The sequence below is a fragment of the Dendrobates tinctorius genome, unplaced genomic scaffold, assembly GCF_039654945.1.
Source record: "Dendrobates tinctorius isolate UK_male_01 unplaced genomic scaffold, ASM3965494v1 ptg000249l, whole genome shotgun sequence".
In the NCBI taxonomy this organism is placed as follows: Eukaryota; Metazoa; Chordata; class Amphibia; order Anura; family Dendrobatidae; genus Dendrobates; species Dendrobates tinctorius.
The window spans coordinates 4,117,848-4,225,509 of record NW_027361916.1 but is presented as its reverse complement, the minus strand read 5'-3'; the positions used below and the strand labels follow the sequence as shown (position 1 = coordinate 4,225,509).

The following is a 107,662-nucleotide window of genomic DNA, read 5'->3' as shown; positions in this document are numbered from 1 at the left end:
TGGAACAAGCAGGGGAGCTGCAGAGAAGGGTGAGTATGATCTGACACCCCCGCTCCCCCTCCCCCCGCCGATCCCCCCCAGTATATGACTCGTGTATAAGCCGAGAGGGGGACTTTCAGCCCAAAAAAAGGGCTGAAAATCTCGACTTATACACAAGTATATACGGTAGGTCTTTTTGGTGGCCTGCCTTATCTCGTGATGTCAGGAATTTTGTACAGTCCTGTGGGACTTGTTCTCGGTCTAAACCCTGTTCTTGTTCTAGTGGGTTGCTGATGCCCCTGCCGGTGCCCAAGAGGCCATGGACCCATATCTCAATGGATTTTATTTCTGATCTTCCTGTCTCTCAGAGAATGACTGTTATCTGGGTGATTTGTGATAGATTTTCGAAGATGGTCCATCTTGTACCACTCCCAAAGTTGCCATCTTCCGCTGAGTTGGTACCCTTGTTTTTACAACAGATGGTTCGGTTACACGGGATTCCTGAGAACATTGTGTCCGACAGAGGAGTCCAGTTTGTTTCCAGATTCTGGAAAGCCTTTTGTTCCAATCTAGGAATTCAGTTATCCTTATCCTCCACGTTTCATCCCCAGACCAATGGGCAGACTGAGAGAACAAACCAGACCTTGGAGTCTTTTTTAAGATGTTTTATATCTGCTGATCAGGATGATTGGGTCTCATTTTTGCCCTTGGCCGAATTTGCGCTGAACAATAGAGCTAGTTCTGTCATTTTGGGTTTCATCCTCGATTCTCTTCAGGGCAAGTGGAATCTTCGTCCTGCCCAGGTGTGGACACTGTGGTTGAGAGAATGCAGCAGATATGGGACCAAGTGGTGAATAAGTTGTCACTCTCTCAGGAAAAGGCCCAGAGATTTTCCAACCGGCATAGGACCATTGGTCCCCGGCTTAAAGTGGGTGATATGGTTTGGTTGTCATCTAAGAATATTCCTATGAAGGTTGCATCTCCAAAATTTAAGCCAAGATTTGTTGGACCGTATAAGATTTTGGAGATTCTTAATCCTGTTTCTTTTCGACTGGCTCTTCCAGTTACATTCAAGATCCATAACGTATTTCACAAGTCATTGAAACTTGTTTCAACCAGATGATCAAATTGTCCAAGCAGAGCAAATAACTGGCTTACGCTTATCTACCAACAAAGGACCTTCGTTGCCATAATTAGATTGGGTGTGTTAACTTTCCCCATGGATTGTCAACTGGTGAAATCTCATCTATTTGGCCTCAGGGGGTCGTCTCACTGGCATCCAAGGATAGATACTGTTTAAGTCTCACACTTACTTTGGGACATCAAAGGCTTTAGAGAAGTTTTTACATATAAAAGGAGGGTACTGATTAGCAGAGGGAGAGAGACAGAGAAAGAGGTGTGACAGACCAGAGAGGACTGAGATGAGACTATCTGAATAATGTAATGTATGAATAATGCCTGTTTCTGATTAATGCATATGTATTTATAGATTTATATTGTTTATTATTTGATCTTATCACTTTATATAGTAAATCAATTTAGTAAATTCAATTCTTGTGTGAGCATTTTCTTATTCATCACAATCCATTGGAACCCTTACAATACAAAATTGGTGTCAGAAGTGGGATTGTTTTGAATAAAAATGTTTGCAAAATTGAATAAGTTTGTTAAGAGTAGGAAAGCCGTTGAGAGTAGTGTCAGATCTTTGCCAGAATGGGTGTTACCAGGAAAGTGGACCCCAATGGCACAGGAATGTAACAAATATATGGAGGGACAGCGGTTATCAAATCCTCAGGATGTGGCTGGCAAATTTGATCTCTCAAGGTATGATGCAAAAGAGCAGAAAACTGCAGCAGCCGTTGGATGGATCTGTGTGCAAGTGTCCCAAAGAATACAGGAGAAGATAGACAATTTGCGTTTAGAGCTGCATACAGTTTTAGAGCAAAGGATTAGCTTGCAATCAGCCTTGAGAGACCAAATGAAACAGCATGACAATATTCAAAGGAATTTTGAAGCTTATGTAATGAAAAATGTGAATAAGAATAGGCGCAGGAGGAGACAGCGGCCAGTGTCAGATATTTGTACTGCACAGATTAGAACCTTGATTGCACGTGAGAAATGGTCAGATTTGCTAGAATGGGATGGCTGTGAGACAGATGAGGAAGAAAAGCAAGCCAGACCGATTGTGACTACTAAAACTAGGAGAGAAGTCACACAGCGTAGTGGAGATAGGATGGATGCAGGAAACGCAGCTACAGGAGCAGAAGCTTCAATGACCGAGGAAACTAGGAATTATACGGCCGGAGAATTAACAGAATTAGCTACCAGGAACAGGCAGCAAGCAGGAGAACCTTTGTTAGCATGGATTCTCAGATTATGGGATCAGGGAGCCGATACTATAATCTTGAACCGTCTTGAGGCAGTAGGACTTTGTAGTATTTGTACTGATCCTATGGTACGTCTAAAAATGAGGCGTGCAAGGGACACTACAGAGACTTTCTCTTTGCTGCATTTGGTGAGTACGAATGATTGCATCTCTTCAGCAGACTCAGTAAAAATCTTGAAATTTGCCGATGATATGACACTGATTGGTCTCATTAGTGGAAATGCTGAAGACTTGTATCGGAGTGAGGTGAAAAGAATATGTGACCCGTGTAAAGTCAATAATCTTGTACTCAACACTAAAAAAAACTGCTGAGATGGTTGTGGATTTTAGGAAAGATCAACATGAGATACTTCCAATCTACATCCATGACGAAGTGGTTCTTAGGGTCACAGAGACCAAATTCCTTGGTGTTATCATCTCTCATGATCTTAAATGGGGGAAAAACGTGGATGCTGTTATAAGAAAAGCACAACAGAGGATGTTCTTCCTGCGTCAGCTGAAAAGATATGGTTTGTCTAAGAATCTGCTGATCTTATTCTTTAATGCTGTCATCAGATCTGTGATTTGTTCCTCTCTGATAGTCTGGTATGGGGGAGCCACTGCGCATGACAAACTCCGCTTACAAAGGACTTTCAGAACAGCAGAGAGAATTATAGGTTCCCCCTGCCTAAAATCCAGGATCTTTATGATAAGAGTATTCGATCCCACGCATTGAAAATTTCATCCGATCCCTCTCACCCGGGACACTCCTCATTCCAACTACTCCCTTCAGGACGTCGCTTCAGAGTCCCCAAATGCAGCACCAACCGCCATATGAACAGCTTCTATCCACTCTCTGTTCAACAATGAATCATCATGTGTAGACTATATACTGTATCTGTCTTGTTAGATGTTACTTGTTGTATCTGTTGTTATATATTATGTTGCCTCTTTGCCACAAAGAATTCCTTGTATATATGTAATATGTACTTGGCGATAATAAATTTGATTTGATTTTTGATTTGAGGGATTCTGTGGCACAAGTGTATGACTCTCCCATGGAATTAATACCACAGACACGATGGGAGAATCTTGCAGATGGAGTTCAGAGATTGAGAGAAATCGCAGGTATAGGTGGCATAACTCAAAATCCTTTGCCTGATCTGAATGATCATTTTGCTGTTGTTGAGGATTGGAAGGGACCAGATGCTGCAATATTGACAGTATTGATGAAGAATAAGTGCATAGAAGGTGCCCCAGCGTCATACAAAGCCCCATTGTTCACTATGTTCAGTGCACTTATGGGAAATTCCACTACTGTCTACACAGCATGCAATTTAATCTCCCAGCTATCTGCTCTAGAGAGAGCAAAAGTATCAAAAAATAGTACAGTAAAGAGAGTAGATCAAGAAAGGAGAAAAGAGGATGATACTCAAATTAGAAAGAGCAGGACCGAGTTGTTTTGTGACCTGATAGCTAGTGGGGTTCCATTCCAGGAGATAGATGGGATCTCTACAAGTGACCTGCTGAGGAGATGGCAAGATCTGAGGAGAAAAGGTAAATTGCAACTCGCCAGACCCAAGAGGGTGGCGACAAATGAGATAGGGGGTTGGAAAGATAGAGGTGGGACACCTGATGGAGGCATGCAAAGCCCCCACTGTAACCGCCCCTTGCACTCTTCCAATACCATGGCATACTACACCCCCTGCCAAGATTCCCTCATGGACTAATTATAAAAGTTGTGGAACATCCCTGAAAATTGTTGTTTGAACAGTTTTGCCATTTTTTGATGTCTAATGATGTTGTTTTCATTCTAGAGTTTCTTAGAGAAATACTCCTGTGAGCATACTGTGACGTATGCGCTGGCTGATATATGAAGAGAAATACTCCTGTGAGCATACTGTGACGTATGCGCTGGCTGATATATGATGATAAATACTCCTGTGAGCATACTGTGACGTATGCGCTGGCTGATATATGATGAGAAATACTCCTGTGAGCATACTGTGACGTATGCGCTGGCTGATGTATGATGATATATACTCCTGTGAGCATACTGTGACGTATGCGCTGGCTGATATATGAAGAGAAATACTCCTGTGAGCATACTGTGACGTATGCGCTGGCTGATATATGATGATAAATTCTCCTGTGAGCATTCTGTGACGTATGCGCTGGCTGATGTATGATGATAAATACTCCTGTGAGCATACTGTGACGTATGCGCTGGCTGATATATGAAGAGAAATACTCCTGTGAGCATACTGTGACGTATGCGCTGGCTGATGTATGATGATATATACTCCTGTGAGCATACTGTGACGTATGCGCTGGCTGATATATGAAGAGAAATACTCCTGTGAGCATACTGTGACGTATGCGCTGGCTGATATATGATGATAAATACTCCTGTGAGCATACTGTGACGTATGCGTTGGCTGATATATGATGATAAATACTCCTGTGAGCATACTGTGACGTATGCGCTGGCTGATATATGATGATAAATTCTCCTGTGAGCATACTGTGACGTATGCGCTGGCTGATATATGAAGAGAAATACTCCTGTGAGCATACTGTGACGTATGCGCTGGCTGATATATGATGATAAATACTCCTGTGAGCATACTGTGACGTATGCGCTGGCTGATGTATGATGATATATACTCCTGTGAGCATACTGTGACGTATGCGCTGGCTGATATATGAAGAGAAATACTCCTGTGAGCATACTGTGACGTATGCGCTGGCTGATATATGAAGAGAAATACTCCTGTGAGCATACTGTGACGTATGCGCTGGCTGATATATGATGATAAATACTCCTGTGAGCATACTGTGACGTATGCGTTGGCTGATATATGATGATAAATACTCCTGTGAGCATACTGTGACGTATGCGCTGGCTGATATATGATGATAAATTCTCCTGTGAGCATACTGTGACGTATGCGCTGGCTGATGTATGATGATAAATACTCCTGTGAGCATACTGTGACGTATGCGCTGGCTGATATATGAAGAGAAATACTCCTGTGAGCATACTGTGACGTATGCGCTGGCTGATATATGATGATAAATACTCCTGTGAGCATACTGTGACGTATGCGCTGGCTGATATATGAAGAGAAATACTCCTGTGAGCATACTGTGACGTATGCGCTGGCTGATATATGAAGAGAAATACTCCTGTGAGCATACTGTGACGTATGCGCTGGCTGATGTATGATGATAAATACTCCTGTGAGCATACTGTGACGTATGCGCTGTCTGATATATGAAGAGAAATACTCCTGTGAGCATACTGTGACGTATGCGCTGGCTGATATATGAAGAGAAATACTCCTGTGATCATACTGTGACGTATGCGCTGGCTGATGTATGATGATAAATACTCCTGTGAGCATACTGTGACGTATGCGCTGGCTGATATATGAAGAGAAATACTCCTGTGAGCATACTGTGACGTATGCGCTGGCTGATATATGAAGAGAAATACTCCTGTGAGCATACTGTGACGTATGCGCTGGCTGATATATGATGATAAATACTCCTGTGAGCATACTGTGACGTATGCGCTGGCTGATGTATGATGAATTGGGTTTGGTCTTGGTGATGCATAAATGTGCATTCCTCACCTGAGGGTTTGTAATAGACCTTGATGTTTTAAAAGGCAAAAGACCACAGCAGATATAAGATGATTCTGTATGTGGGAGCCATTGTGAGAGAACCATACAAGGCAAAGAGGGAGTGACAGTACAGACAATGAATGTATGACTGACCTAAAGTTAGATGACTGATAATACACTGGGGGTTGACAAGATAAATAGATGACTTATTTGTACTAAGTGTTTGTCTTTGTCACTGTATGTGCTTTGTGTATTTGTCATGGATATCCCTTGATTAAAATTGGTTCACAGCCAAAGAAAAAACCCACGTGGTATTTTTATTTTTACTTTTTATTTGGTATATTTTTTATGAGCTCATTTTCTGAATTTTAATTGTACTGTGTTTAGCATTCTTGGTTTTTAAAGGAATTGTTTTTTCTCTTTTCAGTCCACTACATGTTGGATTGGGGGGTGTAATTAACCTTTCGTTTGTTTGCAGGAGTGAAAGAAGAAACCTTGGCCATTTAATTAACATGTAAATACAGTGCACAGTAAATAGTTCATTCCTGCAGTAGTGAAAAAGGAGTCCATCTGCCTAATATAAGATTATATTTTATGACTTATTTTTGAGTTTTAACATTTTTTATTTTTTTGGGAGCTCCCGTGCAAATTGGGTTTTGAAGAATATATATGTTAAATGATTTCAATGAATGCTAGTTTGTTAATGTCTTGATATAGCTTTGTTCACCTACGCCTGAGTCATGCAATGCAAATGTGTGGGCACCCAAAGTGTGTGTTTGTCTATGTATAAATGAGAATCTCTCCTGCTTACTGAATGAGTGCATTAGGTTTAGCCAGAGTGTGTGTTGATGTAATGTGTATATTATGAAAAAATAATTATTTGTTAGAATTGGGTTAATAGCGAATTGGTTTGGGTTCGGTTTTCCTTAACATGTAATTGTACTGATTCTGATTAGTAGTAACATTATTTTGTGATCTCCATGAACACGATTGTACTGGTAATTATGATCATCGTTCTTATGCAAATGTGATTGACATGAATCTGATGTGTTTGATCAGTGTATGTCCATACACATATGATATATATTTTATGTAGTATTATTATCTAGAGTAGAAATATTTGCTACAGTAGAAAATTTCAAAGGTCATTCTGGGCACAATTTGGACCAACAAACCTACGGTAATTTTGTTTGATTCATTTGATCAAGGGTGGAAAACAAGCCACCAGGACTGAGTTATTTTGGACTGTTGCTTTGAACTGAGTTAGCTCTGCCAAGACTTTGGAACTTTCAAGTATGATTGTGAACTTCACTTTCCCTCAGTGCAGGTTGTGTCTTGTGTGTAGACTGAAGATGTCCAAATGAGCGCTGAGACTGAGCCCAGATGATGCTGAACCGTCAGCCAGGGTGAATCCTCATGACTGCCAGCTGATGCAAATGGCATATAAAGTGAGGCCCTGAACAGCTGCAGCAATAGAAGATTAAAGGTACTCTTATGCTCAGCCATGGACACCTGCATTTCCCTCACCCATTGCTTTGGAGAAACGAGGGGTTAATGTCATGAAGGGCAGGGACAGACTGCTCTTTAAAGTCTGTTCTTTTGTTAACCAGGGAAAGTAGTGAAGTCACCCCAAAGTGATGAGGGCATAATAATCCCCGTGCTTTCCCTGCAACAGAGACCCATTTAAAAATTGCGGTCAAGAAGATCCGAAGAAAGAAGATTTCTACAGACATTTGATATTTCATTACCTGTTGGTCCAATGTTGTTTTTTGTTTTGATTTTTTCCGTTTTAAGCCCAGGATGTTATTTTTTACCAAAGCGGTTTTCTATTGGTAGCAAATATATATATATATGATCAATGAAAATAATGATAAATGGTATAGTTTAGTGACAGGTTAATTAATTAAAGTGATTGAATCCAAGGGGTGGAATGTATACTATGATTTATTTTTAATGGTTTCAACACTCCCAATTAATTAATACCAACTATTGATATAGTTTCAATCAGCTCTTTGAACCTTCCTAGAAGGTCTTTGAAACTTGTTTCAACCAGATGGTCAAAGTGTCCAAGCAGAGCAAATAACTGGCTTACACTTATCTACCAACAAAGGACCTTCGTTGCCATAATTAGATTGGGTGTGTTAACTTTCCCCATGGATTGTCAACTGGTGAACTCTCATCTATTTGGCCTCAGGGGGTCGTCTCACTGGCATCCAAGGATAGATACTGTTTAAGTCTCACACTTACTTTGGAACATCAAAGACTTTAGAGAAGTTTTTACATATAAAAGGAGGGTACTGATTAGCAGAGGGAGAGAGACAGAGAAAGAGATGTGACAGACCAGAGAGGACTGAGATGAGACTATCTGAATAATGTAATGTATGAATAACGCCTGTTTCTGATTAATACATACGTATTTATAGTTTTATACTGTTTATTATTTGATCTTATCACTTTATATAGTAAATCAATTTAGTAATTCAATTCTTGTGTGAGCATTTTCTTATTCATCACAATCCATTGGAACCCTTACAATACACATGCATGTAGTATATATGTGGTATATATGTAGTATGCATGTTGCATGCATGTAGTATATATGTTGTATGTATGTTGCATGCATGTAGTATATATGTGGTATATATGTAGTATGCAGGTTGCATGCATGTAGTATATATGTTGTATGTATGTTGCATGCATGTAGTATATATGTGGTATATATGTAGTATGCAGGTTGCATGCATGTAGTATATATGTTGTATGTATGTTGCATGCATGTAGTATATATGTAGTATGTATGTTGCATGCATGTAGTATATATGTAGTATGCATGCTGCATGCATGTAGTATATATGTATGTTGCATGCATGTAGTATGCATGTTGTATATATGTAGTATGTATGTTGCATGTAGTATATATGTAGCATATATATATGTAGTATGTATGTTGCATAAATGTAATATATATGTAGTATGTATGTTGCATGTAGTATATATGTATGTTGCATGCATGTAGTATATATGCGGTATATATGTAGTATGCATGTTGCATGCATGTAGTATATATGTTATATATATATGTATGTTGCATGCATGTGGTATATATGTAGTATGTATGTTGCATGTAGTATATATGTATGTTGCATGCATGTAGTATATATGTAGTATGTATGCATGTTGCATGCATGTAGTTTATATGTAGTATGTATGTTGCATGTAGTATATACGTAGTATATATGTATGTTGCATGCATGTAGTATATATGTAGTATGTATGTTGCATGTAGTATATATGTTGTATATATGTATGTTGCATGCATGTAGTATATATGTGGTATATATATAGTATGCATGTTGCATGCATGCAGTATATATGTTGTATGTATGTTGCATGCATGTGGTATATATGTAGTATGCATGTATGTGGTATATATGTTGTATGTATGTTGCATGCATGTAGTATATATGTATGTTGCATGCATGTAGTATATATGCGGTATATATGTAGTATGCATGTTGCATGCATGTGGTATATATGTAGTATGTATGTTGCATGCATGTAGTATATATGTAGTATGTATGTATGTTGCATGCATGTAGTATATATGTTGTATATATGTTGCATGCATGTAGTATACATGTTGTATGTATGTTGCATGCATGTGGTATATATGTAGTATGTATGTTGCATGCATGTAGTATATATGTAGTATGTATGTTGCATGTAGTATATATGTTGTATATATGTATGTTGCATGCATGTAGTAGATATGTTGTATGTATGTATGTTGCATGCATATAGTATATATGTGGTATACAGTATATGTAGTATGCATGTATGTGGTATATATGTAGTATGTATGTTGCATGCATGTAGTATATATGTAGTATGTATGTTGCATGTAGTATATATGTTGTATATGTATGTTGCATGCATGTAGTATATATGTTGTATATATGTATGTTGCATACATGTGGTATATATGTAGTATGTATGTTGCATGCATGTAGTATATATGTTGTATATATGCATGTTGCATACATGTGGTATATATGTAGTATGTATGTTGCATGCATGTGGTATATATGTTGTATATATGTATGTTGCATGCATGTAGTATATATGTTGTATATATGTATGTTGCATGCATGTGGTATATATGTAGTATGTATGTTGCATTCATGTAGTATATATGTAGTATGCATGTTGCATGTAGTATATATGTATGTTGCATGCATGTAGTATATATGTGGTATATATGTAGTATGCACGTATGTGGTATATATGTAGTATGTATGTTGCATGCATGTAGTATATATGTAGTATGTATGTAGCATGCATGTGGTATATATGTAGTATGTATGTTGCATGCATGTAGTATATATGTGGTATGTATGTTGCATGTAGTATATATGTAGTATGTATGTATGTTGCATGCATGTAGTATATATGTAGTATGTATGTTGCATGTAGTATATATGTAGTATGTATGTATGTTGCATGCATGTAGTATATATGTGGTATGTATGTTGCATGTAGTATATATGTAGTATGTATGTATGTTGCATGCATGTAGTATATATGTAGTATGTATGTTGCATGTAGTATATATGTAGTATGTATGTATGTTGCATGCATGTAGTATATATGTGGTATGTATGTTGCATGTAGTATATATGTAGTATGTATGTATGTTGCATGCATGTAGTATATATGTAGTATGTTGCATGTAGTATATATGTAGTATGTATGTATGTTGCATGCATGTAGTATATATGTAGTATGTATGTTGCATGTAGTATATATGTAGTAACACTGGCGATTGTCTAAACGCTGTGTCTAATATCATGTCCTCACTATATCTGAAACTGAACCTGTCAAAGACTGAACTCCTTGTGTTTCCTCCCTCTACTAATGTACCTATACCCGACATTGCTATTTCTGTGTGTGGTTCCACTATTACTCCCCAGCAACAGGCCCGCTGTCTTGGGGTCATACTTGACTCTGAGCTTTCCTTTGCCCCCCACATTCGATCACTGGCTCGCTCTTGTCATCTGCACCTCAAAAACATTTCTAGAATCCGACCTTTTCTTACTTTTGACTCTGCAAAAACTCTTACTGTTTCTCTTATTCATTCTTGTCTCGACTATTGTAACTCTCTTCTAATCGGTCTCCCTCTTACCAAACTCTCCCCTCTCCAATCTGTCTTGAATCCTGCAGCCAGGATCATATTCCTCACCAATCGTTACACCGATGCCTCTACCTTGTGCCAGTCCTTACACTGGCTACCCATCCACTCCAGAATCCAGTATAAACTTATTACCCTCACCCACAAAGCCCTCCATGGCTCAGCACCACCCTACATCTCCTCCCTTGTTTCAGTATACCACCCTACCCGCGCCCTCCGTTCTGCTGATGACCTCAGGTTAGTATCCTCAATAGTCAGAACCTCCCACTCCCGTCTCCAAGACTTTACACGTGCCGCGCCAATTCTTTGGAATGCACTTCCCAGGTCAATATGATTAGTCCCCGATCTCCACAATTTTAAGCGTGCCCTGAAAATGCATTTATTCAGACTGGCCTATCGCCTCAACACATTAACCTAATCTATCCCTGTGTGGCACAGCCAAAAGTTTTACCATAGCCAGATTTCCCGCATCATGTTCCCACATGCTTTATGCATCCATTAGCCCTCTGTGTCCGTGCTGTCACACACCTAACATTATGGCTGGTCCAAACAATCAGGGCAACTGTTACCACCCACCTTTCGTGTCTCCCTCTTTCCTCATAGACTGTAAGCTTGCGAGCAGGGCCCTCACTCCTCTTGGTATCTGTTATGATCTATGTGATTATTGTTATGCTGTAATGTCTATTGTCTGTACAAGTCCCCTCTGAAATGTAAAGTGCTGCGGAATATGTCGGCGCTATAAAAATAAAAGTTATTATTATTAGTATATATGTTATATGTATGTATGTATGTAGCATGCATGTAGTATATATGTAGTATGTATGTTGCATGTATGTTGCATGTATGTAGCATGTAGTATGTTTTTTTTTTTTTTAACATTCAACACATTAGCCGGATGATGGGACTACTACTGTCACATCATTGGCTAATGTATCAATCACTGTCATGGTAGCAGGCATCGCCCGATGGGACTTGTAGTCCCATCGGACGATACCTGCACAGACCCCCGCAACCTGCACAGACCACCGGCAGGCCGACACAGCCCCCCGGTAGGCCGGCACAGCCCCCCGGACAGGGCCGGCGTTAGGGGCAGGCAGACCAGGCAGCTGCCTAGGGCCCCCGCTCCCCCAGGGGCCCCCAGCTAGCAGCACATCACACAGCTGCTATAGGGCCCCTTGAAGCAGGGGGCCCGCTTTCCCCCAGTGCCGACTCCCCCCGCCGCCGCATTGAACTATACCGGCGACTGCCAGTACAGTTCAAAGCAATAATGGAGGAGAGAGCGTCAGCCAACGCTCCCTCTCCCATCATTCCCCGCTCTGCCACTGACACAGCGGGTGCGCAATGACATCATCGCACTCTCACTGTGTGCCGGCAGAGCAGGAGACAGGAGCAGCCAGCAGCGCGGGCACAAGGAGAAGGTGAGAATATTTTTTTGTTTTTTTTTAATATATCAGTGTGAGTGCTGGACTGTGGGGCCATTCTGGGGGGGAGCGGCTATATGCTATGCTGGGCTATACTCTGTGCTGGGCTATATACTATGGTGGCATTGGTGGGCTTTATACCATGCTGGGCTGTATACTGTGCTGGGCTATATACTATTGTGGCATTGGTGGGCTATATACCATGCTGGGCTATAAACTATGGTGGGCTGTATACTATGCTGGGCTATATACCATGCTGGGCTGTATACTGTGCTGGGCTGTATACCATGCTGGGCTGTATACTATGGTGGGCTATTTACTATGCTGGGCTATATACAATGCTGGGCTGTATACTGTGCTGGGCTATATACCATGCTGGGCTGTATACTGTGCTGGGCTATATACTATGCTGGGCTGTATACTGTGCTGGGCTATATACTTTGCTGGGCTGTATACTGTGCTAGGCTGTATACGGTGCTGGGCTATATACTATGCTGGGCTGTATACTATGCTGGGCTGTATACTATGCTGGGCTATATACTGTGCTGGGCTATATACTGTGCTGGGCTCTATACTATGCTAGGCTGTATACTGTGCTGGGCTATATACTATGCTGGGCTATATACTATGCTGGGCTGTATACTATGCTGGGCTCTATACTATGCTGGGCTCTATACTGTGCTGGCCTATATACTATGCTGGGCTATATACTATGTTGGGCTGTATACTATGCTGGGCTGTATACTATGCTGGGCTATATACTGTGCTGGGCTATATACTGTGCTGGGCTCTATACTATGCAAGGCTGTATACTGTGCTGGGCTATATACTATGCTGGGCTATATACTATGCTGGGCTGTATACTATGCTGGACTGTATACTATGCTGGGCTATATACTGTGCTGGGCTATATACAATGCTGGGCTGTATACTGTGCTGGGCTATATACCATGCTGGGCTGTATACTGTGCTGGGCTATATACTATGCTGGGCTGTATACTGTGCTAGGCTGTATACTGTGCTGGGCTATATACTATGCTGGGCTGTATACTATGCTGGGCTGTATACTATGCAGGGCTATATACTGTGCTGGGCTATATACTGTGCTGGGCTCTATACTATGCTAGGCTGTATACTATGCTGGGCTCTATACTGTGCTGGCCTATATACTATGCTGGGCTATATACTATGCTGGGCTGTATACTATGCTGGGCTGTATACTATGCTGGGCTATATACTATGCTGGGCTATATACTATGCTGGGCTGTATACTATGCTGGGATGTATACTATGCTGGGCTCTATACTGTGCTGGCCTATATACTATGCTGGGCTATATACTATGCTGGGCTGTATACTATGCTGGGCTATATACTGTGCTGGGCTATATACTGTGCTGGGCTCTATACTATGCTAGGCTGTATACTGTGCTGGGCTATATACTATGCTGGGCTATATACTATGCTGGGCTGTATACTATGCTGGGCTCTATACTATGCTGGGCTCTATACTGTGCTGGCCTATATACTATGCTGGGCTGTATACTATGCTGGGCTGTATACTGTGCTGGGCTATATACCATGTGGTGCTGGGCTATATACCATGATGGGCTATATACCATGTGGTGCTGGGCTACATACCATGCTGGGCTATATACCATGGTGGGCTGTGCTATATACCATGTGGTACTGTGCTATATACCATGGTGGGCTGTTCTATATACCATGGTGGTGCTGTGCTTTATACTATGCAGCTGAGTTATATACCAAGGGGGTACATTTTACATTATATTCTATGGGGAGGTGGGCAGTATTTTATTCTATTTGGGGCTACATTATATTCTATGGGGGGCTGTATTATATTTATTATATTCTATGGGCGGTGATTGCATCATACTCTATGAGGGGGGCTACATTATACTATATGAGGAGGCTACATTGTATTCTATGGGGGGCGGCATTATCTGTGGGGGCTAGATTATATTGTATGGGGGCTTTATTATATTCTATGGGGGCTGCATTATACTATATGAGAAGGGCTACATTATACTATATAAGGGGCTGCATTATACTCTATGAGGGGGTTGCCATATATTCTATGGAGGGGCTGCATTATATTCTATGGGGGGTTACATTATATTCTGTGGAATAGCTGCATTATACTCTGAGGGGTAGCTGCATTATGCTCTAAGGGGTGGCTGCATTATACTATAAGAGGGGGGATGCATTATATTCTATGGGGATTACATTATATTGTATGGCGGGGCTGCATTATACTCTGTGGGGTGGCTGCATTATGCTCTATGTGGGCTGCATTATACTGTATTGAGGACTATGGGGAATACATTATATGATGAACTATGGTGTGCATTATACTATGGGAAGTGAATTGTACTACATGGATGACTATGGCGGTGCATTATACTATATGGAGCACTATGAGGAGTGTATTATACTATATGGTGGACTGAGCAGTGTATTTTAATATATGGAGGACTATGGGGAGTGTATTATACTATATATATTACAATTGAGGTTATTTAGTTTGGAGAATCGAAAGCTTAGGGGTGATCTTATTACAATGTATAAATATATGCGGGGACAATACCAAGACCTTTCTAATGATCCTTTTACTCTTAGACCTGTGACGGGGACAAGGGGGCATCCTCTACGTCTGAAGGAAAGAAGGTTTAAGCATACCCACAGACGCGGATTCTTTACTATAAGAGCAGTGAGACTATGGAACTCTCTGCCATATGATGTTGTAATGAGTGATTCCCTACTAAAATTTAAGAAGGGACTGGATGCCTTTCTTGAAAAGTATAATATTACAGGGTATATACACTAGTTTCCTTAATATTGCGTTGATCCAAGGAGCTAGTCTGATTGCTGTATGTGGAGTCGGGAAGGAATTTTTTTCCCCAATGTGAAGCTTACTGTTTGCCACATGGGTTTTTTTTGCCTTCCTCTGGATCAACATGTTAGGGCAAGTTAGGATAGGATATGGGTTGAACTAGATGGACTTTAAGTCTCCCTTCAACCTTAATAACTATGTTACTATGTAATACCTTCTTGTAGAGGGTTTCTGCAAAATTAGCTGGTCATGGGATAACCCTGAGTGATCAACTTTAGTTTACAAGCAGTAAGTGTGCAATTCCACTACAACACCTCCAAAGGTCAAATTAGGTGTTATACAGTGACCATCATTGGCCTGTCCTTGCATTGCATAGCTATACATTGAGAAATAGAGTGATGCCCTTTGTAGCTGCACTGTACTCCAGCCAGGGGAAGAGTCTTGAGGAGATCATTTGCATATTCCCAGTGCCTTCTGGGATAAGTGAAGAGTCTCCGCGAGCTCAATGATCACTGGGTTTTGGCCGTTGCAGCTGGAAAGAGGAAATCGGAAAACCAGGGGAAGAGTTGAGGAGATCACAGACTGAATATGAGTCAACAGTGTGATGCAGCAGCAAAAAAGGCAAATACAATTCTAGGATGTATTAACAGAAGCATACAGTCTAAATCACGTGAAGTCATTATTTCCCTCTACTCCTCTTTGGTCAGACCTCATCTGGAATATTGTGTCCAGTTTTGGGCACCACATTTTAAAAAAGACATCAACAAACTGGAGCAAGTTCAGAAAAGAGCGACCAGAATGGTGACCGGTCTGCAAACCCTGTCTTATGAGGAAAGGTTGCAGGATTTGGGAATGTTTAGTTTGCAAAAGAGAAGACTGAGAGGAGACTTAATAGCGGTCTACAAATATCTAAAGGGCTGTCACATTGTAGAAGGATCATCTTTATTCTCATTTGCACAAGGAAAGACTAGAAGCAATGGGATGAAACTGAATGGGAGGAGACACAGATTAGACATTAGGAAAAACTTTTTGACAGAGTGATCAATGAGTGGAACAGGCTGCCACGAGAAGTGGTGAGTTCTCCTTCAATGGAAGTCTTCAAACAGAGGCTGGACAGACATCTGACTGGGATGATTTAGCGAATCCTGCTTTGAGCAGGGGGTTGGACCAGATGGCCCAGGAGGTCCCTTCCAACTCTACGATTCTATGATTCTATGATTCTATATGGAGAACTAAGTGTATTTTAATGGAGGGCTATGAGGAGTGTATTATACTATATTGAGGACTATGGGGAGTGTATTATACTATATGGAGGACTGAGGAGTGTATTATACTATATGGAGGACTATGGAGTACATTATATTATATGGAGGACTATAGGGAGTGTATTATAAAATATGGAGGACTATGGGGAGTGAATTATGCAATATGGAGAACTGAGGAGTTTATTATACTATATGGAGGACTTTGGGGCAGATTATATTATATGGAGGACTATGGGGTGTAAACTGTAGATGTGCTGCTGATAACATGATACTGTATGGTGATTTGTTAGTGATCCATTAGTGAATGTTTTGTCCTCATCATTCTTTCTCAGAAGGTGGAAAGAGGCCGGGAAACAAGTGTTGAACGACTTCAATATTGTCGATCACACTCATTTAGCGGCCTGAACTCAGCGCATATAAATACAACCGAAATGCTTCTGTGTGATGTCCAATATGTTAGCTTTTGGGGCCCCATTTTAATCTTTGCCTAGGGCCCCACTTTGCCTAAAACCGGCCCTGCCCCCGGACAGTCGGCACAGCCCCCCGGCAGGCCGGTACAGACCCCCGGGCAGTCGGCACAGACCCCTGGAAGGTCCGTACACACCCCCGAGAGGCTGTACAAGGACAGAAAAGGGTTTTTCTTATTCCGATACCGGAAATCCCATAGACTTGAATGGGACTTCCGGTATCGGAATCGGCGATACCCGATACTTTTTTCGTATCGGGCCGATACCATCCGATCTGATATTTTAGGGTATCGGATGGTATTGCTCTACACATGATTTACACAAATTATAATTTCTCATCTTAACTCTATACTATTTACCATTAGAAGCTGTGTATTTCTGTAATTATTTGTATGTATATATGATTGATTACCAATTCTGTCTCTGTAAAAACAATCCCCTTTAACCCCTTTCTGACATCGGGTGTAAATGTACGCTGATGTCGGTCTACCTCCTTTCATGTGGGCTCTGCTGCTTTTCTCGCTCATTATGGGCCTAAATCCTGTACATCAGTGACCCTGTCATGTGATCTCGGGTCACCGATGGGTTGGCATGACAACCAGAGGTCTCCAGCAGACCTCTATGGTTGTCACTGTCGGATCCTATGAGTGCTGCCCAGTGGTCGGCGCTCATAGCAAGTGAGCAACTCTGCTACATACAGGTGATCTGATCATTGCCTGTATGTAGCAGAGCTGATCGGGTTATAGCAGCTTCTAGCCTCCTATTGAGACTATTGAAGCATGCCTGTGGAGACACGGGGTGGTCAGCGGGCGCCCCGGTCCGCTGGCCGAAACCACATGGATCAGGGATCATCCCACCGAATGCCGGCTCTTTCTTTAACATGGGCATAACGCTAAACAGACAACACACAGTGAGGGTAAAACAGTGTGGCAATGCTTTATTGAACCACAAAACAGGCAGATAACACATAGAACAGTCCCAGCACAGGACCCAAGATGGGGCACATTACAGAGTCTCAGCCTTCCGCTGATTTGCTACCATGGTCGCTACCCCATCTGTGGCACGCACAGAGAGGAGGTAACGACAAGCGTAGGAAGATGACAATCCATTCATTCCATACAAGGTAAAAGGCCAGTTGATCCGAGGATCACAACCTGGCTTCTCCAAACTTCTCTATGGTTTAGCGATGATCAATGGAGCAGATCTGTATTCTTCCAACCAAGGTTGAAAATCCCTAGGTTGTTTCCTATAGAATGATAAATCCGTGTCCCTCGTAATGGAGCCATGATGTAAAATGGCTGCTGTCCTGTCTCTGGCACTTTTGAGATGTATGGATGTCTTGGCAGAATCTCTCTGGCTGTTTCTCTCTCTCAGTCTCTTTATACAGAGGCATGTAACCTATTTTTAGACTTAACAAGTGTCCCTCATTCAGTATTTACATAAAGGGTAAGAATGGAGATGAGATTATTATAGCATTACTTGATTATTTAAACTATTTGCATAGTTTTTCCCTCTCTGCTTTAGAAGTCAACTGGCTCCAAAACACAATACATAATTAGCATATCAGCAAACATCACTAGTGATCAAGGATAAGCGCACAATAAAAGTCAATATTACCGGCTTACGCAAACAAAAGTCTTTTTTCTTGACCAACCAGAAATCAACGCTTAAATTTTAAAGCCAACATACAGATAACATTCTATTATTCTTCGTTTGCTAAAAATAGCCATCTGGTTAACTAAGATACAATGCTGTATGTCTTCACAATGCCAAAAGTAAAAAAAAGTTTTTAAAAATATATAAAAAGTACATAAAAGTTCAAATCACCCCCCTTCGCCACATTCAAAATAAAACAATAAAAAGAAAATAACACATATACATATTTGGTGTCGCCGCATTCAGAATCGCTTGATCAATATAAATAAAGAATTAACCCGATCGCTAAGCAGCATAACAAGAAAAAGTCAAAATGCCAGAATTAGGTTTTTTTGGGTCGCCGCAGCATTGCATTAAATAACGGTTGTTCAAAAAATTGTATCTGCACCAAAATGTCATTAAAAATGTCAGCTCGGCTCACAAAAAATAAGCCTCCACCCAACCCAAGATCACGAAAAATGGAGATGCGACGGGTATCGGAAAATGGCGCCATTCTTTCATACTTTACCTAATAAAGAGTTATTTTTACTGATAAATGCTTGTTTTGAGTCGTTTATTTTCTGTTGGTATTTGGTTTATTCTATAAAACTCCCATATAATATTCTCACCTTGAATTTATCCTATAAATCTCCCATATAATATTCTCACCTAGAATTTATCCTATAAAACTCCCATATAATATTCTCACTTTGAATTTATTCTATAAAACTCCCATATAATATTCTCACTTTGAATTTATTCTATAAAACTCCAATATAATATTCTCACCTTGATTTTATCCTATAAAACTCCCATATAATATTCTCACCTTGAATTTATTCTATAAAACTCCCATATAATATTCTCACCTTGAATTTATCCTGTAAAACTCCCATATAATATTCTCACCTTGAATTTATCCTATAAAACTCCCATATAATATTCTCACCTTGAATTTATTCTATAAAACTCCCATATAATATTCTCACCTTGAATTTATTCTATAAAACTCCCATATAATATTCTCACCTTGAATTTATCCTATAAAACTCCCATATAATATTCTCACCTTGAATTTATTCTATAAAACTCCCATATAATATTCTCACCTTGAATTTATCCTGTAAAACTCCCATATAATATTCTCACCTTGAATTTATCCTATAAAACTCCCATATAATATTCTCACCTTGAATTTATTCTATAAAACTCCCATATAATATTCTCACCTTGAATTTATCCTATAAAACTCCCATATAATATTCTCACCTTGAATTTATTCTATAAAACTCCCATATAATATTCTCACCTTGAATTTATCCTATAAAACTCCCATATAATATTCTCACCTTGAATTTATCCTATAAAACTCCCATATAATATTCTCACCTTGAATTTATCCTATAAAACTCCCATATAATATTCTCACCTTGAATTTATCCTATAAATCTCCCATATAATATTCTCACCTTGAATTTATCCTATAAAACTCCCATATAATATTCTCACCTTGAATTTATTCTATAAAACTCCCATATAATATTCTCACCTTGAATTTATCCTATAAAACGCCCATATAATATTCTCACCTTGAATTTATCCTATAAAACTCCCATATAATATTCTCACCTTGAATTTATCCTATAAAACTCCCATATAATATTCTCACCTTGAATTTATCCTATAAAACTCCCATATAATATTCTCACCTTGAATATATTCTATAAAACTCCCATATAATATTCTCACCTTGAATTTATCCTGTAAAACTCCCATATAATATTCTCACCTTGAATTTATCCTATAAAACTCCCATATAATATTCTCACCTTGAATTTATCCTATAAAACTTCCATACAATATTCCATCCTTGAACGCACGCCGCGTGCATCATGTTTTTGTACAATTTTTGAATAATATATATAGGTTCTCTTCGTCTGAGTTATTTTTGAGGTCAACAAAATGCGATTTTCCTGTAATTCATTTCTCACACTCTAGGTATAATAATGACTTTTCCCTGTGTGGGATTTTTGATAAAGAGGTTGACAACTACTTGGACAACCCCTTCTCATTCCTCATGTTTGGTCCTGTTACAATAAAAACACTTACACAAACCTCCCATGCTGGCACCGTTTCAGTGGTGTCGGCACTTGTGTTCTTCAGTCTCTTTTGAGGTTGTTACATCATGTGAGCCCTGTGCCCAGTCAGCGCTGATGTCACTGTCCCCACCTTCGGACAAATCAAGCATCATGAGGCCGTCAGAGAGCAGCCGCAGCCCTGGCTTCATGATGATGTTCAGTCCAAAGGAAGGAACAGTGAAGCTGCCTCTGATTGGGTGCAGGGCTCGTGTGATGTGAGAACCTCACATAAGCCCCGGGACAGTGAGTCTCGACACCGCTGAAGTGGAGCCGGCACGCCAGCGGAGTATGAGTGTTTTTATTTTAATGAGGCCAAACATGAGGAATGAGTTCACTGAGAAAAAAAAAAATATATATACACCGTATTTTTTGGACTATAAGACGCACCTAGGTTTTAGAGCAGGAAATTAGGAAAAAAAATTAAAGCAAAAAATGTGGTCAATTCTGTACTTAATATCCCCTATCCTGGTATATATGGTCCCCTCACCCCCATCCTGATACACATAGCCCTCTCATCCCTATCCTGGTATGTAGGGCCCCCATCCCATCCTGGTATGCGGGACCCCATCATTATCATAGTATGCATGGTCCCATCCCTATTGCCCCATCTCATCCTGGTATGCAGGGCCCCATCAGATAACATAAAAAAAATTACAGTTACCTACCCGGTGCTCCCTCACAGCGTCCTGCTCCGGTGCCAGCAACTGCTTTATGCTTGTAAGCAGCACATGGCAGGGACGTCATGCGTTGCTCACAAGCAGAGCACAGCTGCTGGAGTACTCACCGGGACTGTGCACACAGAGAGCAGTGAGTATTCATTCCTCTTCAGTAGCGCGCAGTGTCAGCCACCGGCTTCCTGCTGCTGCCGGCAGTCACATGTGCCACTAGTCAAGAGAAATGAATATTCATTGGATTCATTCATTCATTCATCAGGAGACTATTTAATACTGAACTATATTCAAGCGGGACTAGACGAAGAAAACCCTAAAATCATGTATCATGTTAACCGAAACAGTCAGAAAACTAGCGAGATATTGGCAGATCCCAGACCTCAAACTATATACTGTGTAAGTTTATAAGTCACTCCAGTGTCAGGAATAGATAGTATGTGAAAATACAGTATATACCGCTCAGGAAGCACTTACCTGTCAGAGATAATTTCCATATTCATACTAAATAATGGCACAGATCTCCCAGACATTATGACTGCACATATCCCTAGTCTTTATAACGATATTGCACTCATTCCCTGACAGACCGCAGCATGGCCATTAGTTAGAAGCTGCTAATGATCTTTGGAGCAGGTAAGTTTTCCCTGAGTGGTACATATTGGGCCGTCTGAAAACTGAGTTTAGTCTAGGACAATTTGTCTGCAATACTAATTACAATTTATACTCGTGTATAAGCCGACCTGAGTATAAGTTGACCCCCCTAATTTTGCCACAAAAAACTCGGAAAACTTATTGACTCGAGTATAAGCCTAGGGTGGAAAATGTAGCTGCTACTGGTAAATTTCAAAAATACAAATAGATACCAGTTAAAGTAAAATTAATTGAGACATCAGTAGGTTAAATGTTTTTGAATATCCATATTGAATCAGGAGCCCCATATAATGCTCCATACAGTTCATGATGGCCCCATAAGATGCTCCATACATAATACGCCCCATATAATGCTGCACAAAGGTTAATAAAGGCTCCATAAGATGCTCTATAGAATAATATGCCCCATATGCTGCTCCATAAAAGTTATGGCCCCATAAGATGCTCCATAGATTATGCCACATATGCTGCTCCATAAAGGTTATGGCCCCATAAGACATTCCATAGATTATGCCCCATATGCTGCTCCATAGATTATACCCCATATGCTGCCCCTGTCACGGTCCAATTATTGGATCCGTGTCAGATTATGGATTCCTTCCGGTAAACCTTTTTTTTCCTTTTCAGGCTTCTGGGGCTTAATATGGGTTTCTGCCCCTGGTGGCCACAAGTGTCACTACAGCCTGATAGGCTCTATTGGTTACCTTTTGCCCCCCGGTGGTCACTGGGGTTATTACATGTTTTTGGTCCCTGCTCATGTGACCGCTCCTCCTTTGCTATATGAGGTCAGCTGGTCTATCAACAGGTGTTGGTGATAGCAGCTTTTCCTTAGTTGGATTCCAACCACGGTGAAGGGAGCAGCTGGCTGAGTTGGTAACCCTAGAATGCATACCTGGGGCCTCGCAGGCCCGCCCTGTTAATTGTTTTCTATTTTCTGCAAGATTACTTTAGTTAGAATTTTGAAACTCTAGGTATTCCTCAGGTATATAGTTGTTTGTCATTTCCAGTTGTTCATTTATTTTTATGCTACAGACATTTCGGTATAACAACTCTTTTTTGTGAATACCCCATATTCACATACCTGGGGCCTTTTAGGCCCGTACTAGGTTTACAAGTGATCCTAAGTCTTTTTGTCTTCACTATTGCTGGGGAAGACTTTGACTCAGTCTTTATGACTCTGCTGTTGCTATGAAGAGTGTGAATTCTGCCTGACTACATGGTCATGTGATCTTGGGAAGGAGGCTCCCTCACAACGTCATGCGTCTCCGATGTGATCCTGAACACTGTTCATTGTGTGCTACTTGCTGAAGAGACTTTGGAGGAAGGCGTCAGCTTTCTTGTTTCTTGAAAAAGAAACTTTCTGAGTTCCAAAAATGCAAAAGCTTCTACTGCACCTAAAAGAAAGTGGTGACCTGCTGAAGGTGAGAGGAGGGGGGCTGCACTTTACCCTTAGCACACACTAACAAAGAGTGTACAACCCTGATTGTAATCTTTTTTTTTCATTTTAGTTTACTGACTTCTAAGGTTACAATGGCACAGTCTACATCCAGGGGTTTGACTGACCAAGAAATCAAAGCAATCATTTTTGATAGTGATGAAGACAGTGAAATTTCTTTGTCTGATGAAGAGCACATGCCACCAGCTAATGTCTCTACTTCATCGTCCAGTGATTCTTCAGATGATGAAGAAGTAATGGATCCAGCAGAACGTACAAATAGAACATCCAAAACTAATGTTTTTTGGAACAGTACTGCTGAGGTTCTTGGACGAACCCCATCACATAATATTGTAAGAGTTGCTCAAGGAACTGTAGGAATTCCACAATTCCTGTCCAAAAGAGATATGTTCTGTACATTTTTTTCAGATGATATTGCAGATGAGGTAGTTTTGTGTACTAACTTAGAAGGAAAACGTATCACTTCAGGAAGAAAAAAACATGGAAAAATATAACAAAAGAGGAACTGTATGCTTATATTGGCCTTACTCTTCTGGCAGGGAGTACAAAATCATACGATGTTCCTATCAGAGAACTCTTTATGAACCCTTTTTCAGATCCACATTACAAAGCTACAATGTCAGTCAATAGATTTGAGGATATTCGGAGAAGCCTTCGTTTTGATGACAAGAGAACTCGTCCTGTCAGTTGTTGCGGTCATTAGTAAAGTAGAAAAGGAACCTTTGAAAAGAGATATTCCTGCAGCATGTTTACTGCAACTTTTATATAAAAAAAACTTTTAGACAAAAAAACATTATTATAAAGAGTTATATCGAATGCGTATATTGGGCGTTTTAAGCCCGTTCAGTTACTCTTTTGGGTTTTTTTGCACATAGTAATGTTTGAATTATTCACATCTTAGGCTGTGTTCCCACTGGCGCTGGGGTCTGCCAGGAGGTGATCCGTAATGGATCTGATCTCTTGGTAACTCCAGTTAAGGCTCCTGGAATGCCGGGATTCCGCCAGCCTTAGCTGGGGTCACCAGGAGGTCAGATCCATTACAGATCTCCTCCTGGCAGACACCAGCGCTAGTGGGAATGCATCCTTACTTTGCAATTTTTAAATAAACTTTGAAAATTATTTTTGTTTGAGTTATTCCATGTTATTTGCACATGGGCCTAAAAGGCCCCAGGTATGTGAAAGTGTAGATTTTTATGGTCATGCGTTCTAGGGTTAACCCACTGCTGAAACCTGGTGAAGTGGGCAGCTGGCTCTGAGGTATAGAGCCACTGCTGAAACTGGTGTTGAACTCTGTCTGCCCGGTATCCGCAGCAGAGTGAGATGGTGAAGGTGGCAGCTGGCTGAGGTGTCGAGCCACTGCGAAAAGTTAATCCGGTGATGCACTCTGCTGCCCGGTGCTGCAGCAGAGCAAGATAAGTGTTTTTGGTGTTTTCCCGTTTGTATATTTTCCTTGGTGTGTATTAGTACAGCGGTGGGGAACAGTGTCTGCATCACCCAGTTCCCTAGAAAGGGATAGGTGCAGGCTGAGTTAGGGACACAGGTATCCTGCTCGGCGACAGGTGAAGAGCCTGTATAGGGAACGCTAGGAGTGTTCAGGGACACTGCCTCAGGGGAGTGCAGGAGGTCTCCACGTCCCCGTTTCCTATTGCAGGGCCCACCATTGTAACTGTTTTCCCTTCCCCTTTGTCTTGTTGTTTGTTACCGGCCTGCGGGTCGTGTCACACAGGACAGTTACACGTGTTGGTCTTGTTGTTTTAGTTACCGAACTGCGGGTCGTGTCACACAGGACAGGTACATGTGACAGCCCCATAAGTCGCTCCATAGAATAGGCCCCACATGCTGCCCCATAAGATGCTCCATAATTATGCCCCCATATGCTGCCCCATAAGATGCTCCATAGATTATGCCCCCATATGCTGCTCCATAAGATGCTCCATAGAATAAGCCCCATATGCTACTGCTGCAAATAAAAAAAAGTGACATAATCACCTCTTGTCGCTGGGGGCCAGGTGCCGGTGTCCTGAGCAGGTGGGGACACCGGCAATCTATGGGGACAGATGCTGGTGTCAACGCTGGGTCAGGACCCGGCACCTGAGATATTCATCTGTCCCCATTCCAATGCTGCTCGCCGCTGTCTGCCGGGTCCTCTGTCAGTGGCCTTCAGGCAGCAGAGGGCGCACACTATCTACATCATCACACCCTCTGCTGCCTGAATGTCACTGACAGAGGACCCAGCAGACAGCGGCAAGCAGCGTTGGAACGGGGACAGGTGAATATCGCATATAGTTACCCCCTCCTGGCGTGGTCTCTGCAGCCCTGTTCTCTCATTCCTGCCTTCAGCGGTCACGTGGTATTGCTCATTAAAGTCATGAATATGCGCATATTCATGACGTTAATGAGTGGTACCACGTGACCACTGAAGGAAGGTGCCTGAGAGCATGGGACAAGCAGGGGGGCTGACACCTCCCGCTCCCCCTCCTCCGCCGACCTTCTGGCATTTATGACTCATGTATAAGCAGAGAGGGGGACTTTCAGCTAAAAAAAATGGGATGAAAATCTCGGCTTATACGCGAGTATATACAGTAACAGCAGTTACAATACCAAACTAGGGAAGTCCCTACAGGAGAAAAAACACAAGAATTATACTGTATTTTCACAGACTATCTATTCCTGACACTGGAGAGGCTTATAAACTTACCAAGTATATAGTTTGAGGTCTGGGAACTGCCAATATGTGGCTAGTTTTCTGACTGTTTCGGATAACATGATTCATGATTTTAGTTTTTCTTTGTCTAGTCTCGCTTGAATATAGGTCAATATTAAATAGTCTGCTGATGAATCACCTTTGGAGAGGACGATGAAACCCATAGAAATGAGAGGCTTGGAGAGTGAGTGTGTAAACGTCACCTTACCCTATATACTGAACTGTGGGATATATGTTTTTTCTATTAGTCAGCTATTGACTAACCTTCAGGGGGCAAATTATGGGTATAGTTTTAGATTTGGAATCAATTTTATAAATTAATAAAGTTTAGTTTTATCCTTTTGTCAGCAAACATGAGGAATGACAAGAGACAACGCATTTAAGAATATTCAATTTTGGTTAAAACTATTTCAACACTACGAACATAAAAAAGGCTTCTCTCCTATGTGACATCTCTGATGTTTATTAACACTTGATTTCCAAGTATAATATTTCCCACATTAAGAAAATGAAAAAGGCTTCTTCTCTGTGTGACTGCTCTGATGGCGATCAAGAAGCACTTTCTGGTTAAAATATTTCTTACAATCTGAACAGGAAAAAGGCTTCTTCCCCGTGTGAGTTCTATGGTGATCAGCCAAATTTGATTTCCGGTTAAAACATTTCCCACATTCTGAACATGAAAAAGGTTTCTCCCCTGTGTGAATTATCTGGTGATTAACCAATTGTGATTTCCGGTTAAAACATTTCTTACATTCTGAACATGAAAAAGGTTTCTCCCCTGTGTGAGTTCTTTGGTGCCTAACCAATTCTGATTTGTTGACAAAACATTTCCCACATTCTAAACAGGAAAAAGGCTTCTCCCCTGTGTGAATTCTCTGGTGCTTAACACAATCTGATTTACTGTTAAAACATTTCCCACATTCTGAACAGGAAAAAGGCTTCTCTCCTGTGTGAGTTCTAAGGTGACTAATAAGATGCTCTTTCTTGTTAAAACATTTCCCACATTCCGAACAGGAAAAAGGCTTCTCCCCTGTGTGAGTTTTATGGTGATTAACCAAATTTGATTTCCGGTTAAAACATTCCCCACATTCTGAACATGGAAAAGGCTTCTCCCCTGTGTGAGTTCTATGGTGACTAACCAATTGTGATTTCCAGTTAAAACATTTCCCACATTCTGAACAGGAAAAAGGCTTCTCCCCTGTGTGAGTTCTCTGGTGATTAACCAATTGTGATTTCCAGTTAAAACATTTCCTGCATTCAGAACATGAAAATGGCTTCTTTGCTTTAGGAGCAGTTTGTTTTTTAATGCCTGTTTTGTGACTTTGATTTTCCTTAGTAGTCAGTAATGAATCAGAAGATGGGACCTGTTTCATAGGATCAGATGACAGATCTTTGCTGTGAATGGATGATGGTATATCTGGAGTAATGGCAATCACTTCAGTTGTATCTTGCAGGATCTCAAGATCATTAGATTTAAAAATTGAAGATGTCAGCGGTCTTTCTGATCTCCTGGTACAGTCAACTGCTAAGATAAAAAAACGATTTTTTTAATAACATATCCTTGAGTTTTATATTTTTAAACATTTCTACTTAAACTGTCCATAAAAATGGCAAGCTATGTAAAAAACTTTAATTATTTACCAAGACAATGACAGTTCACAGTCTAATAGAAAACCTTGTTGGATGAGCCAGTAGTGTGTGGTGTTCAACTGTTTGTTCATTCTGCTTCCCAAATATCGAATAAAAAGAAACCAATCAATGTTATGTAGACGAAAATAATACCAATTCTTATCTCACAAAAAATAAGTCCCCACTCAGGTCCATAATTTGTCAATAGAAAAACAGATAAGGCAGGTTACAGTTACTGCAATAGTTAGGGTTACTTTTAGGTTAAAGTTAGGGTTAGTGTTATGCTAAAGTTAATTACTGTTAGGCTAAAGTTAGGGTTAGGCTAAAGAATTAGGCTTTTCTCAATTGTCTCCCCAATAATTTGGTCACGTCAGTCATGTCAGAGTTTTCTATTTCCGGAAAAAGAAATAAAAACAAATAAAATCACCCATCAGTTTTATAGTGCAGAGGAGGCTTATGCACTTTTTATGTTCTGACAGTGAAGAAAGTGCAACAACTACTACACCAGGATACCCCTATTTAAAACGCTGGTTGAACTTAACATGGGGGCTTGTGGGACCATTTGCAAAAACCGTTTCCACAATCATTGGTCAGCAAAAAGTTCTAAAAGGGGCAGTCAGGGGCTTTACACAATGGAGAGCTGCTTGTCCTTAAGTATAATAAAGATATTTTTATCCTGAGCTCGATCCACACAGATGCCACAAGGGCCACTGCAGACCAACAGGGATCCACTACTCCAAAACCTATGTCTGTCACTGACTACAACAAATATATGGGGTGTGGACCTTGCAGATCAGGTTCTACAGCCATACCAGGTATCAAGAAAATCATAGATCTGGTATAAAAAGTTAGTCATGTATTTGTTTCAGGTGGCCACATATAATTCTTTTGTGTTATACAAAAAAGCCGGAAATGCAGATACTTTCCTTGATTATCAGGAAAAGGTCACTGAAAATCTTGTTTTTGATAATGTTGTCCCCGCCAATCCTTTAGAATGTGAAGATGTGAGAAGACTCACTGAGCGACATTTTATTGCACTCATCCCAGTAACTGAAACAAGAAAGAACCCCCAGAGAAGATGTCGTGTATGTTCCTAGAGAGGAATGAGGCATGATCCCCGCTATTATTACCCACAATGCCCATCACTGCCAGCCTTATGCCTCCATGACGGCTTTACAATCTTCCACACAGAACCACGTTTTTGAACTGTTTTGACATTCAAGCATTTGGTTTATTTAGTGACAGACACATTTGAGTAGAGCTGACTTAACAATTTCCGGGGGTAGGTGGGGGGAGGTCTCCAGAGACACAAGCCGGGCACAATATGTTATTGTGAGGCTTAGAGAAAAAATTACATCCAGCAAAATGTCACCGGCGATGGCGGCTCCTGCGCAGTAGCATCTATAAGTAAGAGATAGATGCTACTGTGCAGGCGCCGCCATCACCGGTGACATTTTGCTGGATGTAATTTTTTTTCTAAGCCTCACAATAGCCACAATATTATAGGCATTATCACCAATAATATCAATGCTATTATATGCATTATGTAATAATGGGGGCAGGTCAGTGAGGGATCAGCGACCTGTCATAAGCCAATACAGATGAATATGTAATCAGAGCACCACATAAAGCCCCGCCCACAGCCCCACCCACAGCCCCGCCCACAGAGCATGAGAGTCTCATTAACTGAAAACTACAAATACAGATTACACAACAGTAAACCAGAGTTGCCCTCATTTATGGTGGATCATTGGAGCTACTATGGATCCTGAGCAGAAGATTAGAGAAAATAATATTGCTCCCCATTTCAGGAGAGATTGTGCAGTAATCTGAATTTCTTAGGATCAAAAACATAATGTAATTTATGACGTGGAGAGAATCCATGACACCAGGGCTGGAGCCAACACATCTCCTGCAGGCGGGAATAAATGTATATTACAGCCATCAGCCACGCACAGCTTAGAGATCTATCAGGGCACAGGTGGGATGTTAGTCCTGGAGATTCTCACAATCCTCCTTGAAGTTAGTTGGTTCTAATACAAATTGAAAAGTCAGGATAAAGGGAAACTCTGCTGTTATTGGACAGAAATTCACACTTGGCCTCACTGCACATTTACTGTTGTCGCTCATAAAAGGGAAGTTTGGCCAGAAAGACTGGACCTGGTCTTGTGGGGACCATGAGACATTCAGCAGCACAGAAGTGCCCTTTGGAATCCACGGTCTGTATGCAACAAGCTTCCTTTCCTACACAATTATTTTCTGAAAAACTCTCTGAATCTGTTGGCCCGCATGGAAACCTGGATTCAGGATTCTGACACTGTCTCTCCTGCTGCCATTTCCCATGGTGGCTTACAATTCTCCCATTCCCCGAGACTGACAAACAGACCTGGTGGTGGAGTCGGCATACTCCTGTCCCCACAATGGTCATCCATGGTTTCCAGGTCATCCCCCCAGTTCCATCACTCTCATTCCCTTCTTTTGAAGTCCACACCATCAGGCTCTTTCGTCCCCTCTCCCTCAGAGTAGCGGTCATATACCGGCCCCCAGGCTCACCCACCCACTTCCTGGACCATTTCTCTGCCTGGCTGCCGCACTTCAAGTCCTCAGAACTACCAACCCTTATCCTGGGAGACTTCAACATCCCCATTAACAGCCCCACTTCTACATCTGCATCCCAGCTTCTATCACTAACCACTTCTCTAGGCCTCTCTCAGCTCTCAACCTCTGAAACACACAAAGACGGTAACACCCTGGACCTGGTTTTCGCCCGGCTCTGCTCAATCTCCTACCTAGATAACTCACCGCTTCCCCTCTCTGACCACAACATTCTCTCCTTTACACTCACAAATCCTCGCTCACCCCAGCACCCTCCTACCTACCATTCAGTCAGAAATCTACAAGCCATTAACCCTCATACACTTTCAGACTCCCTACACTCATCATTGTCCCCAATCTCTTCTTTGTCCTGTCCTGATCTGGCTGTACATCACTTCAATGACACTCTTAGAAGCACCCTTGACCAAGTAGCTCCCCTCACCCTCAGAACCTCCAAACACAGAGTGAAACAGCCCTGGCTCACATCGCAAACTCGATTTCTCCAGCGATGCTCTAGGTGTGCTGAACGCTTATGGAGGAAAACACGCACACCAGAAGACTTCATACACTTCAAATTTATGTTAAGGACATATAACTCTGCCCTTCACCTCGCCAAACAGACCTACTTCACCACCCTGATCTCCTCACTATCCAACAACCCCAAGAAACTTTTTGACACCTTTCACTCCCTCCTCAGGCCAAAAGCACAAGCCCCTATCACAGACATTTGCGCTGATGACCTTGCCTCCCACTTTATAGAGAAAATAGACAATATCCGTCAGGAAATCCGCTCCCAATCACCAAATTCAGTGACTCCCATCCCTCCCTGCATTTCCCCTGGCTCACTCTCCACATTCGATCCCATCACAGAAGAAGAAGTCTCCAGGCTCCTCTCCTCTTCTCGTCCGACTACATGCACAACCGACCCCATTCCCTCACATCTCCTCCAGTCTCTCTCTCCAGTCGTCACAACTCACCTAACTACAATCTTTAATCTCTCCCTCTCCTCTGGCATCTTCCCCTCCTCCTTCAAACACTCTATCATTACTCCATTACTAAAGAAACCCACCCTCGACCCATCCTGCACAAACTACAGACCAGTCTCCAATCTCCCCTTCATCTCTAAACTCTTGGAGCGCCTGATATACTCCCGCCTTACCCGTTACCTCTCCACTCACTCCCTCCTAGACCCTTCACAGTCCGGTTTCCGCCCCCTACATTCGACAGAAACTGCACTCATCAAAGTGACCAATGACCTTCTGACAGCAAAACGTAATGGTGACCACTCTCTGCTCATTCTTCTCGACCTTTCTGCAGCTTTCGACACTGTTGACCATCCTCTCCTACTCTCTAGGCTCCAGTCACTAGGCATTAAGGACACTGCTCTTTCCTGGTTCTCCTCCTATCTTTCCGACCGCTCCTTCAGTGTTCTGTTTTCTGGCTCCACTTCATCTCCTCTTCCTCTCGCTGTTGGGGTACCTCAGGGCTCAGTCCTTGGCCCCCTTCTCTTCTCTCTCTACATGGCCCCAATTGGACAGACCATCAGCAGATTTGGCTTTCAGTACCATCTTTATGCTGATGACACATAACTGTACACATCATCCCCTGACCTTACCTCCACTGTACTACAGAACGCCACTGACTGTCTGTCTGCAGTCTCCAACATCATGTCTGCTCTCTATCTGAAACTCAACCTCTCCAAAACTGAACTTCTTCTGCTCCCACCATCTACCAACCTCCCTAAATCTGACATTTCCCTCTCTGTGGGTGGTACCATAATAACACCCCAACAGCAGGCGCGCTGTCTGGGTGTTATGTTTGACTCTGATCTCTCATTCACCTCCCATATACAATCTCTTGCCCGCTCGTGCCGCTTACACCTAAAGAACATCTCTAGAATCCGCCCTTTTCTCACCATGGAAACAACAAAAACTCTCACTGTCGCCCTGATCCACTCCCGCCTGGACTACTGTAATGCTCTATTAATTGGCCTCCCTCTCACTCGACTCTCCCCTCTCCAGTCTATCCTTAATGCAGCAGCCAGGGTTGTCCATCTGGCTAATCGTTACTCAGACGCGTCCGCTCTTCGCCAGTCGTTACACTGGCTGCCAATTCATTACAGGGTACAATTCAAAGTACTTGTTCTCACTCACAAAGCTCTCCACAGTGCGGCACCCCCTTACATCTCCTCCCTCATTTCTGTCTATCGGCCTAACCGACCGCTGCGCTCTGCAAATGACTTTCGACTAACCTCTGCCCTAATCCGTACCTCCCACTCCCGACTCCAAGACTTCTCCCGTGCTGCGCCAATTCTCTGGAATGCTCTACCCCAAGATATTAGGACTAGAGTTGAGCGATACCGTCCGATACTTCAAAGTATCGTATCGGATGGTATCGGCCGATCTTTAAAAAAAGTATCGGTATCGCCGATTCCGATACCGGAAGTCCCATTCAAGTCTATGGGACTTCCGGTATCGGAATAAGAAAAACCCTTTCCTGCCCTTGTACAGCCTCTCTGGGGTCTGTACTGGCCTTTCGGGGGGCTGTGCCGGCCTGCCAGGGGGTCTGTGCAGGCTCCGGTGGTCTGTGCCGGCCTGCCGGTGGTCTGTGCCGGCCTGCCGGGGGGCTGTGCCGGCCTGCCGGGGGGCTGTGCCGGCCTGCCGGGGGGCTGTGCAGGCTCCGGGGGGCTGTGCCGGCCTGCCGGGGGGCTGTGCCGGCCTGCCGGGGGGCTGTGCAGGCTCCGGGGGGCTGTGCCGGCCTGCCGGGGGGCTGTGCCGGCCTGCCGGGGGGCTGTGCAGGCTCCGGGGGGCTGTGCCGGCCTGCCGGGGGGCTGTGCCGGCCTGCCGGTGGTCTGTGCAGGCTCCGGGGGTCTGTGCAGGCATCGTCCGATGGGACTACAAGTCCCATCGGGCGATGCCTGCTACCATGACAGTGATTGACACATTAGCCAATGATGGGACAGTAGTAGTCCCATCATCCGGCTAATGTGTTAAATGTAAAAAAAAAAAAAAAATACTACATACATACTACATACATACTACATGCATGCTACATACATACCACATATATACTACATGCATGCTACATACATACTACATGCTACATGCATGCTACATACATACTACATGCATGCTACATACATACTACATGCTACATACATACTACATATATACTACATGCAACATACATACTACATACATGCTACATACATACATGCTACATACATACATGCTACATGCATGCCACATACATACTACATGCTACATACATACCACATATATACTACATACATACTACATGCTACATTCATACTACATACTACATACATGCTACATTCATACTACATGCAACATACATACTACATATATACTACATGCATGCTACATACATACTGCATGCTACATACATACCACATATATACTACATACATACTACATGCATGCTACATGCTACATACATAACACATATATACTACATGCATGCTACATACATACTACATGCTACATACTACATATATACTACATGCATGCTACATACTACATGCTACATACATACTACATGCATGCTACATACATACTACATACATACTACATATATACTACATGCATGCTACATACATACTACATGCTACATACTACATGCATGCTACATACATACTACATGCTACATACTACATATATACTACATGCATGCTACATACATACTACATACATACTACATATATACTACATGCATGCTACATACTACATGCTACATACATACTACATATATACTACATGCATGCTACATACTACATGCTACATACATACTACATATATACTACATTCATACTACATACTACATATATACTACATACATACTACATACATACTACATACATACTACATACATACTACATACATACTACATGCATGCTACATACATACCACATACATACTACATGCTACATACATACTACATGCTACATACTACATGCATGCTACATACATACTACATGCTACATACTACATATATACTACATGCATGCTACATACATACTACATACATACTACATATATACTACATGCATGCTACATACTACATGCTACATACATACTACATATATACTACATTCATACTACATACTACATATATACTACATACATACTACATACATACTACATACATACTACATGCATGCTACATACATACTACATGCATGCTACATACATACCACATACATACTACATGCTACATACATACCACATATATACTACATACATACAATACATTCATACAATACATACATAGACATACAGTACATATAACATAGAGTAACATACTTACCAATACTTGTCACATTGTTCCCCGAAGCCATTGTCTATTCCGGGATAAATATTAACATAACAAACCACAAAAATACTCACCCACGATCCGAAGCAGTCCACGAGTGTGTCCCACGACGATCTTGGGTAGAGAACTGCAGCATCAGATGATGCTGCCGTTCTCTACGGGCTGCAGGAATCCAATGACGGAAGGTAGGTATCCTTCCGCACTGTATTCCTCCGCCACTTAAAAAAAAAAAAAGTCCCTAGTCTCACTTTATGCCATTGCTGTGTGGGAAATTCCCACACAGCAATGGCATAAAGTGAGACTAGGGACTTTTTTTTTTTTAAGTGGCGGAGGAATACAGTGCGGAAGGATACCTACCTTCCGTCATTGGATTCCTACAGCCCGTAGAGAACGGCAGCATCATCTGATGCTGCAGTTCTCTACCCAAGATCGTCGTGGGACACACTCGTGGACTGCTTCGGATCGTGGGTGAGTATTTTTGTGGTTTGTTATGTTAATATTTATCCCGGAATAGACAATGGCTTCGGGGAACAATGTGACAAGTATTGGTAAGTATGTTACTCTATGTTATATGTACTGTATGTCTATGTATGTATTGTATGAATGTATGTAGCATGTAGTATGTATGTGGTATGTATGTAGCATGCATGTAGTATGTATGTAGCATGCATGTAGCATGCATGTAGTATGTATGTAGTATGTATGTAGTATGTATGTAGCATGTATGTAGCATGCAGTATGTATGTAGTATATATGTAGTATGTATGTAGTATATATGTAGTATGTAGTATGTATGTAGCATGCATGTAGTATATATGTAGTATGTATGTAGCATGCATGTAGTATGTATGTAGCATGTAGTATATATGTAGCATGCAGCATGTATGTAGTATGTATGTAGTATATATGTAGTATGCATGTAGTATGTATGTAGTATGTATGTAGCATGCAGTATGTATGTAGCATGTATGTAGTATGTATGTAGTATATATGTAGTATGTATGTAGCATGCATGTAGTATGTATGTAGTATGTATGTAGCATGCAGTATGTAGCATGTATGTAGTATGTATGTAGTATGTATGTATGTAGTATGTATGTAGCATGCAGTATGTATGTAGCATGTATGTAGTATGTATGTAGTATATATGTAGTATGTATGTAGTATGTATGTAGTATGTATGTAGCATGCAGTATGTATGTAGCATGTATGTAGTATGTATGTAGTATATATGTAGCATGCATGTAGTATGTATGTAGCATGCATGTAGTATTTTTTTTTTTTTTTTTTTTTTTTAACATTTAACACATTAGCCGGATGATGGGACTACTACTGTCCCATCATTGGCTAATGTGTCAATCACTGTCATGGTAGCAGGCATCGCCCGATGGGACTTGTAGTCCCATCGGACGATGCTTGCACAGACCCCCGGACATCAGCACAGCCCCCCGGCAGGCCGGCACAGCCCCCCGGCAGGCCGGTACAGACCCCCACAGGGTGCACAGACCACCGGCAGGCCGGCACAGCCCCCCGGCAGGCCGGTACAGACCCCGGGCAGGCCGGCACAGCCCCCCGGCAGGCCGGCACAGCCCCCCAGCAGGCCGGCAGAGACCCCCGGAAGGCCCGAAATGACGGCGCATCATGATGCGCACACACTGCGCATCATGATGACGTCAGGCCGTCAATCAACTGAACTTCCGATTCCGATGCCGAATTCCGATATTGAAAAAATATCGGAAGTCGGTATCGGAATTCCGATACAGCAAGTATCGGCCGATACCCGATACTTGCGGTATCGGAATGCTCAACACTAATTAGGACCATCCACAATTTGCATAGTTTTAGGCGCTCGCTCAAAACACATTTGTTCAGAGCGGCCTATCACATTCAGTAATCAAAGTCATGATATGTTTGTGTGTGTGTAGCCCATTCACTATCTCCATCTAACCCCCACCCCCTGAAGGTGACTGGACCATCATTGTAAATACATCATTGTAAATACAAACCTGTGCTTTGTATCTCCCCCACCTCATTGTAGATTGTAAGCTCCCACGAGCAGGGTCGTCTTATTTCGCTTTAATTATTGTATTGTTAACGTTGTTACTTATGACTGTTGTGTTTGAAACTGTTTAACTGTAAAGCGCTGCAGAATATGTTGGCGCTATATAAATAAAGATTATTATTATTATTATTAAGGGAGAGAAGATTCATCCGATAAGATCTCAGGGATCTAGGAAGCCAACAGCATCATTACCCTCCGCTTTCTCTTACAGGCCCAGCATAAGATTTTTCTTTAAGTGATTTTCTATCTTGTCAGCACATTCTAGGTACGCTGTCATTTGGCTTTATAGTTACAGATCTGGGCAGGGAACAGTCATCGTCTCCCAATGTGAAGGAGAGAATGGCTGATGAAATCAATTATTAAACCTTATATACAGTAAGTCAGTTCAGATATGGTGTACCAAGATGGCGTCTGTGTCTTCAGACAACACTCTGGAAGGAATCCTTGGAATGCAGAAGCTGAGATACTGGATACCATATATGGAAGTGAAGGTGAAATGGACCTATCATAGACTGACACTGGCTACTCAGAAGATTGTGTGACACCCATCTCCTGTCACTTTGTCTTTAGAATAAACTTCAGTTGTGTGCAAGCCTTTACTGAGAAAGGAGTAGACATCTAACTCTGTGTTCAGTGTGACTCTTCAAGCGCGCACTCGGCCTATATTAGTTCAGGTACAAGCAATCAAATAGATCTCGCTTTAAGGGATCACCCTCACACTAATCCCAGGGGGTAGGTGGATACTCCAGGTCGTAAGTTCTATAGAAAAGGGCTTTCAATGCCCAAAGAAATTTGAACAGTTTTGGGTGGAGGAGAATGTTGTGGTCTAGAGGCAAAATGGTGATCATGGTAATACGGCCGAACTACACCACCGATAAAGCAGCCACAGCCGGTGACTGAGAGGAATCTGTGACTTCTCTGCATTCAGTGGTTACTACTCACCTGGGTAGTCATATGTGGGAATCTCCTCTTTACACCACTCATCACCCCTCACATATGTCTCTGTAGTATTAATATGGGTCAGATCTTCACCCTGAAACAAATATTGTAAAAGTCACAGACAGATGGAGAAGTCCCATCTATGATCAGCTCTAATCCTGCCATCTCCACCGTTCTCATTACACAAGTATAAAACATATAATACTGGTGGATAAAACAAGACTGAGCACAAGACCTTCACAGCCGTCTACACATCATAGATCTCCTGACACCTTCTCTCCATCTACCTGATGATCCTGAGGAGCACTGGGATCTTCTTGGTTACAGTCCTGTGGAAGAAGAGGACGGGGACATCTCTCTGGTGTTGTCCTCTTACTGGATAGATCTGGAGGAAACACATACAGGGACTTCATTCTCTACATACAGATAATTATAGGCCGTGTGTATTTAGTCCTGTCTATTACCTGGTGATGTGAGGGGCTGGGGAACCTCCATTATGACGTTCTTGTACAGATCTTTGTGTCCTTCTAAATACTCCCACTCCTCCATGGAGAAATAGACAGCGACATCCTGACACCTTATAGGAACCTGACACATACAATAATACCGTCATCCCCCCGATCCCTTCATAGTGTTACTGTATAATGTCCCAGCATTCCCAGCAGTGTCACCTCTCCAGTCAGCAGCTCAATCATCTTGTAGGTGAGTTCTAGGATCTTCTGGTCATTGATGTCCTCATGGATCAGGGGGTGAGGTGGAGGCCCCGTGATTGGGCTCAGGGGTCTTCCCCATCCCTCAGACACAGGGTCCTGACAGCGATCACTAGAGGTGTTCTTCACCACTGTGTAATCCTGGTTATGGAGAGACACATTAATAAATCTCACTCCAGACATTTCCAGAGTCCTCACCTCTCCAGTTCTGTCCATCTGTTATTCCCATAGATAAGAATGATGTAATATGACGTCATCAGAATCTCTCACCTCTCCAGTGAGACGGAAGAGGATCTCTAGGGTGAGGTGTAACATCCTCTCCACCATCTTGTCTCTGTCCATATCCATCCTTGATGGGTAAATCAGGAAAATTCTCTTTTGTAGAAGATCTTCACTGAGACGATCCGATATTGTAGAGACCTGAATGAGAAAAAGATGATCCGATGTAACATCATAAGAATCCTGTGTAATAATACAATTACTGGAGATAATAAGGGAAACATATGAGGAGATTTATTATCTTACAGGGTTTAGTTTTCTCCCCTGACATCTACTAATAAAACCTATATATTTAGTCCACAGACAACAAGCAGTTTCCTCCTCGTAGTCGGCAGCTGAACACGTTCCTCATAGACTCATCTTCCATAACGCTAATTCTTGTCTCATTACCGACACTGGAATCGGCATTAGCAATACTGCAGGAGAGATTCATTACACGCGACATGAGAAATAACTCCTTCATGATGAGGACGACATCTTCATCTTCTACTGCGGCTCTAGAGACAGATTTGGCCAGAGTCGGTCACTGCCTCCATCCCCACCGGCCGTCTATATGAAGGTTTCCCGTCTTCCCCGCACTGGAATCTTCCATCACGTTAGATCTCAGCTCTGAGTCACACACAGAAGTTTGAGGCTTTTAGAAAAGATTTTTTGTTTCCATAAACACAACGGACAGAAATGATCTGATCCCAAAGTCTCCATGTACAGTGATTTATGGGGTTTATTTCTGGCCTTAGACTTTCCTATATTACAAGAAAAACTCCAGAAAAAGCCGATATTAAAATGTTTCTAAGGAAAATTGGCTCCAACAATTCTTGTAAGAAGAAAAAAATAACAAAAAAGCAGAAGACACATTTTATAATTTTTAATATGTTAAACATTTATTAAAAAGAAATTAATCTTTTTGTGCCCCAGGACATAGATGAACACCGCAGGGACGGCACAGATGAGGATGCAACAAAAACCCTGACAGTTTAACCCCTTGCTGCTGTGGAAAGCAAGCATGACATCTAAGAAGGTGTGACAGAGTTTGGCTGAATGCCCCCCGCCCCCAAGTACTCGATAGTATGGGGCGGCCTAGTTACTCCGATACTTACATGCCTAATAATGGTGTCTGGGCTGCAATGTATGAAGGTCTATTAGGCCGGGCCAGAGGCAGCGTCCAATAAGTTACCTTATAACGCCCCCATACACATTAGACTAAAGCTCCATGAAAGCACTGATTTCGGGCGGTTTGGCCGACCATATAATGTATTTGGGGGCCTCCCGACAGATGATGTCAGGGCAGAGAAGGATCTGATATCCTGAATTTCAGAGGATAATCCGTTTGTTCTTCCTGTAGATAATCCTCCTCTAGAGGAGTCTGGAGGCGACTCTCTCATACAGACCACAGGAAAGCTGGAATATTTGTGTGTATGGGGGAGTCGGGAGAGAGCGCCGTCTGCCAAATGACCGATCAGCCAACTCTGATCTCATGTGTATGGGGCCGTTAGTATTACACTGACAGGCAGTGATGATACACGGCACTACAGTAGTACAGGGCATCACCGGAGCCATCAGAGGCTTGTATGTTGTGTGATCGCACTGATCAGAGGGGTTTAAAAAAGGTTTAAAGTGGAAAAAAAATCACAGTTTCAGCAACAAGAAATATCCGTCACTATATGGAAAGCAGAGTCACTGCACAATGTTAGTTACGTCACGTCCATAACTACTTTATTATACTCTATTATCCTGTACACAGTGGAGTAGATAGAAATCACAGATCCCACAGCAATAGCTGGAATTGGATCCTCCAACGTAAAGAAAAGAAAATCTCTCTATCTATATACACTGTTCAAAAAAATAAAGGGAACACTTAAACAACAGAATATAACTCCAAGTAAATCAAACTTCTGTGAAATCAAACTGTCCACTTAGGAAGCATCACTGATTGACAATCAATTTCACATGCTGCTGTGTAAATGGAATAGACAAGAGATGGAAATTATTGGCAATTATCAAGACACCCTCAATAAAGGAGTGGTTCTGCAGGTGGGGACCACAGACCATATCTCAGTACCAATGCTTCTGGCTGATGTTTTAGTCACTTTTGAATGTTGGTTGTGCTTTCACACTCGTGGTAGCATGAGACGGACTCTACAACCCACACAAGTGGCTCAGGTAGTGCAGCTCATCCAGGATGGCACATCAATGTGAGTTGTGGCAAGAAGGTTTGCTGTGTCTGTCAGCGTAGTGTCCAGAGGCTGGAAGCACTACCAGGAGACAGGCCAGTACACCAGGAGATGTGGAGGGGGTCGTATGAAGGCATCAGCCTAGCAGCAGGACTGCTACCTCCACCTTTATGCAAGGAGGAACAGGAGGAGCACTACCAGAGACCTGCAAAATGACCTCCAGCAGGCCACAAATGTGCATGTGTCTGCACAAACGGTTAGAAACTGACTCCATGAGGATGGTCTGAGGTCCGGACATCCACAGATGGGGGTTGTGCTCACAGCCCAACACTGTACAGGACACTTGGCATTTGCCACAGAACACCAGGATTGGCAAATTCACCACTGGCGCCCTGTGCTCTTCACAGATGGAAGCAGGTTCACACTGAGCACATGTGACAGCCGTGACAGAGTCTGGAGACGCCGTGGAGAGCGATCTGCTGCCTGCAACATCCTTCAGCATGACCGGTTTGGCAGTGGTCAGTAATGGTGCGGGGTGGCATTTCTTTGGAGGCCGCACGATGTTGGGCTGTGAGCACAACCCCCATGGAGACACAATTGTGCCTTTACCTGGAGATAAATTCCCAGTGGGGGCAATTTCCAAAATGCAATAACTTAAGTGGGGAATTCAGCTCTTTTCACACTTAAGGGATCTGTATATGGAGACTACAAACTACAGTGGGGAAATAAGGATTTGTTACGCTGACAATTTTGGGGCTAAAGTCACATTTTTGTGAGGAAAAAAAAGTAAAATTGTCATTTTTTCCTTCCACATTGCTTAAATTCCTGTCACACTGTCCGAATTCAGATATCGTCCTGCGAGAAAGGAGAATACAGGGAGCGAAAGGGTTATTAGGACTCACAGGAGGAACCGGCCCAGAAAGCAGAAGATCCAGGAGTGTCCGCCACATATATGACTGCTCTGTGCACAGGACCTGTGATGAGGTCACAGGAGGGGAGGAGTCAGGGGTCACATGATCAGGGGCCTCAGTGTGTGCAGGACTCAGTGTGCTGGAGCGCTCCCGATAATCAGCTGCGTGTGTCGCGCTGTGTGATAGTCACAGCACCTGCATGGAGGGCGACACATGCAGCTGATTATCGGGAGCGCTCCAGGGATCCGGGGTCCCGATGCAGCTATTCGGTAAGCGATATTAGCCAATAACAACTTCTCCGACGATATTCGCTCATCTCTAGTAATAACAGCTCAAAGAAATTCACCAAACTTTTCATTAAGTTTAATAGCAAGACCCTATTAAATATTGAGCACCAGCGGGATGAAGCATTGACAGCGGCATGTAAAAGTGTGGGCGCCCCTGGTCAAAATGACCGTTGTTGTGAGCAGTAGTAAGATGAAGATGAAATGATCTCTAAAAGGCCGAACCTCTAAGATGACACATGGCCTTTGTATTTTAGGCAAAAATAATAATAAAAATAGATATATATAGATTTTTTTACAATTTCATAATTGCAAAAAGGAAAAAGGGGCGATGCAAAACTTTGGGCACCCTTGGAGATTTGTGTACTGAGATAATTTTGACCAAGATTTCACACCTTAATTAGCTTGTTAGGGTTATGGTGAGATCACATGGTGACCAGGAGCTACAGTCTGAGGAAAGGGCTAAAAAGCCTTCACTAGACCCCTGTACAGCTGTATAATGAGGCCCAGGCTTTATAGTGAAGGGACAGGAGTGAGGGCCTGTGCCCAGGAGCTACAGACTGAGGAAAGGGCTAAAAAGCCTTCACTAGACCCCTGTACAGCTGTATAATGAGGCCCAGGCTTTATAGTGAAGGGACAGGAGTGAGGGCCTGTTCCCAGGAGCTACAGTCTGGGGAAAGGGACAAAAAGCCTTCACTAGACCCCTGTACAGCTGCATAATGAGGCCCAGGCTTTATAGTGAAGGGACAGGAGTGAGGGCCTGTTCCCAGGAGCTACTGACTGAGGAAAGGGCTAAAAAGCCTTCACTAGACCCCTGTACAGCTGTATAATGAGGCCCAGGCTTTATAGTGAAGGGACAGGAGTGAGGGCCTGTTCCCAGGAGCTACAGTCTGAGGAAAGGGCTAAAAAGCCTTCACTAGACCCCTGTACAGCTGCATAATGAGGCCCAGGCTTTATAGTGAAGGGACAGGAGTGAGGGCCTGTTCCCAGGAGCTACAGCCTGAGGAAAGGGCTAAAAAGCCTTCACTAGACCCCTGTACAGCTGTATAATGAGGCCCAGGCTTTATAGTGAAGGGACAGGAGTGAGGGCCTGTTCCCAGGAGCTACAGTCTGAGGAAAGGGCTAAAAAGCCTTCACTAGACCCCTGTACAGCTGTATAATGAGGCCCAGGCTTTATAGTGAAGGGACAGGAGGGAGAAAAGTGGGGAAAGGAGCCAGAAGAGCCGGACTGCCCATCACTAACCTGCAGAGCCGCACTCCACATATATGGCTGCTCTGTGCACAGGACCTGTGATGAGGTCACAGGAGGGGAGGAGTCAGGGGTCACATGATCTCCGGAGTGAAGATGCTCCATGGAGCCTTCTCCTCAGTCAGTGACATTCCCGCCATTATTTGCCCCTCACTACTGGCACAATTACCCCGCGCTGCCTTTTCTACACAGTGTTATGTGTGGAATGTAACGTGTGTTTTCTCTGGAGGGAAATAGACCCCACACATGAGGGAATTCTCACCAGTTACCGGCCGTCTACTATATGGCGGCATATGATTGTGCTATCGACTCCACACCAGGAGCTAAAATGCCCAAATCTCGGTTATTTCCCCCCTTCCAGAGTCCGGCTGAGGCTCATATACGGCCATGCTCCTCTCCAGTCACCGTGGGGGGTTTGGTAGAAGGATGGAGGGTTGGGCCTGTGAGTCACGGGTCACCTTCCCTATCCTTTACCCCTTATACCTGACCTGTTTATCCAATTATCTGGAGCTAAATGGTTTTACAAACTTACCATGAGAGGGGAATATAACCTTATAAGTGTACGTCAGGGGGACGAATGGAAGACCGCATTCAATACACCTGAGGGGCAGATATAAAATCTGATGCTGCCATTCAGGGTAACCAATGCTCCGGCAGTCTGTGAAAATGTCATTAATTATATTTTTTCTCACTGATTGGTAGATTTGTGGTAATTTTCCTGGATGATATAGTGAGTTACTCCTGTCCTCTGGAGGAGCATGCTGAGCATGTCAGACAGGTTCTCCAGGTTCTTCGTGACAACTATTTATTTGGTAACCTGGAGAAATGACAATTTGTGGTACAGCAGGTCCAGTTCTCAAGACATTTGGCTTCTGCATTGGGGGTTCAGATGGACCCCGTTACGGTCCCAGCAGTCCCTTCATTGGTTTGGACTATAAGCCGCACTAGACTATAAAACGCACCCCAAATTTTCAGAAGGAAAATAGGGCAAAAGTTAATGTGTCAAATGGGGGTCTGTCCCACAGTCTGAATTCAGTAAACCCGGGGGGGGATCGGCAGCGCTGGTGGAGCCGGGTCACAGGAGGTGTGCGGTGATCCGGCGATGACCTGACTTATCCCAGGCTGGTGCAGCAGGAGCCTCTGTAACATCTGTAATCTCACTGAGGCCATTTGGAGTAAGGGGGTTTAGTTTATAAATCCAGAAGATTTCTTCCCGATGTAGTTGTCCAATGCGATTCTGACCCTGTGGGGGAATCTCCTCTGTGGGGAATATTCTCAGTTGTGTGGAATCTTTCTTGTGTTTGATGGTGCAGTGACGTGAAAGCCCATGTTGGAGAAAACCCTATGGAGTATTGGGACGGTGTGAGTTCAGCCTTTTGTGGAGGGGTTGGGTCGTCCTTCCCACATATAATTTCTGGTATGAGCATATAATCACGTAACATAACTGGTGGAACATGACATGGGACTATTGGTCAGGAAAATTTCACCAGTAGAAATAAGGGTGAATTCAGAGAGACCATGGCAGATCGAGTCACAACAGAGGCAAGTTTTCAGATTGCATGTAAGGAGTTTATTCGGGAGACAGGCGATTTTTAGCAAATCTTCCTTCTCTTTTATGTTTCTTGGTGCTAGGACATTTTTCAATGATGGAGGTCTTCAAAATGTCAAAAAGGGATTGCTGGGTAATGTTTTTCCCACTCCAGCTGTCTGACATGCTCATGATGCTCCTGCAGAGGATGTGAGTAACTCAATATATCATCAGGTAAACTACCGCAAATCTACCCATCGGTGAGAAAAAAAATGACATTTTTAAAGACTACCGGAGCATTGTTTAATCTGAATGGCATCACCAAATTTTCACTATGCCCCTCCGGTGTATTGAATGCGGCCTTCCATTCATCACCATTGTGTATACGTATAAGAGTAATCATAAAGAATTGAAGGAATTGTCACCCAGATCCTTCTTACAATTTTATTCCATGGTGAAACATGACATCAGACCATATTAGAGTGCGGCGTGCAGGTAGCAGGGAGCTATACAGATGAGAGAGCCTGACGGACTACGGCCGTTTCGCACTTGCTTAGCACTTCTACCGGTCCATGCTTGTCAGGGGGTTACCCCACTTCCTTTTAACAAGGGTTAGGGAATGGTTAACTGAGAAGTGCAAAACATTTATAGTGAGTACAGTGAAATGATTAATATAAAAAATTAAAATATAACATAGATCATAGCCACACAGACATATTCAATGTATCACTGAGGCCAATGGGAACTTGTGCATCGCAATCCTCAATCCATGCTGCTTCTCTTGTTAGTAGTAATCTATTCTGGTCACCGCCTTGTACAGGATAATCAGCGGGCTCAATTCCTGCAGATCTCAGCACATCGGGGTCCGCATTATGGACCTCTCTTATATCATTAATGTCACAGATCCTTCTCCTGTGTAACTGAATGGAAATGTTCTCTGAGCCTGATGTGCCGCGGTCTAATAGTCTGGGCAATATAATAATTGTCCTGGGCAGTATATGACATAAAGCGCTTGCTCTGTGCGGCCCGTGATTGGTTTATCTACCGTCATCGCCCCGATCCTCAGATTTCTCCTGTAAGATGGAGATGACAGAAGGAGCGATCCCCACAATGGAAATGGCCTCTTGGGCGTCTTCCATGTAACCGGTGACTTTATTGTTCTTCTCCTGGAATCTTTCCTGTAGCGATGTCATCTAAGTCACCGCTTCTTCTAGAAGCAATCGCGGGTTGTTCTTTGCTGCTACGGCTAAATCTTTATCTCCTCACAAATGCCAATTCCTGTTTATCGCTGATTTTATTACATTCATATTGGGATTAGGTGTAAAAGTAACAATAAACCTTTTATTATCTCGTCCTTTTTCTGCTCTTCCTCCTGGATCTTGTAACTAGACCCACATGGGTTCCTCCGTCGCTCTAGCACAGTGTAATAATGTTGGCGGATGACCTCTGTGTAATAAGTCGTCTGTCAGGTTATTCGCTTGTTGTAGGAAACCTTCTTCTCTACTATTCACTGTTCTCAGCCTCAGATACCGGCTGTATGGTCGGCCTCTGTTAGTATGTTCCAGGTGCGCATTATTAGAATGGAGGGACATATTGGTGGCTGCAGGTTTTTATAGGTGCTGGTTATTATTCTACCATCCTCTATTTTATTATTCACATCTGAGAAATCTAAGTTATTCTGTCCAAATTGTGAATAAATCTCATATTAACCTTATTCTCCTCGATCAGATATGTAATGAAATCATTAACCCCTTTCTGTATCAGCCCACACCAGAAACACATCATCCACGTACCGGTGGTCTGCACGGAGGTGTCAGGTGGGGGTTTACACTATAAATATATTTATTTTCACAGTCTGGCAAGAACAAATTAGTGAAACTGCAGCATCTGGCGCCCCCATCGCTGTCCCCGTCATCGGGGTGGACCAGCTGCCCCCAGAAGAGAAGGCCTTATGGGACAATATAACATTCAGGCTTTCCAGGATGAATCCAATATAGTCATCTGTTTCAGCAGTTTTTTCCATAGATTTTTTATTGCTTCCAGTCCTGTGATTTGTGGAATTCGTGCGTACAAGCTCCCGACGTCGATCAAAGCCAATTTATAACCCTCCTGCCAATCTATACCGGACACAGTTCTCTATAAATCTCCGGTGTCCTTGATGTGAGCAGGTGCTATTCTCAGTAATGGTCTCACACACCGGTCTATAAATGTAGATAAAGATTCTGTTACTGATCCGACCCCGCACACTATCGGGCGGCCTGGTGGGGGCGCTGCGTCTTTGTGGACTTTAGGAATATAACACCAATGCGGCTTGTGTGGAAATTCAGGGAAGAGTTTCTCTGATATTTCTTATACAATCATCCCTTCTCTATCTGAAATCTCAGAGAAGATCTTAGTTGTTCCTTCTCGTTATTTGTGGGATCAGCGCTTGTTTTTCTATGTGCTGCTATCTGATCGCTGTCTTTCTGCTTCCTTAATATATTGTTCCATTGCCAGCGGCGTATCTAGGGGGGGCAGCTGGGGCTGTTGCCCCTGGCGCAGCCAGCAGGGGGGCGCAGTCGGGCCGCCTAATGCAGCGGTCCGCAGTGTCCTCCCTGGCAGCTGCGTTCTGCCGCTCCCCAGCCTGAGAGTCAGCGGTTCTCTGTGTCAGCTGTCAAGCTGACAGCCGGCGCAGAGAAGGTGCCGTGTCGGCTCCCAGGGAACAATTATATACAGACCCCAGTACAATTGAAGCTCTGACCGCCGGGTCAGAGCGACGTCAGCAGCATGATCAGGTCATGTGATCACGCTGCTGACGTCAGTCCCCGACACCCAGAGTGAACGCTGGTGGTAAGTAACTGTGCTCCAATGTGGAGCTGAAAAACCACCAAAGATGGGAGATGGGGGGTGTTAATGTGGGGAAGGGGGTTAATGTGTGGGGGGGTTAATGAGTGGGGATTAATGTGTGTGGGGGATTAATGAGTGGGGATGGGGGTTAATGTGTGTGGGGGGTTAATGAGTGGGGATGGGGGTTAATGTGGGGGGTTAATGTGTGTGGGGGTTAATGAGTGGGGATCGGGGATAATGTGTGGGGGTTAATGAGTGTGGATGGGGTTAATGTGTGGGGGGTTAATGAGTGGGGATGGGGGTTATTGAGAGGGGGGTTAATGAGTGGGGATGGGGGTTAGTGTGTGGGGGGTTTAATGAGTGGGGATGGGGGGTTATTGAGTGGGGGGTTAATGAGTGGGGATGGGGGTTATTGAGTGGGGGTTAATGAGTGGGGATGGGGGTTAATGTGTGTGGGGTTAATAAGTGTGGATGGGGTTATTGAGTGGGGGGTTAATGAGTGGGGATGGGGGTTAATGTGTGTGGGGATAATAAGTGGGGATGGGGGTTATTGAGTGGGGGGTTAATGAGTGGGGATGGGTGTTATTGAGTGGAGGGTTAATGAGTGGGGATGGGGGTTAATGTGGGGGGTTTAAAGAGTAGGGGTGGGGCTTAATGTGTGGGAGGGTTAATGAGTGGGGATGGGGGTTAATGTGTGGGGGGTTAATGAGTGGGGATGGGGGTTAATGTGTGGGGGGCTAATGAGTTTGGATGGGGTTAGTGTGTGTGGGGGGTTAATGAGTGGGGATGGGGGTTAATGTGTGGGGGGATTTAGAGTGGGGGTACATAATGTGTTGGGGGCTTTGGGAGTAGGGATGTGGGGTTATTGAGTGGGTGTGGGGGATATTTAATGTGTGGGGGGATTTGGGAGTAGGGACAGGGGGTTATTTAATGTGTGGGGGTATTTGTAGTGGGGATGGGGGGTTATTTAATGTGTGTGAGGGATTTGGAGTGGGGATGGGGCGTTATTTAATGTGTGAGGGATTTGGAGTGGGGATGGGGGGGTTATTTAATGTGTGTGAGGGATTTGGAGTGGGGATGGGGGTTATTTAATGTGTGAGGGATTTGGAGTGGGGATGGGGGGTTATTTAATGTGTGTGAGGGATTTGGAGTGGGGATGGGGGTTATTTAATGTGTGTGAGGGATTTGGAGTGGGGATGGGGGATTTAATGTGGGTGGGGGGATTTGGAATGGGGATGGGGGTTATTTAATGTGTGTGAGGGATTGGGGATGGGGGGATTTAATGTGTGTGGGGGGGGATTTGAGGACACAAAATGAAGAGTGTGTATGAGGAAACAGTATGGGGGATGGGTGCAGACAGTATAGACAGGGAGCAAACGAGTTAATGTATGTGGACACAGTATGGGGAGTGAGGGTGATGGGATGTGTGCAGACACAGTACCATCCACCTTTCCTACAGCCCCTACCCAACATCCCTACAGTCCCTTCTGTACACTTGCTTTGGCAAAACTAATGTGTATTTAGTCCTGCCAATAAAGCTTCTTTGAATCTTGAATCTTGTATGGGGAGTCGGGGGTAAGTGTGAGCAGACAGTATAGTAAATATAGGAGGAGACAGTATGGTGAACAGGGGGGATGTTAGAGGAGACAGTATGAGGAGGGAGGGGAATAGTGAGGTGACAGTATATTGCAGATATTTTTATTTAGGAGCACTATAATGACACTTCTATCTTTAAGGGCATCGTGTGGAGATTTGCAGCAGAAGACCGGAGAAGATGGAAGTCTGCAGAGACGGCTGTGGATGAGAAACTCATCATGGGGTCTGGACAAGAAGAAGAAAAGGAGACCGACTCCAGAAACAATGTCATCTGTAAGGTACCTGGATGTAAGTGTTATCTGTGATACTGACTAATTCTCTTGTTTTTATTTATGTTAGGAGCATTACAGGGGTTCTCCAGGTTTGTGCTGAGTCTGCAGACATTCTATGTGACTGCAGACTTCTGAATTCTCACAGTGCTCACTGAACGCTGTCAGGATTCTCTCATGCCGGTAATTTACATACATGCGGTCACATGCTGACTAGACATGTGTGGCCTCACTCAATGAAAATGAACAGAGCGGGGCCGGGCACGTCTAGTCGGAATGTGGCCAGAAGTATACAAATCACATACATGTGCTGACATTACTGTACATCGGCAAGGGAGAATCCTAAAAGTGTGCAGTGCATTCGTTGTGAGGATTCAGAAGCTGCAGTGTCAGGATTCAGCTCTGCAGGTTCCCGTGTCATCACATGGACACGTCACTCATATGCGACTCTCATACTTATGGTCCTGTGACAACGAGCTTCTCTTCCTGCTTCTCTCAGTTCTCACTGAACATTGAGAGCATTAGGGAGAGCAGCTCGTCAGAACATGACTAAGTGTGCAAGTTGCATATGTACTTTGGGGGGGCAAACCAATTTCTTGCCCCGGGTGCCAGAAACCTAGATATGCCTCTGTCCATTAGTATTAACACTACATTATTGCCTTTATCGGCTTCTCTAACAGGATCTTGGAGTTTTTATCTCCTTCGGTGCTCGCTGTTGTTTTTTGTTACATTATCTGTTGTTTTTTGTGCAGCACTGCCTGTGTGTCTTTTACCCCTCTGTAAAAAACATAAAAACAATTAACCCGATCAGTAGTGTTGAGCGATACCATCCGATATACAGAAGTATCGGATCGGATTGGATCGGCCCGATACCCAAAAAAGTATCGGGTATCGCCGATATCGATACCGGAAGTCCCATTCAAGTCAATGGGACAGAAATATTGGAATTAAAAAAAACCCCTTTCTTTCCTTGTACATCCTGTTCGGGAGGGGGGGGAAGAGTGTGGGCGGACACTGTGCGGGTCTGTACGGGCCTCGGGGGTCTGTACGGGCCTGATGGGGGTCTGTGCGGGCCTCTCGGGGGTCTGTACGGGCCTGATGGGGGTCTGTGCCGGCTGCCGGGGGTCTGTGTAGTCTGCCGGTGGCCTGTGCGGGCTTCTCGGGGGGTCTGTGCCGGCTGCCGGGGGTCTGTGTAGACTGCCGGTGGCCTGTGCGGGCCTCTCGGGGGTCTGTATGGGCCTGCCGGGGGTCTGTGTAGACTGCCGGTGGTCTGTGCGGGCCTGCCGGGGGGTTGTATGTGCAGGCATCGTCCAATAGGACTACAAGTCCCATCGGGATATGCCTGCTACAATGACAGTGATTGACACATTAGCCAATGATGGGACAGTAGTAGTCCCATCATCCGGCTAATGTGTTGAATGTAAAAAGAAAAAAAATACTACATACTGTATATACAACATACATACTACATACATGCTTCATATATACAAAATACATACATACTACATGCATAATTCATATATACTACATTCATACAACATACATACTACATATATACTACATTCATACGACATACATACTACATATATACTACATTCATACGACATACATACTACATTCATACGACATACATACATACGACATACATACTACATTCATACGACATACATACTACATTCATACAACATACATACTACATTCATACAACATACATACTACATACATACATACATACTACATTCATACAACATACATACTACATATATACTACATTTATACTACATATATAATGCTACAGACATACAACATACATACAATACATACTACATTCATACAACATACATACATCATGCTACAGACATACAACATACATACATACATTATACATACATACTACATACAGACATACAGTACATATAACAGAGTACATACTCAACATCACTTGTCACTTTGTTCCCTGAAGCCAGTGTCATCTATGAAAAAAATTAGAAAATAACAAACAAGCGATATACTCCCTGATCCGCAGAAATCCACGAGTGTCCCACGCTGATCTCCCATGGAGAACAGCAGCATCAGCTGATGCGACCGCTCTCCACGGGGCTTCAGGAATCTAATTAAGGGTAGGTAGGTATCCTTCCGCACTGTATTCCTCTGCCACTGTAAAAAAATAGTCCCTAGTCTCACTTTTGGCATTGCTGTGTGAGAAAGTTCCCACGCAGCTTTTGCCATAAAGTGAGACTAGGGACTATTTTTTTAGAGTGGCGGAGGAATACAGTACGGAAGGATACCTACCTCCCGTCATTGGATTCCTGAAGCCCCCTGGAGAGCGGTCGCATCAGCTGATGCTGCTGTTCTCCACGGGAAATCGGCGTGGGACCCTCGTGGATTTCTGCGGATCAGGGAGTATATCGCTTGTTTGTTATTTTCTAATTTTTTTCATAGATGACACAGGCTTCGGGGAACAAAGTGACAAGTAATGGTAAGTATGTACTGTATGTTATATGTACTGTAGGTCTATATGTATGTATTGTATGTAGTATGTATGTAGCATGTTGTATGTCTGTAGCATGTTGTATGTATGTAGTATGTATGTTGTATGAATGTAGTATATATGTAGTATGTATTGAATGAATGTATTGTATGTAGTATGTATGTTGTATGAATGTAGTATATATGTATGTTGTATGAATGTAGTATGTATGTTGCATGAATGTAGTATATATGTAGTATGTATGTATGTTGCATGAATGTAGTATATATGTATGTTGTATGAATGTAGTATATATGTAGTATATATGAATGTTGTATGAATGTAGTATATATGTATGTTGTATGAATGTAGTATGAATGTAGTATATATGTAGTATATATGTATGTTGTATGAATGTAGTATATATGTAGTATATATGTATGTTGTATGAATGTAGTATATATGTATGTTGTATGTAGTATATATGTATGTTGTATGAATGTAGTATATATGTAGCATGTATGTAGTATGTATGTTGTATGAATGTAGTATATATGTACTATGTATGTAGTATAAATGTAGTATATATGTAGTATGTATGTTGTATGAATGTAGTATATATGTAGTATGTATGTAGCATGTATGTTGTATGAATGTAGTATATATGAAGTATGCATGTAGTATGAATGTTGTATATATGTAGTATGTATGTTGTATGAATGTAGTATGTATGTTGTATGAATGTATTATGTATGTATGTAGTATTTTTTTTTTTTTTTTTTACATTCAACACATTAGCCGGATGATGGGACTACTACTGTCCCATCATTGGCTAATGTGTCAATCATTGTCATTGTAGCAGGTATCGCCCGATGGGACTTGAAGTCCCATCGGACGATGCCTGCACACACAAGACCCCCGGCAGGCCCGCACAGACCACCCACAGCCGGCACAGACCCCCCCAGTAGCCGGCACAGACCCCCGACAGCCGGCACAGGCCCCCGGCAGGCCCATACAGACCACCGACAGCCGGCACAGGCCCCCGGCAGGCCCGTACAGACCACCGACAGCCGGCACAGGCCCCCGGCAGGCCCATACAGACCACCGACAGTCGACACAGGCCACCGCAGTCGGCACAGACAGCGCATCATGATGACATCATTTCAGCAGCCAATCACAGCCACAACAGTGGCTCATAGCATTATGGGAACTTCCGATTCCGATATCCAATACTGAAAAAATATCGGTACTCGGTATCGGAATTCCGATACAGCTAATATCGGCCGATACCCAATATTTGCAGTATCGTAATGCTCAACTCTACCGATCGTAAACACCGGAAATAGACAAAATATGAGAGTGCCAAAATTATGTTTTTATGGTTGGCACAATTCCACAAAAAATTGCTGTAACGAGCAATCACAATTGTACTAATAAAAACGTTATCTCGTCCTGCAAAAAATAATCCATCATACAGCTCCACCGGAGGAAAATAACAATGTTACGGGTCTCGGAAAATGGCGAAACTGCTCCAAAAATGTTTCTTTGCAAACCTCAGATTTTTTTAATCCACTAAAATAATTAAAAAAACTGGACATGTTTGCTTTTTTACAGAGGGAAATGAGATCATTGGGTGTGAAACATAGAGCCACAAGTCACCTGTGTATAGAGCGAGTGTATAGAGCTGTGAGCCTATAGTAACCCACTAATATCTGGATTTATACGTAATGCCACCACTAAATGCTCCATCACCGGTGTGTATAGAAGTGATGAGGGACGCCCTTGTCTCGTCCCATTATTAATAGATGATGTGTCAGATAGGAGGCAGTCTCCCCTAATTATCAGTTTAAGGTCAGTGTGTAAGGAGAGAATGATAGATAACAAGAAAAGGCCCAACCCAATATGTCGTAGTATATCCAAAGAAATGGGCCTACCATTAATGGCACTTCAAAAATACTGATATATCCAATAAGACAGAAGTATGAGCCATAAAATATACAACTTTATTAAAGCACAATGGCCGAACAATAAAGGCACAATAAAAAGGAGATACCTGGCCAATAAACCAAACAAGGTAAGTATGTATGTATAAATCCACTAAGGGATGTACCAATAAAAGATGAAGAAAATCTTATGACTGAATAGCATCCCACACACAAAAAAGGCTTCTCCCCTATGTGTCGTCTATGATGTTTATTAACAGTTGATTTCCAAGTAAAATATTTCCCACATTAAGAAAATGAAAAAGGCTTCTCCTCTGTGTGACTGCTCTGATGTCTAACAAGAAGCGCTTTCTGGTTAAAACATTTCCCACATTCTGAACATGAAAAAGGCTTCTCCCCTATGTGACTGCTCTGATGTCTAACAAGAAGCGCTTTCTGGTTAAAACATTTCCCACATTCTGAACATGAAAAAGGCTTCTCTCCTGTGTGGGTTCTTTTATGACTATCAAGACTTATTTTCCATTTAAAACATTTCCCACATTCTGAACATGAATATGGCTTCTCTGCTGTGTGGATTCTCTGGTGCTTAACACAATTTGATTTATTGTTAAAACATTTACCACATTCTGAACAGGAAAAAGGCTTCTCCCCTGTGTGAGTTCTCTGGTGGGTAACAAAATGTGATATCTGGTTAAAGCATTTCCCACATTCTGAACAGGAAAAAGGCTTCTCTCCTGTGTGAATTCTCTGGTGAGTAACAAAATGTGATTTACGTGCAAAACATTTCCCACATTCTGAACAGGAAAAAGGCTTCTCCCCTGTGTGAGTTCTATGGTGATTAACACAATCTGATTTATTGCTAAAAGATTTCCCACATTCTGAACAGGAAAAAGGCTTCTCCCCTGTGTGAGTTCTCTGGTGATTAACAAAATGTGATTTCTGGTTAAAACATTTCCCACATTCTGAACAAGAAAAAGGCTTCTCCCCTGTGTGAGTTCTCTGGTGAGTAACAAGCTCTGATTTCTGTTTAAAACATTTCCTACATTCTGAACATGAAAAAGGCTTCTCTCCTGTGTGAATTCTCTGGTGAACACCAAGGTCTGATTTCTGATTAAAACATTTCTCACATTCTGAACAGGAAAAAGGCTTCTCCCCTGTGTGAGTTCTCTGGTGAATAACAAAATGTGATTTCTGGTTAAAACATTTCCCACATTCTGAACAAGAAAAAGGCTTCTCCCCTGTGTGAGTTCTCTGGTGAGTAACAAAATGTGATTTACGTGCAAAACATTTCTCACATTTTGAACAGGAAAAAGGCTTCTCCCCTGTGTGAGTTCTTTGGTGCCTAACAAAATGTGATTTCCATGTAAAATATTTCCCACAGTCTGAACATGAAAATGACTTCTTTCCTTTAGGAGCAGTTTGTTTTTTAATGCCTCTTTTGTGACTTTGATTTTCCTTAGTAGTCAGTAATGAATCAGAAGATAGGACCGGTTTCATAGCATCAGATGACAGATCTTTGCTGTGAATGGATGATGGTATATCTTGAGTAACCGCAATCACTTCAGTTGTAACTTGTAGGATCTCAAGATCATCAGATTTAAAAATTGAAGATGTCAGCTGTCCCTCTGATCTCCTGGTACAGCCATCTGCTAAGATAAAAAACAATTATTTTTAATAAGATATCTGAGTTTTATTGTCAGGAACACCGCACTACACTCGCTCACTGAGCCAGTGCGCGTGTCCTGAGTACAGAAACAGTGTTAAAAGATACCTGTGGAGCAGAGTAGCAGAGGTGACCATGCGTGCATCAAACTATCGGTGTCAGGATCCTGTCAGCGCCGGAAAGTAAAGATGCACAGGACCTGAGGACGCTGAAGTTAGCAAGCTGGCACAGGACCTATGGTCATGTGACTGCAAGGGGGCGGGGCTTAGCGTCCTGCTTTCAGAGATGACAGGACACCATACAACAACTCAGAGTCAGGAAAAACGGAGGTCACACACAGTCCGGGCAAACGAGGCACAGGAGGGACAAACTGACGGGTGGTCAGACAAAGCCAAAGGTCATATACAAGACGGCGACGTGGTACCAAGGGGACAAGCAGAGGGAAGTCGGGTCACAAGCAGAGAGTCATACTCGAGAGGTAGCGCAGTACAAGAGGGACAGGCAGAACTCGAAACAGGGACAGAACTGGATCAAAACCAAACAAGCAAGTTATCAGGCACAAGGCACACGTACGCACAAGGTCAACTAACTCAGCCGAGGGCAGGAGTATAACTGACACCGGACCTAGGTCCAGCGAGCATTAAATAGCCGCCCTCTGCCAGAGAGAGGCAGAAACAATTAACCCCCAGTCTGATCAGGATGGGCCAAAGCGAAACCCCGCCCTGGATCATGACATTTATATTTTTGAACATTTCTACTTAAACTGTCTATAAAAGTGGCAAGCTATGTAAAAAAAACTTTATTTACCAAGACAAATGACAGTTCACAGTCTAATAGAAAACCTTGTTGGATGAACCAGTAGTGTGCGGTGTCCAACTGTTTGTTCATTCTGCCTCCCAAATATCAAATATAGAGAAACCAATCAATGTTATGTAGGTGAAAATAATACCAATTCTCATCTCACAAAAAACAAGTCCCCACTCAGGTCGTACATCTGTCAATGGAAAAACAGAGGTTCCCACACTATTAGTGGCTCAAAGGCTGTTGAAAAGCAACAAGGTTTCTATAAACCAATCCAGCAAAATCCGCTCTCACTTCGGAGTCTTGCAGTGAGCGCAAACAACATTTAGGATCCCTGTATTTAGCAATATTATAGTGAGAAGAACCCACTTAATTTGTGGTGTGTGTCTCCTGGAGCACAATCTGGGCGCTATGTGCTGGGTAAGAAAATGGCAGATGTGTAATTTTCACTCTCCAACATCCACTGCGTGTTCATTTCCAGAAAGTGGCTGTAGAGTGAAAATATTCACTCCTCCTACACACGTGGCCAAAGTTGTTGGTACCCCTCGTTTGATGACAGAAAATCCCACAATGGTCACAGAAACTTGAATCTGACAAAAGTAATAATAAATAAAAAATCTATCAAAATTAACAAATGAAAGTCAGACATTGCTTTTCAGCCATGCTTCCACAGTATTTAAAAAAATAAAACTCATGAAATAGGCCTGGACAGAAATGATGGGACCCTTAACTAAAATATTTTGTTGCACAAGCTTTTGAGGCAATCAAACGATTCCTGTAACTGTCAATGAGACTTCTGCACCTCTCGACAGGTATTTTGGCCCAGTCCTCAAGAGCAACTGCTCCAGTTGTCTTGTGTTTAAAGGTTGCCTTTTCCAGATGGCATGTTTCAGCTCTTTCCAAAGATGTTCAATAGGATTTAGGTCAGAGCTCATAGAAGATCACGTCAGAATAGTCCATTGTTTTCCTCTTAGCCATTCTTGCATGTTTTTAGCTGTCTATTTTGTGTTGCTATCCTGTTGCAAGACTCATGACCTGCGACTGAGACCAAGCTTTCTGACACTGGGCAGCACATTTCACTCTAGAATCCCTTGAGTCTTGAGATTTCATTGCTCCCTGCACACATTCTAGAAACCCTGTGCCAGATCCAGCAAAGCAGCCACAGAACATAACAGAGCCTCCTCCATGTTTCACAGAAGGGACAGTGTTCTTTTCGTGATATGCTTCATTTTTCTGTCTGAGAACATAGAGCTGATGTGCTTTGCCAAAAGTTCCATTTTTGTCTCATCTGTCCATAGGACATTCTCCCAGAAGCTTTGTGGCTTGTCAACATTTAGTTTGGCAAATTCCAGTCTGGCTTTTTTATGATTATTTTCAACAATGGTGTCCTCCTTGGTCGTCTCCCATGAAGTCCACTTTGGCTCATACAACGACAGATGGTGCAATTTGAAATTGTTGTTCCTTGAGCTTGAAGTTCACCTTTAATCTGTTTAGAAGTTTTTCTGGGCTCTTTTGTTACCATTCATATTATCCGTCTCTTTGATTTTTCATCAATTTTCCTCCTGCGGCCACGTCCAGGTAGGTTGGCTACAGTCCCATGGATATTAAATTTCTGAATAATATGTGCAACTGTGGTCACAGGAACATGAAGCTGCTTGGAGATGGTCTTAGAACTTTTACCTGTAACATGTTTGTCTATAATTTTCTTTCTAATCTCCTGGGACAACTCTTTCCTTCGCTTCCTCTGGTCCATGTTCAGTGTACACACCATGTCACCAAACAGCACAGTGAGTATCTGTAGCCTCTATACAGGCCACTCACTGATTCCAAGATTGTAGACACCTGTGATGCCAATTAGTGGACACACTGCGATTTACCATGTCCCTTCTGTCACATTATTTTCAGGGGTACCATCATTTCTGTCCAGGCCTATTTCATGAGTTTTATTTTTTTTAAAAAATTCTGTGGAAGCATGGCTGAAAAGCAATGTCTGACTTTCATTTGTTCATTTTCATAGATTTTTGATTTATTATTACTTTTGTCAGATTCAAGTCATTTCTGTGACCATTGTGGGTTTTTCTGTCATTAAACGAGGGGTACCAACAATTTTGACCCCGTGTGTATAGATTATAACCCTCTGTGAATTAATTTATAAAATGGAATCACTTTATGGGGATTTCGACTATTCTGGTTTTCTGTCATTTAGTTACATTAGGGCTTCTGCATATGGTGTGTCCAATCTCATCTGGGATCTGTTCCTGCTGTCCAGCTGGAGTAATCTGCTCCCTACTTCAGCCAATTGGAAAGCACCACACCCTACTAAAGCGCAAAGCACATGGCCGGAATCTGCCAGATACAGCGCTGTTCTCCTCTGGTTCAGTCCTCTGTGCTCAGCTTGCGGCTTGTGTATTTGTTTCCTGCTGTGACTGTGGCCTGTTTACTGACTACTCTTGTGTCTTCTGATTCTGTCCTTCTGGTTCTGACCCAGCTACCTGACTATTCTTCTTGCCATCTAACACCACAGAATAGCAGGTAACACCATGGCCCAAACCTAGGGGTCCCAGTGTTAGTCTAGGGCCATGTATTGGTGTTAAAGGGCGATGAGCAAGGCAATCCTTGGGATATGGAAAGCAGAGAAGATAGAGCCAAGCATGTTCATGGTGGATATCTTTTGATGAGCGAGAATACTCATTGCTCGGGTTTTCCCGAGCATGCTCGGGTGTCCTCCGAGTATTTTGGCAAGCTCGGAGATTTAGTTTTTGTCGTCTCAGCTGCATGATTTGCGACTGCTAGACAGCTTGAATACATGTGTGGAATGCCTGTTAGGGAATACCCCCATGTATTCGTCCTGGCTACAAGTTGCAAATCATGCAGCCGAGATGATGAAAACTAAATCTCCGAGCATGCCAAAATACTTGGAGGACACCCGAGCATACTCGGGAAAACCCGAGCAACGAGCATACTCGCTCATCACTAATTGTGTCTGCAAACTATTCCAGCTAGATCTGCATTCAAATAGCTAAATGGCGCTCCTTCCCTTCTGAACACTGCCATGTGCCCAGACAGTAGTGTACAACCGTATATAGGGTACAGTGCGAAGCTGGAAAATAATTTGTAAGATCCATTTGTTTCCTATTATCCTCTGTGAATAATTTATCACCACATAAAGTGACACACGTCAGATATTAATAATGGGGCCTGATTAAGAACACAAATCTGGCTGCAGGAAGAGGTTAAATCAGAGGATTTTGGACACTACTGTAATCAAACACTGTGACTATAGACAATAACATCTACTGAAATGATCAAACTCCACAGTCTCCATCAGTAATAAATGAGCAGCTAGTGGTGAAACCTCTCTGGGGTAATTAGAATATGGGGCTCGGTGACGTCACAATCTAAACTATCGTAAGCTCCAATATTTTCTGTCAGATGAGTTTCAAGAAGAAATATTACACATTTATAGAGAACTGTGTATAATAGTGCAGAGCGGAGATGTCTTAAAGGGAACCTGTCAGCCGGATTGTGCTCAGTAACCTACAGACACTGTCAGGTCAGCACCGTTATACTGATTACAATGATACCTGATGATGAAATCCGTCTTGTGGTTGTTGTTTAATCTGTATTTGTAGTTTTCAGTTAATGAGATTCTCGTGCTCTGGGGCGGGGCTGTGGGTGGGGCTGTGGGCGGGGCTTTATGTGGTCTGATTACATATTAATCTGTATTGGCTTATGACAGGTCGCTGATCCCTCACTGACCTGCCCCCATTATTACATAATGCATATAATAGCATTGATATTATTGGTGATAATGCCTATAATATTGTGGCTATTGTGAGGCTTAGAAAAAAAATTACATCCAGCAAGATGTCACCAGCGGCCCCTGTCCAGTAGCCTCTGTCTCTTACTTATAGATGCTACTTGTGCAGGCGCCGCCATCTCCGGTGACATTTTGCTGGATGTAATTTTTTTCTAAGCCTCACAATAGCCACAATATTATAGGCATTATCACCGGTAATATCAATGCTATTATATGCATTATGTAATAATGGGGGCAGGTCAGTGAGGGATCAGCGACCTGTCATAAGCCAATACAGATGAATATGTAATCAGAGCACCACATAAAGCTCCGCCCACAGCCCCACCCACAGCCCCGCCCCAGAGCACGAGAATCTCATGTCAGTACATTCTACGTACGCTGTCATTTGGCTTGATATTTTACAGAACTGGGCAGGTAACGGTCAACATCTCCTAATCCCAGGAGGTAGGTGGAACCTCCAGGTTGTAAGTTCTGTAGAAAAGGGCTTTCAAAGCCAAAAGTCATTTGCACAGTTTTGGGTGGAGGAGAATGTTGTGGTCTAGAGGCAAAATGGTGACCATGGTAATACGGCCGGACTACACCACCGATAAAGCAGCCACAGCCGGTGACTGAGAGGAATCTGTGACTTCTCTGCATTCATAGTAGCATAGTTTTGAAGGCTGAAGGAAGACCTTATGTCCATCTAGTTCAGCCTATTTTTAGTGCAGCTGTTCTGCATTCAGAATTCACACATAAGAAGAGCATTCTGCCCAATATGAATAAACATCAGAAAGGGTTAGATTAAAACAATAATCCTTTTATTAATCATCACATAAAACCACAATAACATAGTAATAGTAGATGAAGTAGTCGGTGTTTGGGAAACAAAAATAGATTCCCCGGAACTGATTCAGAGCCTAGGCATAATAAAGTGCACCATGAGAGAAATCCCCCCAAAAAAGCAGTAAGGTACCCGTATCAAGTCATCACCCTGTACATACAATCTCAAATCACTATGGATCCCATAAAGAGCAAAGTATCCTAATGCAGGATAGAGAGACTGCTAATAAAAGAGCACTGTGGCTAGTATGCAGGGAATCGCCCACCATAGAGGCTATACCTTCTTTGCTATACTTGTACATATATATTAGGTCTCCCCTAAGTCTTCTCTTTTCTAGAGTAAATAGACCTAATTTTGATAACCTTTCTGGGTATTGTAGTAAACCAACTCCATTTATCATTTTAGTAGCCCGCCTTTGAACCCTTTCAAGTTCAGTAATGTCTTTCTTGAGCACCGGCGTCCAAAATTGCACACAATACTCCAAGTGTGGTCTGACGAGTGATTTGTACAGAGGGAGAATTATGTTTTCATCTTGTGTCCCCAGACCTCTTCTAATGCATCCTATGACCCTATTTGCTTTGGTGGCAGCTGCCTGACACTGGGCACTCCAATTTAGCTTCTTATTGACTAAGATGCCTAAGTCTTTTTCCATGTCTGATTTCCCCAGCAGTTTCCCATTTAGTAAGTAATTGTAGCGTCTGTTTCTCCTTCCCATGTGCATAACCTTACACCTTACACTAGTGTAATGACAAAAAAAATTGTTTTATGAAACCATGTGCAATGGAGGAACTTTTATGGGTTATTTAAGAATAAGTATTGCTTTTTTTGTTTTTTAAAAAAAGTTCCCCCTTTCATTCAAATGAACTAAGGCAAAAATGGTATTTTTCCGCCAAGAAAGGACATGCAATTTTGCATTATTATCTTTTATGTTGACAATAGGAGGGCAGATTCCTCGTCCAGATAGACCTGTTTGCTTTTACACTGTTGCTGGAATTTCTAGAAGACATTTTCTGAATGTACTTCTTGATCATAAAACTTGAAGCTTTGCACTGAAAATGAAAAGATAATACTAAGTTCCAAAATATTTTAAAATATTCCAGAATGTTCTAGATGTGAATAAAATACCACTTTTTGTTACAACTTAGAAAGATATTTTCTTTAAAGATTAAAATTAAAAGATGAAAAATCTTTTGAAAAAGAGGGGGAACTTTTTTGAATATTTTACAAATTTGATGATACTAATGTCATTTGAATGCAATTGTTCCTCCAATGTAAGGGGTTTCATTTTCGTTTTGCAAAATTTTTAAAATTGTCATCACCCTACTTACACTTATCTGTGTTAAACCTCATTTGCCATTTTTCAGTCCAATTCTCCAATTTACTCAAATCTGTCTGTAGTTGCAAACTGTCCTCCTTTGTGGTAACTACCTTACATAGTTTTGTATCATCTGCAAATACTGATATTTTACTGTGTAAGCCATCCACTAGATCATTAATAAATATATTAAATAGTAGGGGGCCCAATACAGAACCCTGTGGTCCCCCACTAGTAACCCTGGCCCAATCTGAGTGTGCCCCATTAATAACCACTCTTTGTTTTCACTAAGCCAGCTACCTACCCATCTACACACATTTTCCCCTAGCCCAAGCTTTCTCATCTTACTTACCAATCTTTTATGTGGGACAGTGTCAAATGCTTTAGAGAAGTCGAGATAAATGACATCCAATGATTCTCCTTGGTCCATTTGAGAGCTTACATCCTCATAGAAGCTGATCAGGTTAGTTTCACAGGAGCGATCCTTCATAAATCCATATTGATATGGAGTTAAACATTTATTAACATTCAGTGGTTACTACTCACCTGGGTAGTCATATGTGGGAATCTCCTCTTTACACCGCTCATCACCCCTCACATATGTCTCTGTAGTATTAATATGGGTCAGATCTTCACCCTGAAACAAATATTGTAACAGTCACAGACAGATGGAGAAGTCCCATCTATGATCAGCTCTAATCCTGCCATCTCCACCGTTCTCATTACACAAGTATAAAACATATAATACTGGTGGATAAAACAAGACTGAGCACAAGACCTTCACAGCCGTCTACACATCATAGGGGAGATCTCCTGACACCTTCTCTCCATCTACCTGATGATCCTGAGGAGCACTGGGATCTTCTTGGTTACAGTCCTGTGGAAGAAGAGGACGGGGACATCTCTCTGGTGTTGTCCTCTTACTGGATAGATCTGGAGGAAACACATACAGGGACTGAATTCATTCTCTACATACAGATAATTATAGGCCGTGTGTATTTAGTCCTGTCTATTACCTGGTGATGTGAGGGGCTGGGGAACCTCCATTATGACGTTCTTGTACAGATCTCTGTGTCCTTCTAAATACTCCCACTCCTCCATGGAGAAATAGACAGCAACATCCTGACACCTTATGGGAACCTGACACATACAATGATACCGTCATCCCCCCAATCCCTTCATAGTTACTGTATAATGTCCCAGCATTCCCAGCAGTGTCACCTCTCCAGTCAGCAGCTCAATCATCTTGTACGTGAGTTCTAGGATCATCTGGTCATTGATGTCCTCATGGATCAGGGGTCTTCCCCATCCCTCAGACACTGGGTGCTGACAGCGATCACTAGAGGTCTTCTTCACCACTGTGTAATCCTGGTTATGGAGAGACACATTAATAAATCTCACTACAGACATTTCCAGAGTCCTCACCTCTCCAGTTCTGTCCATCTGTGTTAAGGGCTGGCGGAATGCACCAAATAATAAAGGTGGTATGAGGTGCGTTCGCAGCCTGGGGTCCACCATGCAGAGATGGAAACCTGCTGCTCAGTAATGGTGGTGACTATATGGCAAATAATAAAGAGACACACGTGGGTTAGCTTCACCTGGTGTGTACGGGAGCGAGTTCTGTTGATTCACAGAACCGAGGTGCCGCACAATGTAGGTGCCGAAGCCTGTTAAACTCACAGGGCTTGGCCGGATGAGCGCTAGTATACAGACACAGGACTCCGCCCCAAGGATACGGGGTTAGAGTCCCTCTAGTCCACTAGCGCTCAGTGCACAGTAGCGGAGCCAGCAAGAGGCCAAATGAGAGATAACGCACCAGTGTGCACTGCACCAGTCTGGCGGATGCCACTAACCACCCAGAGTGGGGAGGAAAGCGATAGATTTGCGCACGGTGCCGCATTGGCAGTTACTGCTACCTGACGCGGTAGGACAGTGCCTTAAGCAGAGCGGCAGTCAGAAACTAGCAAGTGCAGAGGACTGTGGCATATAGCCTAGCCACTGACAGGTGCTGACTCTAACAACATACACAACCAAGGGTAGGGATTTCATAATGAGTCATTCGAAGTAACAAGCATCCGTCATCATACACACCATAAGCCACAAGAGTCTATACTAGCGCATGGCCGAGCGGCCATGCGACTCTTTTATAGCAGTGTCCTTTCGGGACCTTTACAGTAGTGGACTAATCCGAGCAGGAACGGGACCTGCGCATGTGACCTCCTACCTCCAATGAGAGGTCATCCCACAGGCATGCTCAGTACCCAAAAGACAGGACTTAGTCCCAGAAGTGTCTACTTTTGCTGCTGACTCAAGCATGGAGTTATAGCAGAGCCAGAATGAGCAACCAGACGCCTAGCATCAGCCTGGGCAAGACGCCTGGACCGACGCCTCTGCTCAGCAGGAATCTCTGCGGCTGCAGAGGAATGGGAGACCGCAGAGGACATGGCTTGAGATTCCCCCTGTGCAGTGGGGGAAGCTCGGCACCTAACAATCTGTTATTCCCATAGATAAGAATGAGGTAATGTGACGTCATCAGAATCTCTCACCTCTCCAGTAAGCCAGAAGAGGATCTCTAGGGTGAAGTGTAATATCATCTCTGCCATCTTGTCTCTGTCCATATCCATCCTTGATGGGGAAATCAGGAAAATTCTCTTCTATAGATCTTCACTGAGAGGATCCAATATTGTAGAGACCTGAATGAGAAGATGATCAGATGTAACATAAGGATCCACTTGCTGATGTGAAAAGCAAACATGGCATCTAAGAAGGTGTGACAGTTTGGCTTCAAGTACTCGATAGTATGGGTCGGCCTAGATACTACGATACTTACATGCCTAATAATGGTGTCTGGGCTGCAATGTATGAAGGTCTATTAGGCCGGGCCAGAGGCAGAGTCCAATAAGTTACCTTATAACGCCCCCATACACATTAGACTAATGTTACATGAAAGCACTTATTTCGGGGGGTTTGGCCGACCATATAATGTTTTGGGGGCCTCCCGACAGATGATGTCAGGGCAGAGAAGGATCCGGCATCCTGAATTTCAGAGGACAATCCGTTTGTTCTTCCTGTAGATAATCCTCCTCTAGAGGAGTCTGGAGGCGACTCTCTCATACAGACCACAGGAAAGCTGGAATATTTGTGTGTATGGGGGAGTCGGGAGAGATCGCCGTCTGCCAAATGACCATTCAGCCAACTCTGATCTCATGTGTATGGGGCCGTTAGTATTACACTGACCGGCAGTGATGATACACGGGAGTACAGGGCATCATGGAGCCATCAGAGGCTTGTATGTTGTGTGATCACACTGATCAGAGGGGTTTAAAAAAAGGGTTAAAGTGGAAAAAAAAAATAGAATTAGACTTACCGGTAATTCGATTTCTTGAAACCTTCCACGATAACATAGGAGGTCGTCTCCACACCCTAATAAGGGACAGGAAGCACGAGAGGTTAAAAGGTCCTTCCCTCCTCCCTTTCACCAGTGACTTACAACTGATTACCATAGCACCGGTTACCTTTAAGATTCTCAGAATTTGTCCAAGAATACAGGGAGGGAAATAGTGGTGTCGTGGAAGGTTTCTAGAAACCGAATTACTGGTAAGTCTAATTCTATTTTCTCTAGCAACCTTCCACGACAGCATAGGAGGCATAACAACCTATACTGCACTGGGGGGGGAGACAACGGCCTGAAGAACTTTTCGGCCAAAGACTAGATCCCTGATGGATACGAGGTCTAATCTATAATGTCTAGTAAAGGTAAAGGTTGCTGCCCTACAAATCTGCTCTGAAGATGCGCCTGCCCTCTCAGCCCATGACTTAGAGGTAGACCGTGTTGAATGCGCTTTGATTCCAGCAGGGGGAGTGATGTTTTGTGTCAGGTAAGCTTCAGAGATAGCCCTTCTAATCCAATTAGCAATGGTGTTCTTTGCCACCTTCTTCCCTCTGTTTGGGCCAGAGGTATGAATAAATAGGTTGTGGTCGACTCTATAGGGTTTGGTAAACTCCAGGTAGTGGAGAACTATACGTCTTACATCCAGCGTATGGAACACATCTTCCTTGGGGTTTGCTGGGTTCTGACAGAATGACGGAAGGATTATATTCTGTGACCTATGGAAGTTGGACACTACCTTCGGCAGAAAAGATGGGTCAAGAGAGAGAACTATGGAATCATCTCTAATAGTTAGGTAGGGTTCTCTAACTGAGAGCACCTGGAGCTCTCCTACTCATCTTGCTGAAGTTATTGCTACAAGGAAGGCGACTTTACAGGTGAGAAGCTGGGAAGTGCTGGATGACAAGGGCTCAAAGGGAGATTGAGTGAGTCCCGTAAGCACCACATTCAAGTCCCATGTTGGGACCGCTATTAACTTCTTTGGATGAAGTCTAGTGGCCGATGTCATGAATCTTCTTATCCACCTGTGGTTGGCCAAGTCACAATCGAACATAGCACTTAATGCTGACACTTGAACTTTCAAAGTGGTAGGTTTTAGATCTAGTTCTAGCCCCCTCTGCAAGAAATCCAGGATACGAGAAATGTTAGGTTTCTCTGGATCAGGCAGGTCTGGTAGACACCATGAGGAGAATCTCTTCCATATCTTATAATATATGGCGATAGTGACCGGTTTTCGGGATTTCTGTAGGGTCTTTATTACCGCCACTGATAAGCCCCTAGCCCTCAGGATCTGGGCTTCAGTAGCCAGGCCGCCAACCTCATTCCTCGTAGGTTTGGGTGATGTAGGGGGCCCTGCGAGAGAAGGCAGTCTTCCATGGGTAGGATGAATGGTCCATCTACCACCAGTTCCGTGATCAGAGAGTACCAGCTCCTCTTTGGCCATAATGGAGCTACTAGGATGGTTGGGGTATGATTGTCCCGAATCTTCTTCAGGGTTGCGGCAAGGATTGGGACTGGCGGAAAGGCGTAAGCTAGATGGAACCTCCACCTGTGGGCGAAGGTATCCACTCCCAGGGACCTGTCTCTGGGGTTCAGTGAAAAGTATTTCTCCACTTGAGCATTTTCTCCTGAGGCTAATAGGTCCACTTCCGGTAGGACCCACCTGTCGACCAGTTTCTGGAAGATTATTTTGCTTAGGGTCCATTCGGCCGGCTGGATGCTTTTCCTGCTTAGGAAATCTGCCTGAAGATTGGCCGTACCCTTCAGGTGAATTGCCATCAAAGAGCGGAGGTGCTTTTCGGCCCAGGAAAATATTCGGTTTGAGAGGCCATCCAGGCTGCTGGATCTCGTACCCCCCCTGGTGCCTGAGATGGGCCACCGTTGTTATATTGTCTGAGTAGACTCTGATGTGCTGGCCCCGGACCAGGTGTCTGCCAGTAGAGCTTCTTCCACTGCCTTCAACTCTCTGAAGTTTGAGGATTTTGCGCTCACTTTCTGGCTCCATAACCCCTGGAATGGGTGACGAGACACTACCGCTCCCCAGCCTTTTTTGCTGGCGTCTGTTGTTACCGTGACTAAAGGGGTCTGAGACCAGTTGATTCCCCTGCACAGGTTCTTGTGGTCCATCCACCATGCCAGCAAGGCTCTCACTACCCCTGGGGTCTGGACCTTTTTGTTCAGACAGGTGTGATCCCGATTCCAGTTTCTTAGGATATGGGACTGGAGCGTTCTGGAGTGGGCCTGTGTCCAAGGTACTGATTGGATACAGGAGGTCATAGACCCTAGTATGGACATAGCTGACCTGAGGGTCGGGGGATCTCTGGTCCCTGAACTCTGAGATCCTTGATATTATGGATCTCTGGTGCTCCTCCGGGAGGAAGGAGGTCTGAACCTGACGGGTGACCAAGCTGCGGATCTCGTCAATTAGTGACGGGTGCTCGGCCCTGACCACTTTATCTGTGCATGCCTGACATAACTTTTTCTCCCAATAAGAGGGAAGTTTCGTGCTGCATATGACACATTTGGCCGTTTTGCTGGATGTATTGGTGCTTTTATGGGCAGACTTTTCTCCCTATAAAAAAGAGGGGGAGAAGTATTTTAAGGACCTCTATCCCGGATCGCACCACTAGGACCCACCCCAGGTAACACTCACTGTGGCTGGGGCAGCGCTGGGCTCTGCAGATGCAGGGCAGGAAGAACTGTCCATGACAGCAGGGGATGTCTTACCTGTCGGTGTCTTCCGGCGGGTTAATGAAGGGTTAACTCCGCCCTCAGCGCATTAGCTTGTTTCCCCCTCCTCCTCCCTGGGTCCTGGAGCAGGCACAGCAGATGCTGGCGAGCTCCGCGCGCTGGCAGCAGCATGGGAGCCGCCATGACAGCGCGCCCTCCACATACCCCAAAAGTGACCCGCGTGTACAGCACGCAGGGGAGGAGGAGACGCCGGAGAGCACTGGCCCGATTTACTCCCCAAAGGGGAGAACGGGAGGGCCAGGAACGGTCCCGAATGCAGGTGCAGAACGGAGGAGGGGAGGCTGCGCCACCGACCACCACTGCCCGGCTCTTTCACACAGCACACCAGACCTCTCCATGCCCCATGGGGGACAGGAAAGACACTGGTGAGAGGGAGGAGGGAGGGACCTTTTAACCTCTCGTGCTTCCTGTCCCCCATTAGGGCGTGGAGACGACCTCCTATGCTGTCGTGGAATGTTGCTAGAGAAAATCACAGTTTTAGTAACAAGAAATATCTGTCACTATATGGAAATCAGAGTCACTGCACAATGTTAGTTACGTCACGTCCATAACTGCTTTATTATACTCTATTATCCTTTATACAGTGGAGTAGATAGAAATCACAGATCCCACTGCAATAGCTGGAATTGGACCCTCCAACATAAAGAAAAAAAAAATCTCCATATCTCTCTCTATAATATATATATATAGCAGAATCATATCTCCTGACTCTGCAGTTAGCCAGTGAGTATATATTGGTGGCGCAGATTTTATTCTTCCCATTGAGCTGGCTCTTCAGGACCTTTGATGGTGTTTGGATGTTGCCGCTTTCCTTGCCTCCTCATCATGGTTACCGTATCCCTGTGGGATGCGTAAGTCTTTGTAGCATGTCTGTACATCTGCTACCTGCCCTGCTGATAATTCCACTCCATCAGTCTTAACTACCTTGCCTCTCTTTATTACCAACTGACCGCACTTATTCAGTCCGAAGGACGCTCCGATGTCCCGATATCTTCACTGTAGATCCTTGTCAGGTGGATAAGTGAATTGTTGTCTTGATCGTTTTTCGCATACAGCTTGAGGTCATCCATGTAGAGGAGGTGGCTGATGGTGCTTCCACTCTTGAACTTGTATCCATAGACAGACTCTGCAATTATCTGACTGAGGGGCTTCAAGCCTATGCAGAACAGCAATGGGGACAGTGCATGACCTTGGTATATGCCGCATTGGATGGTCACTTGTGCTAGTTGTCTTGAGTTGACTTATAATGTTATTCTCCATAGCCTCATTGAGTTTCTGAGGAAGGTTCTTAATTTCTTGTCGACATTGTAGAGAGCCAAGCATTCAGAGATCCATGTGTGTAGAATTGAGTCATAGGCTTTCCTGTAGTCAATCTGTGAAGGGTTAATACTAAAATCAGAGCTGAAGTTTCACTTCTCCATTTTTCCTGAAGGTTTCATTTCTCCATTTTTGTTGCTGTAAGATAAATTTTGTAATTAGGTAAAAGGTCAAACTGTCATGAAACCAGACTGTTCCCATCAGGTGCAAGATTAGGGAGTTGGGGGTGTATTACTCTGAAGAATATGCCATTATATTACTTTCTATGCTATTTGGATACAGACATATATGTAGTTTCCGGTTTTCTGCAATATTATTGGCTTATAAAGTGAAATGATGCTATTGGTACTTGAGAACCTTGCATAATTAAGCAAAAGATTATAAAAGAAGTGACTAAAATAAAGGGGACTAGTGATCTGTCTCGATCCTCCCATACAGAGACCCCCGTCTCCGTGTGGTCATTTGAGTTGCTAGCAACACTCTGTGGATTAATTTGGACATCACTGGCTCAACCGTAAAGGGTTAATTTAGCCCTACCTCGACAGCTGGCGGCCCAACGTGGGGCCCCCGAACAGGGACGCCTCTGCCCATGGAGGACAAGACAAAGGACCCTCGGAGCGGACACAGGTGCTGGAAAATTGGGACTGATCATCCCCCACAACAACCACGGTAATTTGGCAGTTAACTGTTCAGACTGACCGTTGGTGTGGTTTTCCTGTGCTTGTTGCTGCAAAGAGGATCTGAGGTTTGTCTCCGTGGTGGGGTGATTCATGGCTGGAATCATATAGAGGTGCAGTCCTGTTGGGGGCCCAGTGCTCAAACCGTACCTCATAAGGAATGGACACCCCGGATTGACCAGTGATTGTGACTCTCTTTATAGTCAAAATATCCTGAATTCCTGATCATTGTTAGTAATCGGGCGTGGTGACGTGATCGAAGACTGGGTAGGATACATAACTCAGGTATATATAGATAGATATATATAACCAGAGGTGTCCGGAGGGATAGTCTGAGACGCCCTCCTCCTTTCACTGAGTACCGCGAATTTTGGGTATCCCAGAGGGTGATTATTGACCCGGTGGAACAGACTGATACGGCCGCTCCAGATCTGTGCACAACTAAGGTAAGGATATTTAGCGCTAAATGAGAGAATCCGTGGAAGGAAAAGAATTTTGTGGCTTGGCACATGAATTGTGTGACGAAGGTGTTAGGAAGAACAGAGGAAGTGAATTCTGATTGTTTCTGTTACTGCTATGTTGAAGAAGGAAAAATTGTCTATTATGGCAAGGACTGGATGTATTGTGGTTCAAGAAAGTGACTGTGGTGTGAGAAAGTGATTGGTTTAGAAGGAACTGAGATTGATACTAATGTGTAAGGCAGACAAATAGTTAAAAGTGATGATTTGAAAGAAGAGGTCTCCCTGCTAGATAATAATTGTACAAGGAGACCAGGAGACGCTGACGGTACCTACTATCATCCGCCGCTAGCCTCAGTCCCCGCTATGTCTAATATTGCTAGTGGTTATGAGTATACTCCCTTCACCCCATCCCAAATAGACACCCTTTGCAATCAATTACCCAATCCAGAGTCTTCCCCCATGGCTTTCTACAGGCAAATGGCAGCAAATTGAGAGATTTATTCCACTTCCCGAAGAGATCTATTACACATACTTCGAGTAAAAGTTGGGGAGGGGTATTTTCCAATTATTGAGGGTGGCATAATGTATAATGTCAATCTGGATGGGGGAACCTATGAGAGTGGTGTTGATTTCTGCAATGCTTTAAAGGTTTGGGCACAAGATAAATTAGCGGACCAAGCTATCTCTCTCACAGATATCACAAAGGCCGAAGGGGAGACTGCCGAGAAGTTCTATGGGCGTCCTATGGCAGTATTTAGAGATCTGGGATTCTCCCTGTATATTGAAGCCCATACACATCTTTTTGTGGCACTTTGATGTCCGGCCTCAGACCCGAATTGCAAGAGGCAATAATTTCAGTTAGACCTGACGTTGAGAATTCCACTCCGGACAATGTATTGAAAGTAATAAAAAGTTTTCAGAAGACTTTAACCCGCTCTGTTCAGCATAGAGAAAAAGAAAAAGAAAAAAAAACAAAACAAAACTAGCAACCTCCAGCCCCCACTGCAGCTGCGAGCACAAAGTGTGCCCTTCAGCCCACACAGCAAACTCTCGCCCCCCTCAGACTTCAGCTACTGAGAACCTTACTCCTCAGCCCCTCCCTGCTAATTCTCGTCAGCAATTCTGGCGCTGTGCCCGATTCGGACACTTTTATGGAGATTGTCATACAGGCCTCTGTTTTAATCGGAGTAGATGGCAGACCCAATTAATATACTGTAATAAACCCCATAAAACCCTTCCCCGAGGTTACTATTCAGTTTGTAATCTCTCCCACATGTCCAGTAAATTTACTAGGGGCAGATTTATTATCACAGTTCTGCTCCGAAATACAATTCCAAGATGATGGTCAGATGGTTCTTAGGTTATATAATCCCTATGTAGATGAAGACAGTGAGGAAATCTGTATTTTGCATGCCTTTCCCACAGTTATGCCACAAGGGGCCCAAAACAGTCCCAACCAGTATGCAAAAAAAATATGAGCAGGTGTCTTTTGCCATTTCTGGCATTGTTAGCCTCCTTAAGTATCTGGCAGCACTGAACTGTCGGGTTTCGGCCTCGAGACTTCAGTTCTGCCTTGGTCAAGTGATATTCTTGGGTCACTTTCTCCTTCAGGGTGTCTGACACCTCACAGAAGAAAGAAAAATAGCTGTCAGCAACCTTCCTTTCCCAAAAGATGAAGCTGAACTCCAGCGTTTTCTTGGACTATGCACTTATTGTTGTCAGTGGATACCGGATGCATCCCGCATAATGCATCCTCTTTACAATGCCTTGAAAGACGGTATAATGAACTATAAGGAAAGATGGCAGTGATGAGGATTACCTCCAACATGATTGTTCCCAATTTCTGATAGAAGAAACAGCTACTCCACCAAATGTCAGTGAGAATCCACTCCCAGATCCTGATCTGGTGTTATACACGGATGTTTCAAGATATGCTGACGAGTTTGGTAGATTCCACACAGGATACGCTGTTACCACAGAGGACACTGTAGTGCACGCAGCTGCGCTCCCGCCCTCACAGTCAGCACAAGAAGCAGAACTCCAGGCTCTGTCTACTGCATGTACTTTGGCCAAGAACAGACGGGCTAATATATACACGGACTCACGGTATGCATTTGGTATTGCTCACGATTTTGGGGCTCTATGGACCAATCGAGGGTTTATTACTACTGCCGGAACCCCAGTGAAAAATGCTGAAGCTGTTAAAACCCTCATGGACTCGATCAAATTACCTACTCAGGTGGCTATTATCAAAGTTAAGGCGCACGGTCCTAGGACCAGTCCACAGACTGTTGGCAACACATTTGCGGATATGCAAGCAAAAGCCGCCGCTCTCTTATCCGTTGAACTAACCATACCAACTGTGGTGACCACACGCTCTCAGTGTAAACAGTTACAAGAAGCATTAACCCTACAAGAACCTGATGATCTACAACAGACTGAAGTTTTCTGTTGGACCCTGTTTAATGACGATGCAGAGAATGTCTCCAAAGGAAGAGGTGAAGCAATGGAAGACTGATGGGGCACGAATGAATAATGGTCTCTGGAAAAAGGACCAACTTGTGTGTCTCCCTAAGCGGATGTACCCTGCTATTGCCACATGGGCACATGGACCTACACATCGAGGAAAGAATCAGGCCCTCGCACTGGTGCAAAAATTCTACTGGGCCCCGGTTCTCCAGTTGGCTGGAAGCATTCCCTGTTACCAACATGACTGCAAAAACCACAGCGAAGAAATTGGTGATGGAAGTCATATGCAGATATGGGGTTCCAGAAGTTGTTGAAAGTGATCAAGGCCCGGCCTTTTCTTCTCATGTGTACCAAGAAGTTCTGACAATGCTTGGATCCACTGTAGCCCTCCATACTCCGTACCACCCACAATCCAGTGGTGAAGTTGAGAGGCTGAACGGCACACTGAAGGGACAATTGACCAAAATGATGCAGGAGACTACGGCTCCATGGTCAGAGCTCCTACCCATTGTACTATACCATATCCGTACTCCCCTATTACAAAATATTGCTTGTCCCCATATGAGATATTGTTTGGTACTAGGCCCCCAGTTGCAAATTTCCAGCCCCAGCAGTTATCAGAAGAAACTGACCATGCTGTTCAATATGTTATTCTGCTTAGTAAAAATCTTGCTAACACCTATGCTCTAGTTTCCTCTTCTTTACCAGATTCAGTAGAAACCGACACCTGTCATAACCTGAAGCCTGGTGATTTGGTAGTCGTGAAAAGGCATGTCAGGAAGCATGGACTAGAACCCTTGTATGACGGTCCCTATCAAGTCCACCTCATCACCCAACAAGCCAATAGCAAATAAAGGGGGGGCATAATGTTTTAGTTTTCGCATTTTTCATATTATTATTGGTAGAAGTTAAAGTTACAAGATATACAATGACTCAGAGATCAATACGATAAAGATAATGATCGTAATAAGGACAGTTGGTGGTCAGACACCTTCTCCTTTCTCAATCCAGCCAATTGATTTAAGGGAATTGGGGGCTGGATAGCTGGGATTTTACAAAGCTTGTTACATATTGCTGCCTGTATCCTTGTTGTATATGTGATACTAAAAATTGTTCTTTGGTGTGTTTCTGTATGTATTAGGAAATTCTACACTAAGCCAGCTAATGATGATACCAAAGGCGTCGTTGCCCCTGCTCTTCTCTGCACCGATTTCAAAAGGCTACTTGATGAAGACGTCGAAGCCAAGCACATGGCTACCTACAAAAGATCTCCACCACAGTTATCAAAAATTGTTATTCGTGAACTGCAGTACACAGGGGGGACGGGTGCACCGCGACAGCCATGACTGGTAACACAGCATCAGTCATGTGAAGACCAGTACCCCTCAAGCTGTTAGCTTGGGATAACAGATATGCATCATCAGAGGTGCTAACAAAATTTATCTAGGGGTGAATGTGAAGGGTTAATACTAAAATCAGAGCTGAAGTTTCACTTCTCCATTTTTCCTGAAGGCTTCGTTTCTCCGTTTTTGTTGCTGTAAGATAAATTTTGTAATTAGGTAAAAGTTCAAACTGTCATGAAACCAGACTGTTCCCATCAGGTGCAAGATAAGGGAGGTGGGGGTGTATTACTCTGAAGAATATGCCATTATATTACTTTCTATGCTATTTGGATACGGACATATATGTAGTTTCCGGTTTTCTTGCAATATTATTGGCTTATAAAGTGAAATGATGCTATTGGTACTTGAGAACCTTGCATAATTAAGCAAAAGATTATAAAAGAAGTGAATAAAATAAAGTAAATGCTCCTGTACAGAGACCCCCATCTCCGTGTGGTCATTTGAGTTGGTTTGGTCCCGTAGCCCATTTATCATCAGATTGTCTTGGTTCCTCGACATCTGACGCGGACCTTGTTAATCTGGGCAATGTCCCAGCTGGAAAGACTCTTTGTTCAAGAGACACTCTCATGTTTATTGAGGTAGGCACCATAGTGTTATGGACCACTTCTGGTATATTACGTCCAACAGGGCAGAGCTAGGATTTGAACCCAGTTTCCCACATTGGTGGCTGTGACTTTACTAAACGTGGCACGTGTATTGCTGGCTTCTATTATATCTTTTACCGAATGTTACCGACTTTTATGTTACGGACTTTTTCCGATCATAAGAAAAATTTTCATTTTACCAATCATGAATCAGAATGTACCATATTAGCGCTGAATTTATGTTTGGTGATCGTTTTCCTAACATATTTGCTCATCTCTAATTTTATTTTTGGAGGTACTGTAGGAACATTATACTGTGTGTGGGGGTATGGCGGTACTATGAAAAGATTATACTGTGTGGGGGTATGGCGGTACTATGAGAACATTATACTGTGTGTGGAGATATGGCGGTACTGTGAGAACATTATACTGTGTGGGGGTATGGCGGTACTATGAGAACATTATACTGTGTGTGGGGGTATGGCGGTACTATGAGAACATTATACTGTGTGGGGGTATGGCGGTACTATGGGAAGATTGTACAGTGTGGGGGTATGGTGGTACTATGAGAACATTATACTGTCTGTGTGGGGGTATGGCGGTACTGTAGGAACAATATACTGTGTGTGGGGGTATGGCGGTACTGTAGGAACATTATACTGTGTGGGGGTATGGCGAAACTGTAGGAACATTATACTGTGTGTGGGGGTATGGCGGTACTGTAGGAACATTATACTGTGTGTGGGGGTATGGCGGTACTGTAGGAACATTATACTGTGTGTGGGGGTATGGCGGTACTGTAGGAACATTATACTGTGTGTGGGGGTATGGCGGTACTGTAGGAACATTATACTGTGTGTGGGGGTATGGCGGTACTGTAGGAACATTATACTGTGTGTGGGGGTATGGCGGTACTGTAGGAACATTATACTGTGTGGAGGGGTATGGCGGTACTGTAGGAACATTATACTGTGTGTGGGGGTATGGCGGTACTGTAGGAACATTATACTGTGTGGGGGGTATGGCGGTACTATGAGAACATTATACTGTGTGGGGGTATGGCGGTACTATGAGAACATTATACTGTGTGGGGGGATGGTGATACTGTGAGAAGATTATACTATGTGTGGTGGGATGGTGATACTGTGAGAAGATTATGCTGAGTGTGGGGGTATGGTGATACTGTGAGAAGATTATACTGTGTGTGGTGGGATGGTGATACTGTGAGAAGATTATACTGTGTGTGGGGGATGGTGATACTGTGAGAAGATTATACTGTGTGTGGGGGGATGGTGATACTGTGAGAAGATTATACTGTGTATGGTGGGATGGTGGTACTGTGAGAAGATTATACTGTGTGTGGGGGGATGGTGATACTGTAAGAAGATTATACTGTGTGTGGTGGGATGGCGATACTGTGAGATTATACTGTGTGTGGTGGGATGGTGGTACTGTGAGAAGATTATACTGTGTGTGGGGGGGATGGTGATACTGTGAGAAGATTATACTGTGTGTGGGGGGGATGGTGATAGTGTGAGAAGATTATACTGTGTGTGGTGGGATGGTGATACTGTGAGAAGATTATACTGTGTGTGGTGGGATGGTGATACTGTGAGAAGATTATACTGTGTGTGGGGGGATGGTGACACTGTGAGAAGATTATACTGTGTGTGGTGGGATGGTGATACTGTGAGAAGATTATACTGTGTGTGGTGCGATGGTGATACTGTGTGTGGTGGGATGGTGATACTGTGAGAAGATTATACTGTGTGTGGTGGGATGGTGATACTGTGAGAAGATTATACTGTGTGTGGTGGGATGGTGATACTGTGAGAAGATTATACTGTGTGTGGTGGGATGGTGATACTGTGAGAAGATTATACTGTGTGTGGTGGGATGGTGATACTGTGAGAAGATTATACTGTGTGTGGTGGGATGGTGATACTGTGAGAAGATTATACTGTGTGTGGGGGATAGTGATACTGTGAGAAGATTATACTGTGTATGGTGGGATGGTGATACTGTGAGAAGATTATACTGTGTGTGGGGGGATGGTGATACTGTGAGATTGTACTGTGTGTGATGGGATGGTGATACTGTGAGAAGATTATACTGTGTGTGGTGGGATGGTGATAGTGTGAGAAGATTATACTGTGTGTGGTGGGATGGTGATAGTGTGAGAAGATTATACTGTGTGTGGTGGGATGGTGATACTGTGAGAAGATTATACTGTGTGTGGTGGGATGGTAATACTGTGAGAAGATTATACTGTGTGTGGTGGGATGGTGATACTGTGAGAAGAATATACTGTGTGTGGTGGGATGGTGATACTGTGAGAAGAATATACTGTGTGTGGTGGGATGGTGATACTGTGAGAAGATTATACTGTGTGTGGTGGGATGGTGATACTGTGAGAAGATTATACTGTGTGTGGTGGGATGGTGATACTGTGAGAAGATTATACTGTGTGTGGGGGGATGGTGATACTGTGAGAAGATTATACTGTGTGTGGGGGATAATGATACTGTGAGAAGATTATACTGAGTGTGGTGGGATGGTGATACTGTGAGATTATACTGTGTGTGGTGGGATGGTGATACTGTGAGAAGATTATACTGTGTGTGGTGGGATGGTGATACTGTGAGAAGATTATACTGTGTGTGGTGGGATGGTGATACTGTGAGATTATGCTGTGTGTGGTGGGATGGTGATACTGTGAGAAGATTATACTGTGTGTGGTGGGATGGCGATACTGTGGAAATATCTTTTGTGTGAGAGATGCCAGTACTGTGGACACACTATACTGTGTGAGGGGCATCATATATACTGCATAAGGCTGGTTTCACACTTGCGCTTTTTTGCGTTTTACATGGGTGCGCATACACATGCGTTTTTTTGTAGTGTGCGCTCGCGCGCACAAAATGCATCTTGTTGCATTTTTTGTGCGTCCAACCTGTCCCAAAAAAACTCATGTGCACGCAATGCGTTTATTTTCACCCACTCATTATAGTCTACGGGTGTGCTGACGTGCGCATGGTAATGCGCACATCAGCGCAAAAAAAGCATGTGTATTTTTTTTAAAAAACGCGCCTAAACCCGCAAAAAATGCACACAAACGCATGATGCATTTTTATGTGCGTTTGCAAAAAGTGTGAAAGTAGCCTAAGGGGTGTTAGAAGGAGAGTCATAAGAACAAATCCTCAGGGCTGTGCGGCATTTGTACATAGACTGCCATCTGCCATACAGATGGCAGTCTATGTGGAATCAATGGGGAAAGGGAGAGTTTCAGGGAGGAAGAGTCTAGATAGTGCACCAGGTCAGGTGACCTTGAGGACACAGTTTCCTGATATTATAAAGGCCACAGCCCCAAAGGAAAGGGGTGCGGGGAGGAATCTGAGGTACCGGCCATGGTAAAGTGCCCGAGGCAGCTGGTTGTGGGGCAGAACCCTGCTTACAGGGGCATAATGGGGGCATTACACTGTGTGGGGCCAAGAAAGGGGCCCTGTACTATGGGAACACTCCGTGCGCAGTATGAGCCTTTTTGACAGTGCGCCGACCTGCGCCAAACGCAACCTGCTGCAGTTTGGTTGCGCCGACGCACCGTCAAAAAGGCGCATGCGCCGCCAAACGCATACTGCGCATGGCCTGTGCCCCCAGTGATAAAGGGGAGCGGGAGATAAAGATAGGGGACGCAGGGCGCATGCAGCGTCATGCGCCGGTAGGCGGAGCTACCGGCGGAGGCGCGGCAGGGGGCGGGGCTTAGCGACGGCCGTGCGCAGGCCGTCGCTGCGCTCAAAAACGCTAGTGTGAAACTAGCCTTAGATTGTGTACAGAGGCCACGACTTTACCACTGATGACCAATCCGTATCCTTAGGATGGGTGATCAATGTCTGATCGGTGGGTGCAACACCGCCACTCCCATCACTCACCTGTCACTGGAAGCTGGAACTGCACATACCCTGCACCCCTCCGTCTCACTCACCCTGCAGCCTCTCACACCCCTCCATCTCCCACACCCCCTGCCCCCTCTCGCTCCCCTCTATCACACACCCCCTGCCCCCTCTCGCTCCCCTCTATCACACACCCCCTGCCCCCTCTCGCTCCCCTCTATCACACACCCCCTGCACCCTCTCGCTCCCCTCTATCACACACCCCCTGCACCCTCTCGCTCCCGTCTATCACACACCCCCTGCAGCCTCTCGCTCCCCTCTATCACACACCCCCTGCAGCCTCTCGCTCCCCTCTATCACACACCCCCTGCCGCCTCTCGCTCCCCTCTATCACACACCCCCTGCCCCCTCTCGCTCCCCTCTATCACACACCCCCTGCCCCCTCTCGCTCCCCTCTATCACACACCCCCTGCCCCCTCTCGCTCCCCTCTATCACACACCCCCTGCCCCCTCTCGCTCCCCTCTATCACACACCCCCTGCCCCCTCTCGCTCCCCTCTATCACACACCCCCTGCCCCCTCTCGCTCCCCTCTATCACACACCCCCTGCCCCCTCTCGCTCCCCTCTATCACACACCCCCTGCCCCCTCTCGCTCCCCTCTATCACACACCCCCTGCCCCCTCTCGCTCCCCTCTATCACACACCCCCTGCCCCCTCTCGCTCCCCTCTATCACACACCCCCTGCCCCCTCTCGCTCCCCTCTATCACACACCCCCTGCCCCCTCTCGCTCCCCTCTATCACACACCCCCTGCCCCCTCTCGCTCCCCTCTATCACACACCCCCTGCCCCCTCTCGCTCCCCTCTATCACACACCCCCTGCCCCCTCTATCACACACCCCCTGCGCCCTCTCGCTCCCCTCTATCACACACCCCCTGCCCCCTCTCGCTCCCCTCTATCACACACCCCCTGCCCCCTCTTGCTCCCCTCTATCACACACCCCCTGCCCCCTCTCGCTCCCCTCTATCACACACCCCCTGCCCCCTCTCGCTCCCCTCTATCACACACCCCCTGCCCCCTCCCCTCTATCACACACCCCCTGCCCCCTCCCCTCTATCACACACCCCCTGCCCCCTCTCGCTCCCCTCTATCACACACCCCCTGCCCCCTCTCGCTCCCCTCTATCACACACCCCCTGCCCCCTCTCGCTCCCCTCTATCACACACCCCCTGCCCCCTCTCGCTCCCCTCTATCACACACCCCCTGCCCCCTCTCGCTCCCCTCTATCACACACCCCCTGCCCCCTCTCGCTCCCCTCTATCACACACCCCCTGCCCCCTCTCGCTCCCCTCTATCACACACCCCCTGCCCCCTCTCGCTCCCCTCTATCACACACCCCCTGCCCCCTCTCGCTCCCCTCTATCACACACCCCCTGCCCCCTCTCGCTCCCCTCTATCACACACCCCCTGCCCCCTCTCGCTCCCCTCTATCACACACCCCCTGCACCCACTCGCTCCCCTCTATCACACACCCCCTGCCCCCTCTCGCTCCCCTCTATCACACACCCCCTGCACCCACTCGCTCCCCTCTATCACACACCCCCTGCGCCCTCTCGCTCCCCTCTATCACACACCCCCAGCGCCCTCCCGCTCCCCTCTATCACACACCCCCTGCCCCCTCCCGCTCCCCTCTATCACACACCCCCTGCCCCCTCCCGCTCCCCTCTATCACACACCCCCTGCCCCCTCCCGCTCCCCTCTATCACACACCCCCTGCACCCTCTCGCTCCCCTCTATCACACACCCCCTGCACCCTCTCGCTCCCCTCTATCACACACCCCCTGCACCCTCTCGCTCCCCTCTATCACACACCCCCTGTCCTCCCCATGTTCCCTGTTCCCGCCATTACCTCTCACAAGTTTCCCATCTTCTCAGCTTCCAGCCTGCAAGCTCTCTGGCTCCTCCCCCTTAAATGACGTGATCGTTACCTCATCGCAGGTCCTGTACCATGCATCGGTGGCCCCAGATCATGTGACCCCTGACTCCTCCCCTCCTGTGACCTCATCACAGGTCCTGTGCACACAGAGCAGTCATATATGTGGCAGACAGTGAGGCCCCTGATCATGTGACCCCTGACTCCTCCCCTCCTGTGACCTCATCACAGGTCCTGTGTGCACAGAGCAGTCATATATGTGGCGGACCCTCCTGCATCTTCTGCTTTCTGGGCCGGTTCCTCCTGTGAGTCCTATTAACCCTTTCGCCCCCTGTCTTCTCCTTTCTGACAGGACAATCTCTGAATTCGAACAGTGTGACAGGAATTTCAGCAATGTGGAAGGAAGAAATGACAATTTTACTGTTTCCCTCACAGAAATGTGACTTCCCCCCAATGTATCATTGTCCTACAGGTGACAGGAGCGCTGAGGCCGCACAGTGCGCCGTGTCTCCTGAGGGCCGGTACCCCACAGGCTCGGGAGGGAAGGGGCGCCATTGTGGCTGGGATGGACGGCGGACGCCGTGTGACCTGTGAAGAGCTCTGACACCAGAACAGCAGAGACCCCACAAGTGGCCCCATGTTACCCCCTCCACCTCTGGGGGACTCATCTAGGGGGCAGGGAGGATTATTAACCCTCAGGGGGTCACAGAATTGTGTAACATTGAGCGGAGGAATGAAATGTTGCCACTAAAATGTCGCTCTGACCCCGAGTCTGTAATTATCACACGGGAGAAGAGGAGAAAACAGAAACCACTTGTTCCACAATTTCCCCTGAGCGCCGATACCCCATAAGGGGCCGGACACTCCTCAGGAGGGAAGGAGCGCCGTCTGACCGGGCAGAGTCTGCTCTTATGGTGTTAGGGGCCATGTCACATTATCAGAGCCCCCAATAAGAGGCGCCATGTTACACCCGCCACCTCTCAATTACTCATCTTTCTCCCAGAATTTTATACCATTGGGCGATGAGGAAAAAATAATTACATTTTACCACAAAAATAGTTTTCTCCCCAGAGTTTACCTTTATAAAAGGGGAAATAGGTAAAAACGACCCCAAAATGTGTCCGACAATTCCCGATGACTGTCCGGCGCTTCATGCCCACCCGGCGAGGCTTGGGAGGGAAGACGCTATTGGATTCCTGGAGAACACATTTTCTTAGGGTACAGTGGGGAGAATAAGTCTTTGATGTTCTGCCGATTTTCCAGGTTTCCCCCTACAGAGAATGGAGAGGTCGGTAATTGTTATTGTAGGAAGACTTCACCTGTGAGAGACAGAATCTAACAATAAATAACAGACGATCACATCCTATGATTTCTAAGGAATTAATGGGAATTTTATTGCATGAAATAAGTATTTGACACAATAGAGAAACAGGATTTTTGGCCCCCTCCTCCATACAGATCTCCAGATATTTCAGTTTTCGGAGCTGTTGCTTGGCAACATTGAGTTTCCGCTCCTCCAAAGATTTCCTGTTGGGTTCAGGTCTGGAGACCGGCTAGGCCACTCCAGGACCCTGACATTCTTCTTTAGTAGCCACTCCTTAGTTTCCCTGTCTCTGTGTTTTGGGTCATTGTTCTGCTCAAAGACCCAGCCTCGACCCATCTTCAATGCTGTTACTGAGAGAAGGAGGTTGTTAGCCAAAATCTCCCGGTACATGACCCCATCCATCCTTCCTTCAATACGTTGCAGTTGTCCTGTCCCCTTTGCAGAAAAACCCCCCCAAAGTATGATGTTTCCCCCACTAGGCTTCACGGTTGGGACTGTGTTCTTGGGGTTGTACTCATCCTTCTTGTTCCTCCTCACATATGTAAGGAGTTGATACCCAAAAATTCTCTTTTGGTCTCATCTGACCACTTGACCTTCTCCCATGCCTCCTCTGGATCATCCAGATGGTCATTGGCGACCTTCAAATAGGCCTGGACATGTGCTGGCATGAGCAGGGGAACCTTCCGTGCCTTGCAGGATTTTAATCCATGACAGCATCATGTATTGCTAACTGTAATGTTTGAGACTGTGGTCCCAGCTCTCTTCAAGTCATTGACCAGGTCCTCGTCCCATGTAGTTCTGGCCTGATTCCTGACCTTTCTCAGAATCACCCTTACTCTACGAGGCGAGATCTTGCATGGAGCCCCAGACTACGGAAGATCAGTCATCTTGTATTTCTTCAATGTTTCTAATAATTGCACCAACAGTTGCCTTCTCACCTAGCTGCTTGCCTATTGTCCTGTAGCTCATCCCAGCCTTGTGCAGGTCTACAATTTTTTCCCTGGTGTCCTTGGACAGCTCTTTGGTCTTGGCCATTGTAGAGAGGTTGGGAGTGTGATTGAGTGTGTGGACAGGTTTCTAGTATACAGGTAATAAGATTAAATAGGTGCAATTAATACAGGTAATGAGTGCAGAGTAGGAGGCTTCATAAAGAAAAACTAACAGGTCTGTGAGAGCCAGAATTCTGGCTAGTTGGCAGGTGATCAAATACTACTTTACTACTTTCATCCAATAAAATTTAATTTACTTATTTAGAAAACATACAATGTGATTTTCTGTTTTTTATTTTTACATTTTGTCTCACAGTTGAAGTGTACCTGCAATAAAAATTACAGACCTCTTCATTCTTTGTAGGTTGGAAAACTTGCAAAATTGCCAGCATAACAAATACTTATTTTCCCCACTGTAGTTTGTGGACTCCATATACAGTATGTGGGCCCTGCTATATACTATGTGGGCTGTGCTATATACTATGTGGGCTGTGCTATATGCTATGTGGGCCGTGCTATATACTATGTGGACTGTGCTATATACTATGTGGGCTGTGCTATATACTATGTGGGCTGTGCTATATACTATTTGGGCTGTGCTATATACTATGTGGGCTGTGCTATATACTATGTGGGCTGTGCTATATACTATGTCGCTGTGCTATATACTACGTGGACTGTGTTATATACTACGTGGGCTGTGTTATATACTACGTGGGCTGTGTTATATACTATGTGGGCTGGGCTATATACTATGTGGGCTGTGCTATATACTACGTGGACTGTTATATACTACGTGGGCTGTGTTATATACTATGTGGCTGTGCTATATACTATGTGGCTGTGCTATATACTATGTGGGCTGTGCTATATACTATGTGGGCTGTGCTATATACTATGTGGGCCGTGCTATATACTATGTGGGCCGTGCTATATACTATGTGGACTGTGTTATATACTATGTGGGCCGTGCTATATACTATGTGGGCCGTGCTATATACTATGTGGGCCGTGCTATATACTATGTGGGCTGTGCTATATGCTATGTGGGTTGTGTTATATGCTATGTGGGCTGTGCTGTATGCTATGTGGACTGTGTTATATACTATGTGGCTGTGCTATATACTATGTGGGCTGTGTTATATACTATGTGGACTGTGTTATATACTATGTGGCTGTGCTATATACTATGTGGGCTGTGCTATATACTATGTGGGCTGTGCTGTATACTATGTGAGCTGTGCTATATACTATGTGGGCTGTGCTGTATACTATGTGGGCTGTACTGTATACTATGTGGGCTGTGTTATATACTATGTGGGCTGTGCTATATACTATGTAGGCTGTGTTATATACAACGTGGCTGTGCTATATACTATGTGGCTGTGCTGTATACTATGTGGGCTGTGTTATATACTATGTGGGCTGTGTTATATACTATGTGGGCTGTGCTATATACTATGTGAGCTGTGCTATATACTATGTGGGCTGTGCTATATACTATGTGAGCTGTGCTATATACTATGTGGGCTGTGCTATATACTATGTGAGCTGTGCTATATACTATGTGGGCTGTGCTGTATACTATGTGGGCTGTACTGTATACTATGTGGGCTGTGTAATATACTATGTGGGCTGTGCTATATACTATGTGAGCTGTGCTATATACTATGTGGGCTGTGCTATATACTATGTGAGCTGTGCTATATACTATGTGGGCTGTGCTATATACTATGTGAGCTGTGCTATATACTATGTGGGCTGTGCTGTATACTATGTGGGCTGTACTGTATACTATGTGGGCTGTGTAATATACTATGTGGGCTGTGCTATATACTATGTAGGCTGTGTTATATACAACGTGGCTGTGCTATATACTATGTGGGCTGTGTTATAATATTGGGGGGTATATTATATTCTATGGGGGAGGCTGTGTTATATACTATGTGGGCTACATTATATTCTATATGGAGGACTATGGGAAGTGTATAATACTATATGGAAGACTGAGCAGTGTATTTTAATATATGGAGGACTATAGGGAGTGTATTATACTATATAGAGGACTATGGGGCACATAATAATATATGGAGGACTATAGGGAGTGTATTATACTATATAGAGGACTATGGGGCACATATTATATGGAGGACTATGAGGTGTGGATTTTACAATATGGAGGACTGCACATTATAATATATGTCGGACTATGGTGTGAATAATACTAAACAAGCAAAATGCTGCATATTCATCGAGTGATTGGATTGTTTATGCCGGAAGAAAAATCATTGTTCTCAGCAGCACATCGCCGGTGTAAACTGTAGATGTGCTGCTGATAACATGATACTGTCTGGGGACAGATTGATCTAATAGTCTAATCCCTCAATGTCTGTCCACTATTTCATCCTTCTTCTCCACTAGATATCTGAAACTCAACATGGACAAAACAGAATTCATCATCTTTCCCCCATCTCACGTGACCCCCCCTACGAACCTATCAATTACAGTAAATGACTGCCCACTCTCCCCAGTCCCACAAGCTCGCTGCCTCGGAGTAATCCTTGATGCTGATCTCTCCTTCAAACCACATATCCAAACCCTTTCCACTTCCTGCCGACTTCAACTCAAAAATATTTCACGCATCCGTTCATTCCTCACCCAAGAATCTGCAAAAACCCTAGTCCATGCCCTCATCATCTCTCGCCTTGACTACTGCAACCTCATGCTCTGCGGCCTCCCCTCAAACACTCTCGCACCCCTCCAATCTATTCTAAACTCTGCTGCCCGACTAATCCACCTGTCCCCCCGCTATTCCCCAGCTTCTCCCCTCTGTCAATCCCTTCACTGGCTCCCAATTGCCCAGAGACTCCATTACAAAACCCTAACCATGACATACAAAGCCATCCACAACTTGTCTCCTCCATACATCTGTGACCTCGTCTCCCGGTACTTTCCTGCACGCAACCTCCGATCCTCACAAGATCTCCTTCTCTACTCCCCTCTTATCTCCTCTTCCCACAATCGCATACAAGATTTCTCTCGCGCATCACCCCTACTCTGGAACTCTCTACCACAACATATCAGACTCTCACCTACCATCGAAACCTTCAAAAAGAGCCTGAAGACCCACCTCTTCCGACAAGCCTATAACCTGCAGTAACCACCGATCGACCAAACCGCTGCACGACCAGCTCTACCCTCGCCTACTGTATTATCACCCATCCCTTGAAGATTGTGAGCCCTCGTGGGCAGGGTCCTCTCTCCTCCTGTACCAGTTATGACTTGTATTGTTTAAGATTATTGTACTTGTTTTTATGTATACCCCCCTCACATGTAAAGCGCCATGGAATAAATGGCGCTATAACAATAAATAATAATAATAATAATAATAGTGATTGTTCTGTTCCCATCATTATTCCTCAGCCAGTGGAAAGAGGCCGGGAAACAAGTGTGGAACGATTTCAATATTGTCGATCACGCTTGTTTAGCGGCCTGAACTCAGCGCATGTAACTACAACCGAAATGCTCCTGTGTGATGTGCCATATGTCAGCATTTGGGCCCCATTTTAAACTTTGCCTAGGGCCCCACTTTGCCTAAAACCGGCCCTGTGTGTCACAGTAAGTTTGTAAAACCATTTAGCTCAGGATAATTGGATAAACAGGTCAGGTATAAGGGGTAAAGGATAGGGAAGGTGAACCGTGACTCACAGGCACAACCCTCCATCCTTCTACCAAACCCCCCACGGTGACCGGAGAGGAGCATGGCCGTATATGAGCCTCAGTCGGTCTCTGGAAGGGAGGAAATAAACGAGATTTCAGCAGATTAGTTTCAATAAATTTTTATTTAGAAACTTATTAAACCAAGTCCAAGTTATGATCTCCCATGCAAGGGAGCATAAGCTAACAATTTACCATACATTCAATAAACTTCAAATAATATAAGGGAGACAGGACATAGACAGGGTAGGGAAAGGCACAAAGGATATAATTATACGATATCCAATAATCTATAATGGTATCATCAATGACCAATCCAGGGCGATTAAAGCAGTTATGCAACTCACTATTGTAGGATCATATATGAATCCCGTCCCAGGCCGTGATCAGTTCTCAATTGGCTACAGAGAGAGCCTCCGTGCCTGATCCAGTCGAGTATCTGAGTGAAGCTCCATCCAGGGATGCCAAACCCTGAAGAAAGAATCCCACCTGTCGGTTCTAGTTGCTTCTATTCTTTTATATAACATAATGTCGTTCATCTTCTCTTTCACCATAGATATTGACAGTGAGGGCGACTTCCACTTTGCCGCAATGTGGATTTTAGTGGCCATACATAAGTAGTTTACTAGCTTCTGAAATCTTTCTGGAAGCCGGGAAGGCCTGGTTCCCAGTAAAAGGGTAGAAGGTTCCAGATTAACCGGTCCACCATACATCTGTGCTATCAGACGCTTCACCTTCTCCCAAAGCCCAGAAACCACCGTACAAGACCATCAAATATGTCTCATGTCACCAGATATTCCACAGCCCCAAAACAGTCTCCCGAGATATTGGGAAAAATGCTGTGAATTTTTTCTGGTCCATAATAGACTCTGTACAATAGTTTTAAGGAGGTCTCCACAAGGGAAGTCTGGTGACTACCTCATGATAGGGTGTCACAGCTACGATACCATTCATCAATTGACTGTTCAAACCCTGAATCCTCCTCCCACTGTAACATATACTTCAATTTTTTATCATCTTGTGGAGAATTTATAGCATAGTAGATCAATGAGATCGTTCCCCTGCCCAAAGGGTCATTTAGACATTAATTTTCAAACCTCGTTGCCCTGAGAGTAGTACCGCTCGGGAGGATCTGCTTTGCAAAGTGGGAGATCTGGTTCAATCGCATTACGTCCCTAACTGGAGGTTCAAATATTTGAACAAATTCCTGTCTGTCAAGTAAGGCTGTGTTCACACACAGCGTTTTTTTAGCGGTATTTTTAGCGGTTTTTCCAATAAAACCGCTAAAAATAAGCTTCCCATTCATTTCTATGCATTTTTCACCACGAAAAAAACCGCATCACGGTAAAAAACGCAGCATGCTCAATAATTACGCAGATTTTTCCGCGTTTCTGGCTAGTTATATGCGTTTTGAAAACGCAGAAAAAAAACGCACAAAAAACACACGCAGAAAAAAACGCGCGGTTTCTGGAAAGGGAGTCAGGTTTTTCAGCAGAAAATTTCTGCTACGTGTGCACTTAGCCTAAGATATTAAATGGGGAACACAAATGTTTAAGGCTATGTGCACACGTAGCAGAAATTTTCTGCTGAAAAACCTGACTCCCTTTCCAGAAACCGCGCGTTTTTTTCTGCGCGTTTTCCGCGTGGTTTTTTTGCGTTTTTTTCCGCGTAGTTTCTAGACACATGGAAAAAGCCAGAAACGCGGAACAAAACGCGAAATTAATGAGCATGCTGCGTTTTTTACCGCGATGCGTTTTTTTTTTTCGCGGTAAAAAACGCATCAATGTGCACAAAAAGTGCAAAATTAATGGGAAGCTTCTTTTTCGCGTTTGCCAAAAAATCCGCGGGAAAAACCGCGATAAAAACGCTGTGTGTGAACACAGCCTAAGTATATGAATACCTTTCAGCTTCCACCAAGAAAACATTTGTGGCTCAAGACCTGGCGGGAACATGGGGTTTTGTAATATGGCTGTCAGGGGAGAAGGACTTGATTGTAAGTTATATTTAAACTTTCCTCCAAAGAAGCAACGAGTGGACTGTAAAAGGAGCCACATTCATTAACCCCCATGGAAGTCGGTCTGTGGTCCACATTAGGCCTGATAAAGAGAATGGTTTGGAGAGAAATGATTCCAGAATAACCCATCTCGGACTATTGGGATATCAACACGCACTTATTAATGGAGCAATCTGTGCCGACTTGTAATAAAGTGTAAAATTAGGAAGGGATAAACCCCCTTCTTTTCTGTGACGGAACATAAGTTTTTGCACAATTCTGGGTTGTTTTCCTAGCCAAAGAAACTTAGACATCATAGAGTGTGAATGAGTGAACGTTCTGGCTGGTACCATAATTGGGAGGGACCTAAATAGATACAGTCATATGTAAAAGTTTGGGCACCCCTATTAATGTTAACCTTTTTTCTTTATAACAAGCTATTTCAGTTTCATATATCTAATAACTGATGGACTCAGTTATATTTCTGGATTTTAATGAGGTTTATTGTATTAACAGAAAATGTGCAATCTGCATTTAAACAAAATTTGACTGGTGCAAAAGTATGGGCACCCTTATCATTTTCTTGATTTGAACACTCCTAACTACTTTTTACTGACTTCCTGAAGCACTAAATTGGTTTTGTAACCTCATTGAGCTTTGAACTTCATAGCCAGGTGTATCCAATCATGAGAAAAGGTATTTAAGGTGGCCACTTGCAAGTAGTTCTCCTATTTGATTCTCCTATGAAGAGTGGCATCATGGGCTCCTCAAAACAACTCTCAAATGATCTGAAAACAAAGATTATTCAACATAGCTTTTCAGGGGAAGGATACAAAAAGTTGTCTCAGAGATTTAACCTGTCAGTTTCCACTGTGAGGAACATAGTAAGGAAATGGAAGAACACAAGCACAGTTCTTGTTAAGCCCAGAAGTGGCAGGCCAAGAAAAATATCAGAAAGGCAGAGAAGAAGAATGGTGAGAACAGTCAAGGACAATCCACAGACCACCTCCAAAGACCTGCAGCCTCATCTTGCTGCAGATGGTGTCACTGTGCATCGGTCAACAATACAGCGCACTTTGCACAAGGAGAAGCTGTATGGGAGAGTGATGCGAAAGAAGCCGTTTCTGCAAGCACGCCACAAACAGAGTCGCCTGAGGTATGCAAAAGCACATTGGGACAAGCCAGTTACATTTTGGAAGAAGGGCCTGTGGACTGATGAAACAAAGATTGAGTTGTTTGGTCATACAAAAAGGCGTTATGCATGGAGGCTAAAAAACACAGCATTCCAAGAAAAACACTTGCTACCCACAGTAAAATTTGGTGGAGGTTCCATCATGCTTTGGGGCTGTGTGGCCAATGCCGGCACCGGGAATCTTGTTAAAGTTGAGGGTCGCATGGATTCAACTCAGTATCAGCAGATTCTTGACAATTATGTGCAAGAATCAGTGACGAAGTTGAAGTTACGCAGGGGATGGATATTTCAGCAAGACAATGATCCAAAACACCGCTCCAAATCTACTCAGGCATTCATGCAGAGGAACAATTACAATGTTCTGTAATGGCCATCCCAGTCCCCAGACCTGAATATCATTGAACATCTGTGGGATAATTTGAAGTGGGCTGTCCATGCTCGGCGACCATCAAACTTAACTGAACTGGAATTGTTTTGTAAACAGGAATGGTCACAAATACCTTTATCCAGGATCCAGGAACTCATTAATAGCTACAGGAAGCGACTAGAGGCTGTTATTTTTGCAAAATGAGGATCTACGAAATATTAATGTCAATTTTATGTTGAGGTGCCCATACTTTTGCACCGGTCAAATTTTGTTTAAATGCAGATTGCACATTTTCTGTTAGTACAATAAACCTCATTTGAATCCAGAAATATAACTGAGTCCATCAGTTATTAGATATATGAAACTGAAATAGCTGTTGCAAAAAACAAAATTGTTATAAAGAAAAAAGGTTAACATTAATAGGGGTGCCCAAACTTTAACATATGACTGTATAAGAAGCGAGGCAGTGACACCATTTTTAATGCATGTGTTCTGCCGAGCCAGGATAACTTTGAGGAAGCCCATCTATCCAGGTCCCTCTGGAAGTTTTGGATCAGTGGAGTGTAATTCCACCGAAACAGAGGTGACCTGTTGGCTGTTAAGTTGATACCCAGATATGTTAGATACCGTATTTTTCAGACCATAAGACGCACTTTTTTCCCTCAAAATTTTGGGGGAAAGTGGGGGGTGCATCTTATGGTCGAAATATACTAACCTGCGGTGCGGTGGTGGCAGCGAGCGGGGCTCTGCGGTGCGGTGGTGGCAGCGGGCGGGGCTCTGCGGTGCGGTGGTGGCAGCGGGCGGGGCTCTGCGGTGCAGGGTGGCGGCGAGATCTGAACCCGCGCATGCGCCGTCCCCGGACCAGCGGCCATCTTTCCGGCAGCCATGTTCCCGGAGGCCACCGCAACATGGCGGCAGCCAGCAAGGGATGTGCGGGGGACTCCGGGCTGCGAGGAAATGCCGGCGGAGCCGCCGCCCCTGCACCGGAGCACAGCCCGCCACCACCCTCACCCAGCACAGGCCACCTGCCCCTGCCCCAGCACAGCTGCCCCAGCACAGCTGCCCCTGCCCCAGCACAGCTGCCCAGCATAACCAACCTGCCCCAGCACAGAGCCGTCACCGCACGAGCCTGGACCACTGAATGACACCTGTGAATACTCCTCCACCTGTGCCGGATCCCTTCCCAGGTAAGCTGAATTCGGACTGTAAGACGGACCCCCATTTGACACATTATTATTTTTTTCCCTATTTTCCTTCTGAAAATTGGGGTGCGTTTTATGGTCCGGTGCGTCTTGTAGTCCGAAAAATACAGTAATGTTCTTTGTGTATAAACCCAAAATGGGAGGCTATATTAGTTTGCTCTGTCTTAGGAAAATTTACAAAAAATGCTTTGGATTTATCAATGTTAATCTTTAACCCTGAGATCATCTCAAATTCGTGAAGGAGGGAAAACAAGTGAGGGAGTGTAGTGTGGGGACTTATTAATGTTAGCAGGAGATCATCCGCAAAGAGGCTGACTTTATATTGGTCTCCCATATTCTCAGGGCCCAGGATATTCTGATCTCTCCTTATTGCTTCCACAATGGGTTCCATTGCAAGTGCAAAAAGATCCGGAGATAGAGGACAGCCCTGCCTGGTACCCTCTGAATATTAATTGGAGGGGGATGTGGTGACGGGAGTTTTACATAAGTGATAGGGCTATCATATAACAATTGGAGGCACTTTATAAGATTAGGGGAGAATCCGACTTCCGATAGAACCGTAAAAAGATACGTCCAGGACACCGAATCGAAAGCCCTCTCCATATCTAATGCGAGCAGGAGAAGTCGCTTTCGCTGTAGGTTAGTTGTATGAATAATATTTAACGCTCTCCTAATATTATCTGGGGCCTGTCGCGCTGGTATAAAACCAACCTGATCCCGATGGATGAGGTGAGGGAGGATTTTATTGATCCTGTTAGTCACAATGGATGTAAAGATTTTGAAGTCAATGTATAAGAGGGATATAGGTCTATAATTTGTTGTGAGATGATCTTTCTTAGGATTAGGGATTACGGTTACATGCGCCACGTAGAGCTCAGGGGGCAGCTGTGAGCCATTTAGTAGTGAATTACAGAGGTTTTTATATGTGGTGTCAGCACATCGCTACATTTTTTATCATATATTGCTGTAAGACCATCCGGCCCCGGGGCCTTTCCTCTTTTTAGTTTTTTGAGTGATGAAACTATTTCCTCCTCAGAGATGTGTAAATGGAGTTGTTGTGCCGCGGACTCAGTCAGGTTAGGTAGATGTAGTGTGTGAAGGAATGACTCCAGTAGTGAGGGGGGTGATTGTGGGGCGAATACAAACTCTGGGGGTATTCATTATAAGTGCTATACATGACATCGGGGTGGGCTGAGGTCTGACCCTTAGGGTCTTTTATAGAGGAGATTATATGCAGTGACTCTCTCATTCTGAGCTTACGAGCGGCATCTTATTAGGCTTATTGGCATGGTGATAAAACGCGGCTTTACTCCAAGTTAGCGCCTCTCCGTTCTGGTGGTGAGAATGGCGTCTAATTGTCATTTCATATCTTGTATTTGTGTAGATAAGTATAGGGGTGAAGAGCGCTGATTGGCCAATTCTCACTCCTGCAGTTTCTCCTCCAGTCTGGGCTGTAATTCAGACCTTTCTTCTTCCTGTCGGCCGATAACTTATCACAGAACCGGGAATAGATTTTCTGTGCGCGAGTCACATTGCTCCAAGTGAGGCCTCCTCCGCTGTGTGAGTTTAGGGGAAATTTGTTATATCTTCTCTTATAGCGGTTACATTAGAGATTTGGGCATTTTAGCTCTTGGTGTGGAGTCGATAGCACAATCATATGCCGCCATATAGTAGACGGCCGGTAACCGGTGAGAATTCCCTCCTGTGTGGGGTCTATTTCCCTCCAGAGAAATCACACGTCACATTCCACACATAACACTGTGTAGAGAAGGCGGCGCGGGGTAATTGTGCCAGTAGTGAGGGGCGAATAATGGCGGGAATGTCACTGACTGAGGAGAAGCCGCCATGGAGGTCTTCTCTCCGGAGATCATGTGACCCCTGACTCCTCCCCTCCTGTGACCTCATCACAGGTCCTGTGCACAGAGCAGCCATATATGTGGAGTGCGGCTCTGCAGGTTAGTGATCGGCAGTCCAGCTCTTCTTTCTCCTTTCCCCACTTTTCTCCCTCCTGTCCCTTCACTATAAAGCCTGAGCCTCATTATACAGCTGTTCAGGGGTCTAGTGAAGGCTTTTTAGCCCTTTCCTCAGACTGTAGCTCCTGGGAACAGGCCCTCACTCCTGTCCCCTCACTATAAAGCCTGGGCCTCATTATACAGCTGTACAGGGGTCTAGTGAAGGCTTTTTAGCCCTTTCCTCAGACTGTAGCTCCTGGGATCAGGCCCTCACTCCTGTCCCCTCACTATAAAGCCTGGGCATCATTATACAGCTGTACAGGGGTCTAGTGAAGGCTTTTTAGCCCTTTCCTCAGTCTGTAGCTCCTGGGATCAGGCCCTCACTCCTGTCCCCTCACTATAAAGCCTGGGCCTCATTATACAGCTGTACAGGGGTCTAGTGAAGGCTTTTTAGCCCTTTCCTCAGACTGTAGCTCCTGGGAACAGGCCCTCACTCCTGTCCCTTCACTATAAAGCCTGGGCCTCATTATACAGCTGTACAGGGGTCTAGTGAAGGCTTTTTAGCCCTTTCCTCAGTGTGTAGCTCCTGGGAACAGGCCCTCACTCTTGTCCCTTCACTATAAAGCCTAGGCCTCATTATACAGCTGTACAGGGGTCTAGTGAAGGCTTTTTAGCCCCTTCCTCAGACTGTAGCTCCTGGGAACAGGCCCTCACTCCTGTCCCTTCACTATAAAGCCTGGGCCTCATTATACGGCTGTACAGGGGTCTAGTGAAGGCTTTTTAGCCCTTTCCTCAGACTGTAGCTCCTGGGAACAGGCCCTCACTCTTGTCCCTTCACTATAAAGCCTGGGCCTCATTATACAGCTGTACAGGGGTCTAGTGAAGGCTTTTTAGCCCTTTCCTCAGACTGTAGCTCCTGGGAACAGGCCCGCACTCCTGTCCCTTCACTATAAAGCCTGGACCTCATTATACAGCTGTACAGGGGTCTAGTGAAGGCTTTTTAGCCCTTTCCTCAGTCTGTAGCTCCTGGGAACAGGACCTCACTCCTGTCCCTTCACTATAAAGCCTGGGCCTCATTATACAGCTGTACAGGGGTCTAGTGAAGGCTTTTTAGCCCTTTCCTCAGTCTGTAGCTCCTGGGAACAGACCCTCACTCCTGTCCCGTCACTATAAAGCCTGTGCCTCATTATACAGCTGTACAGGGGTCTAGTGAAGGCTTTTTAGCCCTTTCCTCAGACTGTAGTTCCTGGGATCAGGCTCTCACTCCTGTCCCTTCACTATAAAGCCTGGGCCTCATTATACAGCTGTACAGGGGTCTAGTGAAGGCTTTTTAGCCCTTTCCTCAGTGTGTAGCTCCTGGGAACAGGCCCTCACTCTTGTCCCTTCACTATAAAGCCTAGGCCTCATTATACAGCTGTACAGGGGTCTAGTGAAGGCTTTTTAGGCCTTTCCTCAGACTGTAGCTCCTGGGAACAGGCCCTCCTGACCCTTCACTATAAAGCCTGGGCCTCATTATACAGCTGTACAGGGGTCTAGTGAAGGCTTTTTAGCCCTTTCCTCAGACTGTAGCTCCTGGTCACCATGTGATCTCACCATAACCCTAACAAGCGAATTAAGGTGTGAAATCTTGATCAAAATTATCTCAGTACACAAATCTCTAAATGTGCCCAAAGTTTTGCATCGCCCCTTTTACTTTTTGCAATTATGAAATTGTCTATATATATATATGTGTTTTATTATTATTTTTGCCTAAAATACAAAGGCCATGTGTCATCTTAGAGGTTCGGCCTTTTAGAGATCATTTCATCTTCATCTTACTACTCACAATAACGGTCATTTTGACCAGGGGCGCCCACACTTTTACATGCCGCTGTCAATGCTTCGTCCCGCTGGTGCTCAATATTTAATAGGGTCTTGCTATTAATCTTAATGAAAATTTCGGTTAATTTCTTTGAGCTGTTATTACTAGAGATGAGCGAATATCGTCGGAGAAGTTGTTATTGGCTAATATCGCTTACCGAATAGCTGCATCGGGACCCCGGATCCCTGGAGCGCTCCCGATAATCAGCTGCATGTGTCGCCCTCCATGCAGGTGCTGTGACTATCACACAGCGCGACACACGCAGCTGATTATCGGGAGCGCTCCAGCACACTGAGTCCTGCACACACTGAGGCCCCTGATCATGTGACCCCTGACTCCTCCCCTCCTGTGACCTCACCACTGGTCCTGTGCACACAGAGCAGTCATATATGTGGCAGACACTCCTGGTCTTATGCTTTCTGGGCCGGTTCCTCCTGTGAGTCCTATTAACCCTTTCGCTCCCTGTATTCTCCTTTCTGACTAGGACAATATCTGAATTCGGATAGTGTGACAGAAATTTAAGCAATGTGGAAGGAAAAAATGACAATTTTACTTTTTTCCTCACAAAAATGTGACTTTAGCCCCAAAATTGGCAGCGTAACAAATCCTTATTCCCCCACTGTAGTTTGTAGACTCCATATACAGATCCCTTAAGTGAGAAAAGAGCTGAATTCCCCACTTAAGTTATTGCATTTTGGAAATTGCCCCCACTGGGAATTTATCTCCAGGTAAAGGCACAATTGTGTCTCCATGGGGGTTGTGCTCGCAGCCCAACATCGTGTGACCCTCCAAAGAAATGCCACCCCGCACCATTACTGACCACTGCCAAACTGGTCATGCTGAAGGATGTTGCAGACAGCAGATCGCTCTCCACGGCGTCTCCAGACTCTGTCACGTCTGTCACATGTGCTCAGTGTGAACCTGCTTTCATCTGTGAAGAGCACAGGGCGCCAGTGGTGAATTTGCCAACCCTGGTGTTCTGTGGCAAATGCCAAGCGTCCTGTATGGTGTTGGGCTGTGAGCACAACCCCCATCTGTGGGCATCGGGCCCTCAGACCATCCTCATGGAGTCAGTTTCTAACCGTTTGTACAGACACATGCACATTTGTGGCCTGCTGAAGATCATTTTGCAGGGCTCTGGCAGTGCTCCTCCTGTTCCTCCTTGCATAAAGGTGGAGGTAGCGGTCCTGCTGCTGGGTTGGTGCCCTCCTACGGCCCCCTCCACATCTCCTGGTGTACTGGCCTATTCCTGGTAGCGCCTCCAGCCTCTGGACACTACGCTGACAGACACAGCAAACCTTCTTGCCACAGCTCGCATTGATGTGCCATCCTGATTGAGCTGCACTACCTGAGCCACTTGTGTGGGTTGTAGAGTCCGTCTCATGCTACCACGAGTGTGAAAGCACAACCAACATTCAAAAGTGACTAAAACATCATCCAGAAGCATTGGTACTGAGATGTGGTCTGTGGTCCCCACCTGCAGAACCACTCCTTTATTGAGGGTGTCTTGATAATTGCCAATAATTTCCATCTGTTGTCTATTCCATTTGCACAACAGCATGTGAAATTGATTGTCAGTCAGTGTTGCTTCCTAAGTGGACAGTTTGATTTCACAGAAGTTTGATTTACTTGGAGTTATGTTCTGTTATTTAAGTGTTCCCTTTATTTTTTTGAACAGTGTATATAGATTGATAGATTTTTTTTTCTTTGCATTGGAGGGTCCAATTCCAGCTATTGCTGTGGGATCTGTGATTTCTATCTACTCCACTGTGTACAGGATAATAGAGTATAATAAAGTAGTTATGGACGAGATGTAACTAACATTGTGCAGTGACTCTGCTTTCCATATAGTGATGGATATTTCTTGTTGATGAAACTGTGATTTTTTTTTCAACTTCAAACCTTTTTTAAACCCCTCTGATCAGTGCGATCATACAACATACAAGCCCCTGATGGCTCCGGTGATGCCCTGTACTACTGTAGTGCCGTGTATCATCACTGCCTGTCAGTGTAATACTAACGGCCCCATACACATGAGATCAGAGTTGGCTGAACGGTCATTTGGCAGACGGCGATCTCTCCCGACTCCCCCATACACACAAATATTCCAGCTTTCCTGTGGTCTGTATGAGAGAGTCGCCTCCAGACTCCTCTAGAGGAGGATTATCTACAGGAAGAACAGATGGATTATCCTCTGAAATTCAGGATGCCAGATCCTTCTCTGTCCTGACATCATCTGTCGGGAGGCCCCCAAATACATTATGTGATCGGCCAAACCCCCCGAAGTCAGTGCTTTCATGGAACTTTAGTCTAATGTGTATGGGGGCGTTATAAGGTAACTTATTGGACGCTGCCTCTGGCCCGACCTAATAGACCTTCATACATTGCAGCCCAGACCCCGTTATTAGGCATGTAAGTATCGCAGTAACTAGGCCGCCCCATACTATCGAGTACTTGGAGGCGGGGGGCATTCAGCCAAACTCTGTCACACCTTCTTAGATGTCATGTTTGCTTTTCAGGGTTTTTGTTGCAGCCTCATCTGTGCCGTCCCTGCGGTGTACATCTATGTTCTGGGGCCCAAAAAGATTAATTTCTTTTTAATAAATGTTTAACATGTTAAAAACTATAAAATGTGTTTTGCTTTTTACATATTTTTTTCTTCTTACAAGAATTGTTGGAGCCAATTTTCCTTAGAAACATTTAAATTTCGGCTTTTTCTGGAGTTTTTCTTGTAACATAGGAAAGCCTAAGGCCAGAAATAAACCCCATAAATCACTGTACATAGAGACTTTGAGATCAGATCATTTCTGTCCGCGTTGATTGTGGAAACAAAAAATCTTTTCTAAAAGCCTCAAACTTCTGTGTGTGACTCAGAGCTGAGATCTAACGGGATAGAAGATTCCAGTGCGGGGAGACGGGAAACCTTCATATAGACGGCCGGTGGGGATGGAGGCAGTGACCGACTCTGGCCAAATCTGTCTCTAGAGCCGCAGTAGAAGATGAAGATGTCGTCCTCACCATGAAGGAGTTATTTCTCATGTCGCGTGTAATGAATCTCTCCTGCAGTATTGCTAATACCGATTTCAGTGTCTGTAATGAGACGAGAATTAGCGTTATGGAAGATGAGTCTATGAGGAACGTGTTCAGCTGCCGACTCCGAGGAGGAAACTGCTTGTTGTCTGTGGCCTAAATATATAGGTTTTATTAGTAGATGTCAGGGGAGAAAACTAAACCCTGTAAGATAATAAATCTCCTCATATGTTTCCCTTATTATCTCCAGTAATTGTATTATTACACAGGATTCTTATGATGTTACATCGGATCATCTTCTTCTCATTCAGGTCTCTACAATATCGGATCCTCTCAGTGAAGATCTTCTACAAAAGAGAATTTTCCTGGTTTACCCATCAAGGATGGATATGGACAGAGACAAGATGGCGGAGAGGATATTACACCTCACCCTAGAGATCCTCCTCCGTCTCACTGGAGAGGTGAGAGATTCTGATGATGTCACATTACATCATTCTTATCTATGGGAATAACAGATGGACAGAACTGGAGAGGTGAGGACTCTGGAAATGTCTGTAGTGAGAGTTATTAATGTGTCTCTCCATTACCAGGATTACACAGTGGTGAAGAAGACCTCTAGTGATCGCTGTCAGGACCCTGTGTCTGAGGGATGGGGAAGACCCCTGAGCCAAATCACGGGGCCTCCACCTCTCCCCCTGATCCATGAGGACATCAATGACCAGAAGATCCTAGAACTCATCTACAAGATGATTGAGCTGCTAACTGGAGAGGTGACATTGCTAGGAATGCTGGGACATTATTACTATTTATTTATAAAGCACCATTGGTTCCATGGTGCTGTACATGAGAAGGGGTTACATAGAATTACAGATATCACCGACAGTAAACAAACTAACAATGACAGACTGATACAGAGGGGAGAGAGGACCCTGCCCTTTCGGGCTTACATGCTACAGGATGGTGGGGAAGGAGACAGTAGGTTGGGGGGTTGCAGCAGTTCCGGTGTTGGTTGAGGTGATATCTGCGGTAGTGGTTAAGAGGTAGTGGAGTCATTGCAGGCTGTAGGCTTTTTTGAAGAGGTGGGTTTTCAGGTTCCGTCTGAAGGATCCGAGTGTGGTTGATAGCCGGACGTGTTGGGGCAAAGAATTCCAGCGAATAGGGGCACTTCGGGAGAAGTCTTGGAGGCGGTTGGGTGAGGAGCGAATAAGTGTGGAGGAGAGAAGGAGGTCTTGGGAGGACCAGAGTTTACGTGAGGGAAGGTATCAGGAGATTAGTTCAGAGACATATGGGGGAGACAGGTTATAGATGGCCTTGTAGGTCAGTATTAGTAAATTGAATTGGATACGCTGAGGGAATGGGAGCCAGTGAAGAGATTTGCAGAGGGGAGAAGCAGAGGAGTAGCGAGGAGAGAGATGAATTAGTCAGGCGGCAGAGTTAAGGATGGACTGGAGAGATGCAAGGGTGTTAGCAGGGAAGCCACAGAAAAGGATGTTGCAATAGTCGAGGTGGGAGATGATGAGGGCATGCACAAGTAGTTTAGTAGATTGAGAGTTGAGGAAGGGACAGATTCTGGAAATATTTTTGAGCTGGAGGCGGCAGAAGGTGGAGAGAGCTTGGATGTGCGGTTTGAAGGACAGGGCAGAGTCAAGGGTTACTCCCAGGCAGTGGACCTCGGGTAGGGGGGAAAGCGTGATGTCAATTGTTATAGAAATGTCGGGTAAGGAAGATCTGTGAGATGGGGGAAAGATGATGAGTTCAGATTTGTCCACATTGAGTTTGAGGAAGCGAGAGGAGAAGAAAGAGGATATGGCTGATAGACACTCTGGGATTCTGGAGAGCAGTGAGGTGACGTCTGGGCCAGAGAGGTAGATCTGAGTATCATCGGCATAAAAGTGGTACTGGAATCCATGGGACTCCATGTTGCCCCAGGCCAAGTGTATAGATTGGGAAGAGTAGGGGTCCTAGAACAGAGCCTTGGGGGACTCCAACAGAGAGAGGGTGGGATGAGGAGGTAGTGTGGGAGTGGGAGACGCTGAATGTGCGGTTGGAAAGGTATGAGGAAATCCAGGATAGGGCGAGATCTTTGATGCCGAAGGAGGAGAGGATGTGTAGTAGGAGGCAGTGGTCAACTGTGTTGAAAGCAGAGGACAGGTCTAGAAGGAGGAGTATAGAGTGTTGTCCCATAGATTTGGCTGTAAGTAGGTAATTGGTAATTCTGGTCAGGGCTGTCTCAGTGGAATGATGGGGGCGGAAGCCAGATTGTAGATTGTCAAAGAGCAAGTTAGATGAGAGGTGGGAGGAAAGGTGAGCGTGGACATGCTGCTCCAGGAGTTTAGAAGCGAATGGGAGCAGCGATATTGGGCGATATCTAGATGTGGCTATTGGGTCGAGGGTCGGCTTTTTAAGGATAGGCGTGATTGTGGCATGTTTGAAAGCAGAAGGGAAGGTACCAGAAGTAAATGATAGGTTGAAGAGGTGGTTTAGGGATGGAATAAGAGTGGTGGCGAGGTTGTGGAGGAGGTGAGATGGCATAGGATCAAGTGCACAAGTGGTGAGGTGTGATTTGGAGAGATGAGCAAGCTCCCCTTCAGTGATGTTATATAGGGAGGTTATGGGGTTTGGGCTTTGGTCTGGTGTGTAAAGGGGTTGTGGTGGTTGAGCAATAAAGACATGCCAAGTTTGGGCCATCTTGTTTTTGAAGTGTGCGCAAAGTCCTCGGCAGAGATGAGGGAGGTTGGAGGGGGCAGTGGTGGGTGGAGGAGGGAGTTAAAAGTACTGAACAACTGTTTGGGGTTGTGGGATAAGGAAGATACAAGGGATGTAAAGTAGGCCTGTTTAGCAGAGGTGAGGGCAGATTTGAATGCAAGTGTTGCTTGTTTTAGTGCAGTGAAGTCGTCTTGCGGATGCGTTTTCTTCCAGCGCCGTTCTGCAATTCTGAATGCTTGCCGAAGCTTTTTAGTGGTGTTATTGTGCCAGGGTTGTCTATTGATTCGTCGCACTCTGTTATGCATGACAGGGGCGACCGGGTCGATGGCTGATGCAAGAGTGGCATTGTAGAAACTAGTGGCAGTGTCTGTGTCGTGGAGTGAAGATATGGAGGACAGTGGTAGAATAGAGTAAGAGAGTTTGTGAGTGTCTAGATGTGTGAGGTTTCTGCGGGGGTGCGCATGCTGCTGGACATGGGTGACAGGTGAGGAGGACAGGGATGAGAAAGTGCGTAGATGGTGGTCAGATAGAGGGGAGGTGGTGAAGTTAGAAAGACAGCAGAGGCGGGTGAAAACCAGGTCTAATGTATGTCCGTCTGTGTGGGTGGCTGAGGAGGACCACAGAGTAAGTCCAAAGGATGATGTAAGGGACAGGAGTTTGGAGGCTGCTGAATGGTGGTTGTCAATGGGGATGTTGAAGTCACCCATGATGATGGTGGGAATGTCAGCAGAGAGAAAGTGAAGGAACCAGGTGGAGAATTGGTCAATGAAGGCAGTGGTCGGACCTGGAGGTCAGTATAGGACGGCCACTTGGAGGTTGGAGGGAGAGTAGATGCGGACAGAGTGGACTTCAAAAGAGGGGAGGATAAGGGAGGGTAGAGGTTGGATTGGGTTGAAGCTGCAATTGGAAGAAAGGAGAAGGCCCACTCCCCCGTCATGTCTGTTGCCAGGGCGAGGAGTGTAGGTGAAGTGGAGGCCGCCGTAACCTAGCACAGCAGGGGAGGCAGTGTCGGAGGGTGTCAGCCATGTTTCGGTGAGGCCAAGGAAGGAAAAATTACGAGAGGTAAAGAGGTCGTGAATCACATGGAGTTTATTGCAGATGGAGCTGGCATTCCAGAGTGATCCAAAGAGTGGGAGCAGGGTGGTGGGTGTCAAGGGCATGGATTTGAGGTGGGAAAGATTTCTGGTGTTTGTGTTGATTTGGGAACGATAGAAGGGGGTAATAATGGGAGGTATGGGCTGTGGGGGTCCAGGGTTGAGAGATATATCGCCAGCAGTGAGGAGAAGCAGAGAGAGGGAGAGCATGTGGGAGAAGGAGGGTGGGTGGCTTGTTTTGTATTTTATTAGGAGAGCTCTGAGGTCAAGGAGCAGGTCAGCAGAGGAGGTCAGGTGGGGAGGCCAGAGGGAAGAAGAGATTATTATTTGGTTAGCGGGTGATGGGGTTTGCGGATAGCGAAGGAGAGTGAGGAGTAGTGGAGCCAAAACTGTTAGTGCGTATGTCAGCATGGTGAGAGTAATATAAAAGGCAAAAGAAATTTAGTACATCTTAATGCAGCAGTTAGTCATACCTTCTGGTCACTTCAGGCTCATTTCAGATGTTATCCTTAGAAAACATCCTTGCAATGACAGACCGAGGTCAGACAGACCTCTTAGTCTGAATTTATACTAACTTAACAGCACATGAAAGGGCCCAGGTGTGATCAGAAAGGGAGGAGCAGCAGGGAGACTGGATGCAGACACAGGAGACGATTAATTAAAGTCACAAGAGGAAATGCAAAGGGAGATAGTATTGCAGCCAGAACACATACCAGTGATAGCAGACAGATACAGGGGTGATTGGGGTTCAGGAAAGCTGGGTGATGATGGTATTGCAGCCTGAACACATACCAGTGATAGCAGACAGATACAGGGGTGATTGGGGTTCAGGAAAGATGGATGATGATGGTATTGCAGCCGGGATACATACCATTGATAGCAGACAGATACAGGGGTGATGATGGTATTGCAGCCGGGATACATACCATTGATAGCAGACAGATACAGGGGTGATTGTGGTTCAGGAAAGATGGGTGATGATGGTATTGCAGCCAGAACACATACCTGTGGATGAAGCAGATCAATTGTCAGAGTGATAGTAATAGTGAAGCATAGTAATAATAATAATGAAGCATCTAGAGCAAGGGAGTCATTTTCAGGCATATTTCAGATGTTATCCTTAGAACGACATCCTTGGAATGACAGACCGACATTATACAGTAACACTATGAAGAGATCGGGGGGGATTGACGGTATCATTGTGTGTGTCAGGTTCCTATAAGGTGTCACGATGTCGCTGTCTATTTCTCCATGGAGGAGTGGGAGTATATAGAAGGACACAGAGATCTATACAAGGACGTCATAATGGAGGTTCCCCAGCCCCTCACATCTCCAGGTAATAGACAGGACTAAATACACACCGCATATAATATATGTAGAGAATGAATTCAGTCCCTGCATGTGTTTCCTCCAGATCTATCCAGTAAGAGGACAACACCAGAGAGATGTCCCCGTCCTCTTCTTCCACAGGACTGTAACCAAGAAGATCCCAGTGTTCCTCAGGATCATCAGGTAGATGGAGAGAAGGTGTCAGGAGATCTCCCCTATGATGTGTAGACGGCTGTGAAGGTCTTGTGCTCAGTCTTGTTTTATCCACCAGTATTATATGTTTTATACTTGTGTGATGAGAACGGTAGAGATGGCAGGATTAGAGCTGACACCAGTGACCGGAGGTAAACTTTTTACCTCCAATCACAGCTGAGCGGTTATGCTGTGTTCTGACAACGTGGGAACCACGGCTCTGTGACCGGCGGGGATGATTTTACCGCCAATCAGAAGCGCTACACCGGTGTTTACCGCACCTTCACACAGCTTGGGAAACACCGGCTTTTGTGCTGTGCATGATCGGCTATATTCTGCTATTAAATCAGCAAAAGTGTTGTGCCTGCCATCTGATGTATATACTTCTCATCAAGTTCTTGTTAAGTGAAGGAAAGTCTATTTTTTAACTTTGGTCTCCCTCATTCATCTCCATACTATCTGGTCTGGGCCTACAACGACAGCATGCAATCTCCGGAGTCGGGAGATATGACTCTGCTATAATGTGTGTGTGTATATATATATATATATATATATATATATATATAATTATACTATACTAGATGGTGGCCCGATTCTAACGCATCGGGTATTCTAGAATATGTATGTAGTTTATTTATGAAGATTTAAGAATAATGCAATGAATGTTCGGGCGGTGTAGAAAATTGCTTTGGAAAGGCTTCTGGAATCGACTTTGGGATTGCCCCTTGCAGACCTGGGGGGCTGGACCCTCATCTGACCTTGTTTTCCCTGGGCACACCGCTGGTGAAGTTTCCCTCTCTGCCTGCTGCACGCGCCATCTTCTTCCTTTGTGGTGACGTCACCGCTACCCGATGTTCGGCCGGTGTGGAGATTTCCTTCTGAACAGTATCTGCGTCCTGCCTTATGCTTGCCCTTTGCCGAACGGGGTTTTTTCGCCCTCCTCTGCTCAAGTTAAGGCAGGGCACATCGTTGGTGAAGTTCCTGTGGAGGACTGCTGCGGCGCCATCTTCCTCCACCTTCAGTGACGTCCCCGGGCGCGACCAATCAGCGACGCGGGATTTCCGTTACAGACAGAATTAGACGAATATATATATATACTAGATGGTGGCCCAATTCTAACGCATCGGGTATTCTAGAATATGGCCAAATTCGCATGCGTTTTGCCGCAGAAAACATGCGTTTTTCACGCGCGGAATTCAAGCGCATACCAAACGATTTGAAGCATCGCTTGGAATGTGATTGACAGGTTGGTCACACTTGTGAAGCATAGTGTTTTTGACAATTGTGATCAACTTTTTACTATTGATTGAAACCACAATTTTTTGCAAGTATTTAAATAGGCACTCCAACACATGAATCCACACTTGCGGGTAAAAAAGAATATTACTCCTTCTTATCCAAAATGAAGCGAACCACAATTATATTACCAACATGTAACTTTATTAAACAAAATAAAGACATTTAAAATTGGCTACATATTCATTGTTTCCTGATAACCTACCCCAAAAGGGGAAAAAAAAACAGCAGACAATTATCTCTGTTTTGTTTAATAAAGTTACATGTTTTTAATATAATTGTGGTTCGCTTCATTTTGGATAAGAAGGAGTAATATTCTTTTTTGTCCGCAAGTGTGTATTTTTACTATTGATGATGCCTATGCAGCATCAATAGTAAAAGATAGCATGTAAAAAAGAATAAAAAAAAATTAAAAAAAGGTTATTCTCACCTTCCGACGGTCCCCGGACTCTTTCTTTCCTCTCCACGCTCCCGGCATCTTCCGTTCCCAGTTATGCTTAGCGCGAATTACCGGAGATGACGTCACTCTCGTGAGAGCGCGATGCTTGCGAGATTTCGACGTCATCAGCGGTCTTTCTCGCAAAGCATTACTGGGAACGGAAGATGCCGGCTGCGTGGTTAGAGGCGGGAGAGCTCCGGGGGCCGTCGGAGGGTGAGTATATCACTATTTTTTGCTTTAATTCTATTTTTACAGGTTTATGGTACCCACGGTCCAGAGGAGTCTCCCGACTCCTAGCGCCGCTGATCTCCCGACGGTAGCGGTGGCGTGTGTCCTTCAAATTCCGGACTGCGCCTGCGCACTGCGCCTGTCGCTGATTGGTTGCGGCCTGCCGGCCACGACCAATCAGCGACACGGGATTTCCGTTACAGACAGACAGAGTTAGACGATTATATAAATAGATATATATATATATATGTTATATATAGCTGACCCGTGGAAGCGCTGATAGGCCGTCATCAGAGTTTACTCACTCCTTTCTTCAGCCTCCCGGCCATGAAGTTTTAAACTTTTGCTACAAATAAACTACGGACTTTCAATATGGATCGGTGAGTGCTTCAGTCCTTACTTTCTTTGATGGTGAAATTATATATATATATATATATATATAGATATATTCTGTATATATGTGTGTATGTGTATATATATATGTTTGGCAGAGTCATATCTCCCGACTCTGCAGATTGCTGCTGTCATTGTCTTATTACACAGGATTCTTATGATGTTACATCGGATCATCTTCTTCTCATTCAGGTCTCTACAATATCGGATCCTCTCAGTGAAGATCTTCTACAGAAGAGAATTTTCCTGATTTACCCATCAAGGATGGATATGGACAAAGACAAGATGGCGGAGAGGATGTTACACCTCACCCTAGAGATCCTCTTCCGTCTCACTGGAGAGGTGAGAGATTCTGATGACGTCACATTACATCATTCTTATCTATGGGAATAACAGATGGACAGAACTGGAAAGGTGAGGACTCTGGAAATGTCTGTAGTGAGATTTATTAATGTGTCTCTCCATAACCAGGATTACACAGTGGTGAAGAAGACCTCTAGTGATCACTGTCAGGACCCTGTGTCTGAGGGATGTGGAAGACCCCTGAACTCAATCACGGGGCCTCCACCTCACCCCCTGATCCATGAGGACATCAATGACCAGAAGATCCTAGAACTCATCTACAAGATGATTGAGCTGCTGACTGGAGAGGTGACACTGCTGGGAATGCTGGGACATTATACAGTAACACTATGAAGGGATCGGGGGGATGACGGTATCATTGTATGTGTCAGGTTCCTATAAGGTGTCAGGATGTCGCTGTCTATTTCTCCATGGAGGAGTGGGAGTATTTAGAAGGACACAGAGATCTGTACAAGGACATCATAATGGAGGTTCCCCAGCCCCTCACATC

General features: G+C 44.4%; 2 protein-coding genes across 2 annotated transcripts; one reads left to right on the top strand and one right to left on the bottom strand.

Moving 5' to 3' along the window:
- Positions 1–26,864: 26,864 nt before the first annotated feature.
- On the bottom strand, positions 26,865–81,581 carry LOC141063334 (uncharacterized). The gene is made up of 8 exons (XM_073557382.1): positions 81,561–81,581; positions 65,180–65,326; positions 63,855–64,001; positions 63,650–63,773; positions 63,469–63,566; positions 63,180–63,270; positions 54,509–55,863; positions 26,865–27,941 (listed from the first exon to the last, which is right to left on the bottom strand). The coding sequence occupies exons 2-8, from the start codon at positions 65,255–65,257 to the stop codon at positions 26,922–26,924; spliced, it is 2,913 nt and encodes a 970-aa protein (XP_073413483.1). The 5' UTR covers positions 65,258–65,326; positions 81,561–81,581; the 3' UTR covers positions 26,865–26,921.
- A 1,058-nt stretch (positions 81,582–82,639) lies between these two features.
- Positions 82,640–107,165, top strand: LOC141063333 (uncharacterized). The gene is made up of 6 exons (XM_073557381.1): positions 82,640–82,723; positions 99,723–99,902; positions 104,145–104,268; positions 104,347–104,444; positions 107,002–107,108; positions 107,150–107,165. Exons 1-6 carry the CDS (start codon positions 82,640–82,642, stop codon positions 107,163–107,165), a joined length of 609 nt encoding a protein of 202 aa, XP_073413482.1.
- The last annotated feature ends 497 nt before the right edge of the window (positions 107,166–107,662 follow it).

What these genes read in the sequence shown, in the direction of transcription:
- LOC141063334 (XM_073557382.1), bottom strand. Translation starts at nt 65,257, where the DNA reads ATGGATATGGACAGAGACAAGATGGCAGAGATGATATTACACTTCACC. An exon ending in TCTTCTGGCTTACTGGAGAG is followed by an intron (nt 64,002 to 65,179) that starts GTGAGAGATTCT and finishes CTCCATAACCAG; the next exon opens with GATTACACAGTGGTGAAGAA. An exon ending in GTGCTCCTCAGGATCATCAG is followed by an intron (nt 63,271 to 63,468) that starts GTAGATGGAGAG and finishes TATTTGTTTCAG; the next exon opens with GGTGAAGATCTGACCCATAT.
- LOC141063333 (XM_073557381.1), top strand. Translation starts at nt 82,640, where the DNA reads ATGACTGTCCGGCGCTTCATGCCCACCCGGCGAGGCTTGGGAGGGAAG. An exon ending in TTGAGCTGCTAACTGGAGAG is followed by an intron (nt 99,903 to 104,144) that starts GTGACATTGCTA and finishes TGTGTGTGTCAG; the next exon opens with GTTCCTATAAGGTGTCACGA. An exon ending in CCAGCCCCTCACATCTCCAG is followed by an intron (nt 104,269 to 104,346) that starts GTAATAGACAGG and finishes TGTTTCCTCCAG; the next exon opens with ATCTATCCAGTAAGAGGACA.